The 144,179-nt window shown below is 37.8% G+C and overlaps 1 protein-coding gene across 2 annotated transcripts; it reads right to left on the bottom strand.

The window, feature by feature from the left end:
* Positions 1 to 35,689: 35,689 nt before the first annotated feature.
* On the bottom strand, positions 35,690 to 111,767 carry LOC129767921 (putative uncharacterized protein DDB_G0291608). 2 transcript variants are annotated; one of them, XM_055769201.1, is made up of 6 exons: positions 111,695 to 111,767; positions 110,898 to 111,617; positions 77,404 to 77,886; positions 77,157 to 77,261; positions 67,515 to 67,618; positions 35,690 to 36,858 (listed from the first exon to the last, which is right to left on the bottom strand). In XM_055769201.1, the coding sequence occupies exons 2-6, from the start codon at positions 111,457 to 111,459 to the stop codon at positions 36,232 to 36,234; spliced, it is 1,881 nt and encodes a 626-aa protein (XP_055625176.1). In that variant the 5' UTR covers positions 111,460 to 111,617; positions 111,695 to 111,767; the 3' UTR covers positions 35,690 to 36,231. The 2 variants fall into 2 exon arrangements, with proteins under 2 accessions (XP_055625176.1, XP_055625175.1); XM_055769200.1 differs by having other exon boundaries at positions 110,898 to 111,749.
* Between the last annotated feature and the right edge of the window lie 32,412 nt (positions 111,768 to 144,179).

Here is a 144,179-nt window from a genome sequence, read left to right as displayed (position 1 = left end):
AATCCCGATTTTGTATAAATAATATTCAATTCATTTAATCCTAATTCGTTTTTCAAACAAGACGAATTTATTTACATTGTTATCACTTTCATCTACCCGTCATTCAAATATGGGTGACACTGTCCTCGTTCAAATTAAATAGTATATTTATAAGGAATTTGATACAATATGCACCTAAATGTAACTATAGGATGTGTGGAAAAAAAATAAAATCATAACCATAATATTATAATGTTTATATTATACTTTTTATTAATTTATAATACGGATGGTTTGTACTGCAGTTTTTTGCGAAACTCATAAAATATAACTTTCGCATGTGTTTTTGTTGTCAATTCGTCTTCAAATTAAGAAAAATATTGCTAGATCATGTAAAAGTTGTCTACAACTAAGTTTGATCTTCATTTAATTATTTACTCGCTAGTTTGGCCTTGCAATAAACTCAAAAACGTCACGTTGGGCGACGAACGTGTTGAATGAAATATGGCGCTACGTTCACTCCATCAAATTTTCGTACACACATGCGCCAGTAACTTCAATTCTCCTAAAGCTAGGCGCATCGCCGGCGAACTGAAAGTCTTTTTGAATGAGCATAGTAATTTATTGAAATTCTTCAAATCACACGTGCTCGAATTGTACGGCGGCAATCATGCTATTGTCATCAATCTTGATAAAACACCAATTGGTAAGCACGTTTATAGATCATATGCGCATGCTGTTGAAATCAGAGTTCGAGATCAGCAGCGTACTGGAGTAGACGTGTGCTTTTTCGCTCCGTGATTGTAGCTTTTAAGTGCTTGTGTGGATGTATAGTTTGTCAGTTTCATTGTTTGTAAAACGGATGAAAGCTGCTATCTGCTCATCTGCCTTAAAAACCTGTGAAGTTTGATTAAATTCCATGAAGAAACAGAAAGTTATAAATGAGAAAGTGACCTGATTAATCGGATGAAGCCATTTTTTCAGTCTGCATTTGCAGTGAGAGTTCTCTTTGATCGATGCGCTCTCGTTTTCGCAGTGCTCTCTTGATCGACGCGCTCTCGGCTTCGCTATGTGTCGTTTCTTCCTTCGTCGCATGTGTACGGTTGTGTTAGATAATTTGTGCTTGACTTTATTTGTTTGCTAAAGAGAGCATGTGAGAAGTTTGTTTGCCGCTGTGAACGTATCACCACATGGGAAATCGCTGGCATGGCATGGTCTGAGAACGGCCGCATGAGCTAAGTTTTTTAAATTTATTTTTGGATTATTTCATATATCATACATTTTGCATTCTAATCAGCTGATAATGTTGTTTTCTGCCGATGTCCGTATAATATGTCACCTTCCGCTCCAAAGAAATATATCAGATTTGGATAAAGATTTCAGATGATGGCTGCTGCTTTGGATTAACATTCCGGTGACGGGTTGCGGTTTCGGATTCAAATGATTTTTTTTACAGCGCTCTACTAAATTTGCTCGTTGGCATTGCGCTTTCGTTGTGCGGTGTGTTTAACAGTGCAATGGAGAGCCGATAGATGTCAGAAGCTCAGTGTTAACATTGATTAAAATTTATAATTTTGTTCATTCTGTTACAGGCGATTGTAATTTCTACAGAATACTCTCGTGTACTGTGGTGGTGGATAGGTGTAGTGTTTTGTGGGGGTGGATGCGGCTGTGTGCGAGTGTGGCCGCACGAGTTGTGTACGGTCGTGGAATCGCAACTGCATGGAATGGTGTTGGTGTGGGTGTATTGCTTTCTCTCGCTTTGCTCGGACTCGCTGTTTCGGGTGGGCAGAGTGGTTTGTTTGTTTTCGTCTGTCGTGTAGTCAAATTTTCGTGTGAGCTCAGATTCACTGTCATCGCAGCCTTGAGTGCAGTTATATTGAATCGGAATACATACGATGGTTTGATTGTACGATGACTGACGAGGGGAGGCCGGCTTTTTTGTTCGCTTGGTGTGCCCGATTTTGGGTGGAACGGGAGGTCGCTTGTAACCTCAATGGTGCAATTCGGTATAGTTGTTTACATATCGTGATTGCATACAATCTTTGTGCCCGCATTTTCGCACAGAGGTTCATCAAATCCAACTGAAACAGTACGGGTCTAGTTAAAATGTAGCAGCTTTAGTGTGTTAATCTTGTTTCGATTGTTTCTAGATGAGTTTTCTTAGTTACCTTCTCAGGTTTCCCAAACATAACGATCCGTCGCTGCGATTGGGAGAAGATTTTTCTAGGTTCGCTTATTAGGTTATCATTTGAAATCCTCCTTCGTCACGTATCGGAATGAGAGAGTACTACGCGCTTATAGTAATAGTAGGTATATTATCGATTTGATGTGGTTGTGATGATCTTCCTCGGTTGATTTCTATTAGCATTACGTGCGACTAGGCACAAGATATATTGCAGAGGAGATATTTTCAGGCCATCCTTTAACATCTTCGTTTCGTTTCGTAAAGTAGTTGTATCCTTGCTTAGGGAATCAAATCAGTTACCGTGTCTCCGATCCTATTGCAGAGAAGACCTTTTCAGGTTTAATATCTTCAGCCGCTGCGATGTGCATTTGATTTTTGAGTGGTCGTTTCATCGAACATAGGAACCCTTTTCAGTTGCCACGAAATGCATCTGATGTTCGAGTTCTTGTTTCGTCCGGTTATTGTGTCCTCGCTTAGAAAACCAAATCACTTACCGGAGTTTCGATCCTATTACAAAGGAGACCTTTTCAGGTCACCCTTTATTATTTTCAGTTGCTGCGATAGCATTTGATTTTTGAGTTTTCATTTCGTCGAACAGAGGAGACATTTTTAGGCAACCCTTCAATATCTTCAGTTTTGTTATAAAATGGTTTTCAATTTAGAGTTTTCGACACCGCAAGAATCATCGACAGGGATGGACTGAGCGGGAAGCTGCTTCAGAGGTGTTTTTTGTACACATTATCTCATATGGAGAACCTGTTTGTACGCAGCGACACAATCCGCGAGGAACGGTGGACAGAGAAGGTGGAAAAGAAGAGAACGTTACAGAATCGGAAACCAAAGGAATAATTCACGCATGCTCGCAGCAGTGGCGTCAGCTAAGTTTAATTTCTTTCGTATACATACAGTATATAAATTTTTTCGTTGCATAATTGTTTAATCTTTTATTTCTTCAATTCTCCAATTAAATTTCTTAATTCCGTATTTTTTTTCTTGAATGTGTTTATCATTTCCTCATTAGCTCTTTAATCTTGAATATTTCAATTCTTCATTTCTTTAATTATAATTCATCAATTCCGTCCAGCCATCGCTAACAGAATATATCGCCAGTTCGATTTATTTGGAGGGAGTTCTCTCGGTTACCTTCTCAGGTTTCCCAAATATAACTCTCCGCCATCGCAACTAGAGTTCAATAAAGAAAACTCGCGGTGATCAGCGATATAAATTTTTGGTCTGGGGTTCTCTCGGTTACCTTCTCAGGTTTCCTAAACATATATCTCCTATGTCGCGATTGGGTTTCGATGAAAACTACGTGTCATAAATAATAGATGCAAACGGAGCCAGAGCAATAAACTTTCCTTCTCAGGAAAAAAATACAAAAATCTTAAAATTTAAAAACCCAAAAAATCTAAAAGAATAAAAATCTTAAAATCCAAAAATTTTAATATTTACAAAGCTATAAATCAAGAAATCTGAAATTCTAAAAATATATAAAAATATAAAAATCTAAATATCTAAAAAATCTAAAAATCCAAAAATAAATTACAAAAAACCAGGAAGTGGGTTATATCTATGGTATAACCGCAAGGGTGACGTAGGACTATCGTTGATTTAGAGATCATTTGTATGAAGTTGAATCTGAATTCATTCTGAATGAATGAATATTTGGAGAACATCGAAAATGAGAGCGTTACGTTGGAGGCACAAGGTTTTATGCATCCAATATTGGATACGGAAATATCCTACTGATGGGGAAGAATAATCTTCAGAAGCTATCCTGTTGATTGCGATTGATTGAAAAATCACAAAACCTAATGTATTTGGTCACAGTGTTACATGGATAGAAAACATTAAAATAAACTCTTTCATATGAATGTAATTTTAAATTCCCAGAGGAACTGGCAGATTATTTTCAGTAACGATTAGATATGTCCACATTTTCCTCGATACTGGAAGCCCACCAGTGGTTAATGCTAACTCGATAACCATCTGTTAATAGCACTTGATTGAAACATATTTGGTCACAGTGTTACATGGATAGAAAACATTCAAATAAACTCTTTCACATGAATGTATTTCTAAATTCCTAGAGGAACTGGCAGATTATTTTCCGGATCTTTCTCGATCCAAACGGAAAGAATTCCGTGCGTGTATGTGTGTGTGTGTAGCGGCTGCTTCGAGATCTTCCCGGGGAACCGTTTGTAGCATCACTCTCCTCCTGATGGATTCCCTTCTGGCCTAAGGTGCACAAACAGGCTCTTGGTGACACCGTTCATCCGCGCTTTCATGATAAATGAAGAGCTTCACCACAACAGCGACAACATGCTCCAATCGCTGTTCAATTAGAACTGAGTGGATTTCCGAGCGGCGCTCGCTTATATACCGATTGGTGATTTCAATAGCCTATTTTGAAAGCAAATTTAAGACTATTGAAACAAGTTTTTGGATCAGAAAGTAACAAGTATAGAACGCGTAGACATTTTATCTTTCGAATGAAGTGTTTATCATACCATTTCGTTCAGTTGTTTAGGAGCTATTAACACTCAAAATCTCGGTCTTCGGCGTAACGCTTTCGTTTTCGAAACTTTGATTTTACACCCCGGTATAGAAATGAATAACGTAGTCCTACGTCAAAAAAATTGTTCAAATGCTACTTTGCAGCATTGTGTACGCACTTCTAAATATCTAAATGTCTAAATAATCATTTGGAGAAAATTGAACATGACAGGTAGTTTGTGTGTAGACATGTGACATCATTGTAATGTACGTTGTAATTTTGTAATTCTTCCTTCTCTAATTATTTAATTGTCTAATTATTCATTCTTCAATTATTCAATACTTAACTCTCCTGTACTTTAGAGTTTTTATGAGTTATGACCTTCTCAGGTCAAGAAACATATCTATGTACTACGAACAATGAATAACGAAATGCATGACCGGTACGATAACAATGTATATTTTCTTCTAATCTCATTTCGTCGAATAGTTGAGATTTCACGTTTTCAGAACCACATCACTTACCACAGTGAATCCTGATTTTTCTTAACCATTCCCACTAACAAATATCCCTTCCATGATAAACGCTAGGGAACCACGCTATAGAGGCGACCCTTCTGGCCTTCGGGCGGCGAATATCATACTAACATTCCTTCCCTTCCCCTGGTGACTGTAAGGACGTGGCCGGCGTCGTTATTGACCATTCAAAGCTCGAATCACCGAAAATTGCACAACGAGAATGATTTACTAGTCCCAGGCGTCATTCTGTGTGTTCTTTGTGCAATTTGGTTGGTTCAGGTCAATCACGGAGAGCAACTACGAATTGTACAGTCTACCCAAGCTCAAGCTCAAGCTCATATGCGCATGCTGTTGAAATCATTGCTGGAATTAATTAAAATGTATAAATATGTAAACTTTTCAACAGTATCACTTTGATAAAAGAACAAACATGGTGATGCAGGAAAAAGAACTCTGGATTGAACCACCTACAGAAACAACAATGTAGGTTTTGGTGAATGTTTTTGTTTCCGAAAAACGCAATAATAATACTTGAAGATTGGAGTTTCTGTAACGCCAATAATCAACATTTCACCAATGGTTTAAAAAAAAAAGTTGATGGGTCTGGGCCCAGGAACATGGACGGGATCTTGACATAGAACTGTGATTGTGTGTAGTAATTGCATTTGAAATGAGTTTTTTCATTGTTCAAAATATGATTTTTTTTCCCTTCTGATACTTCAAATGGAAGCCCTGAAAAAACCGTTTCCTGAATGAACTTGTATCCTTTCAACGGATTAGATGAGATAGAATGATAGAATTCGGAACCACATTCTGTTAAAAAATGTACACAAAAATACCATTAAAGCCATTACTACCCTTTTCATCTGTTTATCTTCTGTTTATTGAATTATGCAGAAGAAGACTGTTTATTCAATTATGCAGAAGAAGACAAGGAGTCATCATTTATCATTTTTAAACACAAGTCTAAATAGTTAAGATCTACGTCAATATAAGCCCAAGTCGAATGAAAAAAAGTGCTAAGTTCTGCTTATGTATAGGAAAGGGAAAAAAGGATGGGCATGTGCATTCGAGGAAGTGAACCAGGTTTCTTAGGAAGACATATATGGGGAGCATAATATTAGGATCGCGACTACTCAAGCTATCATAATCTGATAAGCGTGAGTATACCCTTTAGGTCTTTGAAATCAGCAGCCAGTTAAGTTCATTAATTGCATTTTTTACGTAAGCAAACAGCATGCTCGATATTATGACATCCTGGCCCATAATTACACAAATTGTTAGTGGCAAAACCTACGCGATTAAAATGTGAATTTAGCACGAATTGATTGGACAACATACAATACAAAAACTGATAAATGCCTATTATTGGTAAATGGAAAATAAGTAATTAAATGCATCAACTCACATTGTGAGCTAACGCCCGAATTCAGGCAAAAAGATTGCTCCTTGCGTCGGAGAGGAAAGCGAGTGGTCAGTGCAATCGAAAGAAAACATACCCATTTTAATCGTCAAATTGTTCACTTTTTATTTACTATATTCAGTGTTTATGTTTTGAGCAAAAAAAAATTGCTGGATAAATTTCCTGGCTAATGGTATATAACACAACATATGCCGCAATAACGATTTTAAGTAATATGTGTTTGGAAACTCTTAATAAATCGTTGCATTTTCCGTAGAGTGACCCCCCTTATATAGAAATCAAAGACATAGTCCTATGTCAAAATTAATGCTAACAGCTTCGTCGTTAATGGGTTGAGTGTAATTAATAATAATTAATACAAATATCAACAATAATACCTTCTAATACTAATACTGCAATTCCTGCGACGCAATCAACAGAAGCGGTGTATTCTTTCTCATTCACCATTGACTTGCGAGACGCTATCATGAGCAACGCTGACACAGCTTTTGCTATTGATAGACCTACACGCAATGAATTGTCATGACATTGCAGTAGGTGTTTTCAAACAAAAAATTAAATCTTTAATAAGCCTCATTACACGTATTCGGTCCTACACATTGCTGGATATTTTCGGTTGAATCAACAGTCAACTACTCTCCTATATTTTGGAATCCGATCGAGTCTTACTCGAATGGATCGCAATGTGGAAGCCTTGCTACGCGATTCTGCATAGATGACATTGAGCGACATTGAGAAGTTCTAATAAGGTTGTCTAGTGTATATTATGGTTTCCCAATTCACGAACGGAATCCAGCAATCATAAATTTACCGTTCATCTTGAGGACGGCAAGCACTTATTTTCCATCAACGAGACAGCAATTGATGGCAATTAGTATAATTTTAATTTTGTTTTATTTTTCTACTTTATGACAAAAATATATTACTTTTTTCACTTTACATTTATCTTTTAAGCGATCAAAAATGTCAGTTACATTAATCGAATACATTGAATCGAGAAAAGGAATGTTTGTGTGTTTTTTTTTAATTTTTGTTGACGAACATCATCTTGGCGCTCCATTACTCTGTATGTCAAACACAAATATGAACGCAAGATTCACAAACGTGTCACGTTTGTTTATCGAATGACAATGTGCACCGTCATTTCCAGCAACATGAACTTCAAACACACTTTCGTTCAAATCGTTTCGTCGTTCTTTGTATCATTATTCTTTCGTATTTAAAAAAAAAAATTTTTTTTTTTTTTATTCAACAACCAGTATATTCACTAGAAATAATTTATACGGCAAAACAACGTTTGCCGGGTCAGCTAGTGTATAACGAAATTTGCGGTATATACAAAGCCTCATATTCGAATTTTTCCACGAGATGTCGTAGTTGATATTGATTATTTCTTATCGACTCACCCAAAAAAAATTCTATCCGATTTTTTCACCCCAAACTTACCGACGAAACCAGCGATTCGAGCTTTGTAACAAGTTCATAAACATTGTTCGAAATCCTGTTCTGATCCCATCACCCATGTACATATTCCTTCATTCCGACATATCCTTCCACGCTCCCAGAATGACAATGACTGATCCTAGAGCGAGTCCCAAGTTTCCAAATCTAGATTTATTACATTTGCAAAGGTGACGTGTGACTTCATTCTATCGCTCCAAGTTCGTTTGCAGTTTCCGTTGTGATATATGTGTATCTTTTTTTTTCTTGTCTTGTAGCCTTCTTCCTGCGACCTTGTATCCTTCCTCGTTCGGTTCAGTTGCAATTGGAGACAGTGATTCCACTCTCCCGTTGTTCCACCGAAACATTGTTTTTGCAACATGAAGGACTCAGCAACTTGCGACACTGCTCCGCCCCCTCCCCTGAGTGCTATCCACTACTAAGCAGGATGAAATGTGACTGTGCTAATACGACGTGATGGAAGTGATAGCATTTAATGAAAATTCTCCCGAATTCTTCTCAGTTGTTTGCGGGAAGAGATATACTTTTTATTGCCCTCAGCGAAACTACCACTGCTGTGGAATGACGCAAGGACGGAATGTGGAATGTCAACGGCACCGAGCTCCCACTCATTGCTAACAGTAAATTGCTGCATATTTGCTTTGCGAATCATCATTTGCACCTATAACTATCCCGACGGGATAGCGAATGTGGTTTCCAATGACGACCAGCAGTCTCTCACATTCCTCACCGAATTGTTTCCTGTGAGATGAGAAGCAAACATGGGGTTCCGCCTGTTCCTCCCACGGAGGGGAAGGGAGGCTTCTACACGTAGCCACTAATGAATGGCAAACTTCTTGAGCTGACCCTTAATTAAATCAAATTTGCTCCATAAATATTCTTCTCGTTCGCAGGGGTCGTTCCCGTGTCCGAGGGCAAGGAATCCTGGCAGCAGCATTAGCGGCGCGACACTGGCAGCGTTTATTGAGCGTAATGAAGTTTATACGCATCAATTTATGCTGGCTCGGCAATGGCACAATACTCGCATATCCTTCATGAGCTATGGCCACTGCCAGTGGACATGTCTGATGTCGCATGTTTGCAAATGGTGAAGCAATGTTTCGCCAGCTAGTATATTGGTGTCTTTTTAGACTACAAATGAGCTCGACTGAAACTCGAGACCACATTTGGCTAATCAGATGCAATGCGTGAGAGACTCTAATGAAAGCTAGGCGAAAAGAAGCTATGGAAATTTCGATATCAATATGCGCAGCGTTCGTACAATTCCTCCGCTGGAATGCGGTCTTATTTTCGGCTCTCGTCGCCACTTCATAGAAAGGTCACAATATATTGTTCTATCACATACTCATAACAGCTAAAATTTCGTATAAACTCAACGAACATCATCTGGATGAAAAGGAAGCAAGTGGCAATGTTCTTCTAGATCAGGGGTTCTCAAACTGTTTTGAACAATTGACCCTTTTTCCAGAATTATGTCATACCTTAAACCCCCATAACCAAACGCAAAATGCCACGAGTTCAATTTACACTCCCGACATTCTTCCAAAAAAAAAAGGAAGTAATGTGAAAAACCAGCCAAAAGCGTTAAAAGTCACTATAATACAGAACAAAAATCATTTTCTCATCATATTCAACAAAATAAATAGAGATACAATTTAGTAAATATCAAGTGTTATAAATAAGTAATAATACAAATTACTCACAAACTATAAAAACATTTAAATCGCAAACCAATCTATCCACAACTACCGAAATATCAAAATACGGTTCAATATGGGTTAGTTAAAGCCTTAAATCTCCGCATTCGTTGATTTTCAAATGGTTCCTTCGGTTTCGCGTTGTTTGTAACCATGATGAAGCCTTTTTCGACAAAGTATGATGATAGAAAAACGAGAAGATATTTTTCAGCAATGTCTCACATCGCAGGATACTGTTTTTCAATGATTCGTTACAACTAGAACATATGACAAACTTGGTTGTGCTCCTGCCTCATCTGAAAATTTTGAAGATCTCAAATCATTTTAGTAAAATCCTTGTGTAATGCGTCCAAGTGAGTGACATATGATAATATGACATTGTCTTGAAGCTTTTATGATAATTTGGATAAATGCGGAAACTGTGAATATTCTCTTCTGCTTAAATTTCGTTTGAAAGTTTTGTCAGAAGAGCCGATTTTATTGATATTGTTTCAATCAAGTTGAAATCGTCACCCTGCAGCTGAAACACTAATTCAAAAAAGGTGGAAATCTTGCTATGCATGAGACTCTTGGTGGTCAGCAAACGTCAGCGTGTAGAAGTAACCGAGTAAATTTCGTCGTTTTCCTCGTATAGCTGAGTAAATAATCGAGTGTTCAAAGAATTGCTTCGAAGGTTTTTGATAGCACTCATGACATATAGTAGAGACTGATGCGATTTTGATTTTGTGAATACTTTTTCAATCACTTTATTTTAGCTCACTTCATTTAGCTGTGTAAATATCTTGTAATCTCTTGAATTAAATTAGAAGTTGAGTACATTATCATTAAAGCTTCAACGTATTTCAGAACACATTTTAACTTGCTACCTAAGGGCAAGTTTGTTATACAGTAAAATATTAGGAGTATGTTTGGACATGAATTTGATGATGACTTCCTTCGTGTAAAATCGGATATATGTTTAAAATACAGAGAAATGTTAAACATGCCTGAAGGACTCGTACACACAAACACGAACCTGTTCACGTTTGTTTAGATGCCGAATTTTTCATCGTGTACTTTTTGTTCTTTTTTATTTCCATTTTGTGCACACACATCGTCTTGTTGAGTTTTTAAAATATACTTCAATTATACTTTCTATTAAGATAATAGTCATTCTCAGGGTTGCTACATATACAGAATGAATATTCTGTATTTTACAGATTTTCGCCATATTTCAGATACAGAATCTGTTTATACAGAATTACAAATTTACTGCAAACATACAGAATTAAAAGATATTTTTGAACTCAAATTTAAATGTCAAATAAATTACAGTTCATTTTTTCTGCCTACCTTCTTACTAATAAACTTTGTTTTTTTTACCGTTGAGTCATGAAGATATGTACCTTGATTTATAAAAATGTTGTACCATATGAAATGTCACCTCAGTTCTCCAATACTGCTAAGGATGTGTTTGGGAAACTGTTGGTTTCCACAATGATGGAATCTATTTTGAAAATAAAGAATTATGTATCGGCTCAAGGAGTAGCGTCGAGCAATGTTGCCACATTGAAATCTGTATTTCCAAATCTTTTCTATCTGCAGTGAAAATAGAAAATCTGTATAACGGATTTTGCATCTGATAAGACTTTACTTTAGATTTAAGTACAAAGTAATAATATCATACTTGTAGTAAAGTGTATATATTCTGCTTATCCATATTTCGATGCTCGTGGTATACCTTGCCATTTTTTTTAATGAGACTATTTTTCTATTTTCAGGTCTAGGCAAAAAGTTTACTGTGCAATTCTTTCTCGCACAGAGGTCCAATTTGATAAAAAAAAAGTGAAATATCTTAGATTGAGAGTTTTAGATACATAAAAAATTATGCCATTAAAATAGTTAAAACATTATAAAATTTCTAGGGAAAACCGATGGAAACAGTTTTTGTATTCATTCAATCCTCACTTTGCTCGTGGTGTTTCGACATCTTGCAGGATTTGGCCACGATGTCGTTTGATAACTGTAATGAGGCACTTCCCCTTCGGATTTTAGCAAATAATTACGATTTGATAATTGCGTTCATAGTTTCTGTAGCGAGACGGCTCCTAACTTATGTTTTGTTCGCATTATTTGCGAAAAAAATACGATTCCTATCACCACTATATTTGACACATTTGACAGTGGCAAAAATAGTTCATTTCAGTACTGTTCGAATAGTATGATTGTTAATTGTTTATTGTTGTGTAAACTGATCAAACATATTAAAATTAGTTTAGTTTGTTACAAAATCTGTATAAAATCTGCATGGATATCCAATAATCTGTAATCTGTATATACAGATTCTTGGTCCAAAAACATGCTGGAAATCTGTATCATTACAGAAAAATCTGTATATGTGGCAACACTGGCGTCATGGATGAAATTGACGGAAGATTTAAGAAAAGCAAAGTTCAACAAAACCATGTGTATCATACAATTATTACAACATAAAATTTTTTATGAGAAAACTTATTTTTATTTTGTTGTATTGATACGACTTAAGCAAACCATAAATAAGAACAATAGATTCAAAATGAAAATAAATCTTTCTTTCCGTTTTTTCCCGTTAGTTTTTTTGATACAGTTTTTTTTGCTAAAAATACAGATATACAGATTTTTTTCAGAAAATTTTACAGGATCAAATGTGGCAACCCTGGTTATTCTTATAACAGGGTGGTTCACGTTAAATAACTTATGGAGCAGCTTAAATATTTCAAATAAGAACTTGTGTTATTTTATAGGGGTCAAAATTCAGACCCCGTCGACCTCCAAAATCATTTTTCGTTTCTGTCGACCCCTGGGAAACCGAAATCGACCCCAGGGGGTCGATATCGACCACTTTGAGAAACCCTGTTCTAGATAATGGACTCTTTTTTAAATTGTTGAATTATATTATTCACAATTTTTTTTGAAAACATCGATTTCACGTACTCCCCCATGGGTGTTTCTTCGATTTTCAAAAAATATAACTTTTGAAGTTTGCGACCCTAGTAAATGAAGTCCGATTGAGCTGATATTTTGAATAGAGTATTTTATCGTGCGAATCAACATTTCGCAGGAAGCGCCATATTAAAAATCGAGATGATCATTTTCATTGGCACCCTAAGCCATACGTTTTGCCTCGTAATCCGAAAAAAAAGTCCAGTAAGTCGATTTTCCGCAAAGCAAAATTCGAGATTAGAGTAGATGTCGACGTATCATACATTTTGAAGACATCTCTATTATGACATGAGAGCAATTAATATAACAGGTCTTTCATTAACCCTTTATAAGGCCGTGGAAACTAGGCAAGTTATCGACTCAAACTTCAGAGCACATGATCCATGATGAACATGATGAACAAGAGAACATAACAAAGTACACATCTTTACTTTTGATAAGAAATAAACTATTGAAATAGTTGAAAAAATTGAGTGCAATATAATAGGAGTACCGGTAAATTTCTTCGTCTTTTTCAAGAGACAATGCTTATCTACAAAAATGGGTACAAATTTAATATTCAAAGTCGCTAGTCACAACTATTTCCCATCTCTCTGGCAATGCACGGATCCCTTCGCGGATATAATCGGCCGGTTTGTCGACTAACCACGAATCGATTCATTTTTTGACTTCATCAAAATTGGAGAAGTGCTGGTCAACTAGCCCATGTTGCATCGATCGAAAAAGGTAGTAATCGGAAGGAGCAATGTCTTGAGAATACAGCGGGTGGGATAGGACCACCCATTTCAGCGTTTGCAAGTATGTTTTGACCGGTTACGCGACATGCAGCCGAGCATTGTCATGCTGCAAAATAACTTTATCGTATCTTTGCTCGTATTGTGACCGTTTTTCCTTTAGTGGACGGCTGAAACGCATGAATCGTCGTTTGTAGAGGTGGTTTTATTCGGTTTTAGCAGCTCATAGTACACCACATCCAGCTGGTCCCACCAAATAGACAGAATAACCTTCTGGTCGTGAATATTCTGCGCGGCCGTCAATTTGATGCCAGGGTATCCATGCGTTTCCCGACGTTTAGGATTGTCGTAATGAACCCACTTTTCATCACCAGTATCGATTCGATGCAAAAAAAAACCCTTTTTTTATGCCGTTGGAGTAGTTGTTTCCACGTGAAAAAACGGCGTTCGACGTCTCGTTGCTTCAATACATACGGCACCCAATGCACAATGGTCCAGGAGGTGCATTTAAGTGGAAACTAGCATTTAGAGCTCGACAGTTATTTTCTAGACAAAAACAATCTTCGACAAAGTCATTACATATGATAGAACGCTCATTTTCATGTTGTCAAAAATAAGGTGACCAAAATTATCGATGAAATAAAAATCTAACTTTCTAATGTTTATAGATGGAGACAATGTTGTAGTCCCAGTTATTTTATGAAACTTTGAAAAACAAAGTTTTTTTCCATCTCTTGAAATCTCTATCTCTTTTATATTTCAAATTCTGCATGCAAATTGTCTTCAGAAGACTTTTAGAGCTTACTAAGACATACATTTTGGGGGCCTCCGTAGCCACATTGGTTGCGCGTTCGCTTAGTAAGCGATCGATCGTGAGTTCGAAACTCAGGGCCCTCATTGACCATCTTTGTGTTGTTACAGAATAACTACGTCCACGCAACAATCATCAGCGATGGAGATCGATCCACGGTCGAAATAAGATCGATTCATCCATACAACTGCTCTGCATTGCGAGACACATCGGGCTGTGCTGTTCTATAAATAACTCAACAATGATCAATCAACTGTCTCCGCTGTCCGGTGGTCTAACTGTGGATAATGGAAGAACAGATAGAAAACTCTTACGCCTAAATATGGCTGCTACTGTGTAAATGTGTACCATATGGAATGGTATAGAAGGAAATACTCTAACGCCGAAAAATGGCAACTGTGTAATGTGCTAATTATAGATATGATAAATATGTGACATGTACACGATTAAAATTCGGCTCTGTTACAACTAAAATGCCAATGAGCCTAAAATAAATAAATGGGACAAATAAAAAAGACATACATTTTGCGATGAAGAACTTGTCAATAGCTCCACTCTACTCAAAGTTATTGATATTTCTTCTCCAAAAACACGCTCTCTTCCTTTTTTTTTCTGGGGCAAACATAAAAAAAATGTTTATTGGCGGCATTTGAAAGAACATATTTGACTTTATATTATGTGATATTTTAAAAACTATGTTATTTGTAGTATTTGTGTAAATTAAATTTAAAATCATGAGTTTTTAGGTAAGAACACATCAATAACATTGAGTAGGAATAATATATTGACAAGTTATTCATCGCTAAATGTTTGTTTTGATCAGCTCTAGGAGTCGTCCCAAGAAAAAACTCGATGTAGAGATTTAAATATAAAAGTTAGAGCAAAAAAAAAACGATTTTTTAATGGTGACCTTAGATAGAAAGCACCAAAAATAATTTTATTGAAGGTTTTTATTCTCTAGACAAAAACTGTCTTCGACAAAGTTATTATACATGATGGAGCGCTCATTTCAATGTTGTCAAAACAAGGGTAACCAATATTTTAGGTTAAATCAAAAATTTAACTTTCTTATCTCTATAGATAGAGATAAACATAGTTCAACAATGTTGTAGGTTCAGTTACCTTAACCCACTATGGCCCAAGCCCGGGCTTCACGGATTTTCTATTCAAATTATTCAGACATTATTTTTCATGTTCACCCCCACTAGAACGTCTTTAGAATATTTTCATCTATCACACATACACATTGGTTTTATGCTGGCAGCTTTCTGCAAGGAGTATGTTATGTTGAAAGTCGGAAATTCGAGATAAAAGTGGAATAGTTTTTTTTAGATAAATAAAAAACATGGGTCTTAGAGGGTTAATCAGCTTTGTAGAACAGTTTTGACGTAGGATTACGTCTTTCGGGAACATATGGGGGTATAAATGGAAAAACGAAAATCGATCAGGTCTCGAAAAATGTCCAATTTCAAACGCTTATTACTCATTCATTTCATGATGGATTGGTGAGATTTTTGCATCAAACGATTTCGGCACTCCATAACAATTTTTCACATTGAATAAAATAGTATATATCATGTAACTAACTATCGAACAATTGAAAAATCCCTATCCAAACAGAGATACCCAGTCCTGATTGGCCGAAATTGACGTCATTTATTTTCGCGTCCGATTCGTTCGTTCACCGGCAAGCATGCTCTCTTTCTCTGCTGCTGCTCAGTCAGATCTCTCATTCTTGTTCGACGCTCAGATTGGCAAACATCTGTGCTTTCACTGTGCTTCAAGTGTGGTCAATAATCCTCTTCACATCAACCAACACAACTTCATGTGGCAAGGGAGGTATAGGAGGCAGAGGAGTGAAGCGTATCGCGAGGTTCTGCATGACAACATGCAGGGTATCAAACACGCTACTCGTCGTTCAGCTCGCCGTGGTGGTGTCAATGAAACCCCACAAACCGACGCACAGAAGCCGAAGATGCCAAAGCCAAGGAAAGCAGCAGCGTCTTCGGAGAAAACTACCGCTGCTAAAAAGTAAACAACTGCTTACATCCGACTAACATGAACATGAAACAGAGAAATCAACCAGTCCTTTTCAGGACTATCGATATTGCTTTGAACGAAAGAGTTTAATTTATTGTTTTCCACTAATCATAAAAGTGATGTAAAACTATGATCAAAAATATTGTTAAGTTTTGCTTTTTCTTTGACCAGGTGCAATTAACAGGGAACCGTCGTATAACGGCTAGAAATGTCTAAAATTTTCGTTCACTTGATCATGAAACATTCGTTGGGGCATTTTATAATAACCTATTCATTCGATTAATTGTTTTTAAGTATTCGATCAAATGAGCGACTATTTGTTGAAAAAGCATCGATGATGAGAAGGGTTATGATATCATACTTTTAAAAGCTATATTAAAACTTCGCTTCGCTTTTTCGCGCCCGATAAGCCAAATATTTGTATCGCAAGCAAGTAGGAGGCGCGTAGTTCACACATAACAAATGATATAAAACGAGGAAGCACTCGTAGATATAATTCATTCTCACAACGGACGTGGAACGGATAACAAGTAGCAGCAGCAATAATGGAAGCAGCTTATATCAAGGCGAGTATCGAAGCTGAGTGGGCAATAGGCGAACTGTGCCTCACATTAAGTTTCTATGGCAGTATAAGCAGCGGCAAACTACTACTACTACTACTTACTACTAGTGGCAGCAGCAAGAGCGGAGTGTTTCGGGCACGCTCTCTCCGTCAGAAGTGCGAGAACGTGCTTCTTGACATGGTGAAGGTGCAACAGTGAAATTCAAGACGAGCATCGAATCTGAGCGGTCAACAATTGAGTTGTGTCTCACATCGAACTTAAGTGGCAGTAGCAGAAGCAGCGGTGGTAAACATCGAGGCCTAACAATAACAATCGAGCTGTGTCTCGCATCGGTCCGCTACTAGTGGCAACAGCAAACATCATAAGCAGAGAGTTTCAGGCATGATCTCTCTCCCTGCTGCTGCTGCTCAGTCAGATTTCTTATTCTTGTTCGACGCTCAGATCGGTAAACATCTATGTTTTTAGTGTTTCAAGTGTGGTCACATCAAACCAACATAAACCAACACGACTTCATGCGGCAAGGAAGGCAAAGAAGGATCGAAGCGTAATGCAAGAATCGTTCTACATGACAACATCCAGTGTATCAAACTCGCTATCCTTCGTTTTGCTCGCTGTGGTGGTGTCAACGAAAACTCTAGAAAGTTTTATGCGAGTAAATATGTCGCAATAAATGTTTACGCAATATGAGTGCCGATCCCGTAAACGGGCATCGGAGCTGAAACAACTTTCTATCACTGATACCGGAAGCTCGATTGTAACAGTGGTGAAGTGAAAAACTACCCAACAACCAAATCTAACGGCCCTTTTCAGGGCCAGCAGATCATGATCAAAGAGTTTAACAATATATTTTTTCAAACATTTCCAAAATCAGCATGCAACAGACAGCCTAACTTAATCCTACGTCAACTATGCGGTCGTGTCGGACACAACCTCCTGTGACTTTTTTTTTCTATCTTTTCATGTAACCGATTTAGCGCTTTTTGCATTAGTTGCATTAGGTTGACCATGAAAAAACGGGTTTTTTTATTCTATCTTTTATATTTAAAATCCTACACCAAAACTGTTTTCATACGACTCTTAGAGCTTATCAAGACCAACACTTTGTGATGCAGAACATGTGAATATTTTAATCCTACTCAAACTTGTTGATGATTTTCCACCCAAAAACTCATGATTTCAAGTTTAATTTACTCAAATACAAAAAATAGTATTGAAAATCACACATTATATAAAGTGAAATATGTTCTTTCAAATGCCGTCAATAAACTTTGTTTATGTTTGAAGAGAGCGTGTTTCTTGAGAAGAAATATCAATAACTTTGAGTAAAGTTGAGATATTACAAGTACTGCACAGCAAAATGTTTGTCTTAGTAAGCTCTAAAAGTCTTCTGAAGACAGTTTACATATAGAATTTGAAATATAAAAGTTAAAGAAAAAACCGGTTTTTTCATGGTGACCCTAACGTAACTTTGAAAAAAGCGCTATATCAATTATTTCAAGAGATAGAAAAAAACTTTGTTCTACAAAGTTGTTTAAAATAACTGGGACTACAACATTGTTGAACCATATTTGCCTATATCTATAAAGATAAGAAAATTATATTTTTTATTTCATCGATAATTTGGGTCACCCTATTTCTGACAACATAAAAATTAGCGCTCTATCATATGTAACAACTTTGTCGAAGATAGTTTTTGTCTAGAGAATAACTGTCGAGCACCAGATGCTTATTTCCCCTTAAATGCATCTCCTGGACCATTGTGCAATGTCCTATCTTTCGGATCATTCCCATTGCTTTTGAACGGTTTGCTAAGCTACTCCAAGTGTATCTGCAAGTTCTTGTTGCGTTTGTGACGGATCTTGATCGAGTAAAGCCTCCAATTCTTTATCATCAAACTTTTTTGGCGGTCCGGAACGTTCTTCGTCTTCCAAGTAAAAATTACCACTTTTAAACCGTGGAAACCACGTCTGAAACGTTCGCTCAGTTGGAGCATGGTCACCATAAACTTCCACCATTTTCCCATTTATAAATATTGAGTTCAAATTTATTCTGGGTTTCATTTAAAGATTAGGATTCATTCTGGGATTAATTTTAAGATTGAAATTCCATTTACAGTGAACGATCCATTAGGTCCAATTTTCCCCGACCCGTCAAATCGCATTAACGAGGCGGCCAAATAGACAGGTCCTTTTCTCGGAATAAATCGGAAATTGTCATATTCCAGATCGAAGTTTTGTTTCACAGTTGTCTTAGTCAATGTCGTGAATACAACATTGAGTCGCCGCTTTTTGTTGCCCATATAATGTTAATCGTACAAAAATTCTTTCAACTGATCCTACCAGCTGGTCAACTGGTACTACCAGGCAGACACAAAGTATCATTAGTGAGCTTCACGAATTCCTTACACTTAGAAATTTGTTTTCCATTTTTGATAACATTTGCACCCAACGATTTGCAACTAGCACAGATTGTTTGTTCCAGTTTTTTGACACATTATTTACAATTCATCTGACCATTGTCCACTAATCATACGATATGTTTTTATCTCTCGATTGGAGGTTTTTTACAAATGCCACTTTCAATCTCTGTTCATTCATGAATGGGATTTTATACAATCCATTTATACTGTAGTGTTTCTCCTAGACTGGCCTTCATTTTGTCAATGTAGTCCAACGTAGAAATTTTTCATAAGCTTTAATAAATTCAGCCTCCTGTAATAAGTTTGAATAAATTAGACTATTAAGAACACTGATGAAATCTCGCGTAACTTTTGAAAACGACCTATCTACATTGATCGATTCCCGTCATCCTTCATCCTCATCCTCTTCATTCTCTTTCAATAACCACGGCCTTGCCGACAGATTTGGCGCCTGTTTTGCCACATAGTTTGATAAACGAGGTTTCCTTCTGCACTCATGATCTTCGAACACATCAGGAATGCTTTTAGCGCCGAGTCACTAACGAAAGAGAGTGTCTATGAAGAGAATCGATGAATGTAGATAGGTCCATTTCAAAAATTATGCGAGAAATCATCAGAAATAACTAAAGAAAAATATTTATATTTGGCTCAAAACTAATGACTCCAATGTAGTCATCTTTCACCATCGACCCTGTTCATCATCTTTCTGAAGGTTTCTGAAGGTATCTGAAAAGAATTAGGGAAATCACGCTGAGATGACTTCGGAAATAGCACTGGTTTAGGCGCAATTCTTAACCCATTTCGGATCTATTTGTAGCAAAGCGTTGGTAAAACATATGACTGGTACCCTTTTTAGTCTTTTGATATTTTGCTTCTAAAAAATTGGCAACCTAAGACTCTGAAAAATCAGATTTTTCATAAATTCAAAATGCTGTATCGCTTTCCATTTGGGTGAAAAAAGCCCAAACTCAAGACATCCAGATTTGTACCGGAACTCATGGATAACCATAGATAGAACTCATAACAGAAGAAAAGTTGATTTTTTGTAGCACTGCGTTTTTGCAAATAATGACAAAGAAATTACACTCAAAATACGGTACAAGATGATAAAAAACGGGACAATCAAAAAGGGTCGAAAACAACAAAGTACTGTCCCGTCCGAAACGGTACGTTTGGTCAGCCTAGATTTGGGGCATTTTGGATGGACTTACTTGCGACTGCGATATTTTCGTTGCTTCGTACGGGGTGGCTTCTCGTTGGTACGGAAACATCCAACAGCGAAAATGTTTACTTAAATTTGGTCACTAAACTATGCACAGCCAACCGGCTGGGACGATTATTACAGTCGAACATGGGAGTAAGCGCTTTTAAAGTTGCAACCGCCGATTCCGTATTTCGGTAGTAATTTTGAAAAATTATTAAGCGTTGTTCATTCGCGTACTTCACCATGATAAAAATGTTGACTTTGACTAACGTTTTGGCATTGACAGACTATTAAAATGCTTTGAAGGTTCGTTCACAGGAAGACACAAAACTGTCGAGTCGCTAATGAATGACCATTTATTATAATTGATTCCTATTAAAATTTATTCAACTAAAGAGAAACGAGAGAAACAAAGAAACAAATTCTTTCCGCAGCTTGCTTGAAAGCATGCCAAAAAAAGTCACAGGAGGTTGTGTCCGAGACACAACCGCATAGTTCACGTAGGATTCCGTTAGACTATCTGTTTATTTTGTATATGTTTGAAGAATTACATCGTTAAACACTTTGATAATGATTTGGTGGCCCTGAAAAGGGTAGTTTTGTTTGGTTGTTGAATATTGTTTGTTCACTCCACCAGTGTTTACCGAGTGATAAACAATCGTTGGATGGTGCGTCCGAAGTGGAACGAGATATGATGAAAACCGCTTCCTGTGATCTTAGACGAGATGACTCCTATGTTATGTATGGATGAAATAAAGAAAAAAAAACTCACCAATGTAATATAAGATAATTACCAATACCGAACACAACTATCAATTTTTCTCATCAGTAAAAACATGTTACTTCAATATAGAGAAAACATTTTTGAAATGCGAAAGGTAATTTTCTTTTATAATTTTAGACTTTTTGAATGTTTATTCAACCCAATGCAAATTTCAATTGGACTAACAGCACCTAATACTATATGCACTATATAATACTATATGGTTTTGATGTCTCTGTTAGGGAATACATTTCGGTAGGAACAAAAACTCCCCCTACTTTCATGTATTTGTAGTGCCGATTTCCCCCAGGCAGCTTGGTTTTGATGTCTCTGTTAGGGACCCGCCGCATGTGTCGTCAAGTTCGATCAATCAGAAGTGGGTATCTCCGTTAGGATAGGGGTTGAGATTTTTCAATTGTTACATGACATACATTATTTTCTTCAATATAAAAAATTGTTATGAAGTGTCGAAATCGATTGACGCAAAAGTTTCATCAATCCGTCATGAAATGACTGAGCAATAAGCGTTTGAAATTGGACAATTTTAACGATGTGCTCAATTTTCGATTTTCAATTTGTACCCCAATATGTTCCCGAAAGACGTAATCCTACGTCAAAAAATATTTGAGATGATTGAGAATAAAGAGAACTTGCGCATTAGAAATCTGATGTAAATCATGCGAATTGACGGTAATTCAGTAAAGAAATTATAGCTTCAAAGAAGGAGTGACAACGAAGATAGTCATTTTTCACCATTTTATCAGTTCGGCCGATCGCTTTTGTATCCCAAGAAGCTCAAAAAAATGATTGGTTCTAATGTCTAGAAATGAGGTGTACTTAGTTACTCGTAATTTTATCGCTAAACCAAAATTGACGAACATGCCCACTTTACCCTACTACTGAAGTTCAATTCATCATGTGCCCTCGCTTTCCTTAACGTAACGACGAAATATTTCATAATCGTATATATGGATTGAGTCTTCGCTCAACGGATGACAACTCCTCTAGCGCACAATATCTCAAACAACTATAGTCGTTATATTAAAATAATCTTTTCCTATGCAACGGTTCGTATCCAATTCCAAACTACACCACGAAGTGTTACTATTTAATTCCTAATAAATTATATTCAAGCGCACTAGGAAAATTGGATAGTTTGGTATAATGGACATTCAAGAATGCGTGAAAAATTATTTTGAGACTATGAGTTCAAAAACAAATTCCGCTGGAATAAATTAACCAAAATTAAGGGTAACTAACCGAAAAAAAAGATAACATACATTACTTCCACACAATTTGACTGATAACTCTTGCAAGCAAAAATCTCTTGCATTATAACCGTTACACGTAACGGTTGCAATGTCTCGTACTAACGGTGGTGTCATCTATACGTCGATGTGCGTAAATAAAATGCGAAACGAAGGATTTCACGTAGGATTACGTCTTTCGGAAACAGATCTGGGGCACAAATTAAAAAAAAAGGAAAATCGATCGTTGTTTTCACAGTCGATATTGTGTGAGTTGTCAAAAGATGACAAGATAGAAATGACAGATGATAGAAAGACGATAGTTGAAGCAAAAGAAAGTAGTGATTGAATTGAATAAAAAAAATTAAATTTAAAGCATACAATAATACAGGGTCTTCCAGATTATACGGTCAAGCAAAACAAAATCGAATAACTCATTATAGTTTTTTTTTTGCTCCGTCGATGGTAACACTGCATTCCCCACTTCGGGACGATAATGTTTGGCTACTCGTTCAGTCTGTTCGGAGAATTTTTAGTGTCAAGATCAGTGTTGGAAAAAATCATCTTCGCTAAGATCAAATGCATAGATTTTCGGGCTAGGTTACATCGAAAACCTATATATTACAAACGAAAATTAAAATGACAGATCCAGGCAACCAGTGAATATGAGCAAATGAACTTTTGTCCACAGCAGTGGAACTCCATACAATTCACTGACTAAAAAGTGTCCACATTTTCATCGCTTGTTTACGTGAAGAATATAATTTTTTCAGGCACACTTGATTTGAATCCATACAGGATTTCTAGCTGTCTTGACGCAAGGTCTTTAATGAAAAATGAGAAGATGGGAAGGTTTATATAAACATGTTTATAATTACATAAGTTTATTCAAATATTAATATTGCCCTTATTTAACTATTCAGTGCAATTTTCTCAAAATTTGAAAGAGAAATTAAAAAAGGAATGTTTTTTTCAATATTTTTATGAGATTAATCTATTAAAAATCCATGATTACCTTTGCTTTATTATTTACCCCCCATTATTTGTTAATTTTTCCTGCTTTACGTTCTTTGACCTATCATTTTGAGAGGTTTGAAATTGCGACAAGATAGAAATTTGGTGTGAAAGAGCGAATTGTAGAAAATTAAGTCGCAAATTCTCTAAACTTTATAATTAAAGTTTTTATGTAGTATTTAATTTTTGAGTTTGTTTGAATGACAGATTGAAGTTGATTCATAGAAGAATAAGATTTCATTTGATATTACGATTTTTGAAATCGACTCAATGGTTGTAAAATTATGACGTTTTGGAAGAAATCTTACTTATTTGATCAGCAAAAGGCCTACGTGGCATGTGCTGTACACAAAAATCGTCTCCATTCACATGAATTTTATTTTTTTGTCCAATTGTTAACTTTCATTCTCATATCAAGGATCAACATATCATATCTTTCCATTAATCCGCAAACATGCCTAGTAGTAACTTAAAAAAAACGAGCTCATAAACGACAAAAAGAGTCTTCGTATATTTTTTATATATTTTTCACAGTTTTATAGTAGTTTTATAGCGCTTTTTTAGTTGGAGTGCCTTTTAATTGGCACTTCGCCAGTTGGAGCACGCGTCAATCAAGAAGCAATCATCCGTCATAATTGTATGTCAGTTTTACTCAGTTTTTCAATGCCATTTTTATTGAAGAGTCTTTGAACGTTAAAATCAAAAAATTAAGGCACAGTATAAAAGTATTTAGTTTTGCAGTTTGTTTGACAAATGTATTCGTTTGAAAATATTTATTAATATATATACATATATAAAGTGGATTATATCACATCCACTATTCAAGGAAGTTAATGATATTTTCTACCATCAATCCAAATGCAGTAATCTTAATTATTATTATGGCCGCACTAAAAGACATGAAAAACAACAAGAAAAACGCGAACTTTGAAATTTGTGAACTATTGCAGTATTATTGCAGCCTTTCCATGCCAAACTGATATAGTGGTTTTCAGATTTTCGTGAAAATTGGTAGCTTGTTTTCGTTATGGTAGAATATTGAACCTGTATTATTTTTTTGTTGGGTCCCAGCAAACATTAAGTCGTATGAATAGCTATAATTGGAGGCGATATATATACAACCAAGACACATTTGTATGATATATGATGCATATAACTAGTATATACACGCAAGAGTGGAGGCTATATACGTATATGCCATATTGTGTACGCATATAAAGCCGTATATAACGATATGCGATGCTTTTTGGACTGATATGCGATTTGATCCGACAATGTTACCACTCAATCCATCGATGACATGGAAAATCGTGTTTTTGCATTTTATGCGAGTTTAGATATACATGATCGATATTTTGATTGATATTTTATGCGATTGTGATTTGAATTTATATGTAACTTATCATATGCAAGTTATACGATTTAATGTTTGCTGGGGTGATTCGATTTTTTTCACTTTTTCCCAAAAATGACTTTTATCAAAAACTCATAACTTTTGAACCACTAAGCCGATTCAAATTATCGATACATCAAATTGAAGTTAATGAGCTAGTCTTTTTTGGAAAAAATGTCAAACTTGCAAGAAATTTGAATTTTTTTTCTTGTAATTCTTGATTGTATCCGTTTTTATAGTTTACATGGTTTCGGGACCATCGGCGCTATATTTTTCTATATTTTTTCTTGAAAACTGAGGATTTTTAACTCAAAATTAGATATGTTCTTTTTTTCTTTTTTGAGTTATAATTTTTTAAAGTTAACTGATAGTTCGGAATATTAATTTCTTCCCCTTTTTCCTATTCTCAAAAATTCATAACATTTGAACTGCTAGAGCGATTCAGATGATAGATATATCAAATTAAAGCCTAGAATTTTTTGGAAAAATATTGCACTTGCGAAAAAAATTAATTTTGTTTTCGTGATTAATAATTGTATCTGTTTTTTTTATAAATAAAAAAAATAATTTTTTGCAAGTGTGAAATTATTGACTTGAATTAACTATGTCGGTTCAGTAGATCAAAAGTTATGAATTTTTGAAAAACGGAATTTTTGGAAAAAAGGAGAAACATGATTTTTTGAACCATCGGTTAAATTTGAAAAATCATAATTTAAAAACGAAGAAGGACACATTTTTGGATATATTGTCTAAAAAATCCTCAGCTTTCGAGAAAAAATATAAAAAAATGTAGCGCCCTTGAATGAAAACTATAAAGAACAATTACGAACAATAATTGGCATGGAATATATATAGTATATAGTTTGGTGTTAATTTCCCCGGCAGCTAAAAAGCTGTTTACTAAAAACTAATTGACGTTAACGTTTCATTACCTTGTAAATTCTAGATACAATACCAACAGAGGGTATTTAAAAAATGGCTTTTTACGGGGTGTGTTCGAAACTGAAAAAAAAAGAAATCTATTCAGAAATCATATTTTTAAGTTGTTTTTTAAGCGTACATACATTATTTAGTCGTATAATTATTGTATCATTCAATTTATTCCGATGAGAATGCTTCAAAATATATCAACTGATGCTCTTACGACATTTTATTTTTTTTTCAATGTTCAGTTTCTATGGCGAAGCTTCATTCGTAAATTACACATTTGTCATCATTGGTGGAATACGATCATAAATGTTGTTATGAATAGAACAGCAAGTTATGATTACAATACATATGGGTTTATTTTGATAATGCATTATACATAAGCCGATAAAAATGCATTATAATATTTGTCCACAGCGTTTCAGCGTGTATATGTATATTTTATTCAATTTTCAGTTCATAATTTCTATCCCATTCGCCGTGTTTATCATGATGATGCTAACATTATATACGAACCTCTCACCTTATATATGATGTCTCCCACCCTCTTAGAGACATCTTAACAATATGTTCAATTTTTAGAGCGTAAACCATCTGTCAATTTTTTCACTGTTTACATTTTCTTGCCACAAATCGTTGCCACTTTTTTCTCTCAAGTTCCACTTCTCTTCTCTGTTTTGTCCTTCAATATGTTTTGATGTTTATTTTTTCCACCCAGTGTCATTTTCATCTTGATTATCGGAAACGTCAGAACTGAATTTCATTTCAACGAAATGAATATCAGCTGTTGTTAACTTCTAACCTGAGGCTGATGTGTGCGGTTGGGTTTTGCAGTTGCCGGATGCGGTTATCGGAAATACCTTATGAAATTCCCGATGTCGCAAATGACTTGACGGTAGCTAAAACCACTCATTGTATCCATTCTGCATATGCCGTTGCTACCGTCTGGCCAAGTAAAATTTATTTTGAACTTAAATTCTCTGCCAGAATGAATATCGTTTCGGATGTGATGAATATCAATTTGTTGCTTATGATATCCAAAGTATAAATAACAGCGAAGTTATGAACCCCACTCAATGTCGCATTCATTCATTATAGCAAATTTGCTCATGCAACAGCGATATGAACAAAATGAACTCGTTTGTTATTATCATCAATACAATGAGGACAGTGTGTTTCAAGCTGAAAAAACTGGAACACTGGAACAAAATCATATTCGTTTCTCGTGAATATTTGTTGATATTCTAAGACACTGGTCAAGATGCAACCGAAGCGTTAATGGAACTTTGTCCTCTTATGGTTTAAATTTCAACATTTCTCGACGTCGATTACTTCCTCTGGGGTACGTGAAGGATCGTTTCTATGTTAATAAGCCACAAAATTTGGTGGAACTTAAAGATAGAATAACTCGGATTTTTAACAGCATCGAAATCGTAATGTTAGAGTTGTACATGAAGAATTTTGTTCACCGTTTAAAACGCGTTATCGAAATAAAGGGTGATCACATCGATCACATTCACTTTTGTAGAAGTTATTAAATTTTGTTGCGTGAGCGTTTAATCTGAAAGACCCTGTAAGAGAATAATTGTTGAACTAAAGAAGATAAGGCAACCAAATGTAAGTAGGAAATGAAATGAAATAATTATGCTTGTACCTATCAAAATAAAATAGCTTTTAGCAGTTTCCATAAAAAACACTGGTTTCTTTTCTGCTCAAAGGAGACTTTTGATAACTTCTTGTTTAACAATCGCATTGTGAAAAATGTCCAATTTTAGACACCTATTGCTCAGTCATTTCATGATGGATTGATGAGATTGGGGCGCATTTCCATTTCAAGAAGAATGTATTTTTCAGCGGTGGAAGCTGTGTTTTACGGTGTAAAACAGTAGGTAAAAATTTGTTCCGCATTGGTTAAAAAGACGGTCAAAAATCTTTTTTCGTCTTATCTTACATTTTAGAGGGTGGGTGTGTTCAGAAAAGTTGTTCGGAATGTTGATTCGAATAATTTGACGGTTTCATTCAAACTCTTACCAAGTTATATTAAAAATTAAAAAAAAACTAACTTTTTATACTTACGAGATAGTAGAGTTATGTATTCTGCAACATTGTAGAACTATAAGTTTCTTGAAACTTTGCTGAAGATACATGATATCTATCTATCAGCCCTTCAGAGATATAACTGTTTTTTTTGGGGAGACTATCTTAAAACTAGTTTTTTAACTTAAGGTATACCTAAATTACATTATATCAACTCAACATGTTTCACAAAGTTTTAGATAACATAAAAAAAATAACTTTGTTGAAGACACTATTAGTGTTAAATGACACCATTGCGATGTACAGTGGTTACAAAGCAAAAATATGTCACTTTTATGCATCAAATTATCCAAAAATGTGCACGTCTGTGCATTAGTACTCAACGTCATTTTGTTCGTTAGAGTTTGGAGTATACGGTCAACTACTATTTGAACTCGGAAACATCACTTTTTATAGCAATTTTTACAGCGCAATTTACTCAATTTTACTCTGTTTGTTCATACTTTCTCCACTATTGATGTTTATAGGTATCATATTTATTTATAAATAAATTTCTAAGTCTATCTCACTATCAGAGCTCAAATTTGAGTTATTTTGCAGTAGTTTTCTTGCTGTCGGTGATAGCAATTAGACCTTTTTCGATTTTTGTTTTCGCAAGCTGCTTATCAGAGGGCCCCAGAGAATGTCTCCCCAGAAAAAACAGTTATATCTCTGAAGGGCTGATAGATAGATATCATGTATCTTCAGCAAAGTTTCAAGAAACTTATAGCTCTACAATGTTGCTATGTATTCTGCAACTCAACTATCTCGGTAGTATAAGAAGTTAGTTTTCTAAATTTCTAATGTAACTTGGTAAGAGTTTAAATGAAACCGTCAAATTATCCGAATCAACATTCTGAACAATTTTTCTAAAGACCACCCTGTAAGATAAGACGAGAACAGATTTTTGACCGTCTTTTTTCAGAACGGACCCACTATGCGTCGCCGCTATCACAATCGATTTGGCTCGCATTTCCTGCTGCTCTTCTTCAAAAGGTGCTGCATAGTACAATTTTTGGATAATTTATTGAGGAAATGTTTTTTTATGAGAGCGCTGGAAATGTAATGTTGTTGAAAATGTTCAGCGTTCAGTATTCCTCTAGACAATCAACATTAAATGTTATTGATGAGTTAATTTGACAATATTTGTACACGTTAGGATAGCATGTACGTCGATTTATAGAAACAGAAATTCTTCCTATATGTTGATATTGAACTCAATCGTTTTGAATGGAACATTGAAGTAAGTCTTATTTTATACCCAGTTTTTATTTCTCGTTTTACCCTTTATGATTTGTAAACGTCCCTTGAGATTTCCATATTTAGACGGTTTACACTTGTAAGCAGAGAATTTTTAGCACATTCCTTGATATCCTGATAAACACTCAAATTTTCCTGATTTTTCAGAAACGATCCTGATTCTTCCTGTTTATTGTACTTTTTAGTTTATTAGAACTAAAATTATCCGTAAAAATATACTAGGGTCATTCTCAAAGTATTACTGATTGAAAATGAGAACTGTCATAATAACCCTCGAGTCCGAAGATCTAAAATGATTACATTAAATTAAATTCTTCTGATACTAAGATGTACCTAACCCTTTTATGAATATGTATGATTGTTGCAAATCGACTGAATGAGCTTTTCCAGAGTGGAAATCGCGAAATTATTTTTACCACGCACAAATGTTGCGAGGCTTTTCAAAGATAATTTTATGAAACCAGAATATATGAAGAATTCAAATATAGATAATAATTATTAATATTTAAATTAACAATTGCTAGTCAGATTCAAAGTAGATCAACTTTAATGATGAAACTATAATAAGTATATCTATAGTCGAAACAAACATCATCAAGAATAACGCAAGGTTTACGGGACGCATCATTTTGACGCATTTCAAATTTTGTAAAGAAAATTACAAAAACCGTTTGCATTTTTATTTTATCTCTTGTAATAACTTTTATCCATTGATCGAGGTAAATATATATTGAAGTATATTTCCTTGAAAAGTATTGAAATATCAATGTTTTCTATGACGTGATCGTTATGTAGAAATTTTTTTTGAGTAAACTAGAATGTATAGAAATTTTGATCCACTATCTCCGTTATCCGATATCGTTATCTCAAATGAAACGAGCGATAAACAACTGTTGCCGAAAAGCAACAACAGAAAGAATAGAACGCAGAATGTCAATTGACGTTAGAGTGCGGAGAGATTTTACAAGTTTCAGTTGCTTAGTTCGAGTTGAAAGATGTTTTTTTTTTTTTTTTTCCCAAAATATATTTTTTATTAAGGCACATGTGGCGTTAGCCTGACGGGGCCGGGAGTCCAATATTTTGACAATTTTTGTCTTACAACTATGTTAGTAATATGTAACCGATTACTCGCGGTTGGCTCGAGGTTAGTATTACAAGTGTTCTCATAATTGGTATGTTGCAGTCTTCGATGCTCTGTACGTGTGCCCGACACGGGATACTTCCTATTGGGATGCAGCTGACCATTAATCAGCAACGCCCCCTAGTCTGTACCCCATATCTAGCGTGGTGCGTCTTTCTCGACTCGAGGAATCCAGGATAGAATGGTCACTAGCCGGCGCAATCATCAGTTCGTGTAGAGTTGTCATGAGCGGTACAACCTTTGGCTCTTGTTGAATGATCAGTGGACTGCACAACCTTTGGCCCGTGTGTCTGTAAAGAGTGTGTGTATGTATTGCCGCGACTAAGTAAAAGTTTATCGATCGGATAGGAGGGATATGAAACGGGGACACAACGAAGGAAACATCATTAAACGTTGACATCGGCGTTTCTGAGGAACAGGTATAGATGAAGCAGAAGATCAGGATCCCGGCTACCTAAGATATCCCGGACGGGGATATCCGATTGTCTGCCTTGTGCTCTCAGTGCTCTAGAGAGCTGAGAGCGAGCAGCATGGAACCGGATACACGACCAGACAACATGCTCGATGTCGTGGTAGCCATCGCCACAATCACAAAGATTGTTTGCTGCGAGCCCAATGCGATAGAGATGCGCGTTTAGGTTGTAGTGATTGGACATAAGCCGAGATATCACGCGAATGAAATCTGAGATTTTATTTAAATTTTAATTTAATTATTTAAATTTTATTTATAGTATATAATTAAACTGCTTCCTAAGTGTTGTTCTTTGTGTGTTGCGTCAAAAAACGCGTGTTCGAAGAGATAGGTATAGGAGAAACGTCGGTAAACCCACGGTGTACCTAAATATAAGGTGATATATTCCGGAAAATGACTCTTCTGCGATGATGTCACCTCTATCGCTTTTGTAAACAAACAAGATTCACATATCAATCTTTTTTATTTTTCTTCCCTTTTTTTTTAGTAACATTTACAATATTCCGGTTAAGATTTCTGATACGAATATACAAGCGTGTTCTGAAAAACAGCTTTTTAACATTGTATGGTAGATCTACATCCTTACACATATTCAAACAAGCTTCAATGGCTTTTTTCTTTATGTCAAACGTTTCGCCATGAACTTGTTTGAATACGTTATCTAATAACATTATCCTGGCGGTGAAACCACGGACCGGTTTTGTCAAGCCTCCTTCTACCCAAGTGAAAACGGATTCATCCGGTGATGATATCTGCAGTTTGAGCTTTTTGACAATATATCACGAAATATACTCAATCGCATCCTCTTCAAACTCGGAAAAGCATGATGATGAAAAATCTTTTTGTTCCAGATCAACATCGATTGATTTGTCGCAATCCAGTATCCTTTCAGATCCAGTTTTTTCCACTTCATCGCTCGCAATATTTCGCAACAAACAACCAGTGAATTGCTCTTCGTTGTACTCTTCATATGATTCCTCAACGTTACTGTTGTTAACTTGCTGAGTTGCATCGGAGCGACCTAAATCAGAAAATCTCTTAAAAATTTTGTTTCTGTTCATTAGTCAATTCTGAAAATCCCTAACAATCTAAGACTGTTTTTATTTGTTATGTTAAGTGAAATCTTACATAAATACATTCGAAAATTAAACAAGTTTACCTAATATACTGTTTCTCAATCTGTATGTGAATTCCAATGCAGTTGGGTGGTCATGTAAGCCACCTCTCAAGCGAATCGTTCCAAAGAAGCGTTCAAGATCATCTTGTTGTAATCGTCTCGTTAATATATATGAATTTCCATATATGGTTTGAAACCATTCTGACAAATCAACCAGTGCTGCATTGTTCACTAGAATACCTTTCTGACATGGTAAAAGGGTGCGCTTATTTGGAGCTCGTAAATCAGAAATCAGTTGATTGGTCTAACGTATGATTATTTGATGGACCTGGTTTGTATAGTCGAGTGCACTTAGTCTTTCTTTTTTTTTTTTTTTTTATCTGTATTATAGTGACTTTCAACTCATTTGGCTGGTTCGTCACTTTTACTTCCATTTTTGGAAGAATGTCGGGAGTGAGAATTGAACTCGTGACCTTTAGCGTGAGAGGCATGGATGTTAACACTACGCCGGATCGCCTCCTCACTTAGTCTTTCTCTCATACCCTTTGTTGCAGATGATGAATTAAATAAATCAAACCAGTCATTAATTATTTTTATAAAATCACTGGTTATCAGAGCATCTTTTGATGTTATCGCGCCTAGGCCCACAACTCTCCTGATTCCTTGTGAAACAGTATTCGATAAAAGCTGTACCGCGTATTTAACTTTTTGACGCGCAGCATCTTTGACATCTAAATGGGTCGATGTGATTTTATGGCAAATTTTCAATTCATTTGGCTGGAGTTTCAACAACTCGACAACCGACTTGGAGGATATCCAGTGTCTTATTTCATCTCTATCTGAAAAGTAACCAGTATCCAGGAAATGTTTTCGAATAAGTTTCATGATATGTGGAGGATCTGCGAAAGCGAAAACTCTCAAATCGTTCGCACATAATTGACGAATTCATTGAGAAAATCACACTTGTATTGTTGGTTGCATAACTCAAGGCACATTCATGATAAATTTGATTGATGATTGATGATTGAAGATTTGAGTTTTTATTTCATCACAATAAAAAGGATCCGTATTATGTACACCGGGATTCCGGTCAAAGTTTTACTGGCTGGAAATGAGAACTGTTTGAATAGCCTACATAAATAGCTCTCCGCTTTTCCCTTGTATAGTTATTTCTCTTTCGTTCGTTTGTTATTTATTGTTACATGTCAATATTTATTTGAACGTTCAAAACACGTAGTGCGTTTATTCCACCTGAAAACCCATTATGTTTTTCGCTTCACAATGACATAAAATGAAACCGTCAACACCAATTTAATGAATGAACATTGGGGATAATTTTGCGAGAGTTACACAAAACACAATTACACAATAAATTATTTTGGAGTCAAGAGATCCTATATCACAATTTCTCAAACTAACCGGTTATTACACCCTCAGATTATCACAGGTTCAGGTTTCTACAAAATTCATGCAAGGACAAGAACGTCGATTCTATGGACAGCATAGCAATAACTTGAACAGTTTTCGACGAGAAAACGAACATGATCTGGTAGGATAGAATTTTAAAGCTGTATGAAACATGACGAAAGATTATGGAACAAAACTGTGCACATGAAATTGAATAAATGTATGTCTGCCTATAAAAATTATGCTTTTGTTCTCCTAAAAATCGGCACGAACTTTCCGAACATTTCAAAATGAGCTATCCTGATTTATCCTGATTTTTATTTTCGTTTTCCCAGATTTTTGAAAATTATAGTTGGCAACCCTGTTCATACCCCTAGTGGTGGCCAACGTTACCCCGCATAATTTTAGTATCACCATTTTTAAACCTTCTTTGATTTATCATATAACATTATGAAATAAAAGGTAGACCTTCTGAAAATCAATGTGATTGTGGAAAACATCCTAAAGATCGTATCTGACACAATGAAAAGCTTCAATTTTGTATACATTGTGTTTGATTGTACCCCATGCTTAGGGTGGCCGTCATACCCCGTCCTCCCCTATGGGTAAATGGAAATGCTTCCAATTTTCATCAATTTAAACCATATATAGACTATGGGATTGTAATGTATAGCATATGAAACAAATTTTCGATTCGATTGGTATGCAAATCATTAAAATCCGTTCGCAGCCAAAATACAGGGTGGGCCATTTAAAGTGGAAGCATCTGGCAACCCCATAACTTTTGACAGATATGTCAGATTAACAAATGGCATACCGCGTTGGAAGCGTCATTTCAGTACAATTTTAACCATGGAACAATACACACCTAAACAACGCGCTGAAATTGTTCAGCTGTACATTCAAAATAACTTCTCAATTGTGTTAACTAAACGTGCGTGGAAAAATAAAAATAAAGTTAAAACATCGCCTGGAGACAACACTATACGTCGATTATATGCCAAATTTATATCGTCTGGTAGTGTTGGTAATGCCAGTCATCTGTCCAGACAACGACCAAGACGTTTCGACGAGAATATTGATGCCGTTCGAGCCAGTGTTGCAGAGACTCCATCGACATCAGGTCGCCATCGTTCGCAAGAGTTAGGCATCGCTCGAACCACTCTCCGACGCATAATTCGTGTTGTTTTGGAAATGTTTCCGTATAAAATTCAAATGGCTCAACAACTTAACCCATCTGACTTACCACGTCGACTTGATTTTGCGAAATGGACCATCGAAATGGCCAAAAATGAACGTGGCTTCTGGCAAAAAATCATAATGTCTGATGAGGCGCATTTCAACTTGAATGGAGGAGTGAATAAACAAAATTGTCGGTTTTATGCTACTGAAAACCCTCAATTCATCGAAACGCAACCTCTTTACGACCAACAAGTTACTGTGTGGTGTGGCATTTATGCCGATAAAGTCATCGGCCCGTACTTCTTTGAAAACGAAAATGGAGCAACGGTAGCCGTGAATGGGGAGCGTTATCGGACAACGATAACCGATTTTTTATTGCCATTTGTTCGTGAAAATGAATTGGACAATTACTGGTTCCAACAGGACGGCGCTACATGCCATACAGCGGCTGCCACGACCAAATTATTGCGCGAAATGTTCCCCGGAAGATTAATATCGAAAAACGGCGATTATGACTGGCCACCAAGATCACCTGATTTGACGCCTCCTGACTTTTTTTTTATGGGGATATTTAAAATCCAAGGTATACACTGGTAAACGAAGGACCCTGGCTGCGCTGAAAGACAATATCCGACAAGAAATTGCTGCCATATCGGCCGAAACATTGGGCAAAGTGATGGAAAATGCCGAAAAAAGGGCACATTTTGCGGTCAAGGCCAGAGGCGGTCATTTACGAGATATCATAATCAAAAAGTAGTTAGAACAAATCTCCTTGGACCAAAATAAATGAATTTCAAAAAAAAAAAATTAAAATTCCACTTCTTTACTTTGCTATTGCAAAAACAAATCCTTCCACTTTAAATGGCCCACCCTGTAGTTATTAAAGTTAACTTTATTTCATAAAAAAGGGACCTGCTTTCTGATTTGGCACCCTTCCTGAAAGTCGTAGTTCTACGTCATAAAACTATCAGAACAACTCCCTTTGGTGTTGAGCTTTGGTGTCTGGACTGGTTTTGTATGAATGTATTGCAGATTACACCAAAAAAGCCTGTTTGGTCCACAGATGAAGACACAGTTTTAAACAATTAATCAACATTCTGATTTCTCATTTCTTTCAGCATATAGAACATAAAACCTTCAATTTTCCAGAATTACATTTATTTTTTCTCATACCTATAATCAGATAATGCTCTAAACTTGACTTTTTGTTTGGTTTCTATTTTATTGAATGATGTTGCCACTTTTCCGTCTTAATGTTTTTTTTTATTTTCTCAAATTCCGGTACACATTTTACCCTTACATTTGTGGAATACAGTAGATTACATTTTACTCATCCCAGTTTTTATCCTCTGGAAAGTGGAGTTCATATCGCTAGCCTACGAATGATTTTTATACGCTTGATGAATCGGTGACTGCGTCTCCGACCCTGAAGTTGCTGAACCGTATTCCATAGAACAAACATATGCTTATAATAACTATATACAAGAGTACGAGAATTGTAGCCAGGTTGCTAAAGTAATTTAAGGTTGCCTAAAAACCGTTCGAGATGCTTGTACAAATTTACAGTTCTTTTTTTTTACCTTTACTCTAATATTATACCATTTATAATCTTACAGCTAACAAGTGACGAGTGTTAAAAAATCAGAAATAGAAACGATCTTGAGCTAACAATTTATACACGTATCGCGCTGAAACATGAAAGAACTTTGCTTAACCGGAATCCTCCCCGCTGTCAGGTCACGTGACATTGATTTCCTCGTCGGAATCGTCCGAGTTGGAGTCATAATCGTCGTAGTACAGCCCCGAGGACATGTTGTCCGACGATGAGCAACTGTTGGGTCGATTGTTGAAGACAACGCCGCTTCCCACAAACATCTCACGGTCGCGGTCCGCTCCCGCGTAGAAGCTATTGAGCAATGGTGGCCTCGATTGTTGCTGCTGCTGCTGCTGTTGATTCTGTTGGGTTTGTTGCTGAGGATTTGCTGAAGCTGTGTTCATGTCATCAAATTCGTACTTGAATTCAATCCCCGGATTTTTGGATAGCTCAAATTTGGGTTTGAAGTTGATCAGTGATGGTGTTTTCAGAGGGGTAAGTGGGGACTTCTGAGGCTGGGGAGAGTGCTGTTCCTGTGGAGAGTGAGATTGTTGTTGTTGCGGCTGTTGCTGTTGTTGGTCTGATATTGTGGGTGGTGGCGAAGATGGCGGGGACAAAGATTGGGTTCGATCGCCGCGGGCATCCGACAGGTCTGGGTTGGGATTGTTTTTGTTGGGGAGCGTCTGATCGCGGGAACCTCCGTTCGCCAGAAGCTCGCGTTCCTTCGAGTTGCGCCACTTCATGCGGCGGTTTTGAAACCAAATTTTAACCTAAAAATATAGACAGAAAAAGAAGCAATTAGAAAAACGGAGATATTCTCATTAACAGCACTTCAGTGAAAAATGATTACTTCTTTCGGAATGACTACTCTTTCACTAATTAAAAACCGTGCGTAATACTAAGATGACGCACCCTTGAGATGCCTCAATGAATTCCTCAACCTGAATAACATACATTAGCTCATCACTGAATGGGTCGTCAAGCGTTTGCGCTATCTCCAGTTGAAGTAGTTGAAGCAACCATAATTAAAACAAAACTGTTTAGTGAGTAATGCAATAATAAAATTTTTATTACAGTCTCAACATGTTTTCCGAGATTGCGTTTTTCAATGGATAATGCTTATGTTCGCCACTAACAATAATTTCAGTTTTATAGCGTATCTTCACTTTCGTTTAGGATCTGATCTTGGTGGACTTTTTTTTTTGTATACGAGCAATTTTATCGCTAAATAATGAATCCACTATGCCGCGTGTTCAAAGTTTAATCTCAATCCTTCGATTGTTAAATCCACTCGTATTAAATTCAGAATCGCAGATTCCTTGCAATCCAATTCGTTTTAAGAGTATTCCCTTGCAACCCAAATAAAGGTATGCGGGGGAGAGAAAAATCGATAGCTGCCAGATATTCCGTCTTCAACACGGCACGCGGAAGTCGCTTTCCCAACGGAACAAAAGATCAGTTATATTATTTTATTACATCTCTCCAACTAAGTGAATGAAACCCTATCCATTGACAAACATTTGGACATTTAGTTCCGATTTGTGTGCCGAGTAAAACTGTTACAAATCTCCGCTTCCGCACCGCCGGGGGATGCTGCTCGAAACATGACACTGTTGCGAATTAAGTCATCTGTTCCGCACTCGAATCGACTTGAGTAAAAACCCATCGCCGAAATTCTATCACCAATGTAAACACTTTCAATCGAAAGTACGCAGATTTTGGCTGATGACTTGTGGTCGATATATTTGCCCTCGCGCAGAATCGCGCAAATGAGGATTGTCAACACGGCGTCTCGTTTCCGGCATCAAAGTCCGCATTGACGCAAAATGAGTATGGATTGATAATGAACATGCACGTATTGTACACTTTTCCCATAGCGTTATTATTATTGAACATTAATTACACCGTTTGTGTGAATGGACGTAAAAGTCAACAAAAGATGAAACAAACCTTACGTTCATCAGCAGAATTAGCATTTGAATAGATCAACAGGGGCTTGAGGGGGTGACTCTATTAGCATCTGGGCAAAGATCGATCCCGGAGAGTAGACAATCGGACAAAGGTAGAAATGTCACCAAATAGGCATGCAAAGATCCATCAATTTTGATTAACTGATGGGTTTTGGATGGATGACTTTTTGGTTGCGAATTTCGTATGGTGGTGGTGGGCAATGAAGTCATCACGGCAAACGGGAGGCGGCGGCGACTCGGTCGGAACGGAACAAATTGGGAATGGTTTGATGGATGACATTTTGACAAATTTCTGTTGTTTTATTGTGTCCGCTCGGGGTGCCTTTGCAAGAGCACCAGGATATGTCACAGTTGTCCGATGAATTTAGCAACTCACGGTGGGTCGGTTTTTACGTCAGAACTGATTTATCGATGGTATCTAATATACTTGAGAAAAATATTCTCGATATAATTCAAACCGTGTGTGCACTTGATCGTTATTACCGAAAACCAACAAGCTTTTTTTGGGGCACTAAAACACAATTATCCCACCATCGCATCGATGTCTGATAGGAACAAAGCCGTGAACGATTAGAGCGATAGAAATCAGTAATTTGATTCTAAACACACATGATTGCTTGCGGTAATTACTCGTAAAGCGACTTCGACTGAAGTGTAATCCGCGACGTTTTGGGAAGACCAGTTGTTACTTCGAGTAGTCGTTGTACCACTTCCTCACAAAAAAGTGTATGATTTGATAATAAGATTCTTGTACGAACAGGAGTGCTTCAAACAGCAAGTGTACACTTCCGAGAAAGTACCAACAACATGTTATCGTAGAATCTCAAAACTTCAGATGCTTGAATCCCACAATGGAGTGTCGCAAACATTTTACTTATAATTCATGTGCAAAAAAAAACTCAATTGTTTTAATGTTGAGCTCATAATGCGCTACGCAATGGAAAATCGCCGCAATCATAACACTTATTATTCACTTGTTTCACTGCTTTATCCGTAAATTGGAAGCAGCAACCGACAACATGAAGTGGTCACTGTCAGTAATGGTGCAAATAGAATGTCGCGTTGAATTCAAATAATGCCTAAAATATTGTCTGGTTTTTTCAGACTGTTTTTTGACAGGCTGATTTATCAAATGTAGACATTGTCATGATAAATAATATATCTTCATACTAAAAATAAACGATTTCTCAGCGTTGGAATTATTTTCTTTAACCATAAATGATTCATATATGTAGTAGGGTAAATGATCTTGGTTTGTCCAATTTGGGGTGTTTTTACGCAACTAGTAAATGCAAATCGATTTTTCTTCATGAAAATCACACATAATCGATACGAGTTTGGGTTTGTTGAAAAGCCCCAAGTCTCTAGTTGCTAATACTACCATAAGGTGTTGAAATTATTCAATTTTTTATCTTTTTAACGATTTTCCTTAAAGAAGAATTATGATAATGGTTTGACCACCTCTGATCGTGGTTTGCCCAAAAAAATTATCATGGTTTGTCCGGTTTTAGAAATCTCCATTTTTGAATGAAAACATTCGAATTCACAATTAGATGTTGCATTTATCATTGCTTGAGTTTGCTGTCATCATATTGATACATTCATAATTTAGGCTTTCTTCAGAATATTGCCTTTTCTTTGGCATTTTAGAAGTGTTCACCTCAACACAATCAACACAGAAAAACCATACTTCTGCTATGCGCGAAGCACACCATAAACAAACATAAACAAACTGCAGCGCGCCAAGCGGTTGCCATAGAAATCATGTGGACAAAACAACATTATTGAATTGGACAACTCATGATCAGAATTGAGTTCATCAAAATGCGTTAATTTAATGGTTTAGCTATGTAAATCCGATACAAATGGTGAGCAAGCATGATGTTTACAATATTTATAAGTGTTGTAATCCAGAAAAGGTCTGAATACGTGCCAAATAATCATCTGGTGATCGATTAAAAGTTAGCTCGAATGAGGGACGCATTGACACAAATAGAAGGTGTATTTTATAATCCTTTAAAACATGTGATTTCGTAAAAATATACTATCAAACTACTATAAATCATGTAAAAGGCAATTTCATTTATATGTTTCGAAACATTCGAAGGCCTTATTTGACACAGGAGCGCTGAATTAGAGCATTCAAAAAAGTGGGCAAACCATGATCATATTTTCGACTGGACAAACCAAAATCATTTACCTTATCTCGAATTTAACCAATTAAGACACCATCTGAATCAAATACCAAACCTAACTTCATAACCCAAAATCAATTATACTACTAGTAACCCAATATACAGGGTGGGCCATTTAAAGTGGAAGCATCTGGCAAGCCCGTAACTTTTGACAGAGATGTCAGATTAACAAATGTCATACCGCGTTGGAAGCGTCATTTCAGTACAATTTTAACCATGGAACAATACACACCTAAACAACGCGCTGAAATTGTTCAGCTGTACATTCAAAATAACTTCTCAATTGTGTTAACTAAACGTGCGTGGAAAAATAAAAATAAAGTTAAAACATCGCCTGGAGACAACACTATACGTCGATTATATGCCAAATTTATATCGTCTGGTAGTGTTGGTAATGCCAGTCATCTGTCCAGACAACGACCAAGACGTTTCGACGAGAATATTGATGCCGTTCGAGCCAGTGTTGCAGAGACTCCATCGACATCAGGTCGCCATCGTTCGCAAGAGTTAGGCATCTTTTTATTGCCATTTGTTCGTGAAAATGAATTGGACAATTACTGGTTCCAACAGGACGGCGCTACATGCCATACAGCGGCTGCCACGACCAAATTATTGCGCAAAATGTTCCCCGGAAGATTAATATCGAAAAACGGCGATTATGACTGGCCACCGAGATCACCTGATTTGACGCCTCCTGACTTTTTTTTTATGGGGATATTTAAAATCCAAGGTATACACTGGTAAACCAAGGACCCTGGCTGCGCTGAAAGACAATATCCGACAAGAAATTGCTGCCATATCGGCCGAAACATTGGGCAAAGTGATGGAAAATGCCGAAAAAAGGGCACATTTTGCGGTCAAGGCCAGAGGCGGTCATTTACGAGATATCATAATCAAAAAGTAGTTAGAACAAATCTCCTTGGACCAAAATAAATGAATTTCAAAAAAAAATTTTAAAATTCCACTTCTTTACTTTGCTATTGCAAAAACATATCCTTCCACTTTAAATGGCCCACCCTGTACTACATGGGCTGAATGTTCACAAAAAATGAACAAGATTCATTTCGAGAAGTTCTGTTACTAGCTCATGTGTGAAGCCAAAAGAGGCTACGAATCCAGAAATCGTAAAACAAGTGCATTTTGCACGACGTTCTATTTTTTATTTTTTTTAGTCGACCGGGTAGATTTCAGCGTCCGTTTTTTGGGATGTGTATGGCATAATCTTCATCGATTACCTGCTGAAGGGAAAACAATTACCGGAGAGCATTACACAGCCTTATTGGACGAATTTCATGCCAACTCGACTGGCTGTTGGCAGCACCATCTCAGATAGTAGTGAAACGTTGTGGGTGTAAAGACATGGGTCATTTAAGCAACTTTGCATTCTTGAAATATTCGAAAAATAATTAGACAACTATTTGGAAAAAACCAAAATTTTTTTCCTAAATTTTCACAAAAACTTATAACTTAAAAACTATGATATCTACAAAATTCATGTCTAGGGATGAAATGTAGGATTTGCTATTTAATTTTCAAATTTTTACGAAAAAAATTCGTTGAAAAAAAGTTATTTCAAAAATTAAAATTCATTTTTCTCAAAAACGTATTTTTTTTAAATTCCCAAAAATCTATATATGAATAGCCTTTAAAACTTTCAACAAGTTGTCCATACATCGGAAGATGGGCACTTTTACAGGGAAAAAGTTTTTCTAACAACAACTTTTTTTTTTTTTCTTTGAAAAAATACAACTTATCCTAATTTTGTTTAAAGTCAAGATAGTGATATAGTGTATTCGACAAAGTTTTAGATCTTGTTAAAATATAAACCTTTTGTCGAAGAAGTCGAAGTAGATCTTATAGTTTTCAAATTAAGATTTTTCGAAAAAAAAGTTGAAAAAACTCAAAGTTTAAAAAAAATATCAGACCTAAACAATTTTAGTCAAAGAATGGAATGTAGGAAATTATTTTGGTTTTCATTAAAACTTATCAAAGATTTTTTTGGACAAAAATTTCATTGAAAAAAAAAATATTTTGAAAATTAAAAATTATTCTCCTCGAAAACATATGCCTTTAAAATTCTAAAAGAAATATATATAAATAGCCCTTAAAATTTCGAAAAAGTTTTTCGAACAACAACTTTTTCATGTTTTTCTTTGAAAAAATACTATTAATGTTCAATTCGTAACACTTTTTTGTGTAAATTATCGCATTTCAAATGCTCTGCTAACTTTTCTATATTTAGAAACATGTCAAGAACATGTCCAACGTGAGAATTCACACACAAATGTTACGAGCAAAACATTATTTTTTTCAGGAGTCTTCATACAAAAATGACATATATTCCGAAAACTATAAAAGAGAGAAAGTTGACGTCTTGGACAATCGTCAATAGTTTAACATCTAAAACTTTGTCGAATACACTATATCACTATCTTGACTTTAAACAAAATTAGGATAAGTTGTATTTTTTTCAAAGAAAGCATGAAAAAGTTGTTGTTCGAAAAACTTTTTCCCTGTAGAAGTGCCCATCTTCCGATGTATGGACGACTTGTTGAAAATTTTTAGGGCTATTCATATATATATTTTTGGGAATTTAAAAAAAATACGTTTTTGAGAAAAATGAATTTTAATTTTTAAAATAACTTTTATGTCAGTGAAATTTTTTTTTGTTTTTTTTGTAAAAATTTAAACAATTTCCTACATTTCATCCTTTGACAAGAATTTTGTTGGTATCATAGTTTTTAAATAATATTTTTTTGTAAAAAAATTAAGAAAAAATAAGTGGCTTTTTCCAAAAAGCAGGCTAATTGTTTTTCGAATATTTCAAGTATGCAAAGTTGCTTAAATGACCCATGTTTTTACACCCACAACGTTTCACTGCTATCTGAGATGGTGCTGCCAACTCTTAAGACGAGTTGACATGAAATTCGTCATTGGACCAACCAAACGACGAAATAAATAAGAAACGGTCTCATATGGCGAAGAAAAAAGTTATGTACCATCACGACAACCCGACGCCGCATAAGTTCTTAAAAGCGATGGGCAAGTTGGACCAATTACGATTCCAATTGGTTGCTCACTCACCATATTCTCCAGACTTGGCCCCCAGCGACTACTAGATGTTCCCGAACCTCAAGCGATTGCTCCAGCGAAAAAGATTCACATCGACTTCCTCATTCGATCGCAGAAGCTGAGGCATTTTTTGAAAACTTAGACGATTCGTGGCACAGAAAGTGAATCGAAATGTTGGAAACTCATTATACCAAGTGTATTGCCCTCGAAGGAAACTATGTGGAGGAATAAATACAGCTATACCCAAAAACGATTGTTTTCATTAAAAAATCCCGGGACTTTTCAATCCATGTAGTATTGTATATTTTTGTCGTTATTGCAAATCTAAATATGGGTAACAATATACTACAAACCCAATAAATGATCACATACTCAAAACCCATTTCTCTAGGGCACCGGGTAAACTTGTATTTGAATGTGCTGAATATAGACTTATGCGTTAAAAAATCGTTTTAAAGTAAACATATTTGAGTAGACCAATCTAGGACCCTAGGACCCGCAATAAGATATTCATTTTTATCTTATCTTACTTATCTTACAATCTTTTTTATTATTTCTAAGAGGTCATTTAATTACAGGAACGCTCGTGAAATACAACCCGCGTTCGTTCTTCATGCGAATCTCTTTCGAACGCTTTAGAAAAATCAAATAAAATGAGAACAACTCAGAACAACTACCCCCTCTCAGGTACGAGGCCAATATCGTCAATTTATAGTATTTGAGGCGTTACTGTTTTATTGTTTTTTTTTGCGATAACCAGATTGAAATTTGTGAAATATATTAGTCTGTCTGATGAATATGACCATCGGGGTATGTAACCGAGCGTTGTCCTGCAGAAAGATTAGTTTGTCATGTCTTCCGGCATATTTAGAGCAATTCCACGCCAAATCCAGCAAATGTCTCACACTCTCCGATTTTTTAAAACTTCTTACACATAGTGGCAGCTACCAAAAAGCTCAATAGTCATTATCATATGATGTATTAAATGTGGAGGGATCGATAGTATAAATCACAGACTAAAAAAAAATGGCACTGGTGCTGTCAGGTCATTCGAACACGAATCGGTATAATATGTAACGACATTGAAGATATTCTCACACGAAGGATATGTTCAAAATCCCAACAGCAGAAGTCTGTTATATGGTTAACAGTGAGAGAAATTTGCTTTAATTTAATGTAGCCTGGTGCATGTTTATTAATGTTTAAAAAACAGTTAAGAGAAATAAAATGGAACAACAGAAAAAAATATTAAAGAGATTTTGGTAATTGCCTAAACATAGGCTATTAAACTGCAATTAAAGAAAAAATAAAATTGGGCAAAAGTAATTAGTAATCAAACAAACATTTTAATGATGTATCCAATAGAAAGCAGTAGAAATTATTATGAGCAGATTATAAATAAAAAAAAGGTAGGACACATCCGAAAATCGTTGACCTTGTTTTTAACAAAGTTTTAATTTTTTTCGATATCGAAAAGTCACCCAAGGGGGGAGTAGAAGAAATCGGGGTTTTCAAAAAAAAAAAATTTGATGTCAAATATTTTTTTTTATTTACTACGTCTTCAGCTATAATGCTGCACAGACTGAAAACTGTTATGATATTTGCCTTATCCTATTTCTAAAACTTTGTCTACACATATTAAAATCAAAAAAATCAGAAATATTGAATAATGTAAAGCTCCTTTCAAGAGGATGGTTTTGTGCGATGTCTAGCGGTCGCGAATAGCAAACGCTGGCGAAAACGTCTTGCTGGAACAAAAAAATCTGCTGCAAGAGATCTGGACGGTCGATTCGGTTGTTGATTAAATCGAACGCAAACATTCTCCGCAGGTATTCTCTTCGCTGACGTAGCGTCTCTAGGATTATCAGTCCACACCGATGTTCATATGGAGGTTATCTAACCGGATCACTGCATGGTAATCTCCTCAGGACATATCGATCGAAGCTCCGTTGAACTCTTTCGGTCCGAGCGATATGAACTTCGTGATAAGGGGCCCAGACTTGAACACCATATTCAAGTACACTGCGAACGAGACAGCAGTATAGTGCCTTCAAAGCATACACATCGCGGAATTCAGATGCGTTTCGGCGTATGAAACCGAGAATTGCGAAAGCCATTGCAGTGGTTGCAGTCATTCTTCCGAAAAACACTTACACATGTCCACGCGATGTGAAAATTCCATGTTTTTGTTTGAATTCGAACATGATTTTCGCTTGTGTTGAATGTCTATCCCAAACACGAACAATGGTTCACAAACATAAACATGTGAAAACAAACACGATGTTTATAATTCAAAAACATCATGTACAAACATATCACCCGATGTCGCAGTATTCATTGCTTTCGTATCGATTCTTTTCATACACGGAAAGAAATTATTCATCCCAAAACATTTCTTCGTAGAATACTTTTTCACAGATACGAACTTGAAATTTAGTTCATATTACAAAAGTTACACGAACTAAGAGGCTATGAGTTCATGCACATTTTGCAAGTCTTTTTAAATAATTCTTGGTTTCGTGCAAAGAAAACATTCTCTGAATAGGAAGAAGCTTTCTATGAGATTTTTTTGTGTGTACATGTTGGCAATTGAAGTCTGGGGAACCGACTGCATACCCAAAAATTAGTTTTAGATGCAACCTTCAGCGGCACACAGCAGAACCAGTAGAAAAATTTCAGCGGCTAAAACACACCATTAATTTCTCGATGTTATCACAAACTGAATGAAGGAAAAAACTAAAAGCTACACTTACACTACACTACATATGCTATGTGTGCATGCGATAGCATCATCCTTTCTTCTCCTCTTCTTCGCTCGTTTTATAGCTCGGGTTATAGAAATATTGTAATCAAAATTTGTTGTGGGTAACTAAACATCTCCGCCACGCTCTATCTAATTTTAGTACTTGTTCAAATAGCTAATAATAGCGAATGTTACATGAATTCAATATATAAATTGATGCGTGCACTAAATAATGATATCAATTGTGAATAACTCTGATATCAATCGACGTTTATTTTGTTCAGAACAGATAAAGAGGTTTATTCTATTTGCCCAATATTTTAGACGAAACACCCATTGTCATGATAGCAAAGCATTTTTTCCATGTCAACATACCAACACACCACGCGTTGAGTGGTGGTGGTGTGGTGTCCGATTCGCTTCTTCTACACTCTACGCACTGCCGGTGCTTGGGGTGAAAATGCAAGAGAAACTGTACACCATGTTCGAACATCATGTGAAACATAAGGATTAAACATCGTATGTCCAAACATACTACGAATACAAACATGTCACATTTTCAAACATAGGTACAAAAAAATCATGTTTGTATTCAAACACAGAACTGCGAACAGCAGCGTGGACATGTTTATCCCGGACGCAGTGTTTTTTGTGAAGCATGGAAGACTGGTTGCAGTGATGCGTTCGTTGAATGTTAGTTTGCTGTCCATTTTTTTTTTTTTTTTATCTTCGCTTATTTTTCGTCGGCCTATTTCCGCCACTTTAGTGCCAATCACCGACATCAGGGAGGCGACTCCACCTGTTCCTACCTATCAGACTCAACAACTCATGAGCCGGGCCAACTTCTTTTACTTCCGCTCCGAAGGAAGACGTAACCAGAGATTTTTCGCCTCAGAAAATCCCAACGACGCCAGCTGGGATTGAACCCAGGCCGATCGGATTGTGAGGCTGTTACGCTAACCATACAACCACTGGCGCCGTCTTGCTGTCCATTGTTATCCCTAAATTTTTGATCGATGTGACACGGTCCATTCTGTGTCCGAGATTTGATGAAGGAAATTATTTTGCATTTCGTTGCGTTTATTTCCATGCCACTTGATATGCACCAATTCGCCACGATGTCAATCTCATGTTGCAAAGCGGCACAATAGACCGGTGAGCTGATTACTCGGTAGATTTTTAGGTCATCAGCGTACATGAGATGATGCGAATTAAGATGATGGCTCAGGTCGTTCACAAACAGAATGAAAATCAACGGTCCGAGGTGACTACCTTGTGGTACACCAGATGATGTAGCGAAGCAGCTCGACTTTGAAGACTTCTGTTTCACGAAAGCGAATCTTCCTTTCAGGTATGAGCTCAGCCACATGATGAGCCAACTTGGGAATCCATGTTTGTCGAGTTTTTTTCAGTGCTAGTTCATGAGGTACCTTGTCGAAGGCTTTAGCGAAATCCACGTATATGCTATCAACTTGACAGCGCTTATCCAAGCTAGAGTTGAGCAGGCTCGTGTAGACCATCAGGTTTGAAACAGTGGAGCGGTTTTTCACGAAGCCATGCTGATACTGAGATATCATAGGTTTAGCAGCAGAATACATTTTGTCGTGGATTAGTAGCTCGAGTATCTTGGCCAAACAGCAAAGAATTGAAATAGGTCGGTAATGTTTAACGTCATGAATGTTTCCGGATTTGTGGATAGGAGTTACCGCAGAGATCTTCCAGGCATCCGGGAAACCGCTTCCGTCAGCGACAAGTTAAATAGGTGGCAAACAGGTGGTCCTAGCACATCACCACATCGTCGAATGATTACGGGAGGTAATCTATCTTGTCCGGGACCTTTGGCTGGGTCGACTGAGTTCAATGCACTGATGTCTGCTACCATGAAAGCTGGACACGGAATGTTTATATTATACGACGGCAATGAACAATTCCTGGAAGTCAGGCGGGGAATCAGCATTATAGACGGATTTGACAAAAGAAGCGAAGAGCTCAACTGAGCCGTCGCTATCGTCACTGTTCCTTTGATCGAAGAACATTACCGACGGAATCGATTGTGCGTTTTTCCGACTCTTGAAAAATCGCCAGAAAGAGGAGGGATGTGCCTTGACCTCGTTTTGGATTCCAAATATATACTCACGGGAAGAAGAAGATACACAGTTGTCGTAGTCAGCTTCCAGCCTTCTGAGTTCAGTGCGGTTGTGCGCATTACGATGACGCAAAAAACGGCGTCGAGCTTTACGGAGAACATTGCGTCGATGTCGAAGCTCAACGTTCCACCATGGTTGATTGTTCAACCGGCGATGATCGATACTGCGGAGAGGCGTATATGTGCTTATGATTCTGAACAGAACTTCATAGAACGCTGCAACTGCAGCGTTGACGTTTAAGCCGTGAAGAATTCCAGCCCAGTTTTGCGAACGTAAGTCCACGATGACGGCATCGTAATGGCATCGGTTGAAATCAGGATCTCTGTCTGCTTCTATCGCATGTCGGTCGTCCAATGGACTTTGCTTGTTCAGAAAGACGACAAACGGTTTATGGTGACGGTCAACCTTGTACCTTGAAACTGCATGAAACGTCGAGATCTAGTGTCATCTCGAATTTTTTTTTGTCAAAAATCGGCATTCTGGGACGTGTCATGCAATGTTAAGACATTTGGATCGATTTCCGGTGATTTTTCGGTTTTCAGAAAACTCAAATGTTGACGTAATTTTGTTCCTTACCGCAAATAACCGCAAATTACTGCAAAAACGGTAATCTTGTTCCTTTCCGCAAAATATTAGATCCTTATTTTTTATTGTTTTATTAGGGTGATCATTTCCACTTTAGAGCGGTCTGAAAAATAGATTTTTTCCCCTTTTTTCCAAAAATGACTTTTTTCAAAAATTAATAACTTTTAAGCTACTGGACCGATTCAGATTAAAGATTTATCAAATAAAAGCCAATAATTAAGAATGATTTTTGGAAAAACAATATACCTGCAAATATTTTGAATTTAGTTTTCGTAATCATTGATTGTATATGTTCTTTGTTAATAAAATAGCTTTGATCTAGAGGGCGCTATATTTTTTATATTTTTTTCCTGCAAGCTGAAAGTTTTTTTCCCTTTTTTTTAACTTAAAAACATATCCAAAAATCATGTGATTTTTGTCGTTTTTAAGTTATTATTTTTCAAAGATAACCTATGGTCCAAAAATCCTTTTCCCCCTTTTTTCTAAAAATTCCTTTTTCAAAATTAATAACTTTTTAAATGTTGGGCCGATTTAGACAATCCACATGTCAAATTGGAGCCAACGAGCTATTTCTTTTTTTAAAAAATATTACACTGGCGAAAATATTGTATTCTAGTCGCGTAGATCTAGTCTATTCGCATAGTAATAGTTAAGGAAGACTGAAAAATAATTAATATTTAAAAAATAACTGATCATTTATGATCAGTTGTAATACTCCCATCCTCGTTTCTGTTTCATTCCTTCCAAAAACTCTTCACCTTGCTCTAAAATTTCACTCGATGAAATATTAAAAACACTCAAGCAAGCTTTTATTTATTTAACATAAACACCAAGAACGAAAATCCTGATCCCATTGAACTAATACGCCACACGCGACCACTCATTTTCGTTGGCAATCGGTCCCGGAGTGAGAAAACATAAGTTCGCACCCTGCGGTGGCGTCAATTTAATTCTCGGAAACAACATATTCCTCTCCCAGCAGACGACACCCCATTTGCCGTTGTAATGCACTCCTTCGAACAAAATTCGAAAGAAATCTCAAATATTTACTTGCCGGCGTCGTCATCACTGCGTCGCACTGATGCTTATCACGGGTGCCGTTTCCGATTGTTGTTGGGGTGTAGAATGTGGTTTTACGCCTCGGGTCACACACAGGAAAGGGAGGGACACAAAGAAGAGGGTGGAATTTTGCAGTCCTGCCGTCCCGCCGGATCCTTGTTTGTATTCATTTGTTTGTGGATGTTAACTCTAATCATCGTCGGGGGATTTGTCGAGTGGATTAGGTGTGATTACGCCAAGTGAAATTAACTCGAGTGGAAACCCAGTGGCGAAGGAAATCTCGGTGGGAAAGTTCTGATTCGTTGTTTTTTTTCTTTTTGAGGTGAAGATGACTGATGCGAGAGAGTGACAATTTGTCAAAGCATCATTTTTCATGTCACGGATCAGATGCGTGCCGTCGAAAGGTCGCAAAGGTCGCAAAGGTGTTGTCACAATCGGTCGACGCAATGAAGATGCTGAACGATTAATGGAGCCGTAGCTAATTGGGATGTGTTGCGAAATTTCCGTGACAAATCGACTGTGAACTGATTGTATGATGCTTTACGCAGCTGCTTCGAGCCTCAAAGGACTATTTTTGGCAGACAAATGACCTCAAAATTATTTTTTTGGAAGTTGCACCATTTCAGTAAACGATTTTTGCGATCAATAATAACACTTCCAGAATCAAAATCGTTCACACACATTTGTCACACGTGTGGCGGCTTGTAGAGTGTGTATGCCGTTGACAGGATACCATTCGCTTTAAATTATAGTTAAACGGTGGCACACTCTCATGTCATTCTCACTTTCAAACTATGTATCGTACGGAATAACTTTCGTTTTCTCTCGGCCTCATGTGTGGGCTTTTGGTTTTTGTGGCCTCCGAATATGGTATCATCAGACGGAGAGTGACAATGAGTTGGCAAAATTTGCATCCCTCCTTCTGGATTGTGATAATCACTGTGATGCTAAGGTCCTTGTTTCTTCTAGGATGCAGTTTTTTCAGCACATTTATGTTTATGTGGAGAGGTATATTTTCCAGGCAACTTTTACGGATGACAACATGCAACGCTGGCAACCCTAGAAGGAATCCTTCTGCTTGCCTAGCTCTCCCTTCACACAAACACCCGACCAATAACCACCTCACGAGGCCTCCGACTGTGCGATTCGAATTAAAGTTACCACTGCGAGAGATAGACGTCTGTTTATGAGTAATTGCATTCAGAAGGTGACACTGGCAGAAGTGTGATTTGTCCATGTAGCTCTCAAGCTCCCCCCGGGTAGGGGTCGTGCCGGTCGTGCCGCCGTCTCTCCCACGCAAGAAATGTGTTGCAACTTGACACTTCGGGAAAGAGTTGCTATTTTATGTCACATTTTAATGGCCCCGGCCGTAGTGTTAAAAGTGAGACATTCCATGAATGGGGAGATATCACCAACAAGAATGCCAGAGAGAAAAGATATCATTGGATAATTTGAATGTTGGCTAAACTTCGGAATGGGTTACGATGCAATGGTGAAAGGCTCTCGGAAGTGAGGTTCCATCCCACGCGCTGGATGGCACCGAGTGATGCCTGGCAATGAGGTTGAAAATTTCATAAAACAGGATTATGTTGTTATCTCACGGACAGATATCCGGAACAGATCCCGAACCCAACTGGAAGGCACAAGTCGTCGGACCAAGCAAACAATAATGAATTCGTAGGGCGAATGGGCACAGTACATATGTTCGCAGCACGTATCATTTCAATCATATGCTTGCCTGGGGGTGGATTAGCTGCACGGAACGAATGCTGCCCGGATAGTAAGTTTTGATTGTTAATTCATCCCTTTTTCAGTTAGCGAGATGTAGTGGGAAACAGGAAGTGTCTGCATTTGATTTAATTCCGTCCAAATAGAATCGCATATTGTGGGAATCATTTTTCCGATGTACGGTGAGTGTTGTTGCATTGTCGATATGATAAATTAAAGTTCAACTTATTGTAGATCTGGACGCAAGAAAGCAGCTCTATCTCGGGATAGTCTGTTATGTTTCGTTAAATTGTAAATTTGCAATTTTAAATGAGAAGCCTGCTTCAAGATGTCAGGAAATCGGATTTCTAACATAATTGATAGTATGTACACTTGTAACTATGTGTGTTATATATGTTGACTAACTGACCCGGCAAACTTCGTCCCGCTCAAAATTAATTTTTTGTTATCACATTCACGTTTTTTATTAAGCGCAAGTTCATAGGTCCAATCGCAGACCTGTTCATTGATAGATTTTCTAATCTACCCTTTAAAATTACCTTTTACTATAAAATTCCTAGTACTTCTACCAAAACTCGTCATTATAATATCAGATTACTTTCAGACACAATTCTCGTTCAAGATTTTTCAACCACTTGCAAATAACATGTTTCTCTTTCTGATTGATACAAAAAATATGATAGAATAAAGACAGCCCTAAATCGGACATGAAATGTGTTTCATTTGTTTCATTTGTATGGCAGAACGCCAACCAACAACCAAACAAAACGGCCCTTTTCAGAGCCACCAAATCATTATCAAAGAGTTTAGCAATATAAATCTTCAAACATCCAAAATCAACAGATAGCCTAACGGAATCCTACGTCAACTATGCGGTCGTGTCTCGGACACAACCCTCCTGTGACTTTTTTTTGTTAGGGTAACCATTTCCGTTCCGAGGTGATCCGAAAAATAACTTTTTTCCCTTTTTTTTTTCCTAAAATGACATTTTTCAAAAATTCATAACTTTTGAACTACTGGACCGATTCTAATGATTGACATATCAAATTGAAGCTAATCACTTTTTAGTAAAAATACTTCAGTGCAGAAAATCTAAATTTTGTTTTGTTGGTCTCGGGACCAAGGGCGCTATATTTTTTTATATTTTTTTCTAGAAAGCTGAGGGTTTTCTAACATGAAATATCTCAAAATCAGGGTGGTTCGAAAAATCACTTCACTTTTTTCACTTTTTTCCTAAAATTACTTTTTTCAAAAAATCATAACTTTTGAATTGCTGGACCGATTGTAATGATCGACATATCAAATTAAAGCCAATCTTCGTCTTCGTCTTTCTAGAAATGTTGCAGAAAATGTTATTTCCGTTATTATTGACTGTATTTGTTTTTTTTTATGGTTTTCATGGTCAGCCTAACAAAAAAATAATAAAAATATGGTTCTAATTATTTTCGATAATGAACAAACCTACCACTTTTTGCAAATATCTGAGATTTTTTTTTTGTTTCAGACAAAAATTGTAGAGGTTATGTGTTCACGTGGGGTAAAATGGTCACCTGCTTGTTTGGTAGTATAACAATTGACTATGGACATCGTATTGATAGTCATCTTATGTTTGAAGAATTTCATGCCTTTGAGTTACCTTGTACTTCAGAAGAGCTGTCGCATGTGAAAACACAAATAAAAACAGAAATTACTCTCTTGATAGCCATTCGGCCGTAGTTCTGTGCGTTTCGAATTTAAGGAATTTCTAGTAAAATTTTGTTTATTTGACCTGATATTTGCGACAAATCAACAGTTTGGACGACTGTTCACATATTCTAGGGGAGGTGAACAAATATTTTGTTCAATTTTTCAAACTTTTTTCTAATAATGAAAAATTTGCTATTTTCAATTTTCATACTAAAAATCGCTTACTATTTTGAGCTATAATAAGTTGAGCTACAATATTCTTCGAAGAAAGGGAATTTTAATGGAATGTAGACACAGGAAATGGGCATGTTCTTTAGGGTGACCACATTCCCCTCAGTTCCCCTATATCTTTCACACTATCGGGAAGCTCCAGCGATGCGGTCTTCTACAAATTTCTATTCCCAAACAAACGGGACGATGATTATTTCCAAAAAATCGGGAAAACATATCTTTGTCAAACCTGGCTCCTTTGACAACGCATGAAATCAATGCGTACGTATGATTCATTCATACACAAACGCTCTTTACCTGACAGTATGAAAACGGATGTGGTGCATCTCTTTCATCTTTTCACCATGGATTAGGGAACAAAAATTCAACAGAATATCAAAACTGCGCGGCGATGTGACCTTTCATCTACAACACACTATATACCCTCCAAAGCGATTTCGCTCTCAGACTTCACGTAACTTATTGGGTGTTTGAATTGAAAAAAATAAGCAACGGCTGCATCACGAAATTTTTGCACCATCGATTTGTCGCATGCGCTGTAAAATTACGCACGAATTTCTTAGTTTGCAAGTGAGTCATTTTTTAGCTCCTTCAAATGTCATCTTTGAATGTACAACTTTCTGGGGCTCTGGTCACGTATGTCTTGACATGGAGGTGGTCACTTCCTATAACAATCAAGTTGGATTGTCAAAAAGCTAGTCAATACTCACATCTATTTGAGACAGTGTTCTAGTCTAGAAATTTGAAAAAATAACAATTTTCATATTTATGTAGTTTAGGGATTTAAGGATATACCCTACAAAGGACTTATCAAAAATCCCATTATTTACCGATTAGAGCCATTTTAGTGATGCGGTATCTAACCTGGTACGGCCAAAAGAATGAAGTTCAAACGCGTTTTTCTCGTAACTAGTTTTTTCAAACTGGTGTACACGATATCTCAAGTTCTACTGAACCGATTCATGTCGAATTCATATGGATACAATCTGCAGGCATCTCTCTATCTCATGAACCTCTAAAAATGACATTTTTAAAATTTTGCCGTTTTAAAAAAATCGTCATCTTTACTGATTCAGAATCTGTTCGATTTTTTTTGTTTCAGATAACCAGAAGGGCTGGAATCGTATATGGCACAACTTTTTTCTAACCTTTTTAATCAGCTCTTAACTATTCTAGCTATGTACATTTTTTCTCCGTTAAATTTTTGTTTTATTGTTTAAAGATAGATGAACAAATAATGATATAATGGATAGTAAAAATATTATTCGTGTTATTTTTGCGGAGCTCGAAAAAACGTCCGAAATTCGTGTCTCTTCACAAGAATACCCCCTTAAACATACCATCGATTCGATTCACGTCCCGGAGGATTTTTTATCTCGATTTGTCCTTTAAAAGAATAAATAAAGGGTGTGTCACATCAAATTGCATCACGGAAAAAACGCTGTAGAAATTCGCCCAGTAGACCGATCCTTTTGAAAATTTTAGACAGTAAAATAAAAACTATTAAACAACTTTTGGCATTTTTTTTAATTCATACTTCGAGCCCAAGCCCGTATGCTCGCACCTTCCTCTTTACCCCGTCCATAAGGTTCTGTACAACGTCAGGTTGTAGTTTTTTTAAACAGAAATCCATTTTCTCTTGAAGTCCGCCTCCGTTATGACAACTTTTGGGTTCTTCCGGAGGGCCTGCTTCATAATCGCCCAATATTTCTCTATTGGGCGAAGCTCCGGCGCGTTGGGCGGGTTCATTTCCTTTGGCACGAAGGTGACCCCGTTGGCTTCGTACCACTCCAACACGTCCTTTGAATAGTGGCACGAAGCGAGATCCGGCCAGAAGATGGTCGGGCCCTCGTACTGCTTCAATAGTGGTAGTAAGCGCTTCTGTAGGCACTCCTTAAGGTAAACCTGCCCGTTTACCGTGCCGGTCATCACGAAGGGGGCGCTCCGCTTTCCGCAAGAGCAGATCGCTTGCCACACCATGTACTTTTTGGCAAACTTGGATAGTTTCTGCTTGCGAATCTCCTCCGGAACGCTGAATTTGTCCTCTGCGGAGAAGAACAACAAGCCCGGCAGCTGACGAAAGTCCGCTTTGACGTAGGTTTCGTCGTCCATTACCAGGCAATGCGGCTTCGTCAGCATTTCGGTGTACAGCTTCCGGGCTCGCATGGTGGGAAGACCCCACCATGTTTTGCCTTTCGTCGCGGTTAGGAGCCTTCTGAACCTTGTATGTACGCAGGCCCTCCCGCTGCTTGGTCCGCTGGACGAATGAACGTGACAAATTCAGCTTATTGGCGACATCCCGGACCGAACTTCTCGGATCACGTCTAAACTGCTTAACTACGCGCTTGTGATCTTTTTCACTGACGGAGCATCCATTTTTGCCGTTCTTCACCTTCCGGTCGATGGTTAGGTTCTCGAAGTATCGTTTTAGTACTCTGCTTACCGTGGATTGGACGATTCCCAGCATCTTACCGATGTCCCGATGTGACAACTCCGGATTCTCGAAATGAGTGTACAGGATTAATTCACGACGCTCTTTTTCGTTCGACGACATTTTTCCAAATTTACAAAAAATTGACAGTGAAGCATGGCCAACGTGATCTATACACTCTTATCTGATTTTAAAGCGAAAGCTGAAGATATAATTCCTAAACATTAAATTTCTACAGCGTTTTTTCCGTGATGCAATTTGATGTGACACACCCTTTACAAACTTCAATTGGCAAAAGCTGTCACGAAAATGTATCACTGGCTACCTTCAAATGGTATTACAACAATTGACGTAATAAAATACTGTACAACTGATTCTTACACGAATCATACTTGAAATGCAGCGAATATCGTAACTTAATCCTACATCAACTGAATGATGTTGATTCCAAATACATAAATACACTAGCTATGTTTTGACTAAGACAAAAAAATAGAAACGAATGAAATAGATAATTTTGTTCTATTTCACTTGGTCACATTCTCTCATAATGCAACAAATAACATTTTCAGGCGTTAGCTTACATGGTATGGTTGAGTAATTCTGAAGAAATAAAATAAAACTCATCAGAATCCAATGAGAATTTAATCTAGCAACACCAACTTCATCACCAAAGTTATGATCCAGCATCCAGGGCCTTACAATTTAACTTCGATTGACACATCGTCACATGAGCCTACCACCTTCCAATTGCATGTGAACTCATGCAGGCTGAAAATAGTGCTAATCTCTCTTCACGCTCAATGAAGAGAATATCAATTTACCTTCGTAAAGATTCGTTTCATTTCACGCTCATTTCTTTCATTCTTCACACTGAAGCAAAATTATCAAATCGTTAAATGAAAATGATATGTTCTTATATCGAATGAAAGAGTCTTATTTAGAGTAAAAAAAATCGTTTGAGTTCGAACCGTATTCACTGAACCTAATGAAAATGACGATGTGGAAAACAGGTGTAATCAGATGTCCGCGCTGATTGTAAGACTACTATGCCCTTATATGCCTCTTTTAATTCCACTTTTTTTTGAAAGACGGTCCTGAAAACCCCAGTTCTGAGAAATGGAATCGAATGAAACTTTCAACTGGAAGCAGTGATCGTCCTCTCACATGGGAAACTAAAAGTGACATGTAGCAAATTTAATTGAAAATGAATGGAGTAGTTTCGATCGTCAAGTGAAAGAGTCTGCTTTCAAATTCAAAGGAAACGACGGAACAAAAACGAAATTGAAGAATCGATGTTTCAGCATACGTAGTGAATACACACAATTGGAATTGGCTGAAGAGAAATAAAGAAGTAAAAAAACATATTTTCGTCTTTCAGTTTCGAAATTATCAAGCCCTGCCCTGCAACACCAAAAGTTATTTTCATAACCGTAAGTTTTATTAAGAATCAACTATGTCTGTCTGTCAACTAATTAATTTTTCGGGTATATTACTTCACGAATAAGTCATATTTTTTTTTCTAATTGGTTAATTTATTTAGGCTCATTTTTTAGCATTATAGCTATAACAGAGTATGATTTAGTACATATGATATCCCATCGTTGTAATTTACATTATTGGCGCTAAAGAAACCGTGATGTTCAAGAGTTGTTTTTTTCTCATCTTCCATTTGCCGGAAAATGACGAAAAATCGAAAAACCGTCAAACAAAAACATTGACTAAAATCTACAATTTTTCTCATGTTGAAACAGTCACCACAATAGATCAAATAACTGGTCGTAGTGGAAGATGTACCCAACAGGGGGAAAAAAAGGTCAGAAAATTCGGAAAATTTAATTCCCATATGCTCGAATATTACATCATGATAAGCGTTGTTAGTCTATTTGATCTTTGCGCTAACGAAGTTGATCTTTGTTCGAAGACGGAAATGGATTTTCAGGCGAAATATGTTGCTGAGCGCAAAACCCGGATAAGGAATTGAGCTTTATTTTATTGTATTTGCCCATAGATAAAGAATAAAATTCTCATATGTTCCACAATGACATTATTGTTAGTCCAATCTTCGCGTTTGCGGAATTAAGCTTCGTGTTCCGTGGAACGAAACGAAAATGATTCTCAGGCGGAAAATGAAAATTATGAATGAAAATTTACATTTCTATATCAAAAATGTATTCCATGTAACGGAGAAACATGTTACTTGCAAATGAATCAAGAATCTTGAGCGAAAATTGGGTCTGGAAAAACATTTATATTATAATGGCGAGTTTTGGTAGAAGTAATAAGAAATGTATAGTAAATGGAAATAGTAAAGATCAATCAATGGATAGTTCTGCGATTGAACCCACGAACGTTCGCTCGGTAAGAAAACGTGAATGTTCTAAAGAATTCATATCAGAAAAATAATTTTGGACGGTGAATCATAATTTTTTTCCAAGTGAATCAACCTTTGAGACTACTGCTCGAATCTTATTACCATCTTGAATTAATTTCGAATTATTCGCATTAAGTAAAACGTTTTTATTTTCATTCTTCCTTCCTCATTTCCTTCCGGTCTGTTGGGTCCGCCCCCAACAGCCCGGTCTTATCCACCAATTCACGAACTTAATTGGAAACGGAAGAATAAAATGCCCCCACGGCTCGTTAGCACTTCTGTTACACCCTCCTCCAATGGGGAGGAATGTAATGGCGATTCAATCGCAGCCCTAATTGAAAAACCGTGAGCTGAGAAATGAAAAAAAAACCACACAGATTAGATGATAAGTTAATTGAAGATTAATCGCTACGAAGGCAAATCCATAAATTCATGCTTGTGGAAAAGTGGGCTAAACTTTTCACCACCACCGCTACCCCACCCTCTTTGGGAACGTAGAAAGTAATGATCCCTCGGGGAAAGCTGGTGATTTCACGGCCCATGAGCTTCGTCATCATTGCGATGGGGTAAGGGAAAATCCCGCAGAAAAATCACCCCCGAGAGGGAACGGGGAGAAGGCACAAATAATCGATCTCAACCAAGCGGATGAAGCGCCCAGCAAAAGTGGAAAAGCTGCAGAAAAGTGGGAAATATTCATTACGATCCCCGATAACATCAGATTAAATCAATTTCAAACTCTTGGTTCCGCAAGGGCCGGAGGAAACATCAAAGTCGGAAAAATGTCAACGCCAGACGTTGGTTAATTTTTCCCTTCGTCGTCAATGGTTTTTCTTGTGCCCCTTGCCGAAGTGCACAGGACGAGAGGGCCGGGCCGCCCGCTCCGACGGATGACGGCCGGCAATCGTTTCTTTATTTGTCATGTTGTACAATCTTGATTGTTTTGCTGCTGCTCTGCTGTTTGGTCCCGTGATTGTGGAGGTGGCATTGGCGAATGGCGAATGGCGAATGGATGTTGGTTCTTCAGCGCTTTGGGTGCAAATTCGATCTCACTCGATTTGACTCGAGTCGGGGCTTCTGATGATGGTCAACGTCACGAGATCGTCAGTGCTGCTGGGGCGGTTCGATTTTTCATAGTTTTTTCCCCGACGGTCCATTGTGTGGCGGTGATTCGATGGCCAACGGCGAGGGATACCGTTCCAGTTGACGGAGTGAAATTCGCTTTGTGTGCACTTAATAGCTTTTTCATCCTTCCGTTCGTGGATATTTTTTCCGCTTCCACATCATTGCTAATTGATTATGCACTTATGTCTGGCGCTCTGATTGTTGTTTCCGGAAGCTGGTTCAGTAATGGGAATTTTTCGAACGTCCAAGTGGGTTGTGGTTTCAGCATTGGTTATGGCGATACGATTTTATTTCTTGAGAATCAGATATCTGAATGATGCAAACAAACGATTATTTCAAATACACTGTGAAATTTTCTGTTTCTCGCCAGCATAATGTCAATCAAATATCAACCAAAATCAGACCATGGATCTTATCAATGGTGTCATTATCGGCTATTTAATAGCTGAACGCTATTCACAGACACGCTACTCGGCACTTTTTTTTTCTCATGTATTCAAATTTACTAATCGCTAATCCTTTCAAATCTTCCTTCAGGACCGTAGAACGTAAGTTTCTTGGGCCAATAAATGTTGTCTCCAAGAGATTCAATAATTTTAAGACTTAAATAGTAGTGTAAATAGTATCCGTAGCGATGAACAAGCGATTCGAACAAAATTATTTTGTATTCCTACGTCAACGAGGTGGTCGAATGGTGGACACAACTCGATATTTTTCCAGCCAACAACACACAGATGATGGCTTTTATAAATGAAATCTAAAAGCTGGGTGACATTTGTTGAGATCGGGTCGAGGTTATTCTTTTAATATCTCTTTTTAATGCATATTTTATTAGCAGTGAGAACATCTAAGATATGTGACTCAAACCTGTAACTCAATAAGCCATTTTGCTTGATTTTTCCCTCTTGAATACCTCCATTGTTCCTAGAGGAACTATACCTTCACAAACCAGTATTACTTGAATAACTTTCATTAGTAGTTACATATTGGATGAATATAATCGAGCGAGTATGTAACTATAATGATTACCCGAAACAACAAATAGATCATGAGAGTTATGAGGCTTGTTAGTGGTTATATCTCGTCTGACGTAGCTTTGATAGCTTTCAAAGCTCGTATACTCGAACTCGAGTTTTATCGTAGTGATTGTTTGGAAGTGGAAGCAAAGTTGATGGATCATATGTGCGTGAATGTATACAGTACTGATGCTGTCACCAGAAAATAAGCAACAAATGCCAGGATGACTCAGGTGCCAGCCGCCAGTTCTATCTCTTTCACTCATATTTATGCACCGTCTTATGAATTCTATAAAGCATAGAGCGACGATTCTATTGGTTATAGAAGAGTTCTCTCTTTTCCCCTTTCAGGTTTCTCAAATATAACTTTCCGCCGTTGCGAATCGAGTTCGATCAATAGGACGTACCATATATAAATAGTTGGATTTATAACCGGTCCAATTTATTTTACAGGTTTTTCGGCTACAGGCGATTATATACTTGTTGCACAATAACCAATATTCCCCATCTCATAACTACATCAATTTTCCTTTGACACCAAATGGAAGCAACAACAATGACAATACTTGCAAGTAACAAATATCATACTACATGTTATTTAGTATTGTCTCAGTGGAATCGCACCTCTAGACATCGTTTGTACAACGAAAACCAACCAGCACCAAACAAGCGTTCAACATAGCATACATTAGTGGCTTGAAGCGACTAAGAATATAAATACTTCTTATCATTTTGCGCTATTCTCAGAAAAAAACCCTTCTGTTAATATTACTGGTCTCGAAAAAAGTTGCATTACTTTCCCATGCTCGAGATAAACGCAGCTGGTATCCTTAGTGGAGAAAGTTTTGCTACTGGCAAGCGAAACCCAATCACATACAAAATTCTAAACCGACATTTACTTTCTTAATGACTAAATAAACGAAATGAATTCTGTCTGTTAGTCTCAATAGCCCGGAAAAGAGTTGCATTGCTGCATTATGATCAAGATCAGTAAATGCCATCCTTATTGAAAACAGTTTTACGATTGGCACGCGAACCCAAATAACTCACAATATTCCAGCACGGCATTACTATGCTTAATATGCTTAATATTCCTCAAATAATTATGTGGAGCACAACCTTAACACCTGCTTTGCCTTAGCGTCATTTCGATGCAATGATGGATTGTCAAAGGCACCAACGAAGCCCTTATGATGACAGAAAACAAGCGATGTTTACTGCTTCGAAGAAAGAAAACGTCTGAATGTTTACTTCAGCAGAGATCCATTATTCATACCCAAGCGCAAATGTTCCTCTTCCGCTATCTACCTTTTTGTTTATATTTATTATCGCGGCTGCATAATTTGCACCACCAAACAATCGTTCATCATAGCATCAAAATATTAGGTGATTGTTGTTTCGCGACAGGGCCTATGCATACGGGAGCAGATACAAATGGGGTTTCAGCGTAGCGCAGGTGTGCTATTTATGCATACGGGTTAAGAAGCACGCACATACCCACACAATGCCATATATCGATGACTTGAAGCAACTGAATATAAATACACTTATCTCCACTTTACACTCTTCTCAACAGAAGCCCTTTCTATTAATATTTCCGGTCTCGATTGGCTTAGCTGTCATCCTTGGTGGAGATACAGGGTGGGCCATTTAAAGTGGAAGCATCCGGCAACCCCATAACTTTTGACAGAGATGTCAGATTAACAAATGTCATACCGCGTTGGAAGCGTCATTTCAGTACAATTTTAACCATGGAACAATACACACCTAAACAACGCGCTGAAATTGTTCAACTGTACATTCAAAATAACTTCTCAATTGTGTTAACTAAACGTGCGTGGAAAAATAAAAATAAAGTTAAAACATCGCCTGGAGACAACACTATACGTCGATTATATGCCAAATTTATATCGTCTGGTAGTGTTGGTAATGCCAGTCATCTGTCCAGACAACGACCAAGACGTTTCGACGAGAATATTGATGCCGTTCGAGCCAGTGTTGCAGAGACTCCATCGACATCAGGTCGCCATCGTTCGCAAGAATTAGGCATCGCTCGAACCACTCTCCGACGCATAATTCGTGTTGATTTGAAAATGTTTCCGTATAAAATTCAAATGGCTCAACAACTTAACCCATCTGACTTACCACGTCGACTTGATTTTGCGAAATGGACCATCGAAATGGCCAAAAATGAACGTGGCTTTTGGCAAAAAATCATAATGTCTGATGAGGCGCATTTCAACTTGAATGGAGGAGTGAATAAACAAAATTGTCGGTTTTATGCTACTGAAAACCCTCAATTCATCGAAACGCAACGTCTTTACGACCAACAAGTTACTGTGTGGTGTGGCATTTATGCCGATAAAGTCATCGGCCCGTACTTCTTTGAAAACGAAAATGGAGCAACGGTAGCCGTGAATGGGGAGCGTTATCGGACAACGATAACCGATTTTTTATTGCCATTTGTTCGTGAAAATGAATTGGACAATTACTGGTTCCAACAGGACGGCGCTACATGCCATACAGCGGCTGCCACGACCAAATTATTGCGCGAAATGTTCCCCGGAAGATTAATATCGAAAAACGGCGATTATGACTGGCCACCAAGATCACCTGATTTGACGCCTCCTGACTTTTTTTTTATGGGGATATTTAAAATCCAAGGTATACACTGGTAAACGAAGGACCCTGGCTGCGCTGAAAGACAATATCCGACAAGAAATTGCTGCCATATCGGCCGAAACATTGGGCAAAGTGATGGAAAATGCCGAAAAAAGGGCACATTTTGCGGTCAAGGCCAGAGGCGGTCATTTACGAGATATCATAATCAAAAAGTAGTTAGAACAAATCTCCTTGGACCAAAATAAATGAATTTCGAAAAAAAAAATATTAAATTCCACTTCTTTACTTTGCTATTGCAAAAACAAATCCTTCCACTTTAAATGGCCCACCCTGTAGTTTTGCTTCTGTCATGCGAAACCAAAAAACAAACAAAATTTTTGAAAAATTGTTTTTATTTATTCATTACACAATTGTTCAGTTCAGAACCTTAATGGAATGGCGTTTGATGTTATGATTGCAATGCGAGAGACATCAGCGAGTAAGTAATTTGGTCGCATCCACAGCTCAATCCGAAGCGAAGACATGTGATGACACGAAACAAGGAAGAACAAGCGATGTTATTTGCTTCGTATTGAGAACGATACTGAAAGTTTGCCTCAGCGAGATTCAATATTTATGCCCTAGGCAAATATTCCCCTCCGTTCTTTTTCTTCATCTTTTCTCCGTCCATGGAGACTTTAAATCATTCCCCTTCGTTGATTGCTGATAAGCTGCACGATATTGACGGCATGTGTAGGGGAGCTCACAAATGAGCAGAACAAATGTATGGGAAAATGAAAATGCTTCTATTTTTCATCAATTTAAACCATTTACACACCATGGAATTGTAATATATAGCATAAAAAACAAATCTTAGGGAGTTTCCGTTTTGTATGTAAATCGTCAAAATCCGTTCGCGGCAAAAATAGTTATTAACGTTAACTTTATTTCATAAAAACGTGACCTGCTTTCTGATTTGGCACTCTTAATGAAAGACCGAAGTGGATGAGTATTTTTCCAACAATGGAGTTGTTACCACCCAATTAGTTAAAGCAGAATATAACATGTTCTGTAAGATGTTTACTTTTTATGTTATCGCGAACGGACCGTGACAAAGTTCTGTCACAGGCGCCATGTAAAAATACTTTAAAATGGGAGGAATTTCTTCCTTAAATATATCACGACAGTCATCCGTACATTACAGCGCATATATTCAGACTTTTGTTTAGTCTTAAATACTACTTTCTTAAATACTACACAATGTTTCCTACATGACAAATTTGGGCGGAGCATCGCACTTCGATGGAATAGAAGGAGGGAGAATGAGGATGGAATAAGTATGTTTAGGGTTTCCGTTTTGCTTAAGTAAGCACGTCATAAAGAAAACAAGGACAGTTATATTTTATTGGGTTCATGAGAAAGTGATGTAGGAATAGACAATACTGCCACAAGAATAACGGAGAGAAACGCCACAACATCAACGGTAGTAGCAGCAGCAAAAAAGTGTTGATTACCCTTGACGTGAGATGAATTGAACATTTGTTTCGCGTACACTTGATCGCGTTAGAGAGATAAAGTATCTTGGTGTTACTATAGATGACAAACTGCTTTTTAAGTCTCACATAGATAATGTCATCAAAAAAATTGCAAAAGAATACGGTATCATGTGCCGTTTAAGAAATGAGTTGACAATTTCGAGTAAAATTCAATTATATAAATCAATAATATCGCCACACATAGACTTCTGTTCATCCATTCTTTTTCTTGCTAACGAAACACAAATGTTGATGCTACAACGTTTAATTTTGCGTTGTAATAGATTCACTTCCTCAGCTTTCATGCTAAACACACTTCAATGGCTATCTGTGAAGCAAAGGATTGTATATTTAACTATGGTGTTCGTTTTCAAAATTATAAATGGATTGCTGCCTCGATATTTGTGTGATCGAATTGAAAGAGGAAGTGATATTCATAGATATAATACCAGAAATGCAGACGAAGCACGAACGCCTAACTTCTTAAGTAGAGTGTCACAGAACTCCCTATTTTTTAGAGGTGTAACTTATTTCAATTCGATGCCTAGGCACATTAAAAGAGCAACCACATTAGTGGATTTTAAACGACAGTGTATTTCACATATCAAAAATGTAAAAAAATGGTTAAATTGTAATGAACGAAGTTGTTTTCAACGAATTGTGTTTGTGTATGTGTATGAAATAATGAACTGCCATCTTCGTCCCAATGATAATGAAGGATTTTTTGTATATTTATAGAAATGAAAAGAGAAAAAAAAGAAAATAGAAAGTAGTCTACATGAGTTTGAGCACGCGCGCGATAATGCAGCCATGAGAAATTTGAATTGTGATAGCGATTGGAACATGGTAGAGTTTGTTCTTATTGTGGAATTGGATATGTTAGTTTCGTTAAAAAGAAGCACAACTATGATTGGGGTTCGTTTAAGATCGAGGGAACGACTGCTGTCAAGTAAAGAAGGCTCAATAGCTATTTCTGAAGGACCAAGCAGACAACCGTCAGAATGAAGGGATAGGCTACAACCTGAAATTCATCCAACGGGTCAAATGTTCGATTAATCTGAAGAGTTAATAGTCTGACAATTTTGGCAGTCAGGTTACAGTAAACTCAGAAGATACTATGGGATAGCTTGACGGGACAGCAAGCGTTTCTTCTTGAGATTTGACTGAACTGAAAGATTTGCTGTGACTTCTTACAAACATGTCCGAAGAAACTTTTGAATAGACGAAGCTAAGTGAAATACCGATATCACAAAGAGGTGATTTCATATCTGCAAATTAAATCAGTTCGTTTTTATTTGTAAAACTGGTTTTGTATTAATTAATTATGAACTAGAGGCGGGACCTTCATTATTATTATATTATTATTATTATTATCGTCCATAGGCACGTTTCCCTCAGAACCATTCGACCTAACCCCCCGTTTTGTAATGGCATGTGACCGAGTGTATGTCAATTTCCGCGATAGCTTTTTTGTATTATAGTGACTTTCAACACTTACAAGAGAGAAGAATGGATCAAAATTACTTCTTAGTCATTCGTTAAAAAAATGGTTGCATCCCGATTACAAACCCTTACAATTTTTATTCGAATAATTTCAGACACTCACGTTTTCTGACTATTCCGCAGATAATCGGAGTTCAACTGAATGCTATATATTTGTCCATCATTTTAGAAGTTATTGTTGGGTAATTGTTGTGGAATAATAACAAAAAAATTGATTAGAAACTGATAAATGAAACAAAAAGAACTATTAAATCGATTATCAAAATTCGTGATAAAAGATAATTATGGGTTATTAAGTTTACTGAAAATTGGGCGATGTCTTGTTTTTACAATAAGCGTAACACAGAGTATGTCTTCTCCTCGTATCAGGAAGAAAAATTGTCAACAAACATATCATTATCGTCACCATTTTCATTCAAATGCGTCACGCAACAACTGGAATCATTACCAGTCATGATGATGGTTATCAATGATCCTTTCGAATCATATGGTTGGAAAGGAGTCTGCGCAGTTTCCACGATGGGTGGAAACTATCGCAAACTCTCGCTGTCTCCTCGGATTCTCATTTCTTTTTCTCTCCCTCTCTCTGGCGCTCGACATTTTCACGGGAAAATTCCAGTATGAGCAGAGAGAAAAGCGCACATTTCACTGCACTCCCTCGTCGGTTCCAAACAACAAGAACGGCATGGAAGAACCACACAACCACTCACGGCGGGCAATTTATTCAAACGATTTAAATCGAAGAGATGAACTGAATGTTTGTGTGTCTTTCTTCTAAGTGGTTCCCAAAGGAGGAAGGAAGCTGTAAGGAGTGCTCCTTACCCATAAGTAATAAATAAAACAAGTCGAGAAGAATGAACGGGAAAAACAAAACTCAGCTGCAGCTGTGTGATGATCGTGTGTTCTCCAGCCGGCAGTAGCATATAATGGGCTCTATGTGCAAAAGCAAGGCGGAGCATCATTCTTTTATGTTTTGCGGCAGGATTTGTTTCTCGTTTTTTTTTCCTTTGTGCCGAGTCAGAATGGAAGCGATAGGTAACAACCGCCCATTGGGTTTGTGTTTTGTTCGTTTTTTTTTCTTGCTACCACTTATACACTGGTATGTGAGTCCAAGCGGTTTGGTCACAATCTTATTTCACCAGTGAACAATGCCAATGGAGTATGTTGATAACTGCTATAAAATTCATTTCTTTTCTCCCTCTGTCTTCCCCCCTTCGATGGAATTCCTCACGCCAGCTCTGATGGCGAGTGTGGAGGTTATGTTTTGATATTTATGTACGACACTCTGCACACAAGCGATATTCAATTAGATGACTGAACAAGAAATCACTACGAGAGACTAGTGTAAACAGATGAATAAATCATTAGCAGCCTCGGGTGTTCGAGGATGTCAAGATGGGTGAGTGTATAAACCGTTTGGGTACAAACCTGAGAATCCTTCAGTCCAAGACGTTCGGCTAGCTTCTTTCGGTCGGGTTTGCTGATGTATTTTTGTAGCTGAAACCGCTTCTCGAGTCCTTTCCGCTGGGAGTCTGTTTGGGAAAGAAGGTAAATCATTGAAGTCGTTTGCGTCGTGTAATTAGTCCTAGAATGTATACAATGGAGATTCCATATTGAAAAATTTGTGTACAAGTTAAATTTACGCACTAAATGGTGAATAATGCCGTGGAATCAAAACACGTATCTAGATTTATGGCCTTGAATTGTGAGCTATTAACCTCATAATATGACTAGTGTGATTCAACCAAGCGTAAAAACCGTAAATGTGAAACCAGTTTTTTTTTCAGAACCACTGTAAACTTATTAAACCTGCTGGGTTGAAATATATGTTTCGGAATCCGGACCCATTCCGGTTGTACGAGTAATCTCTCCTAGTGTTAGATTTAGTTTTTGTGCGTGGGGACAACTAATTTGGCATAAAGTTTCATAATTTGTTATTTTGGCGCTTAGCCACACGGAGTTATTTCAAAGAGGAGAGTCATATGAAGATATTTGAATGTCGTCATTTTTTAGTAGATAGTAGATTAGTAGATTAAGATTTTATTGGTTATAGAGTTGTGGACGCATTTGTGACTCCAGTATGAGCAAAATATAGTAATATTCAATAAACTTGTTATCTATATGGTTACTTTAAAGGAATAGTGAATTTGATTATTTGAATATTGTACTTTTCGTCTCTACAGCATTTGCGTTATTCGACATTGAAACCCTAGAAAACCATCGTCTTGCACAAATGAAAACAGCTGCTGAGAAGCAAATACTTATATAAACCATTTGAAACAAAATTTCAAAGAAAACATCAAGTTGTAAGTAATACAAGCAGTATTGTCAACCAGACTTGAACACCACTGACATTTTTGCGACTCTGACATTCTGTTATTTTCTATGATATTTTTTCGTTTTAATTCTCCTCAAACAATAATACTCAGCACAGCAATTTAATGCTCCACAAATGCAGTTTCCAAATTCGAATTCAGCTACATATTTCATTCGGTCTGTTTCATTATTCTAAAAATTATTATAATATTTTTGCGTTCAGCAAATGCGAACGAATGATAATTCGTTATGAGTGATCCAGGAAGTGAATTTAATTCTTTTTTTTTTTGCAAAATGTGGCATTACGCAGAAAAGGGCTGAAAATATTACGAAATATTGCGATATTCAAATCACATTATGAAAAGGACAGCTGGATATGCTCTTCTATTTTTCAATGCAGTTTGAAACGAATGTCGTGATATTTCCTTATTCAACAACGAGGGCCCGTGCGAAGTCAGAGAGATGGCACTACAAGCGCGAATCGAGGTTATGTTTATTTAGCAACATGTCCTGGAAGAATACACACCAAGTTTCAGCCAAAGCGGCCAGAGGAAGTCGAGTGATTTTTTTCCACCACGACAACGCACAAGCTTATGCCTCAACAGATGTGGTCGCAAAATTAATGGAAATAAAGTTACAACTCGTTTCACATCTCACCTATTTTTCAGACATGACTCCCTCAAACAAATAGTAGTAGGAAGTAGGATAGTAGGATAGAGGAATAAATTTGAAAAAAAATGCTGTCGGACCACAAAATTTAATAAAATCAATGATGGTGATTGCAGAACCGAATGACTATTTTCAGACTTGAACAAATCATATCATATGGAAGGAACCAACAAACTTGAGTAACGTTGGACGAAGTGTATAAGCCTAAAACTATGTTGACTGTGATGACAATATTAAAAATAAGAAAGCTACCACACTCACAACATAAAGTAGTTTTTATTTTTGGACGGACTTTTCAAACGACCCACGTATATAGGGTTTCTTGCTGAAAGAAGCTGAAAACAGATTTTTTTTTCGACTGAAATAGTTCAATTCAAAAATCGATTCATATTGACATTTAAAGTGAATTATTTTTAACATGTTTGATCACTTTTTTAGAATTAACTATTGTCTATACGTATATACGAGCATATAACTTAAATTGCAGTAATTCATTTATTATATCCTCGTTCTGCAAGAGTCTTAGATGTGGGTTTCCAAACACGTTTTAGAATTTCACACATTTTTCCAATTTTAATTTTAAAATTCAAATGCTATATTAGTGTATGTTTGAATATGCATTAAGGGGGGACCTTAGTCTGGAAGGTTGCATGAAAAATAACTCATTTCTTACAAAAATGGACGCCATTTTTTTTTAATTTTCAAGAACTCCTATGTAACGCTTTAGGTGTTGTCCTGAAGTTTCAAAATATTCCTTGGAATTTTTTCTGCGACACCCCGTTGCTTCAGAACCGATACCACCAACAAGGTATCGATTTTCAGACAGCATCTACGCGTCCACCAGTAACGTAATAATCATCATTCGTCAACTGAAAAAATGGAAATTACATCTTCAAATATACCTTAAACAATAACTAAGACACCCGAACATTTCCCTTTATTCCTAACATCCGAAAAAAAATCAAGAAAATTCATTTTTTTCGACCTTCCAGACAGCCCCCCCCCCTTGAAAAAAATTTGGAGACTAAAATATTACATATCACGGCGCTGTTAATTGTGCGTTTGGGTGCCTTCTAAAAGTCGGTACCTCACTGGTGGAACATTTATGTTTGGAACCGATTCAGTTAAAGTTTTGTTACAATGCGTAAAAATGAGTTTTCCAATGCGCATTTTTTCAAAATAAAAAAAGGAAATTCGTAGCAATAATCGTCAAAGAGCTAATATAAAATCGGATAACCAAAGTATCGAAAAACCACTACGCTACCTGATAGGAAATATATTAAACATTTATTTTCTATCACATAGCGATACGTGCTGATAAAACATCTACATGTCGTATGGAAAAAAATGTGCCACAGGGAGAAAAAAAGGTTCCGAAAGTATCACGTTTTTATCTCACTTATACTGCGATGCGTTCTAATCAATAAAGGAAAGTATATCCCAATATGTAAATTTACGTTTTTGAGGTCGTTAACATTTTTGATGTTATAAGCTTCCCGAAAATGTAAAAATAAAAGAATTAAATATTTCGGTTTTTCAGGTAGAAAAAATCCGGTTTTTTCAATTTATTTTTTTATTATTCGATTAACGAATTTATTTTGTTTCAATCTGCTTCGAAATCAAAAGTACACCAGGTCGTACTAGTCGAAGTTTCAGATGTTGGTGGCAGGGTTTTATGCATCCCTTCGATTTGACATATACGTCATTTTTTTCACATTTTTTTATGACATTAAACTTTAGCGTATTCATTTGGCATAAGTCGTTCAGCTTATTAAGAATGTTAAGTTTCGTCCGAATGAAGGCGTTAGCGGCATTCGATGCCTTTTTTTTTTTCATTTGAAGGAAAAAGCGGACATTATAATTTAGGCCGAATCTTTTCGGCCTAAAGACAATTCTCTGTGTGTGGAGGATCCAGGAGGGTATGATGTTCCATAAGCTACTGAAACTGCGTGAAACGTGGAATACAGATCGCAACTGACAATAAATGATATATTTAAACATTGCATCGATGAAAACATACCGAAATGGGCCCGAAGACAGAGTATAGTTATATTACAGCACGACATCGCTCTGTCGAACACCGCTTAAGCCGTGGGAGACGCAATAAAACCCTTAACTGGAAAACGTTCGCGTACCCGGGATATCACCATTTCATTCAATGAGACATGTACTTGAAGAGCAGCATTTTGCTGAATATAAAATTGTCGAATAAAAAAAAATTTTAAATTTGCCTGAGAGATGAGCGAAATGTGAGAATTAAATGAAAATTACCTATAATAAGTTTTTGAATTAAAATATTTTGAGATTCTCCCGAAAATTATGTATTTTACACATAGAAAACCATACAATTTTAACTTGTGCACCTGGTAGTTCCGAGAATTATTTGTCTTTCAATAGTTCCACAATAATTTCTGAGTCTTTAAAAAAGCTAAAAATTAACCATATAGTCCGGATCTGGCACCAAATGATTACCATCTTTTTCTCACATTGCAAAATTTCCAAAAATTTAAGTTCAAGAGAAGATTGTAAAAATCTATTGCTAGAGTTTTTTGCCAATAAGGACCAAGACTTCTATGATAGAGACATTATGAAGCCTTTAGAATGGCAACAAATTTTATAACAAAACGGTGTATATTTGACCCAAATCGGACAATCCGAAGCATATAAAAAATAGTTTTGAATTTCACCCAAAAATAATGATTTACTTTCTCCCCAACCTAATATATTACCGAAATAGTTTCCAATATTAAGCATCGAAAGTTATTTTTAAAGAGTGTCCGAAATATGGTTCAGAACGGTACTTAAAAAATTCGATTGAAAAACGTTCATCGACTAAATGTAATTATGAAAAACGATAACAAGTTTATGGATCTGTAAATCACTTCTACACGACCCTTGGCGGATTTTTAAAACGACCTATGCAAAATAGTGTGAATATATTGTAAAAACTTCGAGAATACTAAAGGGTGTGTCACATCAAATTGCATCACGGAAAAAACGCTGTAGAAATTCGCCCAGTAGACCGATCCTTTTGAAAATTTTAGACAGTAAAATAAAAACTATTAAACAACTTTTGGCATTTTCTTTTTATTCATACTTCGAGCCCAAGCCCGTATGCTCGCACCTTCCTCTTTATCCCGTCCATAAGGTTCTGTACAACGTCAGGTTGTAGTTTTTTTTTGAACAGAAATCCATTTTCTCTTGAAGTCCGCCTCCGATTTGACAACTTTTGGGTTCTTCCGGAGGGCCTGCTTCATAATCGCCCAATATTTCTCTATTGGGCGAAGCTCCGGCGTGTTGGGCGGGTTCATTTCCTTTGGCACGAAGGTGACCACGTTGGCTTCGTACCACTCCAACACGTCCTTTGAATAGTGGCACGAAGCGAGATCCGGCCAGAAGATGGTCGGGCCATCGTGCAGCTTCAATAGTGGTAGTAAGCGCTTCTGTAGGCACTCCTTAAGGTAAACCTGCCCGTTTACCGTGCCGGTCATCACGAAGGGGGCGCTCCGCTTTCCGCAAGAGCAGATCGCTTGCCACACCATGTACTTTTTGGCAAACTTGGATAGTTTCTGCTTGCGAATCTCCTCCGGAACGCTGAATTTGTCCTCTGCGGAGAAGAACAACAGGCCCGGCAGCTGACGAAAGTCCGCTTTGACGTAGGTTTCGTCGTCCATTACCAGGCAATGCGGCTTCGTCAGAATTTCGGTGTACAGCTTCCGGGCTCGCGTCTTCCCCACCATGTTTTGCCTTTCGTCGCGGTTAGGAGCCTTCTGAACCTTGTATGTACGCAGGCCCTCCCGCTGCTTGGTCCGCTGGACGAATGAACTTGACAAATTCAGCTTATTGGCGACATCCCGGACCGAACTTCTCGGATCACGTCTAAACTGCTTAACTACGCGCTTGTGATCTTTTTCACTGACGGAGCATCCATTTTTGCCGTTCTTCACCTTCCGGTCGAAGGTTAGGTTCTCGAAGTATCGTTTTAGTACTCTGCTGACCGTGGATTGGACGATTCCCAGCATCTTACCGATGTCCCGATGTGACAACTCCGGATTCTCGAAATGAGTGCGCAGGATTAATTCACGACGCTCTTTTTCGTTCGACGATATTTTTCCAAATTTACGAAAAATTGACAGTGAAGCATGGCCAACGTGATCTATACACTCTTATCTGATTATAAGCGAAAGCTGAAGATATTATTCCTAAAAATTAAATTTCTACAGCGTTTTTTCTGTGATGCAATTTGATGTGACACACCCTTTATTAGAATTAAAAATCCATTTCTGTTACAAAGCTTTGAACCATTCGCAATGCATGCGAGACGTCTCGTAAGTTTCAATATTTTCCTCAATCCTTATTGTGCTTGACTGCAATCTTCAGCAATCCTCATAATTTTTGTAATTCAGAGGCTTCGAATTACCGTTGCAACCATTCATTGCACGATGTATGTCCTTCGCCGTTTCTCTAATATATTTAGTTATTTCAAAATTCTCGTTCTCGTGTTATGTTGTGTCAATTCTCAAGTTCAATTAAAAAAAATTAACATATTATAGAATTCCGAAACATGCCAACTGAGATTGTTTGTAAAATTCTTGAAGCTGATTATTGTTTGAAGTTTGATATTATAGCTATTATATAGCCATATGAACAATCTCCAATCACAATTCATTTAGGTACATCGCAAAATGGGGTTTTTAGTGTTATATTCATGTCGTCTATTAAAGTGACCCAAATGTTTTGTTTGATCTACGAAGCCTGGTAAGTACTCTTATCAAAAATTCCTTTTTTTTTAGAATCTTCCGAACATAAATCATGTAACAATAACGACCCAAAAATTGTTCATGGATGTAACATGTGAACAATTAAATAACAATTAAAAAAAAATGAATTAGACTCCGATAGATGATCAACCACGAAAAAATATGTACGCTGTCAAAACATTTTTCTCCAAAATTTTGAAAACTTGTTATAGACATTGTAGATTTATTTTTAGAATTTGATTCCTTGGAATATTTGGATGAAGAACCTGAAGGACATCATCATACGAATTTGAAAGGAATCAGTGAGCAGCTTTCATGAAAAAATAATCAACCGAGAACAATTTGCTCAAAACTTATTCATTTATTCCTATTCGATAAAATGCACCATTTTTTATTTCGCTTTAGATTGCATCATCTGTGCAACTATCTTCCTATTCGTTAAAAAAAGTGTGAAGTTGGTCAACAACTGCAAAATCGTCAAAACTAGATCGAGCAAGTTCCACAATATCGTAGGTGGTACGAATTCAATTACTGAATCTCTCATATGAAGACATGCTCCTTCCAATAGTTAAGAATTGTCCTGGCCACGTTCTTGCAACTGTCAAGAAAGGGAAAGAAACATTTACTTAAGAGAGATACAGAGAACTCTCACAAATATCTTGGGAATTTGGGAAGTGCGTTAGTAGGGAAGGAAAGCCATAAGATACACTCAACCGGTGTGACTGGCGCAGACCAAATAACACGCCTTGAATCTATTTTGGGCGGCAAGCGTGACCACAGTACAAGTCGGAAGAAATTTCAGTGACGAAAGGAAATTATATATTTTATAAAACTAACTATCCTACAATTGAAAAATGTCAAACATTATTAAAACGAAAATCCTGTGTTCTGATTGGTCGATTATCGCACGCAATCTTTGCCTTCCCAGTTGCTCATTCAATACGAATATGAGAATGTGCAATGAATTTTGCGTTTGGGTTGATGTTCTGCTGTGCTATATCTCACGTTTTGATCGGTCCAATTTGTGCTCCTCCAGTTTTCCCACCTAAAAGGAGCAAGCAACGATTAATTGTACTCGTGTGCAATTATAAAAGCTGAACCCCGCGATTTTTCAGTGTTACTCAAGCAGCGAGCAATGCATGTTATTGATGCGAGTTAATTCGACAACGTCACCAACGAGTGCTAGATTGCCATGGAAATATTCGTATATGACTTCGATATGTTTGGGCGCGAACAATATTTTTTGTTTGTTTAATAAACGTATTTATGAAAACAAACTGAAATTTTTAAAGTATTATTTAATTAAGTTTAAAACCGTTTTTATATGACAAGTTCAATAATCATCTGTAGCAATGTCCTGGAAAAAAGGTAATGAAGATAGTCGAGTTTCGAGCGACATAGCATGCGCTGCCATAACTATTTAGCAAATAGTGGCGTCAGTTGTTGTGTTTATCGTTGATTGCCCACCGCATCCATGTAAAAATGCTATTTTCGGGAAGTAATTTATCAATTAAAAACGTACATTTTTGTAGAGTTCCCGCCGAATATGAGGTTAATGTGATAGTGTAGAGTGAATATTAGTGAAATCACGTCGAAATAGACGGATAAAAGTGATATTTTCATGTGCCATTTTCACTCCCCCACGTTCATAGAAGCAAACGAAGTTTCTTTATTTTACCGTAACGAAGTTGATGTTTCGAAGGCTCTCAGTGTCGGTGTGTATGTTGTGAGATAATAATAATCGCCAATTAATCGAAATTTTACCGGAAATGTCACTGCTTTTGAGAACTAAGCAAACGACTGCTCTCTGGACCTTTCTACTACATGAATAATCGAAATAAGCCACGATATAATTGCCATCTGTTAAAAACCAACAAGTTGAATGATTTCATTAGAATTTTGGCTCAAATTATCATGCAACCGAGAATACTTTGAACATTGTTTTGTATCTTCCATATACATTCCATTTTGAATGCAAATAATTACGACACGATATTTTGCTTGCCAATACAGATATACTTCGCCTACTGCTCCACCTCTATATGTACCTCATTGCATCTGTAGGTTCTTTCCATTAGTGGTTTTCATCGATTCGTTTAGTATAAAAATGTAGATTTTTTCTGAACAGCATTTTTGTTTCCGTTTTTGAGCATGGTAAAGAAACATATTTTCAACACATCAAACTGAAATTAATAGACGCTACACGTATTGATTGACACCCACCTGATTCTTTACGAGTCGAAACAGTGATCAGATGGTTACAATTACTATTAATATAAGTGAGAAAATTTTTACAAAAAATCATCACGAAAGACAACTTTTTTTTCTTAACCAGACATCCATTGTTGCGGCTCAGATTTGTCGGAAACGGCTGAACTGGAATTGACGCGACCAGTTTCATTTTAAAGATCCGTTTAAAGTTTAATCGGAATCGGTCCACGGATTGCAGAGAGATAGTCGGGAAAAGTTCAGGACCATAGATTCCAGAACCTAAAATTACACAAAACCCACCATTTGTGGTATAAGTTTCATTATTTTTCCAAACTAGCCCATTTGTGATGAATTCAAGCCTATATGACCTCATTGTCTTAATCGGGATGTTTTCCAGATTAGGTTTCCGACGGAAGTGACCACTTTATGCCCAGAACTTAATTCCATCATTCGATATCATCAACTTCATGATTTGACAAAACTAGCTCATGGATGACCAATTCAAGGGTTTTCGCCCATATAGAATAATCCGGATAATCTCCGAATGACCTGCAGATCGAACTTTAAATCGAAATGTTAGACAGGCACGACTATATCTTTATTCACCTAAATCAAATGTTGTATCCTCAAGCCGTTGATTTTTTTTTTGAATTTAGATGGAATCACATATATTTTTGATCAATGAAGGAAATTTTGTATCGTAGACCACGATAGAATACGATAGAAAATTTTTGAGTGAATCTTAAACTGCTATCTACTCCAATCTAGTCCAGCTATTTCGTTGCCAAAAACGGAGAGGCATCTGATCGTCAAGTCCACGAAAGAGTTGTAGAACGTGCTTATATACATTTTTCCATGGGCCGTGGGTAAGATTCCGATCAACTGCCGTAAGGTCGTGACATTTTGGTAGAAGGTTTAATCAGTTGACAGGATTATATTTCATAGGATTTTTGTAGCACTATCCGAAATAAGTCCCTTTTCACAATACATATATTGCTCAGTTGTGTGCAGAGTTCTCGTTCATTGAACAATTGAAACCTTTATGCGTTTTTGGAAAGCTTTCCATAACAATGTTCTAATCAAATCCAATGAACAAATATTAATATGAACGAACCTGAGAACACCGCCCGCCGCATCATCCCCCGACGGGGTTTCCCTCGCGTCGAGTGCGCCCATGGAAAGCCTTGTCCTGGAGGCAGTGGGAACACTTGAGGACCTCCTGCGGAGCGAGATGGGATATATCGTAAGACATGTGAACCATTCGAGTATAGGCGCGTACGGTGTGTGGATGCGTGTGTGTGTGTGTGTGTGTGTGTGTGTGTGTGAGGGTATGAATTTGTCACATCACATCCTGGACTTACCCGGTAAATAAGGATTCCGACAGTGTGCCAACAGCGAATGGAGATGCGGATGGTTGAGGCCGTGCTGCAGAAACGGCATCGGTCGACTGGGGAGTGGTTTCGCAATGATTTTATTATCTCGAGGCTGCTGCTGCTGCGAGGCCGGATGCTGCTGCTGAAGACGAGTGCCATCATCTTGTAGATCTGGACTGTTTGGCAAACTTCCAGATTCGCTCGGTGTGTTGCTGCAGTTATTGTTGTTATTATTATTACTGCTGTTGCAATTACTACCATTGCTGTTGTTATTGTTGTTATTGTTGGCAGTGACGGGACTTCCTCCGTTCACTTGCACTAGATGGTGATGATGCTGGGGGGACAGGGACTGTTGGGGATTGTGGTGATGCTGTGGGTGATGGTTCGCGAGGAATGCTGGATTAGCTAAGTGGCTGTGCTGAATGAGATTATGTTGAATATAAGGCCAAAGATGTTGAGGTTGCATGAACTCTGAAATGAAACAAAAAAAAAAATGCCACAATCAAATGCACCCTATATTGATTTCCCCTAGTTGTTCAGTTATTCCATAAAACATATTCGATCAATAAAGAATGTCACACAAATTCGACCAGTCCAACCCACTGAGAGCCGCGGTCACTCCCACCGTTTGCATCCCTAAAAAAATCCTGGGTCACAGATTTATGAGTCCCGTATTTTTTTTTCTGTTCGCTTCTTTTATTGTTTTTCAATAGACTCAGCCATTTAATAGATTGCCAATAATGGGACATAAAAAATAGATTCACCCCTGCCGATAATCACCTCGATACGCCACACGGACAATCCCACCGAAAGAATTCGAATAAAAATCAGCGAAACCGTCAGCCGATGCAATAAAAAAAGGTCCTCGCACAGATTTTTATTAAATGCCATTTGGTAAAACACTGCGAGAAAACAACGATTGGCCTAATCACTCTCAATAAAGCATAACATAGAGCACAAATAACAATTGATGATCGCTTCTCGTTGTAGTTTTGATCCCGTCAGGATTTAGGGTGAAGGTAGAACAGTTCCCGAACAGTAACAGTCAATTTCGCTCGGTTGAAAAGGGATTTCCACTGACGGATAGTTGCGCATTTTCGAGCCCTCCGACAATAATTTAAACATGATTATAAATTGATGTTTTTACAGCCTGCCTTCCATCCGCCTGCAGGGATTTGGCCGCAGTCTGTTCGGTTGTGTTTTGTTGTTCGGTCCAATGTTGTTACATGTTGTTTTTTAGTTTCCTAAAAACCGACTTATCAAAACTGCACACACCCAGCTCTTCCCGGGGCTCGGGGAGTGCGGCATTTAAAGACCGGTAACCACAACTTGAAAAATCACCGCTGGAAACGCCTTTTATTTTTGTTTAGGATTAAAAGATTTTATAAACTGTTTTATTGAGCGCCGGCTGGAGAGGCATGAAATAACATTGGGTTGAGTGAAGGTTTTTTCATCGCCACGGGCGATTGGCCGCATTGTATCTTTTTCTCAGCTGGTGAAAGCGTAACGGAATAGTAACAATTCCCGATTAGAGGTAATAAATTTGAATTGAATTTAATAGAAGCGATTGAGTCGATGTGCATGATACAAACACAAGCTGTATTGTCTGACGTTTTCTGGGATCAGACATCAGCAGTGAAGGCAAAAGTGTGAGCTCCCATTCTATCATCCCGTCGGTATCCCTTGATAAACGACAACTTGTGAAAGGATTATTTCATTAGCACATCCCCCATGCGGGACCCTGAGAGCACTGAGCAAAGTCATCTGCTCCCCCATTGTTGATGGTTGGGTTACAAAAGATAATAATTTATCTGGAAGCTGCTCTTCACTTTCTGCCGGTGGCGGCGGCAGCGGTATGAAGTGGTATGAGGCAACGTTTAAAAGGGCGCCGAAAGACAAGACGTCGTGAGCATCTTGTGTGCGGAAGTTTGCTAGATTAGACAGATTAAGCACCACACACACGTCAAATTTGGTGTGACGAGACGGGACAGGTGAGAATTTTAATCATGATAGGTGTTGAAGCGAGACAATTTATTTGAAAAGTTGCCACACCCGTCCTAAATTAAGCTGTCCCCAATGCAGGAAGCTTCCCTTCGAATTGAAAAATAATACACTCTCGCAATACCATCAAATCGCAAATTTATCGCCTATGAATGTCCGAAGCGAACGGTGGAAAGAATAAAAAGTACTCCCCCAGATTTTAGTGCCCCATTCAAGCTGCCAATTGATTATGTGCCTATCGGATAATTTATTCGACACTTAGCCACGGTGAATGGGATTATTAGAAGCTCGTAGAAAAATCACTTTTCCATCGAACTTCTCTCTGGAAGACGAAAGCCGAAGTTTCCTCCCTCGCTTCATGACCTTTGGTGGTGGAAGCAAAGGAATCGATATTCCAACCAAAATGGTTGATTCTCTCTCCTTGGCAGCCGCTGCTCGCCGAGGAAAAAGCACTTTCGGTAATCGATCCACATCGTTCGGAGTGGGGGAAGAAAAATCCAATTTATATAGCTCCGAATCTGGTTGTGGACCTCCCATTCCATCCCATTCTGTGTGTGGCACATTCTCGAATTCGCAGATGGCGTCGAACCAGGGTCGGGGCAGGATGAAAAAACGACGTCGAAAATGACGACGTTATGGTTTTCCCTTAAGGGGGGGGGGGGGTTTGCTTTCAAACGGGGAGCAAATCGAGAAAAGTGGGCTCGTTTATGATTATGGGTATCTGTCAGCGACACTACCAAACGAACGACGAACATCTTGCTCTGTGCTTAGGAGCTAGAGCAAGAATCCACCCTTGCATGATTGTGCTTCTTTTGCCTTCTTGTGTGTGTACCGGGGGATGTAGATGCTGGCGGAAATATGTTACATATGCATGCAAACAGCGCTCATTCGGATGACGATCCAACGGAGCTCATGAAAAATCGAAATGGGGTTTTCAGCAAGAGAGATTTAGGTTTCGTGTGAGTAGGGGTATAATGTGGAAGTAAAGGAAGCGGTGAAGCATATGCATAAAATTATGAACACTTCGTATCGAACATTGGGCGGGAAATTCATTTGAGAGACACAGCGCAGTGTAGAAGGTTTGAGACGGTTACATAGCTTCTGCGGTACATCAACTATGTTTCAATGAACTTCTTCGTGGTTTAAAGGCAAGTCGAGTACTGATCGAAGTTAAAAGCATATTTTAGCTAGTGACAGATTATTCTTTAACGTTAGGAACGACGTGGAAGGTAACAGACACCCTGAATGTTCCAGCATATTCGTGAAATGTGATAACGTAAAAGGAGTAGAGTGAATGTTCTAAAACAAACGTTCCTCAAACTTTATGAACTGTTATTTTGATGACATGAAACGTTATCGCTCAGGGAACTGATCGTCATTTCCGAGAACGAGTCTCATAAGAGCTTCAAAGATTGGTAGAAGTGTTTTATTTTTAAGAAGTACTAGTTTTAAGGGGAAAATAAATTCTTTGTTATTTTGTTTATTTTAGGCTCTTTAGATTTTTAGCTGTAACAGAGCCGAATTTTAATCGTGTACATGTCACATGTTTATCATATCTATAATTAGCACATTACACAGTTGCCATTTTTCGGCGTTAGAGTATTATCTTCTATATCATTGCATATGGTACATTTACACAGTAGCCATTTAGGCGTAAGAGTATTCTTTCTGTTCTTCCATTATCCACAGTTAGACCACCGGACAGCGGAGACAGTTGATTGATCATTGTTGAGTTATTTATAGAACAGCACAGCCCGATGTGTCTCGCAATGCAGAGCAGTTGTATGGATGAATCGATCTTATTTCGACCGTGGATCGATCTCCATCGCTGATGATGGTTGCGTGGACGTAATTATTCTGTAACAAGACAAGGATGATCAATGAGGACCCTGAGTTTTGAACTCACGAACGATCGCTTACTAAGCGAACGCGCAACCAATGTGGCTACGGAGACCCCCAAAAATAAATTCTTAACATTTATAAAAAGGTGAATTTTGAATAATGATTTTCTCGGAGGCTTCCGTATTCTAAGTTCTAAATACAAAAAATAACATAAAAAAATATGTCAAACTTTTCAGCCATTTGTTAAAACTTTTAATGAAAACGTTTGAATGTGTAATATTCACAAATAAATCAAATTCATGATTGGATTTCTTTTTTCACAACTAACAAAATGAAAGCTGTATTGACTTTTGACTCGTGATTGGAATCTATTATTCTTCTTGTTTTAATTTGGTTATTTTTACTCATAAAATGTCGTTAAAACCGGCAGTACTTTCAATTTGGTTCTACTCCCAACGTAGCGTAACCTAATACGAGTGTGGTATAATAAGAACAGCTTAATCGTATATAACAGGAGTGGTCGAACATTTTGTCATTGCGGACGACTAATTGTTCAAATGCCAGGTTGTGATCTACCAAAGTTGACTGTATTAACGTTTTATGAGAAAATAAATTTAATACGAAACTATAAAACAAAGTTTAAACTAAAGGTAAGACATATAAAAAAGAAAATTATACCGGTTACTAAATGATTGATAACCTGAACATTATTCTATTAAAAGTCTTATTATTGAATGTCGGAAAATGTCTGAAGAAATTTTTTTTCTAAATTTTGGAAGCTTTTGAATTTTTTATGTATTTTTGTATGCGTTCTGGTATCTATTTTTTATCTTTTTTAGCATATTTAAAAAAAAAAAAAAAAATGTGCACCCGTGGCCGAGTGGTTCGCGTCTCACATTATCATGCCGGGTGTTCGGGTTCGATTCCCGTTCTGGCCGGGGGATTTTTCGTCAAAGAAATTTCCTTCGACTTGCACTGTGGTCACGCGTATTCAAGAGCTTGCCCCTCGGAATACATTCAAGGCGTGTTATTTGGCTTAAGAAATTTCAACTTAGTATTAGCAAATGACGCTAGTTAGTAAATACGTTGAGATGGAAAAAGTTCCACAGGGAACGTTAACGCCATTCAAGAAGAAGAAAAAAAAATGATGTTGAATTTGCAATTTTCTGTAATTTCAATATTCTGAATTTGAAATTATCTCAATTTTCATATGTGAATGTTCAAAATTCTTCTTTGGGGTTTTCAAATTTTCTCTATTTCTCAAGTTTTTATTTTGTAATCTTTTTTGCATTTAGTTGGTTTATTTTGAATAAATTCTAGATGATTTTAATATCTATTGTGCAATTTTTATAACTATTTTTAATGTTTTTATTATGAAAATATTTCATTTTCGTATATATAAAAATAAAATATTTCATGCCAAACCAATATAGTGGCTCTCATATTTTCGTGAAAAATGGTAATTTTGTTCATTATCACAAAACATTAGATCCGTATATTTTTAATTTTTTAATTTAATTTAAATTTAAAAAAAAATTAAATTTTTTCCACTGTTTTACATAAATGATTTTTTTCAAAAATACATAACCTTTGAACTACTTAACCGATTCAGATGATCGACATATCGAATTAAAGCCAGTTGCTAGTCTTTCTCGCAAAAATAATACAACTGCGAAAAATTTGGATTTGTTTTTTTTTTATTTTTTTTTTTATCCAAAATATATATTTTTATTAAGGCTCATGTGGCGTCAACCTGACGAGGCCGGGAGTTCAATATTTCAACAATGTTTGCCTTATAACTATGTTAGTAATATGTAACCGATTACTCGCGGTTGGCTCGAGGTTAGTATTACAAGTGTTTTCGTAATTGTGATGTTGCTGTCTCCAACGATGGGAAAAGGAAAGCACTACTGGGTCTACAATAAAAGCCCTTTATCCAAGGCACAACAAAAGCTATTAAAGTGATCCCGATTATAGAAATTCAAATAAAGCATTTGAAAACTGCAGTTCGACCTGAAAGGACGGAAGGATCAGGTATGGATTTGGATAAAGAGCAAGACCCAGTAGTAACTCTAGACTTTCAATTTTTTCCCATCAGGACCCAATATTTTTGCCCTGAATTCGGATTCCCCGGAGTGAAACGATTTTGAGGAAGATTGCTGCCGTCCACGAAGCTCTGCAGAAACGAGCAACTTGAGTCGCCAACCCTATAGAAACTCTTCGAGCTACGGCAAAGCTTTTTTTTTTTTTTTATCTGTATTATAGTGATTTACAACTCATTTGGCTGGTTCGTCACTTTTACTTCCATTTTTGGAAGAATGTCGGGAGTGAGAATTGAACTCGTGACCTTTAGCGTGAGAGGCATGGATGTTACCACTACGCCAGATCGCCTCCTACGGCAAAGTTCGCGGCGCACAGATTTCGCTCGACAACATCCGGCCGGCCACATCACACTGACATACCCACAAATGTAAGTTGAATAAACGAAAAAAAAGGAATCTATCTGTGTTTTTACTAGTGAACTGAATCCTTGATTTGTGCCCAAAAAGGAAGTGAGCCGACCTTGAGCCTCCGAGTGTCAAGCTCGAGCTAGCCGAGTTAAAAGAGGCAGTTGAAAGCCCACCCTCAATGGTCCACGTGGCTTAGACCAGGGATCGAGGGCTTTTTTAGGATTAGCCCTTCTGGCTAGTCCATTATAACAGAGAGTAACAGATGATAGTTTTTTTTTCTCTATTATAGTGACTTTCAACAATGTTGGCTGGTTCATCAATTTTACTTCCATTTTTGGAAGTAAAAGTGATGAACCAGTCGAGAGTGAAAATTGAACTCGTGAACTTTGCATGAGAGGACTCGATTATATACAGACTCGGTTATATGTGATTCGATTATATACATTTTTGGATTCGATTATATACAGTTTGAAAACATTTTTTTTTTGTATTTCAAATATGACTTATCTTACTAAAAAATATTACCTTTCAACTTTAAGGTGAAATTTAAGTGGCTTTCATCTGAACAGTGGGGTCAAAATCGTAATTTTTGAAGATTTTGCTTGAATTTTCACCAGGAATGGTTTATATCGATAACCATTCGATATAACCAGGAATGGTTATATCGAATGGTTTATATAAGCAAAATTAAGATAGATAGAAGATGGTTATCAAAGTACAAATTGTAGAGCGGTTAGAAAATTGATAGAAACAATTAAATTCAATATGAATTTTTAGGATAAAATTAATAATAACATATTGAAAAGTACTAACTTGGAAGTTTCTCACTTCCAAAATATGATTTTGCGTGGGAGTACAGGAATGTTAAAACTGTGTTTTATCATCCAGTACTACAATCATTTTCTTACGACTTTTTGATACAGTCAACGATGGTAGACCGCAGCCTAAAATTTGAACAATTAGACACCCGTAATGCCCGAAAGTTTGGCAACCCCTGGTCTAGAAACTCGTTGTGTTAAAATACTCATATTCTATCACCTTCCAACGCATTAACATATTAACATATTTCAATATTTTTTCATAACTTGTAGTACGCAACGCCGTTCTCTCTTTCTCGTTTTTTCTCTAAATATAAAAATACCTTCTAATTAAATGTATTTGCAAATAGTACATTAGAGTATATGTTAATTTCGGGTAAATGTAGCATTCAGATAAATGATGTATCCGGGTAAAAGTTGCATTTAGGTGAATGTTCCATTCGGGTATTTGTTACATTCGGGTGATTGGAATTCGGGTGAATGTCTTTCGAGTAAATGTGACACAATCGAATTTAGGATTGTTTTAGATGGAGATTGGTTCCATGTCTAGTTTTGTTTCTCGACAGAATCCATATGAAGTCGGTTTAAGTTGGCCAAGCAGTACACGTTCTTTGCGGCTGAGCCGACGACCAACCTCAATCGCCACACAGGCCGCCAAATAGTATTTGTTTCAGTTGTAGAAGCTGTGGAAGCTTTGCTGGGCGCAGCTCCTTCAACATCTTCACTGAGAGGCCAGCATCATAAATCCTCTTGGATTGACCAATTGACGATGTGATAGATGTTCTATGGACACAGGGAACTCGAGAAGCAATCGTTCTCATTACGCGTCGGATGTTTTACGATATGTGACCAGTGTTGCCACACGTAAAAATTTATCTGGAATGGTACAGATTTTTTCGACTTTTACACCGCTGTATCGCTCGGTGCTGCTGATCTTGAAATAATTTGAAAGCAATGATTGATCAGGACGAAATTCCTTACAAGGATCGTCTGAAAGGATTCGCGTCGAACGGTGCGACGTATGTTTTGCCCCAGATCAACAGATTGAATCGTTTGTTCTCAGGCCGAAAACCCTGAATCTACGATGCTACACGAAGAGCTGAATGATTTTTATTTGATTATTCTCACTAATATCTGCGAGGAATCTTGCGTTGTTTCAATGTCCAAAGCTATTAAATATGAAGATCATTTGAAAAGCGACAAGAATTTTAGGTTGGAATACCAGCAGAAGAAATTATCAGAACAATGGGAAGCGAAAGGCAGATCATTTCAAAGGATATTTGTCGCAGTCCTTTCGTGGAGCTGATCAAACAAATGAGAAAAAGATACCATTTTTATGATTCGACGCTCAAGTCTACGGAAATGTTAAATCCCAAAAGCTTTTCCAATTTGATTAGCATTAACGTTGTATTAGAAGCGTTTTCAGGATTCTACAATGGGAATGTACAAGATGTGGAGAATTAATTCAATAGCCTAAAGATAAAATTACTTCGTAAGGAAATCACAATTTCAGAAAACATGTGCATGTGCGGGGTTGGTGGATAAAAATAGGATGCCTAAAAAGAATTGACGGTTCGCTCGCCTTTTCGGCGCTTCGATGCCCTATTTATAACGTTCTCACTATGCCTCACTCCTTGGCAACTGTCGAGCGATTTTTTTCTGAATATAATCAGAACAAAAATAAGCTTTGAAATCGGCTCAGCAACGATACGATGAACGCTATTTTGAGATCAAAGGATTTGATCAAACATCGTGGTGGCAGCTCGAAAATTTTAGAATATGTTAGTATGCAATCTAGATTCAAAAAAACTATGCATAAGCATCATCAAACACACAAATGACTTGCACATGTAAATGTAGTATTTATAGTAATTAAATGCGTATTTTTATAATGCTAATAATTTTTTTTTCTCTACAACGAATATTTTCGATGGTACAGATTTTTGGAAAGAAAGTACAGATGAGAAAAAATGTTGACCCCTCTGGTACAGAATTAAATGTGGCAACACTGTATGTGACTACTTTCTGGTCGAATTTCGGACTATTTTCTTTTTTTAACGATAAAAATCTTTGGGAACGGAGACCGATACTGATATTGTGCAATTGCTCTTGATGCGGACTGAATGGAAAGCGCAGCAAGAACAATCCGGGGCTCAACGTGTTAAATGTTCCTTTTAGCTTCTACTATTGTGGTTTGATTGAGCGTGGAGTTGGACAGTTTTTGAATTTTTCTCCTATTACTACAGATTAGGATTCCTCTACGGAGAGTGTTAAACCTTTTCCGTCTGTCCATTCTAAAACGAAGTTAATAGCGGATTGAAATCTTTGCGTGGCTTTCTTAAATTTCCTAACCTTTAAGTGATGTAAGGTGATGATGTTGACAATCTTATCTATTAGTTCAATAGGGGGACTGGTGGTTAACAAAATTTGGTTCTTACTGGATTTCGGGATGGGAACCAGTAAACCTTCCTTCCGGCCACCGGAGATTTCTCCCTGGTTCTATATTTTTTTGTACAAAGGCAGATGTATGGTTTTACAGTTCAGAGAAAGATTCTTAAGAAGAACATGGGGGACGAACCATGAAGCCCGGAAGAGCCCACTTTAGCTTGTCAAATGTAAATTAGTTATTAAACTCTGCTTCTAGAAGCAAGGCGGGAAGGACTAAGAACTAATTTCGTTTGATAGAAACTGATGGTCGGTTTTAGTGAATCTATTAAACGATTATTGATTATTAGTTTGAAGAAGAAGCGACTATTACTCCTACCCACATGATCGACTTTGTCCTAGAGTTCCATCCATGTACAGTATTGACTGACAGCGGATATAAATTTCTTCCAGCTATCCTGTTTGACCTGATGAAATGTATTCACGCTGCGTTTCTAACGGCTATCAACTCTGAGTGCGCTATTGAGTTCTCTCGGTCCCCTTCTGCTAATCTCTGGAGGACTCTTTCGTCATAATTTAATAACTGCAAGCACTCATTGTTAACTGCCAGACGACAGGTTTCTAGGTTTTTATGAATATCAAAAAATGATTTAACGAAGTCTGCTGAAGTGCAGAGTGGTAAGCGGGTATAATTGTTAAAAACTTTATGCTAATTATTATTGAATAACTGTGCCAACCGACCAAATCATAGCTCCATCTGGAACGGTAGAAGCTCAGTTCAGAGAGATGATGATTGGAAGGTGATCCTTCCCGCAGCATTTTTGACGTAGGACTGCGGAATTAACCTTTTCAATCTACATTTGGCAACACATGAAAAACCAAAAACAATGTGTGCATGTGATGATTTGTAGCATTTCATAGTTGGATTTGAAGTTACACACAAAATCACACCACAATTTTATTCACAACACGACACACTATCGACCCACCGTGCTCTGGAAACTGAAAAATTAGAGATTCCTTAACTTTAGGAAAGTCACGGTTCGCTTTCATTCGTAATTTTGAATGCTACGCAATGTTAAGCAACTCAATGGGCAAATTTCTGAAGATGTTTGTAGATTAGCCTTTTAAAGAAATAGTAAGAGGGGTTAAAAAATACAAAACATGGCTTGGACATGCAAAATTTAGAAGTGTACGGAAACTTATTTACCACACTGTACTTCGCAAAAGAACTCATGATCACCAAGCTTTCTCTATACAATAGATGAGAAATGAATCGCTTTCTACTATCCCTTTTTATCGGCTTCTGTGGGACTTGTGTTTCTACTGATCAGCTCTGGAATGCCGGTAACAATCATTAGGTAACATCGTACAACGCAGCGGTCAGCACATAGACCGCGCCATCGTCGTCGGGACCGACGGCGGACGGTAGCCATGTCCTTCGCTCTTCCTTTCACGAGAGACATCCGAATCGGGTGCCAAATTTTCCCTGCTCGAACATGTTTATTTCCCTAACGACCCACCTTCTCGAGGTGGTGGTGGCGTTGTGGCACCATTGGAACGGGCAAGAAAACGACTGTATTTTTCGATTATGTATATACACACACACGAGCGAGGAGACATCTTGCCACGGCTTGCGAGGCAAGGGAAAGTGAATGATTCTCTAAGTGAGCTGCCAGCTGACGCAAATTATATTATTTCCAGCCAAACAACAGCACAGCCGCTGTTTGTACATTTTTGGCAGGATCGTCGACGTCGTCGTCCTCAGAGAAAGAGGAAGACCCAATATTTCGGGTGCCGTCGATTGTGGCGTCGAAGTGAAAGGAAAAAAGACCCCGACTCCCGATGGCGGCGTACGCTTTCCGCCCCACACAATCTGGTAAATGATTCTTCCAGTTTTCCCTTCTAAGAGAATAGAGATACACACATATAAAGAAACGTATTTGGTTGGTTGAACGAACGGTAATCTCAACTTGTGCCGCTTAGTGCTGTGCTCCTTCCACTCGATCAGAGCCACAGCTCGGCAGTGGGGGAGGATTCGCTTCATCTCAAATCTGGTACAGTTTACGTGCTAAGTGTTTTTCCCATTTAACTCAATTTGGGTGCGCTTTCCGATGAGACGGTACGGAATGGTTGGTGGGCGAAAGGTCATGAAGACAGAAGAGGACTGTTTTTGGTGGAGCAGATTGGACGAGTTTTATGTGCTGGAAAAGTGTGTGTGGAAGATTTTCCGGTGGGAGCAAAACAAAATCGTGCTGAAAATAAGTCGCAGATGAGCTGCCTGAGGGATCGATATTGTTGATGATTGCATGCTTCCAGTTCATTGTGAATGATTTCATGTTTGCTCCAATAACAGTTCGAATGTTTATATTTTTTTCAAATAAATACTGACAATTACTCGGAGCAGAGCAGAGGCTCTAATTACAACTGTCGATAGCTTGTAATTAACCAGAGCAGATCAATCAGCGGCCACTCAATAATTGCTCAGATAACACGTCCACCCCCCAATCGCTTTTTACCGCCAACATTCCCATTATTGTCATCATTATCCCGAACAGCGGCAAACTGGCATGCACAACTACAACATATTCTACATGGCCCCGACCAGCGGTTGATTCGTCCGCTTATCTCCACTCGATGATCGGGCATGATGTTCATTTGTTTGCATTAAATGAGGTGTTAATTGCATATAAATTATTTCTGCACTGACTCCCTCTCAGCAACAAGGGCTGCAGCGCATCGAGCTCAATCGAGAATGCATATCCGATACTGACCGCCGAACGGAGGGACTGCGATTGTGATGAGGACGGTTCTTGTTGCCCGTTGGAATCTTGACCGCCGGCGTTGACCAGCGAATCCAAACGTGTGGCGGATTAAATCGGATCACAATAATGATAACTCATGGATAAGCCGGTTTTGTAGAGACAGAAGTGACGTCTAGTGACATAGAGTGAATATCTGGCGGTCATTTGATGTGGTTATCTCGTCGGATCATTGACGTGTGACGGCACAGACGATGGGTTCCGTCCACATTCTGTAGCTTTGCATTTAATAGGAAAACAGCGGAAACATGGGCTATTATGTTGAACAACTGATCTCTTCGCAGCAAATGATAGAATTAGTTAAAAGTTTGTTTTTCTAAACAAGACTCGCTCCCTTTCATCCTCTGTGGGCTTGATATTGTCTGGTATTGTATAGTTTCAAACGTTTATAATTAGGCTGACCATTTTTCCGACTATTTTTTATTGTCCCGTCTTCTTATCAATTTGTGTCGTATACAGCTTGTTTTTACAGCTGTTTGTATTTCGCGTGTTCTTGACACAGTAAGTATTCAGATACCATCGTTAATATATCGGGATTTCTATAAATGTAACAATTCGGAGACTGATAGAAGAAGAAACATGAATATCACTGAGAAAATTAGTGAAGACGGAAGGAGCAAGCGTCGAAAATGCTTCCAAAATGCTATCATGCGATTTGGTACATATAACACATTAACGAATCTACCCGGTCGTGACAGAAAACCTGGTCTGTCCAGGCTGGATTTGGACAGATTTGGATTTGGACAGATTTTGGATCACTGAAGACATATACTGCCGCTATACGCATAGTTGTCCCATGTTACTTTTTGACACTTTTCACTTTGCTTCATAAAACGATGTCTTCATGTCTAATCTTCCGGAAAAACACGAAAAAAGATATTGCTTGGTCCCAGCTTTTAAAAAAACAACATCAAGTTCAATTGTCCCATGTTGATATTCTAGGCATAACTGTCCCACCATAAATTTCAAGCCCGTAATCAAGCTTCAATGATTCAAGTGAGGGGATCTTGTCACATTGACAAATATGGCAGAAAACATTAATTGCGTCTTTTCTCAGTTGCTGATTTTGGAACATGGGACAACTATGTGTAGAACGGCAGTAAGGGGAGCGAAAATGTTCTAAACCAGCTATACACAACATGCGGCCCTCTGACCACCTCTGGTTGGCCCACCACTTTATTTTAACCCATTTGCATGGGTAATCATCGCGATAATCTAAGATACAATTACTTATTTTTTGACGTAGGATTACGTCTTCCATTAATGGTTTAAAATAAGAAAACAGAGCACGTTTTTATGAAATAGTTTCGAATTTAATAACTATTTTTGCTGTGACTATACTTTGATGATCTGCATACCAATCGAATCAGAAACTCTATATGATTTGTTTGATTTGTACAAGTCGGACTCGATTATCCGGAGTATTGATTTTTTTTCACTCCGGATTTTCGAATCCTCCGGATAATCGAGTCAAAAAAAAAACGGTTTTTTCGGTAACCGAATATAATTATGATTTATACTTATTTATTAAACGGTTTTATCTAGGTTGACCCGTTTGTAGTTTGTTACTTTGCAACTTTGTTTGTAGCGCTGTACCACATTAATAGAAATTTAAACCCCCTTCTGTTCACCGATTGATCTGAAATATGAAACACATCTTTATCTCATTATAAAACTGCGTATTCCATGATCTTGAAATTTCAAGATGGCGGCCGCTACAAAATGTACAAATTTTCTCAAAATCCCATCAATATGGGTTTTCCCAAACCCCATCAACATGTATATCAAATGAAAGGGATCGACTAGTAGAACACAGTTATTATTAGAAAATGCAAATCCAAAATAGCCACCACAACAAAATAGCGCCATGTATATTAGGCTGTCAAAAAAGTCCTGCGGTATTTCCGCGAGGTGTCGTTGTAAGCGCGTAGTTCTAGTTGTATTCATTGTATCGAGTCATACTATAGCTTGTTGGAAAGGTATTTTTACGCGCTATAATATAGTCCTTGACAGTGTTTTGTTTGGTTAAGTCGTTCGTGAGTTATAGTGTCGCAAATATGGGGCAAAATAAAGAGAAAATCCGACATATTTTACAGTACTACTATGACAAAGGCAAAAATGCATCTCAAGCTGCCAATAAAATTTGTGCAGTTTATGGACCCGATACAGTTTCCATTTCCACTGCACAACGATGGTTTCAACGTTTTCGTTCTGGTGTAGAGGTCGCCGAAGATGCGCCACGCTCCGGAAGGCCTGTCGTCGAAAATTGCGACAAAATCGCTGAATTAGCCGAGAAAGACCGGCATAGTAGCAGCCGTAGCATCGGCCAAGAGCTGGGGATAAGTCATCAAACCGTTATTAACCATTTGAAGAAGCTTGGATTCACAAAGAAGCTCGATGTATGGGTGCCACACACGTTGACGCAAAAAACATCTTTGACCGTATCGGCGCATGTGAATCGCTGCTGAATCGCAACAAAATCGACCCGTTTCTGATGGTGACTGGCGATGAAAAGTGGGTCACTTACGACAACGTGAAGCGCAAACGGTCGTGGTCGAAGCCCGCTGAAGCGGCTCAGACGGTGGCCAAGCCCTCATTAACGGCCAGGAAGGTTCTGCTGTGTGTTTGGTGGGATTGTCAAGGAATAATCTATTATGAGCTGCTTCCCTATGGCCAAACGCTTAATTCGGACCTGTACTGCCAACAACTGGACCGCTTGAAGGTAGCACTCATGAAGAAGAGGCCATCTTTGATAAACAGAGGCCGCATTGTCTTCCATCAGGACAACGCCGCCCCACACACTTCTTTCATGACGCGCCAGAAGCTCCGGGAGCTCGGATGGGAGGTTCTTTTGCATCCGCCGTATAGTCCGGACCTTGCACCAAGTGACTACCACCTGTTTTTGTCCATGGCGAACGAGCTAGGTAGTCAAAAGTTAGCCACAAAAGAAACCTGTGAAAATTGGCTATCCGAGTTTTTTGCCAATAAGGAAGCGAGCTTCTATAACAGGGGTATTATGAAGTTGGCATCTCGTTGGGAAAATATTCCGAAGAAAATTAGATTTGTTGAATTTCCATTATCCACAGTTAGTTGTTTCATCATATACCCCACGATTTTATTTTAGTCTCGTCATTGCCCTAGATTAATGAAGGAACGGATGTGATAACTACTAACTGCTACTTGTCTAATTATTTTTTAGCTTTTAGTACATGAAACCGTTTAACTTAAAGTTTTTTCTACTTATTTGATTTTCTAGTTTTTAGTAAAACATTTGTATCTTTAGTATAATTCTCTACATTAAAACCACTGAAAAATATTTTTTTTTTATTTTTATTTCTTACCTAACCTTTTTCAGAACATTTTGATGATGTGCTGTATTCTGTATGAGTAATTTCTAAGTCCGGGTTTATTTCAACTAATTTTAATTCCGATATAATAATTTTATTTCTGATATCACAACACAGATGAGACACTTTCGATGATGTTTTACGCTATCTAACTTGAAGCAGAGTAAGAGAGCGTGCTGGATATCTCATCGCTTTATATAGGCCAGATTTTCTGGATTTGCTTCTATATCCTATCCTTCGAGACAATACGATAGGGATTAGATGGGAATGACCTACGCTAATCCTCTTGTTTTAAATGGATTGGGTTTTGGGTACATACAATGCTTAGAATTGTTGTATGGAATGATACTGATGTGGCGTGTGCCGCAATATATAGATACAATGCATAATAACGTGACGTGTGCCGCAAGATATTCTATTAGTCAAATCATTCAATTTGATACCAATATTAAGGAGATTGCAAAAAATACATAGTCGATCATTTTGTGGTGGCGATCTTTTCGAATTTATGTTGTTCATAGTTTAGTGTATTCTCCAAGTCAAGCCATTTTTTAGCGGTGGCCAAATTTAATTTTTTAAGATCATGGAATACGCAGTTTCATAATGACAGTAGAATTAAAGGTATGTTCCAAATCAGATCAATCAGTCAATAGGAACGGGGTCAATTCTCTATTAATGTGGGACAACCCTACGTATTGTCTTACTCAAACAAACATACAAACAGGGCAAGCTGAATGGAACCATTAAAAAGTAATTGTTTATTCGGGAACTACGGTCATCTTGGATTTGAATTTTTCATAAATAACTGTATTCTACCAGTCAAGCCCTTTCATTTGATACCCATATTGATGGGGTTCTGAGAAAATATGAAATCGGCCATTTTGTAGTGGCCGCCATCTTTGATTTGCATTTTTCATAAATAACTGTATTCTACTAATCAAGCCTTTTCGTTTGATACCCATATTAGCTATTCAATGTGGAATTATTATGCAAATTATTCAAAATTTCCGAAAATCAAAAATAAAATACTCCGGATAATCGAGTATAAAATTCCTGATAATCCAATTCCGGATAATCCAATTCCGGATAATCCAATCCCGGATAATCGAGTCCGACCTGTACTACATTATGATTCGCTATTCCGTAAATGGTTTAAATTACAAAAATTTGGAAGCATTCCTATTTTCCGATACATTTGTTCTTCCCATTTGTGTGCTTGTCTATTCGTGCTGTCAATAACGAGTAACTAATGTATCTTCTTCTTCTTCGATTATTTTAGAAAGGCTTTAAACTTTGCAGTTCATTCGCCTCTATAGAACTGATGTATCAGCAAAGCATTATTTATATACCATTGCGAATCCGGCGCGTGTGAATGGCTCGCTAGAAATGATAATGCAGCGTTCGTTCTACGGACGATGTGGATAGAGAAAATATAGCAATTTAAGTTTCACCCGTTTGAAATTTATTGAATATAAACAATCAATTCGCGATTTCAGATCACAGCATTCACGATTCGCCAGTCATCCAGCTAGCGATCGGACGGCGGCGAGCCGTTCCAATTGGCGATTCTGAAGGCCTGGGGTTTAGTTTTTTTTAATTGGCCTTGAGGACAGAGGCGATTGAACTGGGAAATTTTGAAACTTCTATAATTCAAAACATCGTCACCTTCAAGTTACACTCTCGCTTCAGCTAGAAGACTGCAGTACTGATGTCACAGAGCTTCCGTTTTGTTCAATGCAAAGGAAGAATGGAATTTTGCTCGGTGAAGACATCGCTTCGATTTTCATGCCGTTTAGCGAACAGTGGTTTTCTATTTTCGCATCTGTACTGGGGTGTAATTTCAATGTTTCGACAAAAGATAAAAGATGTATAAGTGATGTGACAGCCAATTGGATGGCTGCAAAGCTTAAACAAGCGAAAAAATTTATTACACCGAGTATTAAAATTACTCAACAGCTGCTAAGCCTTAGTAAGAAAGACTTCAGCACATTCACTGGTCTTGTAACAGGACACTGCCCGAGTAAATACCATCTCAAAAACATAGGGTTAGCACAAGATGATATTTGTCGCTTTTGTAATGCCGCAAGCGAAACCTCGGAACATTTGCTCTGTAACTGCGGAGCTCTAACTAGACGCGGACTTCAACACCTTGATCTGGTCTCTGGTCTGCGTCATCGATCAGGATTATAAATTTTATCAAACAGATTATTCCTGAATGGCACCTATCTCGCTATAGTTTTCAGTCTAGTCCTTCATCAATAACTAGTAGATAAGCTTGAAGTGTAGTATAAAAAAGGGGTATACCACAATAATTCAAAATAATGGACGCAGTGGTTCACACTCAACAGGGGGAAAAAAAAGTGATGTTTGTTGCTTTAGACCCAAAAACTTGATTCAATAGCTTAAAAAGGGGAACAAATTATTGGGATTCCAAAAATATATAAATATAGGTAATCATATTACAAATTTTCGGGATTTCAATAGTTTGCTAGAAAGTCCATCTCAATCAAGATTGGCCAGCAGGTGATGCTTGTCTTCGGCTGGCAGTGAAAGCTCTATAAATATAGTGCGCGTCCTGGCCAACCACAGTTTTTGTTTTGCTACAGTGCTTCAGAATATGCACGAATCAAGCATAGTGTAGAGCTTGCACTGACGGCCAGAAGCAATGCTAAAATAAACGAACAGGAAGGATAGAAATATTGAATAGAACGTTCCGCTTCGGTATTCATATCGTTAGTTGGAGTTAGTTGGAGTTGGAGAAATAGGTAACGGTGGTGGGGTGACAAATTTATCATAGCATGAGACCACGTAGCGTCTAGCACGTGAAGAATTTCAATGATGCATATTGAGTGCAGTTCGTACATTGGCAATCATGTATTTTTCTCACGAGAATAAGAATGAAGCATAAATCAATCATTCTCAGTTGCTTTATACAAAACCACCCATCGGCACTTTTCGGAGCCACCAAAACTTTCGACTGAAGAATTAATTTGAAAATTTCGATGTATCCTAAACTAATATTCCAAATAATAAAATGCGGATTTATGTACATAACTTTTCCGATGGGAGAGATCTGGTGTGAATTTAGGAATATGTTCGAATTTATTGGTGATGATGTTCATGATGTTTTGGATTTTAGAGGCTTTGAAATTTCTCAGTTCATTCAGTGCCTTGAAAAAAAAAATCAATATCTGAACAGAACTGAACAGAACGTCTTTTTGGAAGGCTATTTGCAAAGACTCTGCCTGGATGACTGATAAATCATAAATGACTCATTGGTGACTTTTATCTGATCGATAATTAAATTTTTGTGAATTCAAGCATTGCTTGCAGGTTAAAAGTGGCGTCAAACTGCAGCGCATCTAAAGCCAGATGTGAAGAAGGTATATCTAGTGTTGAGAGCTGTGTTCTTTGGTGAAAATAAAGAGGATTACCGTTTTGTGTGTATTTTTGGGAGTGTTTAAGATGTAGTTTTGCTAAGAGATACTAAGACTCTACTTGGATTTTCAACAAGTTCAGTATTTCAATGTCACTCTAGACAGTGAGCAACCAGCATGTGAGTTTTGAGTACTTTTCATTGCTTCACGACACTCAATCAGTGAAATCATTCATTCATCGGTTCTTGCCAATGCTACCAAATGTTTGTAGTAAAGAATTTCGTTCTAAAATTTCTATAATGTTTGTTCTCGCAGTCCTACGTTAACAATGCAGTTCCATCCCTTCTTTTTCGTTTTTTTTGCGGCTTACGATACCATGATTAACGTGTGTTTGTGCCCCTATGCAAAAGGGTTGAGTACCGTTGTTCTAAACGCAGCAAAATTTAGGCGTGCTCTGTGTAAACCAGTGAGTTGTAACATTTACGAGAGAATTTCGAGCAAATGCGATATGTCATGGATGATGAAACCCTTGGCAAGGCAAGCAAGTGACCTTAGAACTCTGAACTTCTGGATGTCCTGTACTCAAAATTCTATTTTTTACAAAAGTTATATACTTCACAAAACACTGCCAAATGAAGCAAAGACAGCAACAAGCCTCAAAGTATTCCGAAAATGAAGAATGATCCGGATTTGTGAACAGATCGTTAGTTAACCTTGTTTTTTTTTGTCTGGAGGCAATAATAATGATGGTATTTAGTTTGTTTTCAGTTTTTTAGATAGTAAGATTGTCGATTTTGGATTTAAAAAATAATTGCGAAGTCTACAATAGTTCGTGCATCGCGCGCGTAGACAGACATGAACAATTTAAGATTAAGATTAAACTTCATTACAAGAAATTACAAATTGGAAGTGGAATGAATCTGGGATAGCCCTACCGGAATACTCACAAACACATTTGTTAAATAGATGGTTATAACGAGATTTTTCTGAGTTGAGGCAGATCTGATTGCGAGTTCCAACGGAAATGTGTATATTAGGGTGCAAACGAAAATTGTCATCTCTAATTCCAAAAAGTTACCTCATAAAAAATGTTCACCACCTCGAAAAAAAATCAACCTATGCCAAATATCAGCTCAATTGGATCTAAGAGAGAGTGGCACAAAGCGGTCAAAGCTTGAGTTTTTAGAAAATCGAAAAATCACCTAAGGGGGAGTAAAGAAAATCGGGGTTTTCGAGTTTTTTTTTTTTTTTTTTTTTTTGATGTCAATATCTTGAAATTGCATGCAACGCCAAGATCTAGTGTCATCTCGAAAAATTTGTTTTTTTTGTCAAAAATCGACACTCTGGGACTTGGTTTTCTGCGGAATACGAAACGAAATACAGCAGAGCCCCCATTATCCGCGAAAGCGAGTTCCATAGTAATTCTAAGAACCTACCCTAAATTTGACAATGAGTGGTAGGTTTTTGTTCTTCTGTTTTGGTCATGATTTTCACATTATTTGACTACTGGTGTCACGACCTTACAGATGGATTCCTGTATTGATAAAACATTGTTTTCGTACTGAAATATCATTTTTTTTTGTGTTTGCACCTCATTTTTAGTCATTTCTTGTGTTATCCGCGATTTTCATGATCCGCGGTAAGCTAGCCCGACTATTCCGCGGATAATCGAGGTTCCACTGTATATGGTTTTGGGTACCAATAAAAATAGTTATCTCAATTTTTATATCGGATATACCCTATGCAAAACATTAGCTCATTCGAACTTCATTCATTAGTGTCACACACGTTAAAATTTGAGTTTTTTTGAAAAACGAAAGATCACCGAAAGTCGGGGTTTTCAAAAAAAAAGTTGTGCCAAATGTTTTAAAATTGCATTAATCGTCGAGATTTACTGTTATCTCAAAAAAAAAATTGTCATAAAAAATTTTTTTTTGCGCTTTATCGTTTTTTTGTCTGAAAAGTCGATTTTTGACAAAACAATTTTTTTGAGATAACTGTATGTAATGTAATGTAATGGATGGTTGGCTTCAATTAGGCTTGGGAATGCTCAGCTGTCTGGACTCGGAAACGATACCATTAGCAGATACGGACATAGGTATTGGGATCAATTCCCGATCGGCCAAGGATTTTTTCGGGTTGAAAATCTTCTTGATATGTCATGGAATAAAAAATCTCGCGTGCTGCCTCAAAAAGTTCATCAAATTTAGATTCTATGTCTGTGGCACAACCAGTCCGTTTTAATTTTAATTTATCTTGTTAACTGATTCAGAATGATAATACAAAATTAAATCTTAAAGATAACTTGTCCGGCTCAAACCTTTGAAGGACAACGAGCTGGGACCATTATCAATATTATGAAACCTACGTTAATCAGACGCGACGCGTGACCAAGTGTTAATTAACAATGTTGTGTGTTTTTTCTATCGTTTCGATTGGATTTGTTCAACAGAAAACTTCGAACCTCAAATATCATTATCACGCAAGACAGCGCATTAATAGTAGTGATCATACATACATAGCTGACTGCGTTTGCCCTGTCACACTTGAAGATGCGGAAAAATGTTTGAATGACGGCGGGTTCAGAGGAAAGGATTGACCCTAGTAGTCATTACTGCTTATTTCGTAGTGTGGCGTGCAGGTTGTGTGGTGTAGTCAAGTATAGCCATCAGATTACATTCTTCACGGTGGAGAAGTTTCACCCAAATAGAAAGGAACATAAAGTTATTCGGGATAATATGGAAATTGCAAACAAATTACCATCGATAGTTCTTCATCCTCTTCTAACGGGTGTTAAATAAAAAATGAGAATTTTTTCAATACCTTTCAGTAACTCAAATAAAGAGCGAAAAATTTTATTTCTCCACGAAAATTGCTCTTTGGGCTCCCTAGAAACAGTAGGCGTGTTTGGTTTTGCTAGTTTGAATTTAGTCAAAGCAAAGATGGCGTAGAAACAGCACGTGCTCCGCGAACGCATTGTACGGTTCTACGAAACGCATTTCCAGCAAGGAAAAAAGTTCACGGTGGCACATTTTAAGGAAGAAAATGTACCTGTCAGTACGGTATATCGTATCCAGGGTTCCCTGAACGTAGAGCGGAAGGTCGGAAGTGGTCGTCCGGTGACGATAATGACGAAGCAGAGGAAGACATCGTTAAAGAAGCTGTTTGACAACAAGGACGCAACCAGCCTGCGTGACGCCGGTCGGAAATATGGCTGCTCCCACGTATTGATCCATCGGACCCTCAAGATGGAAGGAATCGTCTGCAGGAAGAAGACGAGATCGTCGGAGTACACGGAGGAGCAGATTGTGACGGTTAAAGCACAGTGTCGGTGGATTAGCATTAGCATTAGCATTGAGCAAGTTGCACAATATCGTAGGTGGTACGAATTCAGAACTGTTATGTTAAAAACTAGCCTCCATCCGTTGCTGATGATTAGTAATATCTCTTAGATGAAGACATGTTTTCTCCAACAGTTAAGAATGGTCCTGGCCACGTCCTTGCAACTGCTAAGGAAAAGGGAAGGAATGTTAGTTCAACATTTACTTAAGAGAGATGCAGAGAACTCTACGACCTCTCATAAATGTCACGGGAATTCAGGGATGTGTTAGTAGGGAAGGTAAGCCATAGGATACACTCAGCCGGTGTTACTGGCAAAGCTTGTTATTACTGATAATCTAGCGGTGTTTAATAATTATTTTACTTTAATATTACTATTACTATTACTATTACTATTACTATTACTATTACTATTACTATTACTATTACTATTACTATTACTATTACTATTACTATTACTATTACTATTACTATTACTATTACTATTACTATTACTATTACTATTACTATTACTATTACTATTACTATTACTATTACTATTACTATTACTATTACTATTACTATTACTATTACTATTACTATTACTATTACTATTACTATTACTATTACTATTACTATTACTATTACTATTACTATTACTATTACTATTACTATTACTATTACTATTACTATTACTATTACTATTACTATTACTATTACTATTACTATTACTATTACTATTACTATTACTATTACTATTACTATTACTATTACTTGATGCAAGTGGTATCTGTTGGAAGAATTGGTTAATAAAATTATATAAAACTAAATTGTAGAATGATATAAATGGATTCCGGCCTTCCGATCGTCATTTGTAGCTGTATGGAAAGAATTATTTTGAGAGATTGTGATTGATGTGAATTATTGATTAAGGAGAGCATCAGTTTCAACTTCAACTATTAATTTCCTCTACAACTCTTCGCCATAACAACTATATGCTCGGTCTGATGTGAGGTTAAATCACAGTGTCGGTGGATGACCAAAAAATACCGTGGGACGTCTTTCGTTCTGGAAGACGTAAGCTATTTTCCGCTGTCCAAAACGCATATTCCAGGAAATGATAATTACTACTCCAGCGACAAGTCATCCACACCGCCTGAAGGGAAATACAAGTTCAAGCACAAGTTTGAAAAAAAGGTTATGTTGTACATCGCCATTTCCGACCGGGGCAATTCAAAGCATTGGTTTAAGCCGAGCGGTCTGGCAATCAACCAACAAATCTATCGAGAAGAGTGCCTCGATAAAATCCTGCTGCCGTTCCTGAACGAGCATCACGCGGATGGGAAGTACGTCTTCTGGCCGGACAAGGTGTCTTACCATTACGCCAAGAAGACGCAAGCGTATCTTGAGGAGAAAAAGATACCGTTCGTGCCGAAAGATCGTAACCCAACAAACTTGCCCCAGTGCCGCCCAATAGAGAATTTCTTTGGCCCACTCAGTGCCCTAGTGTATAAAAACAGTTGGATGGCCAAGAACACGAAGCAACTGACTACAAGAATCCGGAAAATGGACGTAAGTGCCGTACAACGTTCTTGTGAGAGCATCGCGACAAAGTTGCGTCGAACAGCAGACCACGGCCCTTACTCAAACATTCACTGACATTTTTTTGAAGAAAATACATTATGTTATTAATAAAAAATACTGAAATCGATGAAAATAAAAAATAAAATTATATGTGATTGAAAAAATTCTCATTTTTTATTTAACACCCGTTATTAATGGGAAATATAAATTATTTTCTGAGATTGTCTGCCTGTCCTATGAACAGTTTGAACAGACGAACGAGACGCCAATGACGTTGATCTGCTCTACAAAACGCATCCTGAGGCACAATTTTACACCGTAAAACAAGTAATAAAAGTACCGAACGCGGTACCGAAAGGTAAGATAGGAAGTGCTGGTTTGGCAAGCAATTTGTCAATGTTACACCAAATTATTTTCTTTTTTGCTCTCGGGAATATGAATGGATAAATTTACCGGAATGAATGTCTCCAAAAGCGTCTATAATCATTCATTCGAATACATATAGGTCGGACACTATACATGCTACTATGCGTATTCAACATTGGGTTGGGATCGCGAGAACAATGTCGATTTTGTGGAAAATTCTCCAAATTGACCGCAAATAGAGCCCAACGAAAAATTTTAGACTTTTATGAAAAAATGAATGCGAAAGAGGGCCAGAGAACCGATGACCTGGAGCAGTTCAAAATGGACTAGATAAAAATGAGCAGAAAACACTGACCAGACGGTTATTCATATTCTACATAAAGAAGTGCTTACGATCACTGTCTAAACCTACGAAACCCTAAATAATTTTCAATATTACTTGTTTTAAAGAAGCTTTATTTTGTTATCAGAACTGAAAAATAAATATAATATTTAAAAAAGACTGAGTTTTAAGTGTTCTCACAATTAACGATACGGTCCTCATCTGGCACTAAAGTTACCGTAATTTTGATGATTTTGTTTGAATTCTTCAACATAAAAGGGGAGGAGTATTTTTTACTAATAAGGTGCAACGTGTTCTTAAAAGTATAGTTGTTTAAGGTGAATTACAGGAGGCTAATTTTCTGAAAATTGTCGTAATTTTTACGATACTGTGTTGGAGTACATTGTAAAATAAAAGACAAGTCTAAGAATATCACAATAGTTATCATGAATTGTATTAAAGTTTATTACTAAGTAACCAGAGATTTTAAATAGTATTAGTGAAAACCTTTCACTAATCATAATATCATAATACCATTCGAAAAGTCTCTTCAAAGTAGAGTACATCTAAGATGGTTTGAATGTTTTTTTTTTTAATTCGTTTATTTTTACAGGCTCAGTTACTTAAGTTTAAAGGAGCCGAATTCTTAAATATATTTTTAAAACTATATATATATATAGAAACAATTTTCTTACATCTATGGTAAGTAAGGTGGAAAACCGATTACTCGCGGTGTACTCGAGTTTAGAAGGGTGACATATTTTTAGGAGAAGGATGGGATATAAGGAAATTGTAACAATGTTGATGAGCACTCAATTCTTAAATCTATTCGTATATCTATAGTTTATTTACATTTCAACTTATTCTACTATTTATAGCAAGGGGACGAATTGCCCGCAAAGGAAGGAAAGGAGGGTATAAGGATGTAGGGACAATCACACACGAAGATCTATAGCTTTAAGGAAAACATATATATGGGACATGTAATCAAGGTCTAACCGAGCCAACACATCTCTCACCGGCACATTGGGCTGTCTTCCTCGGGCCCGAAGGGAGTTTTCTAAATTCGATCTGGCGACCAGATACACCTCGCACGACCAAACAATGTGCTCGATGTCGTGATAACCTTGGCCACAAACGCAGAGATTGCTGCTGGCAAGATTGAAACGAAAGAGTAGTGCATCTAACGAACAGTGATTGGACATGAGTCGGGAGAAGGTGCGGATAAAGTCCCGTCTCAAGTCTAGACTTTTGAACCACGGTTTGAGGCTAACCTTAGGGATAATCGAGTGAAACCACCGGCCCAATTCATCTTCGTTCCATTTGCGTTGCCAGTTAGCGATGGTATTTTTACGGACTAAAGAAAAAAATTCATTGAAGGCGATTTGACGCTGGTAAATGTCGCCTTCAATTGCACCTACCTTTGCTAATGAGTCAGCCCTCTCATTACCCGGAATGGAGCAATGTGAAGGGACCCAGACAAAGGTAATGACATAACAGCGTCTGGATAAAGCACTCAAAATTTCTCGTATTCTCTCAAGGAAGTACGGCGAGTGCTTTTCCGGCCTCACTGAACGGATAGCTTCGACAGAGCTAAGACTATCCGTTACAATGTAATAGTGTTCAACAGGTCGTGAGACGACGCTGTCCAGCGCCCAGTATATCGCTGCCAATTCAGCAATATATACCGAGCAAGGATTCTGAAGACTGTGTGAGGTGCTAAAAAATACGTTGAACACTCCAAATCCTGTGGACTCATTCATAGAGGACCCATCAGTAAAGTATATATTATCACAATTGATACGCCCATACTTTGCATTGAAGATTGTAGGAACGAACCCCAATCTAAGATAATCTGGATTTTCATGGATTTTCTCCTTCATGAACAGATCGAAATGTACAGAGGAATTGATGTAGTCAAGGAACAACCTGCATAGAGGTGAATTCATGATATGAATTCATGAATCGAGAATGAAAATTTAGCTCGATCAATTGCTCAAAATTTCCGATCACCAATGGATTCATAACCTTACACCGGATGAGGAACCGAAGAGATAATAAATTGAAGCGATCTTTTAGTGGGAGTACGCCTGCCAAAACCTCGAGACTCATGGTATGCGTTGAGGGCATACATCCCAACGCAATACGGAGACAAAGATACTGAATTCGCTCGAGTTTAATGAGGTGTGTTTTGGCAGCTGACTGAAAACAGAAACTGCCATACTCCATCACTGAGAGAATAGTTGTTCGATACAACATAATAAGATTTTCGGGATGGGCTCCCCACCAGGTGCCGGTAATTGTACGGAGAAAGTTTATTCTTTGTTGACATTTTTTACTCAGATACCTAATATGGGCCCCCCAAGTACATTTGGAGTCGAACCAGACCCCAAGATACTTGAATGACATAGCATGAGTGATCGGTTTACCCAAAAGTTGAAGCTTTGGTTTTGCTGGTCTATGCTTCCTAGAAAAAACCACCATCTCTGTTTTCTCCGTGGAGAATTCGATCCCTAGCCCAATGGCCCAGGTTGAAATATTGTTCAAAGTATCTTGTAAGGGTCCTTGCAGGTCGGATTCGTTTGATCCTACGACAGACACCACTCCATCATCTGCAAGTTGTCTTAGGCTGCAATTTTGTGTAAGGCAATTGTCGATGTCGCTTACATAGAAGTTGTACAAAAGGGGGCTTAAACATGAGCCCTGGGGGAGGCCCATGTAAGAGACCCGACTTACTGCCGAATCTCCGTGAGAAAAGTTCAAATGTTTCTCACAAAGCAAGTTATATAACATATTATTCAATCCAGGTTTGAATGTTTGGTTTTATTCATTCAATAAAACTCTTCAAAACATATCCTGTTTTTTTGTTCATACTTTTTTTTGGTTTACTTGTTCCGTTTTTATTTCTGAATTATTTGGTCAGCCTATTTATAATGTGAGTTTACGTTCCATGGCCCATTTTTCAATCATGCTAGTTGAATTTTGCTTGGTTTTGAAGCAATGAAGTTATCAAGCCAAATTTTGATTTCTCCATAAAATCAGAACCACACAGAACGTGAAACTGATTTACAGGAAAAATGCCCCAATTGCTAACCAAAGATGTACAATTCAAGCCACCACATGAACATAATATACCGCCGGACATGTTTCCCATAATTTCATCTGAATTATGATCCATGTTTTCCGAAACAACAACAACAAAAAAAACCCAGCAACTCGGACGCGGAGCACGACATAATTTTACATGCATCACAACATAATTAATAAACAATTAATTTAATAAATGCATTACGGAACACATACGACCACAACAGCGCCAGCACATTATGCTCGCATAATTACACCCACACTCCAGCCCGCTTTGGGTGGGATCTCCTGTCGTCCCATATTCGGATGAAATGTGAGCAATTGTGCGGTTTTGCAGGTTTTGCCCCAAACCCGGGATTCATTTTCAGTATTTGTTTCCCGCTGGCCACACTTCATGTGCAATAATTTTACCCATCCCGCCGCGATGGTCTGAGTCTCACATAATAAACAAATTTTCCAAAAAAAATCGCCAAACGCGGGACTGAAATTCTAATTATTTCTACCAGTTTTTCACTTTTCCCATCAACATGATGGCTTTTCATGATGGGAAGCATTACAGCCCATCATTGTTGGTCCCATTTTTGGTCCAGCGGAAATCGGAAAAAAAAACTAACGTCCACCCCTTCCGGCTGCAAAGTGGACAAAAATGGAACAATTTGTTATTTTGTACCACATGGAAATGAATACGATTGTGTTTTCGATAAGTGCAACAGTGCAACGTTGGAAAAAGTGGTATGGATTCCAGCGCAATAACAATTAAACAATAACAACAACGAAAAAGGGAATGGAACGAGCCATCATATATTAATTGAAATTTTTTTGAGAAGTGCTTGTCCAGTGCGCAAAAACAGCATCAGTTTTATTGGGTTACAATGTTCGGGGATTTTGTTGATGTTTTGGTACATTGCAAATGGGGCCCCCATAAATATTCATTTGCGGGTGATTTTTTCTCTCTCGAGTGTTTGTGTGGACTGTGGACGTCATATGGGCTGTTTTACATACAAATGTATGCGAAAACCGTTGCCTCCAATTACGGTTGACCAACGCACAAAACCACAACCGTGTTTTTCGCGAGCGTGGCGTGGAAATTTGTGCAATCGGTTGTGGTTTTTTTTCTGGAATATTTGGGTGCTCTCTTACGATAGATGATTTCCTGCTATTCAGTATGGGTTTCGCCAAACATCAAAATGCTTTAAATTTACACCTTTAAAATTGGGGTTTGCCACAACAGTTGAATCCTCTGTATAACATGAAATGAACCAAGTTCCTGAAGCACGCCTTGATTTAATTCGTATCTAAAAATCTGAAATGGTATCATATAACATATCTTAACATAATATCACAAAACCAATTACAATCTGATAATATTGGTTGAGATCAATAGTATCAGATTCTAATTGGTTTTGTTATATTATGTTATGATATCTGCTATCCACATTCTCACAAATTTTCAACATTAGGTTTGACATTTTAGAAGTATTTAATAGCGAATTCGTCTTCGTTCAGTTTCAATCCCAGTTCCAACCTAACTGCCGTCAAAACGTTTCTTATTCACTCAGTTTCAACCTAGTTTCGCACTAGGTTCAACCAGAAAACTGTTGGGTTCGCACTAAGATGTTTGACGGATTCGTACTCGGGTTCACCAATAGAACTACACTGAACTGTCAAGTTTCGAGTATTTTTTTGGAAAATCTAAAAATAAAGACTATGAAAATGGAAAACCTGCTGCTTTTGCTTTTGTATTATTGGAATTGTAATCCAATTCGGATTCTGATTTCAAAGAATATATTCGGGACAGATACCGGGGTCAACGCGTTGAAATATTCATCACATGGACACTAAAAGTAACACAATACAACATAGTATAGCAAAACTATTATTACCTTGCTTTTTTCATAGCAGTTTCCTGTATTATTCTTTTTTTGGCAGTCCAGTTAAGACAGGTCCAGTTATCCAAAGATTACTGTAATTTTTCGACACCTACAAGAACATTTAACTCATTTTCCGCACAGGTCAAGAATCTGTTTTTTTTCCTTTTTTGAGCATTGAAAACACGAAACGGCGCAAAAACGCTAAAAAGAAAGGAGCAGAAAAATTACCATGCAACCAAATTGTCAGCCTAGTGACACCTTTTATTTGATAGATTCCCGAGATCCAAGGGGTGGTCGGCTCAGACCACCGTTCGGATTAAGGCAACCTTACCCTATATTGATAAGTGATGTATTATGTTTGCTTCTCTGGCTCTGGTACCACTATTTGAGTCGAAGTATCAGGAGGCATAAGCTAGATTGACAGAACAATTTGGTATTCTTGAACTAAATAATGGTTCTGCACCAATCCTATTTGTTTTCAAGATTTGATGATTGTGGTTAGCAAAACGTGCTGTCAGGAACTCATTTAACAAATACCCGAATGTGGTAATTTTGATCCAACTAGAAGGTGAAACTAACCTTGTTTTCCTCCATACTGTTGTTTGAGGGCAAATAGATAAAATGACCGCTTGTTAAAAAAAAACTTTTTCCCTGTAACAGTGTCCTTTTTCCGATGCAAGGTAGTCTTGTTGGTAGTTGTATGAGATATTCATATAATTTTCGTTCAGAATTTAAAAACTAATATAGTAGAATATATTGATCAATCGCTTATTATGACGTAATTACATAACGAAGTTTTATTTAAAATTGTGGCGTGTCGCCTATTATGATCCCTTTTTAATAAATTATGTCCGGTTATGATACCCGACATTTTCCACAAAACGCTATATGATATTTTTTTAGTTTTACTATTTTTCAAAATCGGGAAACGTGAGAAAAAACGTTTTAAGCCGCATTTTGTCAAAAAAAGATGTTTTTGACTTGTCCGAGGTTCATGCGATAGCGGTATCTTTACTGATTCCGAATATGTTCCATTTTTTTTTGTTTCGGATAAAGATATTTTTTCTCAGTTCAATTTTAGTTTTATTGTTGAAAGATAGATGAACAAATAATGATATAATGGATACTAAAAGTATTCTTTGTTTAATTTTTACGGAGCTCAAAAAACGTCCGAAATTCGTGTCTCTTGAAGCGGCCCTAATCGCTTCAGACATCATTATAGAGACGCTTGGAGAATGCTTCGCTCCATTTTTCCATATTTCATTGGAGCACACTTGCGCTTTGTCGTCAAGATCCAAAAGTGCATCACCCTTGTCGAAAATCGAACACTTCTCTAATTACATTATGTTGTTACCGAGTCTACATTTTTTTTACGTACATCAATTTTGTTATTTTTGTGCGAGTGAAACAAATCTCAAGTTTCCATTCGGTTCGTGGCAGTTCAACACACACGGGACATTTTTTGATTACTCGGCGCATAATTATTTATCGGCAGATATAGCGGGGTAACTCCAAGCGCCTCCCCAGAAATTCGAAGGTAGAAGAATTAGTTTGTAGAATTAATTTCGGAAAAATAAAAGAGTCGAGAGTTGCACGCTAAAACGATTGGTCGAGTTTTAGTTGTATGAAAGAAAGCCAAGACCGTTCAGGCAACGCTACACTCTACACTGGAATACTTAACTGCCCATGATAGGAGACGTAATCGACAATACCATTATTGTTAGGAAAACGCATTTTTGTTGTTTTGTTGGCCTACAAGCATAACCATGGAAATTTCCAATGAAATGATCTGTCCAGTTGAAGGATATTATCGGCAAAAAGAGGGCCTAGATGATTTTGCGGATTATAACATTTATTTTTCCATTTGGAAAACGCTTGCGTCTATTTATGCGGACAATCAATCGTTTCAATAAACATTTGTCCGCATAGCTAGACGTAACCACCAGGTTGCTCTGTTTGTAGTGTTAGTATTTACAATTCCGATAATAATCAAAACGTCTCCGTCGGTAATTTCAGTTGTTATCGGATAAAATAAAAAAGGTTTGGAAAAAAATTAGTGAAATGTCTGACAAAGTTTCTCTTGATTTGTTGCGAGTCTATGATAGTACTTTTTCCTGAAGAATACTCTGGGATATGATAAGAACAGCAGGTTCGTGTTTTTTAAATTAATTGAATTTGTAAAGGCAGTCTGCAATATTGGTAATTTTAGCAACATGATTTACCGATATCAATCGCATAAAGATGGTGGAGTGACTTACTCCAATGGTATGAGTAAGTATGTGGATTAATTCAATGTTGAATCCGAGGAGTTATAATGCTAAGAACCAATATTATTTTAATTTTACTACTGATCTGATTGTTTCATTATCTACTTGAAGATTCAAATGCAAAAATTTAGGTAATTATAACATTAAAAAACACAATTGCTTCTCTTTGTTCATCGTGTACAGAAAATAGTAATTATATGAGCATTTCAATGGTTTCTCATATTCATCTATGATGAAACACTAAGTAACAAGACATTGTCGTGATAGACATGTTCGGACTCTACAAAGAATGTGATTCAAATATAGATTTAGCTTATAGCACATAATACTGACAATTGTTGATTTTCGAAAGATGTATGAAAGCTGTATGGAACTACGTCTGTTATGCGGACAAACAGTGATTTTTCGGAAACGTTTTTTCAAAATTTCTCAAATCTTTACGAACCAAAAATGTTTGTTTGCTTGTTGAGCAAACGTATTACATTGTGTAGAATGCGAAACAGCGAAAAAGTCGATTTTGTTCATTTTGTCGTTTACGTCTTCTATACAAACATGGGCAGTTAAGTATTCATTGAAAAATAGCAAACTCATTTTCAAAAAAAATCATTAAACAAAATTATTTTGAAAATTTCGTTTTGTTTTTCTCCAAAATATTTATATACGAGTATTCCATACAACTACCAAAAAGTCTCCCATACATTGTTACAATTTGATAATTTTTTATGAGAATTTTTAAAATACGTTTTTGAGAAAAATTAATTTCAATCTGTAAAACAATTTTTTATGTATTTTTTACATGGAAATTGAAACAATTTTCTACATTTCATTTTTTTCTAAAATTTTATTATAGTTTTAAAGTGACTATTATAGTTTTAAAGTGAGAATTCTTTGTAAAAAAATAGGAAGAAAAACTTTGGCCTTTTCCAAAAAGTAGTCTTATTCTTTTTGTGGAGATTTCAAGTATGCAAAATTTTTCAAATGACCAATTTCTTTACAACCACAACGTTTCACTGCAATCTGAGATGGTCCGGATTGGTCCATTGAAAATAAGTACGTTATATCGAGGGTATGTTATAACGAGGGTACGTTATAAGAAGATTCCCTATAGTTTCAATTCCGACCAAGCTACTGCGATGCTTCTTTGGTAAACTAGCAGGATTAGTCCATGGAAGACATCTCAACGAAAATTTTTAGAAAAGAGCGAACAAGAGCGAGGTGAAGTGAGTGAACAGGTCGTTGACAGCTCCCTTCGTAGAACATATATTCATGTTTGCTTCAGAAATTATACTCGGATAACTTTGAACAAGAGCTGTGAATATAGAAGAACTCCAAGATTTCTTCACCGCGCTAACTCTCTAAATCGGGCATCCGCAAATTTCATGAACCCCGATGATTCGCTTTTTCCTTGTTGAGAACATTTCTGGACGCTTCGTGAGTGAATCTTATTACCCGAATTAAACATGTAAGATTATTTTTTAGATTTCTTCAAATCCTCCCAGAAATTATAATCATTAAGTTTTGCCCATGTATTCGTAGTTATTCAAAGATCCCTGAATTGGTCCAATCTATTTCATTTAAGTCACCTTCAAAACAATATGATTCATGCCCCAACTAAGCAAACTTACCATTTCTCACTTTAACACATTCCTTCTTATCGCCCAGAATGGCCGACACACTGAACTTCAGCACAGGTTTAGCCGCCTCTTTTAGTATCGTCTGTTTCGACGCGATAAATTCACTGAAACCACACTTTTCACACCGAAACTCGTAATCACCCACACCGGGGGAGCAATTCCTCCCGCCCGATCCGTTCCTGTGCGTCGAATTCGGCTCGGACTGATAGTGGCCACACTTTCCACAGCAGTAATCCATTAGCATATTGTTTTCATCGTTCGAACTGTGATTGTATGACCGAAGCACCGTCGTCGGGCCCATTTCATCGTCCGAGAAGGACGAATTGTTCACATTATGACAACTGTTGAAACTCTTCGGAGAATCGCACAAACTGTTGGAATCCTTCAGATCCGACACATGTTCCTCAAACTCACTGTCAGACCCGGAAGCGGACGCTACTGAGCAAACCCGGTCGGCACTAACCCCACTCAACAACGGATGATGATGACTAATGGGACAGTGGTCCACATCCTTCTCCTGCAGAATACTATCGACCATAAACGCGGTGGACATCGTGAATCACTGCCGTACTCAAAATTCCACAACGAACAATAAATACACTTGCCGATGAAAAGGCTCACAATAATCGCATCATGCACTTATCAAAACTCGTCGCTTTTTGTCATCGATGGAACCCCCCTTTCGCACAACGGATCGCACATCAATAAAATCTAATAACGATAATAATAAATGTTATTCAAAATAGCGTCGCACTTCTGGCTTCTCTGGGCTTCCTCGCTCAACGAACCTTAGCGCCTTTCCTGTGCCACAGGAGTTGTGATTCTCACCAGTCCCGGGAATCGCTGGTCTCACACTGGTTGCATTCACCCTACTAGCGAGGGTCGAAAGTTGAGCATCAACAGCAGCAGCCGCACGCTGGCATTATCCTTGACAGCAGAGAGCGAACCCGTAATCAGGACGTTTCACCGCACACACAGAGGAGTAAGGATAGCAGCAGAAGCAGCAGCAGCAGCAGCATGTGACCTGCCGAAATCTGGTAAACGCCGTACACGCATACTGCACGGGCCTTCGGAGGCAAGCGAGCACAAATCACGAGGGGTGCTTCCCAAACCACTCCTTCCGATGGTGATCACGATGATAGTGATGATGATCATCGTCATGATGGAAAAGTAGATTGGATTTATTCATATTCTTCACAGTGGTGAGATTATCGGAAGTGTTGTCAGTCAAATGGGCATGAAGAATTGTGTTTCGGAACAATCTGCAGTGTTTGTCAAATTGGATGTCTCTTTTATCTTTTGCTGGCATACAAAAAAAACTTTTTATTTGCTTCTAGATCGTTTACTTGCAACACTCATATGTTAAATCATAAAAATTAAATTATACGAACATATTTCACATTTCAAGTCGACAGCTCCCGTTTCCCTGGCAACCCGACCTCATTCCAATCATGATCACTGAATAAAAAAGATGTAAAATAAAATCATCGCAAGCGTCATCGTCATTCCCATGGTATACCCACCCCTTTTCGCGTAGCAAATCCTGCCACCAAAGAAACCCGATGAACACAACAAAAAACAACCGAGAAAAGGATTGACACTACCACACTGAAGCTAAGCGCAGGATTGGAAACACTCCGTGCGAGGAAGAGAGCGTAAAATTGCTCACTTCCTGCCGGCTTTCTCTTCGATGCTCCCGGTGCTCTCAGTATGTGCATTGGCAAGGATGTGACACGGAAATAGGCGGAGCCTAGCGTCCTGTCCTCATTCGCACACACTCGCCATCGTCCTTTCCCTGTTTTCTTTTATATGCCGCTACTATGAATGGGATATATCGTTTTAAGGATTTCATTTTTATTTCCTAACTTACACAATCGCAACCCCGTTTCGGTGGGGTGCTCAGGACGAAGCACGTGTCGAGGCGTCCAAGAAAGTTCGCGTCCAACTAGAGTACATAAATCCGCCGATCCTGAGAGCCGCTGTGCCGTTGGTTGGCAGTGTGTGAGAACTGACAATGATGGCAGATCTGCGTGGAAACGTACGATTTGGAGCAGTAGCAATCTCCTCGCCATATACATATATTTTCCAATAAAACATTTATCCTTTCGTTTTTTTTCCTTCGCTGTGCTGGCTTAGACCAGCAGCAGCAGCTTCCCGGGCGCTTTGCTCTCGAGACAGGGTTTTGCATAATCTCATTTAACTTTTCCTCCGTGATTATATCGTTGGGTCCTGCAGCACCGGGGCGGAGCGCGGGGGAGAAGAAGTAATTCGAGATCATTGCTTGCTTGTTATCTGGAAGTATGTTTGTTATCTCGTTTTATTAATATTATTATTGCCAGTGCTCGGTTTTCGTTATATTGGGTACATATATATTTTACTACGTATCTTCGCCGGAGGAAAATTGAATAAATTCACAATTCCAGCTCGGTTTATTACGTTTTTATTCGTCCGTTTATTTGGTTTTGTATGAGCACAGAGTTTTGGATAGCTGGATGTGCTAAATGTTTTAATAAGGAACAGAAATGTGCTTTCCCCACTCTGAATGCTGATTATAATTGTTATAATTGTTTGAAAAACTATACCGCTGGCACAGACTTTTTTGATTCATTCGAAACAGAACAGTTCGCGGGAAACTTGATAAAAACTTGAATTTGATAGATGATGGTGGAGACAACATTTTCGAACAACAATTTTATTTTGCCATCTATACACAACGTGTATATAACATTATTCAGTCTAGTATTGCCGCAAAAAAATAATAAAAGCTCATCACTTTTTTTATTGACGTGGGACCACGTCTAACCGGAGTATATGGAGGGTAAAATGAAAACCTAAACACAGAACATGCAGGAAAAAATGAGAGATTCCGAATTCTTATAACTCGAGCATTTCTTACTGGATCGGAAAGATTTTTGTATCAATTGAAAGGGAATCTACGCTTCTATCGCAATTAATAAAATGTTGATTTTCATTAGATATACAATTGACTGTAAAACTGTAAAAATGTTAAGCGTTATCTAAACGCCCTAACTGCCTCGTTTTGATTGGCCCTATTTACGGTTTTCCTAACACAGCCATTGGAGAAATCGGGGGTATTTTTGTTCCGACTGAAATGTGATTCCCTAACACAGACTTCAAATCCAAGATGTCTGGGGAAATCGGCTTTGCCAATAAATGCAAACTAAAATGCGAGTACTTTTGTACTCGCTTGCCTTTGTGTAAACTGGAATATGTTTCCTTCACACGGTCACCTAAACTTAGGAACCTGGGAAAATCGAGGCGAATGAACTTTCAGGTTTAAATCCTCTATAGTATAAAAAGTAGAAGTTGGAGTTGTTGATTCATGCAAGCCGGAGGTACTTCTGCACCCACATGTTTTTTTGCACTCCGAAAAGTGTTTTCCTAACACGGATTACAAGAACAGGTACGAACATAAAGCTTTGGCTCGGTTATTCAAGATTTCATTGAAGGATATGCCCTCATATCTTCTGCTCACTGAAATGATTGCTAAGCTAAGGTAGTCCCACGTCAACCTTGTAGTTATATCATAGATATAACCCACCCATTTGATTTGAAGCAGCAGCATTTTTCTTTCTTTTACACATATTTTTCACTGAGCTTGGTTAGATGAGTTGATAGAAAAAAACATAGTTACAAAAAATTGTGATTTGCTTCCTGTACGAACCTTAAATTAGAAAAAAAATTAGTAATAACATCAACATCGTAAGTAAGTAGGAGTTAATAGATCGAGTAGATTCTTGGAGAGGAGAGAATAATTGGAAAGTTGTAAAAAAAATATATATAGGATTGTTTTTTGAACAAAAACAGACTAATTTCATGCCAACTCGTCTAAGAATTTGGCAGCGCCATCTCAGAATGCAATGGTACGTTGTGGGTGTGATGACATTGGTCATTTAAACAACTTTGCATACTTGAAATCTCCCAAAAAAGAATTAGAATACTTACTACAAAGAGCCAAAATTGTTTCCTTATATTTTTACAAAAATTTCTAACTCAAAAACTATAATACGGACTATATATCGAATCCTGTATATAATCGAGGCAAAAAAAATGAATTTTTATTTCTCTCAGGAGGTGATAGACGATCATATTTGATAAAAAAAATTACCCCACTGTACTTAACGTACTTAACGTTGAATCATGAAAAAAATGTTTTCAAGCTGTATATAATCGAATCAAAAACTGTATATAATCGAGTCAGTATAGAGGGTCTTTCAGATTAAACGCTCACGAAAAAAAAGAATAACTCCTTCTAATTTTTGTTTTCGCTCCGTCGATGGTAACACTGCATTCCCCACATCGGGACGATAATATTCGGCTACTCGTTCTGTCTGATCGGATGGTTTTTAGTGGCAATATGTAAAAGAAATACTTCGGATTTTCAACAGCATCGAAGTCGTAATGTTAGTGCTGTGCATGAAAAATTTTGTTCACCATTTAATACGCGTTATCGAAACATCGAAAATGTCCTAAAATAAGCTTTATTTTCATTTTTTTTTAAATAAAAATCGGTTCACTTTTGTAGATGTAATAAAAATTTGTTGCGTGAGCGTTCTGAAATACCCTGTAGAAGAAATCACCAATAACGATATGGATGGCGGTGATAAGGATAACTGTGCCACATCTCATGGAGAGATTGAATGCCACATCTCATGGAGAGATTGAATTTTGCTCACAATATTGCTTCGCCAACAAACCCAGTCCATAGTTACAGTTCTTTAGCTCCCGGCCGCACCGATTTTTGCCAAGTCCTTCTCAACCTGGACCAGCATCTTCGCTCGCTAAGCTCCTCTTCCTATAGCCCCCACGATGCGAACACCATTTTTGCAGGACTGTTTTGTGACATGCCCTGCCATCGCACTCGTCCAGCCTTGGCTATTTTCTGGATGCAGGGTTCGCCGTAGAATTGCGCCAGCTCGTGATTCATCCTCCTTCTCCAAACTCCGTTTTCCTGTACAGTGCCTTATATTGTTCTGAGTACTCGGCGCAAGTGCAAGTGTTTGTAAGCAAATAAATTGTACATCGCCTTGTCGAAGTCCCTCAGTCGTCTGTCATATGCTACCGCAGTGTAAAAATCTGGCCCATCGTCAAGCAACCGGGCATGAATCCGGCTTTATGACTTCTCGCAAATATGCTTACTAAAGGGTGTGTCACATCAAATTGCACCACGGAAAAAACGCTGTAGAAATTCGCCCAGTAGACCGATCCTTTTGAAAATTTTAGACAGTAAAATAAAAACTATTAAACAACTTTTGGCATTTTCTTTTTATTCATACTTCGAGCCCAAGCCCGTATGCTCGCACCTTCCTCTTTACCCCGTCCATAAGGTTCTGTACAACGTCAGGTTGTAGTTTTTTTGAACAGAAATCCATTTTCTCTTGAAGTCCGCCTCCGATTTGACAACATTTGGGTTCTTCCGGAGGGCCTGCTTCATAATCGCCCAATATTTCTCTATTGGGCGAAGCTCCACGCGCCGGGTTCATTTCCTTTGGCACGAAGGTGACACCGTTGGCTTCGTACCACTCCAACACGTCCTTTGAATAGTGGCACGAAGCGAGATCCGGCCAGAAGATGGTCGGGCCCTCGTGCTGCTTCAATAGTGGTAGTAAGCGCTTCTGTAGGCACTCCTTAAGGTAAACCTGCCCGTTTACCGTGCCGGTCATCACGAAGGGGGCGCTCCGCTTTCCGCAAGAGCAGATCGCTTGCCACACCATGTACTTTTTGGCAAACTTGGATAGTTTCTGCTTGCGAATATCCTCCGGAACGCTGAATTTGTCCTCTGCGGAGAAGAACAACAGGCCCGGCAGCTAACGAAAGTCCGCTTTGAAGTAGGTTTCGTCGTCCATTACCAGGCAATGCGGCTTCGTCAGCATTTCGGTGTACAGCTTCCGGGCTCGCGTCTTCCCCACCATGTTTTGTCTTTCGTCGCGGTTAGGAGCCTTCTGAACCTTGTATGTACGCAGGCCCTCCCGCTGCTTGGTCCGCTGGACGAATGAACTTGACAAATTCAGCTTATTGGCGACATCCCGGACCGAAATTCTCGGATCACGTCTAAACTGCTTAACTACGCGCTTGTGATCTTTTTAACTGACGGAGCATCCATTTTTGCCGTTCTTCACCTTCCGGTCGATGGTTAGGTTCTCGAAGTATCGTTTTAGTACTCTGCTGACCGTGGATTGGACGATTCCCAGCATCTTACCGATGTCCCGATGTGACAACTCCGGATTCTCGAAATGAGTGCACAGGATTAATTCACGACGCTCTTTTTCGTTCGACGACATTTTTCCAAATTTACGAAAAATTGACAGTGAAGCATGGCCAACGTGATCTATACACTCTTATCTGATTATAAGCGAAAGCAGAAGATATAATTCCTAAAAATAAATTTTCTACAGCGTTTTTTCCGTGATGCAATTTGATGTGACACACCCTTTATTGGCGATCATCAAGGTGGAGTAACGGGAATGAGGGTTTAAAAAAAAATGTTGGTGCCAAATGTCTTAAAATTGCATTACCCGTCGAGATTTACTGTTATATCGAAAAAAAAACTTAGCACTTGGTCGTTTTCCGTCTGAAAAGTCCATTTTTAACAAGAAAAAAAATTTGAGATAACTGTAAGTCTCGATGTGTCATGCAATTTTATGACATTTGGCACTAAAAAAATTTCCGGTGATTTTTCGGTTTTCAAAAAACTCGCCGCGGATTCCGCGAGTAAAACCGCAGCGGAGGATCTACAGTGTATTGTGAATGAGCCATGTCACACAGAGCGGGACGGTTTTGGAAGCGATTTCAAATAGAGAAAAAAAACCGTCGCGACATCCGCGGCGGCGAATCTGCCTAATGTGACATCAGCCTTATAGGCTTTTCGCTTTGCGGCCAAGTTTCGTGGATCGTATCTAGGCCGTAAAGCGAGGTATAGGTGTATCTTCTTCTTCTTCAATGGCACTAACGTTCCTAGAGGTACTTCGCCGTCTCAACGTAGTATTACTTGCGTCATTTTTATTAGTACTTAGTTGAGATTTCTATGCCAAATAACACGCCTTGAATGCATTCTGAGTGGCAAGCTCTAGAATACGCGTGATCACAGTGCAAGTCGGAGGAAATTTCTTTGACGAAATATTCCCCCGACCAGAACGGGAATCGAACCCGAACACCCGGCATGTTAGTTATGACGCTAACCACTCGGCCAAGGGAGCACTGAGGTATAGGTGTATACATATTGGAAAATGATGTCACACACCTTTATGATGTGAAATTCTCTTCAGGCGTATGATTATGATATTGAACGGAATCAGACGTATGGTATGATTTTTCCCCATCTGCAACAAAATGTGGTTTTCGTTTGAATAAAATACATATTCGATACAGAAAAGTAATTTTTTCATTCATAATTTTAATTTTGAAGTGTGTTCATTCCTCCTGAAAATCCATTATATTTGTAGCTTCTCAAAAATGTGATACGTAACTCAATGTCGTTAACGCGAATTTACTCTCTTGCTCCGAAAACGAATTTCTCCGCTCGGTCTGCGCTGCCGGTCCGTACTGAGAAGCCGCTATGCCTGATAATATAAATACATCATGTATTTGTTTGCCCGTGTCGGTACGTGCTAGATAATATAAAACGGCCTTTAATTTGGAACATAAAGGGTGTGTCACATCAAATTGCATCACGGAAAAAACGCTGCAGAAATTCGCCCAGTAGACCGATCCTTTTGAAAATTTTAGACAGTAAAATAAAAACTATGAAACAACTTTTGGCATTTTCTTTTTATTCATACTTCGAGCTCAAGCCCGTATGCTCGCACCTTCCTCTTTACCCCGTCCATAAGGTTCTGTACAACGTCAGGTTGTGGTTTTTTTGAACAGAAATCCATTTTCTCTTGAAGTCCGCCTCCGATTTGACAACTTTTGGGTTCTTCCGGAGGACCTGCTTCATAATCGCCCAATATTTCTCTATTGGGCGAAGCTCCGGCGCGTTGGGCGGGTTCATTTCCTTTGGCACGAAGGTGACCCCGTTGGCTTCGTACCACTTCAACACGTCCTTTGAATAGTGGCACGAAGCGAGATCCGGCCAGAAGATGGTCGGGCCCTCGTGCTGCTTCAATAGTGGTAGTAAGCGCTTCTGTAGGCACTCCTTAAGGTAAACCTGCCCGTTTACCGTGCCGGTCATCACGAAGGGGGCGCTCCGCTTTCCGCAAGAGCAGATCGCTTGCCACACCATGTACTTTTTGGCAAACTTGGATAGTTTCTGCTTGCGAATCTCCTCCGGAACGCTGAATTTGTCCTCTGCGGAGAAGGCAATGCGGCTTCGTCAGCATTTCGGTGTACAGCTTCCGGGCTCGCGTCTTCCCCACCATGTTTTGCCTTTCGTCGCGGTTAGGAGTCTTCTGAACCTTGTATGTACGCAGGCCCTCCCGCTTCTTGGTCCGCTGGACGAATGAACTTGACAAATTCAGCTTATTGGCGACATCCCGGACCGAACTTCTCGGATCACGTCTAAACTGCTTAACTACGCGCTTGTGATCTTTTTCACTGACGGAGCATCCATTTTTACCGTTCTTCACCTTCCGGTCGATGGTTAGGTTCTCGAAGTATCGTTTTAGTACTCTGCTGACCGTGGATTGGACGATTCCCAGCATCTTACTGATGTCCCGATGTGACAACTCCGGATTCTCGAAATGAGTGCACAGGATTAATTCACGACGCTCTTTTTCGTTCGACGACATTTTTCCAAATTTACGAAAAATTGACAGTGAAGCATGGCGAACGTGATCTATACACTCTTATCTGATTATAAGCGAAAGCTGAAGATATAATTCCTAAAAATTAAATTTCTACAGCGTTTTTTCCGTGATGCAATTTGATGTGCTCCGGAAGAACCCAAAAGTTGTCAAATCGGACAACATTTTTCCAAATTTACGAAAAATTGACAGTGAAGCATGGCGAACGTGATCTATACACTCTTATCTGATTATAAGCGAAAGCTGAAGATATAATTCCTAAAAATTAAATTTCTACAGCGTTTTTTCCGTGATGCAATTTGATGTCCTCCGGAAGAACCCAAAAGTTGTCAAATCGGAGGCGGACTTCAAGAGAAAATGGATTTCTGTTCAAAAAAACTACAACCTGACGTTGTACAGAACCTTATGGACGGGGTAAAGAGGAAGTTGCGAGCATACGGGCTTGGGCTCGAAGTATGAATAAAAAGAAAATGCCAAAAGTTGTTTAATAGTTTTTATTTTACTGTCTAAAATTTTCAAAAGGATCGGTCTACTGGGCGAATTTCTACAGCGTTTTTTCCGTGATGCAATTTGATGTGACACGCCCTTTATCACCAGGGATGCCAACCTTCCTGATTTTTCAGGATTTCCCAGACTTTTTAGTACGCTTCCTAATATCCTGATGAACACTCAATATATCCTTATTTTTCTGAAATGATCCTGATTTTTACACTCTTTACATTATTCGTAATAAATATACTAATTTCCATGTCAAAGTTTTCTATAGTTCTCCGGTTCGCACTTGTATATATTTTACATTAAGTTATATTCTCTAGACGCTAAGGTGGAGTAATTTTTTTATCTCTACCCTCAGTGACTTCGTGGCTTTCCAAAACAGTGCTAGAAAATTTCATTAAGCCAGATTGTCTGACGAATTTATGAAATTACAACGAGTTTTATTGAGGATAATGTGTATGTAGATGTATCCCCAAAGTTTTTAATGTATGAATACGTTTCAGAGTGTAAAATTACTAAAGAGAAAATTTTGAAATCCACAGTCAATACAAAAAGATATGATATGTAATTTGTTCGTCTGATTCAAAGTAGAATCAACTCTAACAATGAGACTATGGTAAATATATCTATAACCTTTAGTACGGTGAAATAAAAATATATAAATGAATATAAATAAATCATAAAATTAGGAAAAATTCAACAAGCTGATCCACTGCTGATATGCTTTCCTCATTTGTTGAGTAAAGATTCATTCCAAAGCATGGACGATGAATTCAGTGAAAATTTGAATATTGATTTCTCTGCAATTGACTGTAGTTTTTTCGGAAAAAATATAAACGATCAAAAGGTTAGGCGAAACACTAGCATTTCCGCTTATGCGAAGATTTATACCATGCTTGTTAATTCTTTTACATATCCGGTCTTCGCCCAAAGAAAGATATACTCTGTTTCTGGTGGGATTTGGAATGAATTCTGTATTATGAGCTACTACCAAGCAACCTAAGCTATGTTAAAGGTGGCGAAAGATTGTGAAACAGAATTATGGATATAAAATTAAATTATAATGATTTGATTGAAAATTTTGTTTCTGTTTTCCCAAAAATCGACATTAACTTTTCGGACAACCCATTATGAACTATCCTGATTTTCATTTTCATTCTTCCTGATTTTTAAAAATCATAGTTGGCAACCTTGCTTACCACTCAAACTCTATAAGCCCGTCAAAATCCACAGCAAGTCAGCCTGAGCACGTATCTGTAGAGGAACAATAATTAGCGAATCGACATATCAGTTTATCAATTGTCAGTTACCTTTTTCACGCGGAACAAACACCTGATAAACCATTGTTCGTTTGCACCACACATTATACACAACACTGCAGCACAACAAAACAACATATGAACAATCATAACAAGCACAAACAATAATATGCGAGTTGTCAAAGGATAGGAACGGATGGAAACAGTTACGCTATACAAAGACCAATTGTTTATAGCTTATATTCTAGATTTTTTTCTCTGTATTATAGTGACTTTCAGCACTTTTGGCTGGTTCGTCACTTTACGTCCATTTCGGAAGAATGTCGGGAGTGATAATTAAACTCGCGACCTTTAGCGTTAGAGGTACGAATGTTACCACTACGCCTGATCGCCTCCACTGAATATTCTAGACGCAAGCGATCCTGACTCTTCGACCCTGCCCTCTTTCTATGTTTTCGAAAGTTTGTTAAATCTCAAGACACACAAATATTTCTTTTTTAATAAACGGTGCAGTTTGGGTTTCTTGCGGAATCATTTTTTTATCTCTATTATAGTGACTTCGAACACTTTTGGCTGGTTCATCACTTTTTACTTCCGTTTTTGGAAGAATGTCGGGAGTGAGAATTTAACTCGTGACCTTTGCGTGAAAGGTATGGATGTTACCACTACGCCAGATCGCCTCCTCTTGCGGAATCAGATTTACGAGGTCTGTCCAAAAAGTATCGTTGGAGTTTCGCGTGGTACGTACATTCGATTTCCGATTTTTTGTGGCGTTGTGTTTGTACTCATGCGTCTCACTTATGCCGACTAGTTCGGCCATTTTGAAGGTTTTTTGAATAATGCTTTGCTTGCACGTGTGTTGGTTCGTCTTTGATTTTATTATCTCAAAACGCCACAAAAAAAATCGAATTTTTGAACAGACTTCGTGTGACCCCCGGGACGTTATTCAATATCATAGACTTGTTGAATTCAATGTAATCTCATTAAAATCTTGTTTGTTATCTTTCATTTCGTTGAATTTTCTGAGTTTATACATGTGATTCGTTACATGTATACCTGTAATACGCAAGTTTATAAAAGACAATAGACAATAAATTGAATAAACTAAATATAGTTACAATTTCATTATTGATTCATCGAGAGACACTTTATTTTCGGGAGTATAATGATTTATTATATAACTTACGTTTTTAAATTAAAGGAGAGCGTTTTTAAAAAAGAACTACACTTGTTCACTGTAAGATTAAGACTAACTTTATTATCGCTTCCAGTTTACATGACTTATGATTTATGCCTACTCAATGAGCCGAAGGGAATTTGATACCTACATTCTCGAGTTGCGTACCGTTGCCTGTTATGCTGATTCGTGTTGTGGTGTCTACGTTGAATATGTTATTTCAGTGAAGATGGGACGTTTGGCCAAAAGTGATGATGCCGCTGTTTAGGTTGTTCGAGCTGGTGCATGGCTGGTGTTGCCGTTTGGAATTGACGGTAACTGCTCCCTCATGAAGTTCGAACCGTCCCGGTTCGATTTTAGCGGATGTTGGTTTCTCTGAATTTTCCTTCTTCTCTGGTAATGTTCTGCGGGGTTCTGGGAATGGATGCTGGCCAATTTTAAATACGTTACTAGTGCGTTTGTTGATTTTCGTTATGGCTATTACTATTCCAGAAATTATAATTATCGAAAATATTCCGATATTTGTTGAGATATGGATTGCAAATGATTCTTCTATTGAATCCATTCGTTCACGGTTGCGGATGTTTAATTCTTGTAGTTTTTCTATAGTTATATTCTCCTCGAGAGCGCCTTTTTCTATTTGTAGACCATCTAGCGATATTGCCAGTGGTGTTTGTTTGTTGTGTCTTTCTCGATTGTCAAACTTTGTGCCATTGATGATTACTGCACAGTTTGAGAAGTATATTAGAAAACTACCTGATAGTGTTCTGTTTGTCAGTTTGCAATCCGTTTGTATGAATACTTTTTGAACGTCCTTCAGCACGATATGGAAATCAGTTAGCCGCTTGACGCCTGAATTGGCATCGTGATCCACGAAGCTGCACTTTCCGGAAAATCCTCGTAGGATTTTGGAATAACATGCGTCGTTGGAAACGTCTATCAGATTGTTCTGATCGCACATGGTATTTTGTCCCACAGGTTGGCATCGCCCGTTGAGAAGATAAGTTGATTGGCTTCCTACTATTGCTGTCCTTGATGGTAGTTTTAGAGATGTTCCGTTGATTGGTAATGGTTCCAGCAGCAACTCGTTAAATATTTCCGTTTTAACAAATGGCACTGAGATAACAAAATATAATTTGCTGTTCTTAAAGACTATTTTTATACTTATAAATTCATAAGCCTGTTCTGAATTAAGCAATGTAATGTTCTGTTTTTCTAACTGATGCACTATGACTTTTAATTCCTCCGGTTCTAGGAAGTTCCTCGAAATCACATTTACGCGAGCTAATTGAATGGTTTCGAATACGGTGTCTGGGTGGTTTCGTATTTGGTCTAGGTGAAATGAAACTCTGATTACTTTGCTGAGGGCCGTGAAATTTTGGTTTACATTGTTGGGATCTAATATAGCTTGTCTATTTGAAATAATTTGTTTTACCAACTTACTTTGTTGGTCATTAATGGATTGGATTATTTTATTTATTCTATTTTGTAGTTTTTCATTGATTGTTGCTTGTAAATTGTTTTCATTAATTAACTGTCGATTTCCTGCCTTGAGATGTTCAATCTCCGTGTTAATTCTGTCTAAATCTTCTTGGTCTAGGTTTCCTGTAATTAATTTTATTGTAGACCCTAAAAAATTGAAGGCTCCTCTTCTGTGTCTCTCCTTAGGGGAAAGGATTCTGTATAAGTTTGTAATTTCATGCATTTTACTACGCAACATTCTTGTGATTTCTCTGATGTTAGGAAAGGTTTCTAATCCGGTGATTATGGTGTTGAGTTGGTTAAGTATAGGTTGGTATAGGTCGAGGTCTACTTCGTGATAAACGTGAATATGTCCGTTTTTGATGAATGTTGATTCCATTCGTATGGTCAATAGTCCGGGGTTTGTTGAAATGTCTTGAACTTGAATGATTTGTCCAAAATAAAGTTGCATTTGCAGAACAAGAAGGATCAACAGACAAAGTGCCATCTGAAAGAAAAAATATTATTAGTTATTATTTATTCTTTTTATATTATTTTTGTGTAATCTACGATTCGAGTCGTCAATAAAGCTTTTCAATCTGTCTTCGACAACTTGAACCGTTGAATATCGTTTTCTCGTTTTATTCCGAATTCCCTGCACTTTATGTAACACTTGCTGATCTGGGACCAATTTTGGTTCGTCTTCCAGATGCCGGTTGTGTTGTTTATGTGTGTTCCTTTGTGTTTTGGTCAGTGTTAATACGACTTCGTCATATAATTTATCTCTTTTTGCCAATATTTCTTCGGCGTCCAGAGGTCTTTCATCTTGGTCCTTGATACCTAAAAAGATTTCTCGGGGTTTCATGTTAGTTGCAGAATGTATGGTTTCATTATATAAAGTGCAAGAAATTCTGTATAATTCTTTGTTGGATAGTGATTCATACTTATGCCTATTACAACGATAAATCTCGGCGAGTGTACTGTGGAATCTTTCCACTATTCCGTTGGTCTCGCTATGATTTGTCGGTGTAAAATATATTTGTATGCCTAGGTCATCGAGGAGTCCTCGAACCTCAATAGATCTCATGGATGGCTCGTTATCGCATACAATAAGTTGAGGTTTCCCATGAGTGCTAAAGAACTTCAGAAGGGCTCTTCTTATATCTTGTATTGTTCTGGACTTGATACTTACTAAAACTCCGAACCTAGAGAATTTATCTACAATGGATAAGAACATATCCGGTTGAGATATGAATATGTCCACATGGATAATCTCTAGTGGCCGTTTTGGGATGGGGGTCTGTCCTAGTTTGATTTTGTAAGGTGCTCTATCATATTTGGCTTTATTGCATTGATCGCATAATCTTATGTACGTTCTGATTTTTCTTTTCATGCTAGGGAAATAGTATGTTCGAGAGATTTGCTGAAGATTTTCCTGAATACCTCTGTGGGCGAAATCGTGTTGTCCTCGTATGATTTCGTTCTGGCGTTCTTCGGTAGTGACGTCTTCTAAGGTGATTTGGGATATTCTCATTCTAAAAGTTTTATTTCGGCTAAAATAGTTTTTGTAGACTATTTGAAGAGAAGGTAGGACGGTCTCTGGACAATTGATGCAATTTAATTTTTTTGGATTTGTGTAATCACGTAGTATTCTTAGAAGGGTCGGAACTCCGAAATGTAATTTTGTTATCGTTTTTCTGAACACGCGTGGAAAAATCTCTTCGACTTCTTCACTGTCTGTCTGTCCAATTTTTAAAACTATTTGATTTGAAAATGCATTCAGTGGTTTTAGTGTCATAGGTATGAATTCCGAGTCATCCGTGTCTGCCGAATGAACGGTTGCGTCGTCGGTATCGTTTTCGTCTTCGTTATTATCTGTGTCTTCGTTGAGATTGATCTCTAGGGGAATCCGAGATAGGGAGTCGGCAACAGTGTTTTGTTTGCCTGGTCGGTATTTAATGTCATAGTCGTATTCTTCAAGATCTAATCTCCAGCGGATCAATTTACTGTTGGGGGTTTTCAAATTTAAACCGTAAGTCAAGGGCTGGTGGTCAGTGTATAGTGTGAATTTGCGGCCAAATAAATATGGTCGAAAGTATTTACAGCCCCACCAAATGGCTAGTAATTCCTTTTCGATCGTTGAGAGATTTTCTTCGGATTTGGTTAGAGTTCTCGAGGCGAACGCTACTGGTTTGTCTCGACCTATTATGCCTTGGGATAATACGGCTCCAATCGCGTGGTTAGAGGCGTCTGTGGTTAGGATGAAGTCTCGTGTAAAGTCGGGGTATTGCAGTATGTCGCTACTTGTTAATATATTTTTACATTTGTGAAAAGCTTCAATAAATTCCTCTGAATGATGGACTTCCTCACCTTTCCTCAAACAGTTTGTTAGGGGCTTTGCGATTTTCGCAAAGTCTCTAATGAACTTCCTATAATATCCTAACACGCCGAGGAACCCACGGAGTTGTTTCTCATTCTTAGGTAAAGGCCACTCTTTTATTGTTTGTATTTTATTGGGATTAGGCTTAACGCCCTCTGGAGTCACAATATGACCCAGGAAAGCAACTTCTTTTTTCAAGAATTCGCTTTTGTCCAACTGAAGTTTCATGTTAAATCTTTTAAGTCTATCGAAAATTTTACAAAGGCTTTCAATGTGTTCTTGAAGACTGGTGGAGAAAATTATAATGTCATCCATATACACAAGGCATATGGTGCCAATATAATCTCTAAGGACATTATCCATCACGCGTTGAAACGTGGATGGAGCATTCCGAAGACCAAATGGCATCCTAAGGAATTCATAGTGCCCATGCTCCACGCTGAAGGCGGTTTTTGGTATGTCCCGATCTTGAATTTCAATTTGGTGAAACCCACTAGCTAAGTCCAATGTAGAGAAATAGTGACAACGTCCCAGTTTGTCCAATATTTCATTTATATTGGGTATAGGGTACTTGTCTTCGATAGTCTTTTGGTTCAATTTTCTATAGTCTATCACTAGACGCCATTTTCGCTTCCCTGATGCGTCCTCTTTCTTGGGGACAATCCACACCGGGGAAGACCAAGGGCTGCTCGAGTGACGAATAATACCCTGATCGAGCATTTTGCTTATTTGCTGTTGCACTTCAGCTTTATGGCAATAAGGGTATCTATAGGATTTCGAGTGTACCGGTATTTCATCTTTGGTGTTAATTTCGTGTTTAATAGCACTTGAGAAGGTCAAGTTTAGTTCTTCTTGATGAAATATATCGCTGTATTTCTTTATTATTTTGAACAGATTTTGGCGTTCTTCTGAGTTTAGGTGGTCTGAGCGGATTTGTTTCAGCAGTTCTTGAGGGTTATTATTCATTGAATCAGGAGGTGAGACTTCGTCAAAATTGTTTAATTCGGAAAAAATAGGTCTGTTTGAATTAACTTTCACCGGACAATGGCTAGTATTTCTAATCATGACAGTAGCTTTATTATCGGTTGATCGATAGAGTCCTGGAAGGATATTCACGTCGTTTGTTAAGGAGTAAAGTTCTGGAATATAGAAGTCACCGTTCTGTATGTCTATTGGAAGTTTTATGGGAACCTCTTCATTTGCATTCAAGTTGATGGCGTAGGAATTAGGATATTTCCTACTCATCTGGATGGTATAGTCTGGAAATTTAAGTGTGTTAAAAGAAGTGATTATGTCGGCTTCAAGTTCAGTCAATGTTTGATAGAAAATAAGTCCGTCAAAGTAGGGATGAAATTTGAACAAAAAGAATGTGATGGGAGGTTTTCCATCGAAGGGAGAAAATTCAACGGATTCGCTAATGGAATGGGTGCCGTTGATATTTCTGACGAAAGAATGATTTAGTTTGGAAATTTTTAGATTTGCAATTTTCGCAGGATTGATGTAATTTTTGTTAGCGCCACTGTCTATCAAAAATTTCATCTCTCCTATTTTCGTGTTTAATTTTACATATGGGATAAAATTTGTTATCTCCCGTTTGAACTGTCTGAATCCGGTTGAAAATTTAAATCATCTACATTTCCTTCTGTGTTCTCAGATGTCTCATTGGTTTCGATGTTTCCTCCGAAAATGTTTGGATCATTTTCTGAATAGATGTTGTTATGGGGGTCATAGTCTGGGTAATTTCCCTCAACCTTCGCTAAGGCATAATTGTCATTTTCAGCATGTCCATAATCGGGCAAATATGTTTCTTCACAATGTTCGAAATGATAGTTGGGACTTGGGTGAAAAGGATTTAAATTCTGGCGTGGTTTAAAATGGTTATTATTGTTTCTATTCATGTAATTTACGTTCCTACTTCGGATCGAGTGATCCACCTCCATAGGGACTGGTTTGGGAAAATTATTTTGATGGTTTTGTCCAAACTGATTGCGGGGAAAATTAGGATTTGGTTGCTGGGTGAAATTATTTCTGAAAATTGGGGGTCTCTGAATTGGGTTTGGAGAGAAATTAGGTTGCCAATTGATTGGTTTGGGGTTCGGTGGAAAACGGGGTACGTTCACAGGACCATTGTATTGTGCTGAAAATTTAAAAGGATTCACTGGCCGGGTAGGTATGTTTGGAGGAATAGGAGCTCTTGGATGATTAAATGGTTTCGGTGGTAGCATTGGTTTATATGATTTTACATAATTATAGTTTTGCTCCTCCATACAAAGTCGGAGAGCGTCTTTCATTGTAGTGGGGCATTGGGCTCTAATGATTGGTCCTAGCGGCTCTCTTAAGCCAGCGAGGAAAACTTTTAGCCCTATGTCCTGGAAAAATTCTTTCTTTGCTTGTTTCACGGCTGCATTTTGTTCTGTTATGCTCAGATTATTTGTGAGCAGTGAAACGATGTGCGATACCTTGGAGTAAAATTCTTCCACGTTTCCGATTTGGTTCAATTTGAAGAGGTCTCTGGTGAGGGAGACCTCGTCACGCCTGTCGCTGTAATGTGTGATTAGGGTTTGTTTTATCTCGGCCCACGTTAGGTTGGTGCCGTATAGTTCGAGTACGTTGTCAGCGTCCCCAATTACTTTTGTGCGGATCGCTTGAATCCACACTCTATAGACGTTAGTATTCTGTGCCTCATTCAGCAGAGGGATTATATTATCAATCCCCTTTAAAAATGAGTTTAATTTTAACGGGTTTCCGTCGAAACACGGAAGATCCCGAATAATTTGGGGCGTCTGTAACGATTTTAGTATCGATTCCGTTCTTTGCTCCGGCACTTGAATCACCTGCACGGGGTTCGCTTGCCTGTTGGCAGCCAGTTGGGCGGCAAGTGATTGAGCATTTCGCTCACCTTGCGCTGCTTGGATTTGTAATTGAGCGATCTGCTCATCCTTCTCGGCCAGACGGCTGGCCAGTTGTTCCAAACTCGCTTGGAGAAGTTCGAGCTGGTTCTCTGCCATGTCTCGGCCTCGATTGAAATTCCTAAATCGCTTAATTTTGGAAATTAAAATTTCCTTGTTTAAAAAAGTATTTTACTTGGTACCGGTTATAAAAATTCACCTTTTTATTCGTTATTAAATCACTAAATATTAAATCACTACACCTAGTCTCTAGGAAATTAAAATATCTTTTTATAAAGTATTTCACTTGGTACCGGTTATAAAAATTCACCTTTTGATTCGTTATTAAATCACTTAATATTAAATCACTATACCTAGTCTCTTTTTGCTTACCTTAATTTTTGCGATATTCCTTCGCTGGTTCTGATCGCTTGGTTTTGTTAGTTGTCCTTGGGGTGCCAATACAATCGATAAGCCGTCGATTCGGTCACACACGCGAACTTCTAACTAAAACCGCAATCCGCACGACTGCGCCACTTACGTTTTTAAATTAAAGGAGAGCGTTTTTAAAAAAGAACTACACTTGTTCACTGTAAGATTAAGACTAACTTTATTATCGCTTCCAGTTTACATGACTTATGATTTATGCCTACTCAATGAGCCGAAGGGAATTTGATACCTACATTCTCGAGTTGCGTACCGTTGCCTGTTATGCTGATTCGTGTTGTGGTGTCTACGTTGAATATGTTATTTCAGTGAAGATGGGACGTTTGGCCAAAAGTGATGATGCCGCTGTTTAGGTTGTTCGAGCTGGTGCATGGCTGGTGTTGCCGTTTGGAATTGACGGTAACTTATATATATTCCTATTTTTTAATATGTAAGTAGTGCAAAAAAATACATCAAAAACCCCATTCCGTAGTATGGTTTCTACTAGAACAAATGCATGGCACGGTTTCATTACGAATAAAATACATTTTCTCGACATAGAATTAACGCATTAAGATTCTGTACAAGGATAATATGTTACGTTGACGAAAAGAAATTAATTAAATTTTTTTTGGATCGATTTCAAAAAAGTGCCAAAATACTGCTATTTGATTTGCGATGCGATCAATATTTATTGAATTAACTATTTGCGTTTGTCTGCTCTCAGACACCACAGCAAGGAAGTATACTTATTTTGTACTTTATGCAAAACTATATCAGTTCACACTTTTTCTAAAAGAAAATTAATGTCTAATGAATCTGTTCACGAACCTAAACGTGTTATGCTTGAGGAAAGGCTTAATGGAGAACTCCATGTATTGCGACAAACAGCATTTCAGTTTTAATATACCGATATTATATATACAGAACTGTATACCCAAACAGAAAGATAAAAGGCGACTGGCAACATTATTTTTATATAAGAAAACAACGCTCAATGCTTTGTCTAGTAAATATTTATCTGAAGTTTACATAAAAATAAAAAACTCTTGTTCATCTTCCGGAATCTCACAAGTTATACATATTCTTCATATAATCTTACAAAGTTATACATCACTGCGTTTTCAAGTATAAAGAAATTCCGACCGCAAAGGGTTCATCATCAAAGACGAAGGGGAAATTCTTCATTCAAACAACAATATCTTTGAATTGAAAGGTCCCACAGGAACGTTATAGGATTCAAATGAAAGTTGATTGATAAGGCTAATTAGATTTGATATTGAATTAGTAGGCAAAAAATTGTGTTAGTCCGCAATTTTTTTTTGAAAAAAAAAAGAAAAAAAAATCGATTTTATATTTCTTCCCGATATTTTTATCTACTACATTTATTTGTAATGTAGAAATCAGCAATAACTTTTTTGGATACCCAATCTGTTGATCCTATAACTATAAAGTTTTTTATGTTATTCCAGACATCAAGATGCATAATACCACATATGATTTCATTTGTTTTGTCAGAGCTTACAGCAAATTGTCTTTTGTGTGTTTATATAAAAAGAAATTTTTTTTCTACTTTTGAATTATTCATCTTAGGTCTTAGGGTTATCACATTACCTATGCAGGCACATAAACTCCTAGGCAACTCCAATTATCACAGAAATGGATTTTTCTTAAGCTAAGTTTTACTTTCTTCCCAAATCAATAACCCAAACAATGGTTCACGAGAAGACTTTAGCGTCTGTTGCGTCTTTGAACTTCCTATTAAACTATGATGTTATTTTACTTTCATCATTTTTAAGTTCGTTTTTGTTTCCATTTTCTTCAGTGTCCATTTTATTATGGTCTTCAATATGGTTAACAAATTAAAAAACAAGCGCATGGCAAGTATCAATTATCAAAGAGCTAAGAGCTGCTTCAACGGTGACTCTAGACACAATCTCTATCGTGTTTCGATGCACCAAACTGTCCGCACAATGAATCCTTTGTATCTGATTTTGTGTGGCACATAATATTTAATTTATTTTTTTAATAAATATTAAAAACAAAAGTTATTCTATTATGTAATGTTATTGTTAAATGTTATTTAATAAATATGTGGGAATTCAAAACTCAGACAATACTCTATGATAAGATCCATTATTTGCCGGAATTGTGCTATCATTACTATTCTTGGTAAAGTACGGCCCTTTGAAACCGCCATACCATAATGCACATCACACCATGGATGTATATGGGTGTGATTGTGACTCACGAATCATTGACAGATTTGACCCAAACCAGTACTGGCAATTTTATTTGCTGACATAGCCGTTCAGTCAGAAGAGTGTTTTTTTTTAAATTAAAATTGGGATCGTTTTTATCTCTTTCAAGGCCCCTGCGAGCTCCAGATACAATTAAATGACAAGGTTGACTGAAAATGTCAGATTTACAGTATTCAAGATGGTCGTTATTAGCTGTCGAAATTCTATCCTCCTATTTGGAGTAATTGTATGTTAATGTGATATAAAACAAAGTTTGTATCTCTTTAAATAAGAAAACTTTAAAGAGCAAAAAATGTGATATATTGGGTGATGGGAGAACGTTGTAAACGGAACAAAATTTGCCAGCCTATCTCCATGATTTTACCCACATACGCCCCTAACGTTTATTCACATTTTGCAAAAGTTACCACATGGATATGGAACCTAGTCGCCTCTTCTATTCTCCAATGAAGAAAGCTGAGTCCACAAGTTAAAAGAAACATCTATGCTTAGGAATCATCACCTTCTTCAATCGTATCTATTTTCGATCGCCAAGAAACTCAGTTTATAAAAATCCGCTCTTCCGGATGAAGATGAAACGGTGTGGGATAAATTCATACCCACTCGGTGTGAAGGTAAACTCGATTCGCTCCGCACCCACCGGAACCAGCAAACTTGAATTGCGCGGAGGAGAGGAAAATCCGATTATGGAATGCGTGATTCGGCAGAAAGAAAACACTTGCTCCGTGAAAGAGCGCGAGAGAGGGGGGGGGGGAGCTGCGGAAGCAATCGGCAAACGAAAACAGAACGGGAAGAAGAAAGAAAAGATTATATGGCGACATCTGGTTTGGACATCTTTTAATAAAATTTTCATTTTTATTGCTATTTAAGAGGGATGATAAAATATATTATTATTACAAAAGTTGAAATAATAATAACCGGCGCGTACTGTCGGAATATGCCTGCCTGCCTGCCTCCTTGCCCATGTGTGTGTCTCTTGCAAGCAGGAAATAAACGATAACAATAATAATATGACGAGGATATTCGAGGCAATGATGACGACAACAGGACAGAGCAAAATAAATCCATTTCGGGTGGAAATGTCAGTCCAGGGGATATTTAGGGCGAGTGGGTGGTTGGACAGTCAAAGCCGGAACATGTAGCGATGAAGTTATAGTAATTGAGAGCAAGAAGACATATGGTTGACTTCTGGAAAGAATTTGAGGGGGTGTGAATGGAATGTTGGACCAAATTTGATATATATTCAAAGCATCGAAAACTTGGCAACGATTACACAAATGTGAATGACAGATTACAATTGGGTGCATTTGACTATTTCTGACAGAGGAAAGAATGGCATCTTCGGTGTATGCAAGAAGAACAACTACTTCACCAAAAATTCATTCCACACGAAAAATCAAAATCAATTTATCCTTAACCATTACAAACTTTTAGTACCTCTTTACCATTTCTTTGGAACTACTTGTCATCAAAGGAACACAAAAGAATAATAATAATCAATCTTTTCCCAATGTTCCGCCTCATTACGTACAACTTACTTTTTTCCACCAAATGCCAGAATCCATTGTGCCTCGTTTGTGACTGGAAACCATTACGTCCAGCCCTGCTCCTGTGTGTCGCGAGAGGGTTTCGCAAAGCGGGAAATTAACTCCAAAACTTCGACTGTGCACAACCGAACAAAACACTAATTCGACGACCGTAACATCATCAATCTAATTATTCATCATACATCATCTGCATTTTCACTGTGGCCTGATCCGAAAAGGCGCATAGCAAAGTCGAGTTGAGTATATGAATCGAAACGTACCGCAAAAGTTTTTTCGCTTGCGCGATAATTGAATTATACAATTGTGCCAGCGCTACTTTTTCCTGCCTCTCCGTTTCTGCACTCTTTTTCAATTAGGATCTTCCAAGCTGTCACATCACCCCGGCACCTCGGATTTTGGGCCCTCGGAAATACGCCTGATTTGCCTCGCTTCCTCTCAACATCTGACGATTGCGTGAAATCTGAAATGAAATTTTTATTATTGGATGCCGTATTCAGGGAGTCGGAGGGACAATGATTTAATTCAGGACCTGAAGTAGCGGATGATACGGTTTGGGAAGGGCAAATCGGGTTTATTGGAATCAAGCTTGAAAAGAGACGAGCTCGGTAGTCGCGGGGACGGTCGGTGCGAACGCTAAACACCAGACTCCGCGAGCAATTTATTTTCGAACCATTGAATTTCATTCTCATTGCCGGATCGTCATTAGATGAGTTCGAGAAAACAAAAAAAAGCACCATTCCTCGCGGTCGTCGAGAAAACCAAACCGAACTGCAGACTCATTATAAGAACCTTGAGCGGAAAATTGCACATCGAGCACAATCCGCATCATCGTTCTTCTCATACATATAATTGCAATATAATGAAAAATGAAGAGCGATCCAATAACAATAAAACCGTAACCAATCGGAGCGAACGGGAGACGGAACGGAACGGAACGGTTCGCGGCTCGATATCTTCGACTTTCCAGCTTCCCTTAACGAGGGTGAAAACTGTCATTCCGCCAAGTTTCCCGGGTCCCGTTTTATGCATCGCATCCCGGTGATTGGTGGAAGAGGGGAGGGGGTTTCGTACGCATTCGACGTCGACTTCGAGCATCTGCTGCAACAGAGAAGAGCAGACAAACGACGACAGCATTAGTGGCTGACGAGGGCTAAAGGCTAATCGGTTTTATCTTACGACTTTGGACAACGATGTCATCGCCATTTAGGAATCAATTTGTGACTTTTCCCCTGAGGATGGGCGGAGTGGGTGTTGATGGCTTATATGATGTTGGAAGCTGCTGGTGCGTTTAGTATGAAAATATGTTCATAAGTTTTTTTTTTATCACTGTAAGTTAAGGTAACACTGACGATAAATGCAATAAAAGTATATCATAGGAATATAAGCTATACGGATTTCATTCGATCGAATCTTTTGGAATTTTGACGCGCCGGTTTTGTTAGGTAAATACATATTTACCCGTAATCCATCTATTCGAATGAACTGCAAAGGTCACTAAGTGTATGAAATACTGTTTTTTATACTTCAGCATTGAATTGTAGACAACAAACAAGGAAACAGGGAAGGAGGCATTTTGACGAACGAACGCGAGGTGATCGAAAGGTGGAGGCAGCACTACGATGAACACCTGAACAGCGCGCAGACAGGAGACCTAGACGGCGTTGAGGAGGACTACACCGGTGCAATGAACAACGACGACGTACCACCCCCGACGATGGGTGAAGTTAAGGAGGCCATTAATCAGCTCAAGAACCACAAAGCAGCTGGTAAGGATGGCCTCGTAGCGGAGCTCTTCAAGGGAGGTCCGAGAAAACTTGTAGAGTGTATGCACCGGTTGATAGTCAGGATCTTGGACACAGAACAGCTACCGGAGGAGTGGAAGGACGGGGTAATCTGCCCCATCTATAAAAAAGGCGACAAGTTGGATTGTGGGAACTATCGTGCCATCACAATCCTGAATGGTGCCTACAAAATTTTGTCTCAGATCCTCTTCCGCCGCCTATCGCCAATAGTAAGTAGATTTGTGGGAAGTTATCAGGCCGGATTCATGCCCGGTTGCTCGACGACGGACCAGATTTCTACACTGCGGCAGATCCTCTAAAAGTGCCGCGAGTATCAGGTCCCTACACACCACATCTTCGTCGACTTCAAGCGTCTAAGTCTAAATACATGCTAGCTGGAGGGACTGATCGCAACAGAGTTCTTCTAGGTAGTAGTGTTGTGATCGACGGCGACGAGCTCGAGGTGGTAGAGGAATTTGTCTACCTTGGCTCGTTGATAACAACTGACAACAACAACAGCCGTGAAATTCGAAGACGCATTGTCAATGGAAGTCGTGCCTACTATGAGCTCCGCAAATCCTTGAGGTCCAACAAACTCCGACCCCGTACGAAGTGTACCATGTACAAATCCCTAATTCGACCGGTTGTTCTCTATGGGCACGAAGCATGGACGATGCTTGAAGAGGACTCACAAGCGCTTGGAGTTTTCGAACGCCGAGTGCTCAGAACAATATACGGTGGTGTACAGGAAAGCGGAGTATGGAGAAGGGGAATGAACCACGAACTGGCGCAACTCTACGGCGAACCCAGCATTCAGAAAGTCGCCAAGGCTGGACGAGTGCGATGGGCAGGGCATGTTGCAAGATTGCCGGACGGCAGCCCTGCAAAGATGGTGTTCGCATCGAATCCGGTAGGAACAAGAAGGAGAGGAGCCCTGCGAGCGAGGTGGTTGGACCAGGTGGAGCAGGACTTGGCAAGAATCGGTGCAGCCGGGAGAACTGCAGCCGTGGATCGGGACTATTGGCGAAAAATTGTGAAGAAGATCTAATCTCTAAATGGGATGTAGTATCATTATAAATAAATAAAATTGAATTGTAGACTTATTTATAACGATATCTGTTAGTAAGTGTGGTTCATGAGTGTAATGAAAGAGAAAAACAGATCAGAAGTACTTTTTTTCGACATGTTTGAAAAGGGTGGTCCGACCAGTTTCGGTTTCACCGGTATGAAGGAAATGAATTAATGAAATTCACTTTAATTGTGTCTGTTCGCACGTTTTCCGAATGATTCACTTTGGACTCTTTTTTTTTATAAATCGTTTATTTTTACAGGCTCAGTTACATTAGTTTAAAGGAGCCGAATTCTTAAATATATTTTTTAAAACTATACATATACAATTTTCCTAACACTATGGTTAGTAAGGTGGAAAACCGATTACTCGCGGTTTAACCGAGTTTAGAGGGTGACATATTCGTTCAGGAAAAGGATGGGATATAAGGGAATTGTTACAATGTTGATGATCACACTCAATTCTTCAATCTATTCGTATATCTATTGTATATTTACATTTCAACTTATTTTACTGTTTATACCAAGGGGGCCAATCGCTCGCAATGGATGAAAAGGAGGGTATAAGGACATAGGTACAATCACACACGAAGATCGATAGCTTTAAGGAAAACATATATTTGGGTCATGTAATCAAGGTTTAACCGAGCCAACACATCTCTCACCGGCACATTGGGCTGTCTTCCTCGGGCCCGAAGGGAGTTTTCTAAATTCGATCTGGCGACAAGATACACCTCGCACGACCAAACAACATGCTCGATGTCGTGATAACCTTGACCACAGACGCAGAGATTGTTGCTGGCAAGATTGAAACGAAAGAGTAGCGCATCTAACGAACAGTGATTGGACATGAGTCGGGAGAAGGTGCGAATAAAGTCCCGACTCAAGTCCAGACTTTTGAACCACGGTTTGTGGCCAACCTGAGGGATAATCGAGTGAAATCACCGGTCCAATTCATCTTCGTTCCATTTGCGTTGCCAGTTAGCGATGGTATTTTTACGGACTAAAGAATAAAATTCATTGAAGGCGATTTGACGCTGATAAATGTCGCCTTCATTCGCACCTACCTTTGCTAATGAGTCAGCCCTCTCATTACCCGGAATTGAGCAATGAGAAGGGACCCAGACAAAGGTAATGACATAACAGCGTCTGGATAAAGCACTCAAAATTTCTCGTATTCTCTCAAGGAAGTACGGCGAGTGCTTTTCCGGCCTCATTGAACGGATAGTTTAGACAGAGCTATGACTATCCGTTACAATGTAATAGTGTTCAACAGGTCGTGAGGCGACGCTGTCCAGCGCCCAGTATATCGCTGCCAATTCAGCAATATATACTGAGCAAGGATTCTGAAGACTGTGGGAGATGCTAAAAATTTCGTTGAACACTCCAAATCCTGTGGACTCATTCATAGAGGACCCATCAGTAAAGTACATATTATCACAATTGATACCCCCATACTTTGAATCGAAGATCGTTGGAGCGATCTTCGATTCAAAGGAGGATCAACCTGCATGGAGATGAACTCATGATATGAACTCATGAATCCGGAGTGAAAATTTAGCTCGATCTGCTGCTCAAAATTTCCGATCACCAATGGGTTCATGACCTTACACCGGATGAAGAACCGAAGAGATAATAATTTGAAGCGATCTTTTAGTGGGGGTACGCCTGCCAAAACCTCGTCCTTGGACTCTTGTTTTAAAAAGAATTAACATAAGCAAATATGATCTTCAGAAGGCAAAAACTGAGAATTACCCCAATCCCAGTCGTCTTACGGGTATCCTCCCTTTTCAACCTATCTTCTGCCGGTTGAGCTTTGTAGGGGTCTTTCCCTGTCCAACACTTCCGAACCCTTATCACCAAGCTTGTCAAGCTCATCATTCAGTGGTGATTGCAGTAGTCGCGTCCAGAAAATATTCACGATCGCGGTAGAGTCCAGAATACTGCGCTTCGGATTTCTCCGGACTCGCCTGTAGCTATAGTATTAAGAAATTTTCGAATTCACTCTCAGCCGCGTTGCTTCAGGTTGCTCCAGCCTCGTCCTACGCTACGGATTTATCCAAACTCCCTTTTAAGCGCTTTGGAATTGTCGAACTCGCTTCCAGTTGTTGAGATTCTGAGTTTTTTGCTATTTTGGGAACTAAGAAACGAAGAACCGAATCACCTTACAGTTTTAGGCCGGCAAACAAGGTGACTAAATTGTCCGAGGAAACATGTGTTACGAGCGGAGGTAGGACTGTTGAATTTTGCCTGCACAAAATCATGGCAGACACTTCAAGGTTGGAAGATCTTTTATAGTACAGTGATCGAAAAGTGTTTACCAAACTCAAAACTGGGACTGCAGCGTTTGTGTACAGCATGATGGTACCAGGGCTGTTAGGGATGACGCATTCATAATTGCAGTAGTGATAAATTACATAAAAGACGTAAAAATATGTTGTATATTTTTATATGTATTTGAGGGCAACACGAGGAGTTTAGAGGTATGAACCCCTGAGTGTCCGTCAGGTGTTGAGTGGGATGTGATAATAAGGGGATCATATCCCCATCACTTGGGAGGGTCCATACAGGACCCTTCGGCTGAAAGCTTCCATAATAAAGTTAGAAAAAACCGATGCCGTAAACTTTTGAGCTTTGTGCTTGCGTCGGAACTGAAGAGCCTCGTTCAAGCGTTTTGTTGTTGCAGTTCAGGATCGTAGTAGAAAACCCAAATTTCATTCATAGTTACGAATCGACGAACTATAAAAGTTCGACAAAATGTTGTTGAGAAAGTTGCACTAGAACAACTTTTATTTACAAAATACACGTTTATTTTCGAAAGCATGCCGCGAATACTGGTATGATGTATTAAATTGAACTTATATGTGTACATTTTTACGAAGAAAGAATATGTTTTACACAGTTATATATTTGTTGAATATAAATGTCACTTCCAACCAACTAAGTATACCAGTGGTATAAACGCTTTATAGACAGTTTTGAGGCTACACGCTGTCCACTTTCTATAAGACCAATGTATTCCAAAGTAACGAAAGAATTTTATTTTTTTTAAATTTTGTTTTAAACATTAGCATGTATTTAACACTTATTTAATCGGAAAGAATCTTACAGTGTTACAGTGTTTGTTTTTTACAGATATATTTTCTCTGCGTGAATTCTTCGAACTTCTCCAAAGGTTTTCACTGGGTTCTAGACCAAAACATATTTTCATATATAATATATTGATCACCCGTATTCTAGAGCTTGCTACTTGGAATACATTCAAGGCGTATTATTATTTGGAATAATAAATCTAGACTAAGTACTACTAATAAAAATTATACCAATGTTACCTACGTTGAGACGGCGAAAGTTCCACTATAAACGTTGGTGTCAGAAGAAGTGACGCGTTATTTTGATTCAAAAATTCGAACGCGTTTTTTTTAAACTACGTTTTTCAAACTGGCGTTCTGCTGAATCGATTTATTTCGAATTCGATATAAATACATCGTCCGGGGGATTTTTCGTCAAAGAAATTTCCTTCGACTTGTACTGTGGTCACACGTATTCTAAAGCTTGCTCCTTGGAATACATTCAAGGCGTGTTCTATGGCTTAAGAAATCTCAACTAAGTATTACTCCAAAAAAAACAGTGCCCTGGCGTACACAAAACAAAAAGAAAATCCCCTTTTTAGCCATATTTACAAATAAAGAATATAGTTTTTTGGTTTATTGTTCACCTGGAAATGTTAGGGCCATCCGAAGAAGAAGATACTATTATTCTTTCAAATGACAGTCAAGAAGATTACTACACACAATATATTGCGAGATCGTAGAGCATACCAGCCAAATTGCCAACGTAAAAGAACATATTTCAGCATGTTTTCAGCAATACAGAAATCATTGAACTATCCATCAGCATGGTCGTGTATACCAGAGGACAGCCAATGTGAAAGCCATGACCAAAACGAAAGATCATGAGCACTCAAATGGTGACAAATTTCGGAAAACTTTAAAGAATTATTATACAACTCGCTTCAGCGGATAATCGGGGTTCTACTGTATTTACAAAGAATATTAACAAATTATTCGAAATTTTCAATATAAAAATCAAAACTAAAATATTCCGGACAATCATGTTTGAATTTCCGGATAGTCGAAGTTTCGAGTCTCCGGATAAGCGAGTCCGACCTGTATTAAGTAATCTTTTGTAGCAGTGTATTCAAAATATTATTTTTCCTAAATAGTTCAAAGATTTTCAAACAACTTGACCATATATAATATTTTAATCAAATATCTAGATTTCGAGATACGAATAAGATCGAATTTCTGCATGCGCCGTTATGAAAAAATTACTTGTTATTTAAATTGGTTATATGAGAGTGAAAATTGTAGTTTTGGGTAGTTTCCTGCATATATACGAGGATTCAGAAAAACATCTGAGAAGTTCGAGTCAGTGACCGGCTGATTTGGCGTGGAAGTGCTCTATTACAACATTACTGAAAACGTTTCACTTGCTAAAGCTGGCTTATAAATTGAATACGAGATAATTTTAGCTATACAGGTCGGACTCGAGTATATATGATTCGATTATATATAGGGTTGGGGAAAAAGAAATTTGACGCTTTATTTAACATACTTAAAATAATATAATTTAAGTCAAATATGCGCCGTTTTGTTCGCAAAGTTGTTGCCATTTAGAAGGCAGCTTCATTATCCCTTCCTTATAAAACTTAAAACTTATTTGCAAAAAACTCAGACAGTCAGTTTTTGCAAGCCTCTTTTGAGGCCAACTTAGTATCACCAAGAGCGTTTTGCATGGACCGGAAGGGATGATAATCATTTGAAGCCAGGTCCGGACTATACGGTGGGTGCAATAGGACATCCCTGGACATTCTGGCGGGTCATCAAAGATGTGTGTGGCCGAGCGTTGTCCTGGTGGAAAACAACACCATTCCTATTGATCATTTCTGGCCGCTTCTGGTCAATCGCCTGCTTCAAACGGTCAAGCTGCTCACAGTAGAGAATCGAGTTGAGGGTCTGGCCATAGTTGAGCAGCTCATAGTGATTCCCTTCCAATCCCACCAAACACACAGCAAAACCTTCCTGGACGTCAATCCGGGCTTGGCGATGGTTTGGGCCGACTCACCAGCTTTTTTTGGGATCCAATTTTCTGATTTCAACGATTTTATCGGTTTCCACGACGATTGGCCTACCAGTACGGGGTGTATCTTCGACAGCCACAACACCAGAACGAAATCGATCAAACCAATGCTGTGCTGTGCTGTGTAGCCCGATGCGATAAGTACAACACAAGATATGTTTAAGTGTTGCCATATATTGACAATATACGACTTTTTTTTTCCCCAACCCAATATGATTTCGGACTCGATTATATACATTTTGAAAGAAAAATATTTTTTATATTTTAAATATGAATTATTTTGAGAGAAAAAATGAATATTTCCAAGTGAGGGTGAAAATCAATTGACTATTATAAGTGAGAGAGCTTTAATTTGATTAATAGAATTTAGCAAGTTTGATATGATTTTTTGGATTAAAATGAATAACAACACATTAAAACCTTTATCTTTTGAGTTTTTCACGTCTAAAATGTTATTGAAATCCAATAATGTTTCAAACACCTCCTGAGAGATTCTGTATAAACTTATAATTTTTCATGTGAGAAATATGTTTACCGACTTTAAGGGGATGAATCAAAAATAAATTCGTCCTTTTTATTCAAAGAAAAAATGAGCATTGAGAACCAATTTATAGTCGAGTCCGCCCTGTATTTTATTAGGTTCTAATTTATGTATTTTGTAATTGCTTTACTTTTGATTAATTAATATAAATTCTTTTGATTCAATTTAATTAAAGATAAAAACCATAAATGATTTTTCCAACATTTTTCACCCAAAAAAAATCAAAAAGATAATTTTAGCACTCGTAAGTTCAGTGTTAATTATCCTTTGTTTGTTCTCGACAATGAATAGATAACCTATAAAACTATTTAATGGAGAAATAAAAAAAACCTCAAATCTGCGGTTGTTCCAAACATCAAAGTATATGTGAAGAAAGATGGAAAAATTCTTTAAAAATTTAAAGCGAGAGGTCAGTATCATTAGCAAAATGTACATAATCTATCTTTCGAAGCCGCCGAGAACTTTTGCGGAAGGGGTCAAACACTGCTATACATTTGCATTACTCTTCAATTGTAGTTATCTCGCATAAATAGGAATCATAATACAGGTCGGACTCGATTATATATAGACGACCATTTTTTTCAACAACTATTTACAAATCCTATACATAATCGAATCTCAAGAAAACAATTTTGTCAAACATTAATAGAAATTTTTTTTTTTTTGTGATTCGATTATGTATTGGATTCGAAAATTAACGTTGAAAGTGAAATTGCGATTATATATAATCGAGTCCGACCTGTATATTGCAAAACATCTGCAAGGCAATGCAAATTTAGAGGGCAGTGAAGAGCCCTGATCTGGAATGAGCAAATATTTAACCTCAAAACTCCTCCAAACTCCAAAACGTCATATTCATGCAAACAAGGGTTAACTCTTCAATGTGTAGTGTTTACAATGTTAAACAAATTGTTTGACATGTTGTATTAAAATCAATCCCCGGTGAAAGTGGTTCTCGGCAGCAGTCAGTAGCTCATTATAATTGTTGCATGTAAAATCGGTTGTCGAACAGCGCCGGGCCGTTGGATGGGTGTCATTTGGGCGGTGTTGGGCCGGCACATGTTTTCCCGGAAAGGGGTGAGTCCGCGTTAGTGTGAGGATCATTTAATTTACACCGAACAAGCTGGTAGCCGGTGGATCGGGAAAAAAAAGTATCTCACGCCATGCCGTAGCACCAGAGGTAATATTTTAATTATTTTAAATGAATGAAATTATGTTAAAATCAGATTTATTAAAATGCGGTCGCTCCTTTTCTCGTTCTCTCGATCCCTCTTTCACTCCCGGCGTTTTGGGAAATAAATTGGTGTTCGATATTTCCCACTTATTTCCGCCGGGTCGATCTCCGGGGTGTAATTACAGCAGCTGCTGCTGTTTGTGTGGCCATTGTGTGCAGCGGCGTGATTGAAATGTTTATGCAATGTCTTTTTATTTACATTTCGATGACATGGAATATTCATACCTGTTGATTAAGCGTGGCGGGGCAAGGGTAAGGATCTGTTTGGATAGCGACTGCTGGCTGTCTTTTTTTTCGTTCGGTCCTGTCTAGATGCGAGGCATTTCCAAACATGACTTTCCGATTGAGATATGCTAATTTTATTCAGACATTTGAATATCAAATTGAGTCTCGGGAGCATTTTTTCAGTCCTTTCTCTGCTCGGTCATATTTTTAAGCGATGCAAATTACGCTAAGAAATAAGAAGCCATAAATCGAGGATGCTGAAATTCTTAATAAAATAATAATAATAAATATCATCCAACACGTCCACTTAGGTATTTATCTCCGCTTCAATAATAATCATCAAACGAAATCCACCCTGTCATCAACTTCAAAACCCGGAAAATGCCACTCTAGTACATGGCCAGGCGCAAATAGCTACCATTTGTTTAATTTCACTGGTAAAATCTAAAATAAACGTCAAAAACAGTCCTCTCGCCCAGCCGTCACCCATCGTGGCACGCGGCCTTTGTGCTAGCATCCGAACCATATTGTCCCCAGGATGTCTCCTCGGGTCCTTTTTTCCCGCTTGCAAGTGTGACGTTTGCAAGTGACATCGCCCCGCCGTCGCCTCTCAATGGTAGGGTGAC

This window comes from Toxorhynchites rutilus, chromosome 2 (genome assembly GCF_029784135.1).
Source record: "Toxorhynchites rutilus septentrionalis strain SRP chromosome 2, ASM2978413v1, whole genome shotgun sequence".
Lineage (NCBI taxonomy): Eukaryota > Metazoa > Arthropoda > Insecta > Diptera > Culicidae > Toxorhynchites > Toxorhynchites rutilus.
The sequence above is the reverse complement of the archived record's forward strand: the minus strand, read 5'-3'. Positions and strand labels throughout refer to the sequence as shown.

Coding starts and splice junctions, on each gene's coding strand:
- LOC129767921 (XM_055769201.1), bottom strand. CDS start 111,459: ATGTCCACCGCGTTTATGGTCGATAGTATTCTGCAGGAGAAGGATGTG. Junction 67,619..77,156: donor GCGGCGGGCGGTGTTCTCAG/GTTCGTTCATAT, acceptor TTTCCCAAACAG/ACTCCCAGCGGAAAGGACTC. Junction 36,859..67,514: donor TTGGACTGAAGGATTCTCAG/GTTTGTACCCAA, acceptor CTATATTTTTAG/GTTAAAATTTGGTTTCAAAA.